This window comes from Tympanuchus pallidicinctus, unplaced genomic scaffold (assembly GCF_026119805.1).
Source record: "Tympanuchus pallidicinctus isolate F22 unplaced genomic scaffold, pur_lepc_1.0 scaffold4, whole genome shotgun sequence".
Classification (NCBI taxonomy): domain Eukaryota; kingdom Metazoa; phylum Chordata; class Aves; order Galliformes; family Phasianidae; genus Tympanuchus; species Tympanuchus pallidicinctus.
In genome coordinates, this window is record NW_026294758.1 from 37,840,300 (window position 1) to 37,947,470 (window position 107,171).

Here is a 107,171-nt window from a genome sequence, read left to right on the forward strand (position 1 = left end):
CAGAGTAGAGGGGGAGGATCACGTCCTTCGACCTGCTGGCCACGCTCTTTTTAATGCACCCCAGTAAGCCATTGGCCTTTTTGGCCACAAGAGCACACTGCTGGCTCATGGCCAACCTGTCATCCACCAGGACACCCAGGTCCCTTTCCGCAGGGCTTCCCTCCAGCAGCTCATCCCCCAACCTGTACTGGTGCATGCAATTATTCCTCCCCAGATGCAAGACTCTACACTTGCTTTTGTTAAACCTCATCTGGTTTTTTTCTGCCCAGCTCTCCAGCCTGTCCAGGTCTCGCTGAATGGCAGCACAGCCTTCAGGCGTGTCAGCCAATCCTCCCAACTTCGTATCATCAGCAAACTTGCTGAGGGTGGCCATTATCCCCTCATCAAGGTCATTGATGAAGATGTTGAACAAGATCGGACCCAGCACAGACCCCTGAGGAACACCGCTGCTTACAGGCCTCCAACCGGACTCTGCACCACCACCAACAACCCTCTGTGCTCTGCCAGTCAGCCAGTTCTTAACCCACCTCACTGTCCACTCATCTATCCCACACTTCCTCAGCTTTGTTATAAGGATGTCGTGGGGGACAGTATCAAATGCCTTGCTGAAATCAAGGTAGACTACATCAACTGCTCTCCCCCTATCCACCCAGCCAGAGACAACATCATAGAAGGCTACCAGGTTGGTCAAGCACAACCTCCCCCTTGTGAACCCGTGCTGAGTTAATAATATAATAATGTTAAGTCCAAATCTAGTTCTCCTAAGCGATGCTTTAAAAATGCTTCAAAACCCTACTAGATTTCTGTCAAGAATGCAACCATTATTGTTTAGTATAACCAAAGTAAATGAGAAAGAAAGGAAATACATTTGTAGGTTTGTTTGTTTTGTTTTGTTTTTAACACTAATATACTTAGTATATTTCTAATATATATATATATATAGCCTTATATATATATATGTAATATATATATATATATAGCCTTTCTGTATTTGCAGTCCATCTAATATCTCACACCATTCGGTATTTCTCAGGATACACTATTTTACATTATTACTTATGAAGGTACATGTAGCTCGCCCTGGAATTAATGCTTCCTATTTTTTTCTACTGAAGCAGTGACAGATTCCAGCCATGAACAAGAGTCTTCAGGTCATGCTTAATAAAAGTCCACATTAGGATCTGGAATGGGCTTGTCTTTCATGTTGCTGTCACAACTGCTGAAACACACTGCCCACCACTTCAGTGCACTCACATCCGCACTTTGGTCTCCATCAGCGTTCAGCAATTATCAGTGAATGACAGTGAGCCTTTTTTTTTTTCTGCATGGAGGAGTTCGATCACAGAACTGTAGTTGTTGGAAGCACATCTAGTTGAATCTCCTGCTAAAGCAGGTCCTGTAGGTTGCCGAGGAAAGTATGAGCAAACAACCTCCTGTGAGCGCTTGGAATGGAAGGCAAGCCTGACATAAAGATTGCTGCCAATTTGTATTGCACCCTAACCAGAACAGGCAAAAAATGTCTAAGTTTCTGAAAGTGTAAATAGTTCATAGAACATGGATTATTGTGCACATAGTAAACATTCAATTTTTATTTTCCCGAATATATCACCATATCAATGAAAATCATTGAACAGTGGAGGGAGACCCAAGGCTGGTGCCTGAATATGTATGGGAGGTCACCAGTCAACAGGTTGTGATGTTAGCGAGAGATGACTGTAACTTTGCTGACCCTCACTTTATAAATTCAGCTGCTGCCCGAGCCCAGCGTGGACTAGTATCTGCGCTCCAGTAAAGCTGACTGAGATTTGGACCAATGAACAAGGCTTTAGTCAGGTTATGCTGTGAGGCTGCTGGCAGCAGTTATTGGTGCCCATCCCATAGCATCAACAGCATTTCCTTGGTCCTGCCTGGCTCAGGCAGCTAGGACCCTGCAGGGTGCACTTGCAGCAGTTAGTGGTATGGGAACATGGCCCCAAGGGTGGTTAGTGTGGAGCAGGAGCTGGGAGTGTTTGCTGCTGAGAAACTGGAGTGTCATTGCTGACTGCTTTGAATATATGGTGTGAACGCAGCCTCTCGCAGTTTGTGACAGCTCCTGCCTACTGCAGCACCAGTGAGGGAGCAGCTTCCTGACTTCAGCTCTCCCTATCCCACTGCCCAGGACCATGAAGGTGGCATCTAACTGGACCTGTCAGTGGGCACAGCTGGGATGATGTCACCTGTATGATCCCATTTCCAACAGCTTTGCTATGGCTGTGTGTTCTTGTGGGAAAAGAAGTTGACTTGTGCTGCATGCTGGCACCGGAGGTGGACCAACTGATACTCAATGAGGTGACACAATGATAACCTTTAGTGTCCTGTCCTGCAGCCGCAGCATGCTCAGTTTCTGGCCTGCAGGATGAGCAGGGGTCTGCAGAACTAGTGTTTGTTGCTTCTGAGCACAGCTTCACACCCAAGATTTGGGCTGCCTTTTTCCAACAACATCCAGAAGACCTTAAACCCCTGCTCCAGTGGCTCCAACAGGAGATTGAGAGAATCGGCAGCAACAAATGATAGGAGGTGCCTGCAGGACAGTGCAATGTTGGCTTGACCAAATGGCCGTACGGGCACTGCCGCCATTCGTCCAAGACCTCATGCAGCCCTTTTTGAAGAGGCTTATCACTACTGTATAGCCCTATATAGCTTAGAGATCCATGATCAGCAGGGCTGCTGGGATACCCATGCTGAGGAGGGTGGGAGGAGCTCCACAGCCACCCTGGCCCCTCCACCTTCCATCACAGTCCTTCTGCCCCTGGCCCAGGTCACTGCCAGCCCTACAGGCCCCAGCACTGAGTGGCCCCAGCACTGAGTGGCCTCAGCATCCTATGTGGGCATCCAAAAGCTCACCACCACAACCATTTTATCCTCAGAGGAGGAGATGCAGGAAGAGCGGGTGCAGTTGGCAACAGCGGGCCCCTCCATCCGGGGCAGAGTCCACTTTGGTGGCCATGGTGCACATCAAAGAGGAAAGCCCACAGCAGCACCCAGTACTAGCCCTCACCCTGCAAGAGGGCTCAAGGAGCTGGGAGGAGAACGTGTCACCAGGATAGGCTCATTTCCTGTCATAGTGCCAGCTCCAGGCCATAAATGATGAAGTTAATTAATTTAGTTTAATGTTAGCCAACTGAGCTGTGATTTTATTTTCTCTTTGGATTTCAGATGAGTTAGTCTGAAGATAAAACTTGACTACTTTTAGGTGAGACACCTCAGATCTGAGCTTGCATCTGAGACCTACTCAAGATGAATTCTAAAAGGTAAGAGAAATCTTCCCAGATGAGTTACTGACAACTAACTCTGTGCTTCTCTTTCTGTACTCAAACACACTGAAAGTTTCATTTGTCGTATTTCTCTACGAAGGGCTTACTGTAGTTTCACAATCAGTATTCACTAGCTGTTTTGTATTCACTAGCTGTTTTCTTGACACATTTCTCCTTATGCTTTCAGAGCTGTGTGAATTGTGTCTGTCCTTTTTTCGTGATTGAAAATTTACTGCTACTCATGGCTAACAGATAAAACGAAAAACATCTGCTCACTTTTCAAGCACATCCTTAGGGATTTATTATTTTCCTGCATGCCTCTTTCACCAGATTGAAAGGAATATTTTTTTCTTAACAGGTGAAATAATTAACACTTTGGAATCTAGAGTCCAAAAAACATCATTATATTGTTAAGCATATTAAACATGTTATAGAGAAAGGTGATTGCGAGCTTGAAGTCTAAATGCTTCTGCTAGACTGATCACATCTCAGTTTTCCCTTTAAGTAAACAGGGCTCATCAGATTAATTAGTAGAACAGGCAGGAACAGGAGATTATTTTAAAGCTGAAGCATCAGTTATCTACATCAGACATGTCATGGTAACTGAAATTACTGTACCAGGTCAGATGTCATTCTGTCAGAGTGCTCCTCTGTTGCCATCTGCCACAAGGCAGCAAAATGTAACAGGATACTGGCAGGAAGGTTCAGCCTCTAATGCCATGCCAACATCCATCTCCGGAGTCATGGGCCGACATAGTGAAATAGGAGGCATTACTTTTGGAGCAGACCTTCTTCTATAGTCAATTAGTTTATAATCTGCTGAAACTTCATATACAGTAGATTCATCCTAGTAGTAGATTGCATGTTAATGTTAAAATCCATCTTTAATCTGCCCTTATATTTAAAGAGCAGAAGAAATTTTATGATTACCTTTAATGCATATATTTCAGCTCTTGCAAACAAAATTAGTCCTTTAAAAAAATTGAGCTTGCATACTGTTGTAGTCCATATATTTCCTTAATTTACAATTATGCTGCAGGCTAGCACTTTTCTCTTGTTTTGTTCCATTCCTGGGCTCTGGGTTGTGGGGTGGAACTTAACTGCTACTTTCAGAGCAGCTGCTGATTCATTTTTTCCATTCATTTGTTTCCAAGTAGCCTTGGAAAAGCTTTTGAAATGAGAATGAGTTAAGTACAAGGCTGGGCAAGGTAAGAGTGTGGTCAAATTACATAACCTTTGCATTAGAGTCATCAGAGGGTGCAATCAAGAAACGTCTTTACCAAACATCTAAATGTCTTCAGATGTATCACTGTGGGCCACCACAACACTGCTTTTGAATTCCAGCTGTGTTCTTCAAGACAGTTGTAGTTCAAGTGCTGTCCATGAACTGTAAGCCTACAGAAAAAAAAAATGTTTTTGTCTAGTTAATGAGCACAAAGAAATCCTAAGACAACTCATGGGAGGTGTAACATCTATCAGTTGAAAGTATTTGCTTGATTTGTTCATGCTCAGAAGAAAGCTGTGTATATACTCTCAAAGTGCTTGGGAGTTTCCTCTAAATTTTTTCTCTTTAAAGTGAAAGGAACCACTCTCAAAAGAGCAAGAAAATGTATGATGTGATTACAGAGATTATACAGAGGTCTCTGTGATACGGTGGATGTGTGGCAAGTGGAGCAGGACAATTAGGATATGGGAGTACTAATGAGAACCAGGTACAGGTCCATTGCTGTTTAAACTTCTGCTGAAGCATTTTTCATTCCACAAGATCGTATTAGCAGCATGTTCACCTATGTAAGTTCTTTGTCTCATTCTAAACTTATGGCCTCTTTTGAGAGGTTTGCGTTGTGTTACATGAAGGCTGGCACTTGGTTGCATATGCCGTGATTTTTATGGCTCCTAAGATAGATAAGCCTCCAAGGAGAAGGTTGAAGGTCAGTCCAAATTAGGTGATTACAGAATTACTATGAAGAGTAGAGTAAGAGCAGGCAGGTGGTCAGCAAAGCAATGATATGAAGCACTATTTTCACAGCAGTGGCTCCATCTTCAGCATAAAAACATTTACAATAATCTGAATGTGGTTATTGGTAGTGAATTTATTAGTTTCCTCATTGTTTTGTCAGTTAATTGCTTCATGTTTCATTCTTCATGTCTTCTTGTCATGACTAAAAATGTAATGGACTTTAAAGAGCATACACATGTATATGGATAGTTGAAAAACCTTAGTGAAGAACATAAGAGTGCAAATGTATATTTCAAAGTGGCATGAAAGATAGTATGCCTAGTATTTGGTGGCTAGTTCTGCTCATGACAGATTCACTGTGGGGAATTCACTTTGAATTTTTCAAATTTGATAGTTGGAGTAAGAGATGTTAGTCTGCATAGGCTAAGTGTGATAGCAAAACTTGTGTTCAAAGAGGCGTTTCAAAATTGCTTGTATGGTTGGCCAGGCTTAGTTATTTCTATGCCTACCTTCAGTTACAACCTTGACTCTAGGTGGCAATAGACATACACAGTAAGCTACAGTGATCTGGAAAATGTTTTGGATATGCTTTTGTTCTGAACTACTGCTAAGAATTCAAGCAGTGACATCATGAATGCTAATCATTTCCTGACCATGATACATAAATAAAGCACATCAAGCCACAGGTTCCCAATTACAAGGTGACACAAAGTTTTCAGCATAATTAGAGTAAAAACGTTTCGTCAAGAGTTTTTGGTTCATCTCTTGTTTATAGCTTCCTTCTTCCTCACCCCACCAAAAAAATGACCAATTTATGGGAATTTGTTGCCTTTGCTTCTTAACACTGTCTTTATTGGCTGTAACTGGAAAGCAGTCTTCTGATTCTGTGTTGGCTCCGTGGGCTGAAGGCTGCTTGAAATGTGTTCATTAAACATGGCAAAGAAGGAGGTAAGTACACTAACTTTGAAAAAACTAACTCGTGGAGTAGTATTTAAAATGTGGAGTGTAGGTAACAGTATGTTGGTAATGCGCAGGGAAATATCAGAGGATTTTTCTAGCAGTCATATTGAAGGTTGTTTCTTTAAAATCCTTATTTCAAACTTTACATATAAGAGATTTTGTTTTTGATGCAGCAAACAGTGTATTTTAATTATTGGTATTTCATTTGTAAGCAAACTCATTAGTACATTTTAAATACTCTTGTTCAAAATTTACAGCACCCTTCTGGACCTTTGATGACTTTCTGGTAGTTACTTCTAAGGACTTAAAAATTCTTCTTTTTCTCTTAAAGACATACAGTAGTGAAAAATGTATGATTGTAGGGGTAAAAGTTGTTTCCTTGTTGCTGATGTGCTATGATTCTCAGGATTAAAGTTGTGAAAGGAGGATGGAAAAAAAGTCTTCTTGTTTGCTACTCTGTTTTCCTTTTTAAGAATGACTGTGTCACGATTGAGTCTGGGTATAAAAATACTCCCCTTTTTTCTGCTTTCTTAAGAGAATATGAGAGGTTTATATTTTGTTGGAATATGATGAAAAATGTGGCTTATCAAGTATGAGAGGAAGAACCAAGTAAAAAAAAACAGTATTGTACTATCTTCAATGAACTTCAAATCAGAGTAAAGAATTTTTATTTATGCTAAAATATGAATGGATATGAGCAACTTCTGCTCTCTGTTTTCTTGCTCAGTTGAATTTTGTCGTCTGCTTAATTTGAGCAATGCACCATGCTCTAGCTAAACAGGAACATGACTGACTTCACAGAATCTAGCTGCAGTGTCAAATACATTCTCGCTGCAGTCTGATGCCATAAAAATGCTTATTTTCTTTCAGTGCTTCGATCTGTAGAAGAGGAAGTGTATTGTTTTTATTTTCTTTTATGTTCTGCATTCTGGCAGCTCTAACACAAAGTTCATTTGATCAAAGCTCTATTTTAAACAAATTGATTTTGCTTCTTATTGCATAAAACACATCTAATATATGAGAAGTACTGTGGCAGCAAGCTACCAAAATCCTATATTTTCATGACTTTCAGTTGTAAACTTCAACATTTTTTGATCAAGTAATTACAGAATGTTGCATGCATGCTCCTTAATACTTACTGTTTTTATGCTTTTATCTGTTAATAATTAGAGAAACCTATCCATAAACAGAAAAGTACACTTCAGATATATCTTTGTATTTCCCAGTATGTACTGTGCAAATTCAGACACAAATGATAGGAGGGAAAAACATTACAGTTTCTCACTGATTAAATGGAAGCCACAAAATAATTCTGAAGTGCGATTCTGAACCGCAGGATGATATGAGATGGAAGGGAATGACTAACAGGCAAAAATGTTTATACTTTGGATATTGAAAATAAAATCAATAAATATAAAACTGCCTTAATTTCTATGACATGGCGAGGCTCCAAGGTGGAATTAAGATGGTTTCAGTCCCCAGAATATGCTTTTTTTTTCCTTATGAATCCTTACATGCTGTGTGTGCATGCCCAAAGTGTTTTAAAGAAAACTTGGTTTGCAGTATTCCACTGCATCAAACAAGCAGGTACTGAGAGTGCCTGTTTTGAATGCCATCAAATAACATAAAAGGCAGAATGGACTCCTCACCACCCTTCATTGTTTTGAGATGAGAGGAAGATTCTCATCCCTGCATTTCAATGCATTTCTTCCTCCCTCTTTTCTACCGTGCAGATTATCTGTGCATATCCTGGATCTGTCAGTCCTTACTACTCTACTCGCAAAGCTTTTTCCATTTTCTGCTTTAACCATGGTTAGTTGGTCTTGAATTATTCTGAGGCTAGAATTGCTCATTTTTAGACTGATTTTTAGTGATGAGTTCAGCAATCAAAATGCTTTTTCAAGTTTCTTAGATCACGCTGTGTGGTAATTCCAGTTGTCTACAATACAACCTGAAATAAAAGTGCATTATCAGATGCTTTGTTTTAGCAAGAAAAATGAGAAACACTTTTAAAGACATGATTTTGAAGGTCTCAGTATTTCACTTGTGCAGCAGCTTAGAGTGTAATTGATTTTTGAGCTGCATTATTCTAACTTAAAGTGCTGCAAATGCAGCATAGCAGTGCTGTAAATGCGTGTGATTTCAGGACAACTCACAGGAGTAAGCAATAACTGTCAGAAATTACAAAAGCAGGCCCTTGGTTGTTTTTTTTTTGTTTGTTTGTTTGTTTTTTAATCTTATGTCTCAAACAGTCATGGAAGCAGCAGTATTTTTAATGTGGCTTCTTAAGAAAATCAGAGCTTCTCTATTTACAGCATGTATGTAAGTAAAAAATGAATTATAAAACCATTCCTCTGAGGCTGCTCACTTTTTCCAAGGAAATTTGAATTTCTTTTTTCTTAACTAACTTTTTAATTTTAAATGTAAAAATACATAAGGTACTTTCATATGAGGTAAGCACTTAAGAGAGTGATTTCTCTGACTTTTAAAACTATTATTTAAAAGCAGAATATAACAATTACCAATACTTTGGTATAACAATAATGTAAATACTAATTGTTTCAGAAAGGGCTGACTGTACCAGAGAAGAAATCCTCCCAAATCTTGATAATTTGCTGAATAAAAATAAGCTTATATTTACTCTACTTTCCTCTTAGAAATGTTGGTACCTGAAGATGAAACTGTCAAGCAATCAGCAACAGACCAGTTAGTCAGATTGAAAACTGATTATATGTTGTTTTTCTGTTAGATAGTACTTACTAGCTTCTCAAAGCAGAACGAAAGCAGTAATAATCATAACTTTTTGTACCCGCATAACTGGTACAAATATTTCAGTATTGTTAAGTGGGACTTCTGCCAATTGTTTACTGCTTGCTGCTCCCAATGGAGTGGTCCAAGCAATGGCCTGCAGACCAGGACCAGCTTCACCAGTGGCCTCTTCTGCCATCTTGCTGTGACTCTTACCATCATGCTGTGATTGATGGGGAGACACTGCCTAGTAAATTGAGTTCCTAAAACACTGCCTCTGAAAATAAATACACCTTCCTATGAAAACCAACAGTGAAGTTGGAATTACTTGCAGAGCAGTCAGCACTTGTGTCTTGAAAGTGTAGTGTCACACACACACTATGGAGGTGTCCTCAGCTGACATCTGGGCTCCAGCAATTGCAGCTTGCTTGGGACAATACCACTCTCTGTAAATCAGCCCATGGCTTTAACTTCTGCTCAGATTATGCCATTTAAACAGTGAGTGCACTCAGGTGCACTCAGAGTGCACCATGTTTGACTCTTGTCTCCAGCCATGAGTCACTAAAGGACAGAGTTCTTTCTTTGAAGTGGTTATCTGATGCCCCCTGTACTCTCATTCTGTTTAACCCTTGATTTTAAAGTAAATAATTTTAAATTACTTTAAAATAAAGAGATTGTATAGACTGGAGTCTTTTTTTTTTCTCCAGCCTGAAGCAGGAAGTTTTTTGTCCTGTCTTCTCTAAAGCTTGAAATATTTGCTTTGTTACATCACTGAGTGCCAGCACGAATCTCCGTCCTGTCAGCTACCTTCTCTACAAGCCGTATGAAGTGAATTGATTATATCTAGTAAGAAAAAGATGGAAAATGGGATTTTGAAAACTGTTTAAAGAGGAAGACTTGGAAGTCCTTAGGTCATAACTGAAGAAAGTCTCACAGAAGAAAACTTATGACTGTTTGACAGGCAAGGGAGATGACAAATCAGAATTCCAATTTTCTAGGAGTTCTCGGGTAGGTGAGATGTTCAAAAAATCTGTTAACTAAGCTGATGGATGCAAGGAATGACAAAGCAAACTGAAGAGAGGAAGTGTCCCAGACCTATGACTACTCTACAGAAAAGTTGAAATTTCTCATTTTTAGAAGCAGAGATTATGTTAAGGATCAAGAAGGGCTCTTCAGATATCTAGAAAAATTCTAAGGGGTTACTGTTGAGATAAAAATCTTAGGAATCGTCTCATGATGAGCTGTGTCAGAGGCAGAAGTGGTTATCCTTCGAGATTGTCATGCTTGTCTCCGTGACTGCGGAGAGGTCATTGTGAAGGTAGGATACTTCTCAAGATATGGAAACTACTGCCTCCTAAAGCGGCAGAAAATAGTCCTACAATGAGACCTCATAGGCCTCTTTGGAAAATTGAGAAAGTGAGACCAATTACATCGTCTGAAATGTTATTTTTTAATTCCAGGCATGGATATCCTGCCTTAAGAAGCAGTATAGTGGTTTCTATGGAGTTATCACTGGAAGCCCAGAAATTTATCTATTATTAGAATGAGAGAGTAAATCATGCTGTCACATTTTGTTCTTCCTTAGGTTTGCACTGACTTCAAAGGTATTTACAGAATTTTTCTGGGGAGAACTTGTGGTTGGATAGTTTATATGAGAGACCATCAAACTGACAAAACATACCTCATTACGTTCCTGTCTATTTGTGGATCCTAATAACTTTTTTTCCCCACGTCAAATAAATTCTTCAAATAATCCTACTTACTTTGAATAATTCTTCATTCAAATACAGTGATGTCTGAACTATCATAATAGAGCTTGAGGCTTAGATACCAGTAACTACTTGTTGCAAACACTGAGTGGTCTGACTGAAAAAACACCATGGACTTCACCAACATATGTTATACTGGCTGTGTATGATTCAATATTTGAGATCATTGTCTTTCTTAACTATTACTGAAGCACAAGTATCATGTGAACTGACACCTAATGAACATTTATACACTGACTTGAGTTCTATCATCCTTAATTTGAATGCATGACAGTCCTCCTTCCTGGAAAAGCTTTTGTTAGCAGATCAGTTTCTCTGAATAGAGGCCAATGATGAATAATATTCCTCAGAAGACTAGAATTGTTTAACATTTTTTAATGAGATAAATAGTGGGATCAAGTACACCCTCAGCAAGTCTGTGGATGGCACCAAGCTGAGTGGTGAAGCTGATATCACAGAAGGGTTGCCATCCAAAAGGACCTGGACAAGCTTGATAGGTGAGCGCAGGTAAACATCACAAATCTTAACAAGACTAAGTGCAAGGTGTTGTTGCTGGGTCTGGGCAATCTTAAACACAAATACAGGCTGGGCAGAGACTGGATGGGGAACAACCCCATGGATATGGTCTTGGGGGTACCAGTGGATGAAAAAGTGGGCATGAGCCAGCAGTGCACACACTACCAGCCAAGAAAGCCACCTGTATCCTATGCTGCAGATCAGACATTTAGAAGAAAATTTTCACTATAAGTGTGATAAGGCACTAGCATACACAGCCCAGAGAAGCTGAGATGCCCTGTTGCTGGAGCCAGGTTGGACAGAGCGCTATGCAGTCTTACCTACTGGGTGGCAGCCCTGCCCACAGCAGGGGGTTTGGAACTACGTGGTCTTTAGAGTCCCTTCAACTCAAATCATTCTACATCTGTGATTCTGGCACTGGGATACAGTGGCAGCATGAGAGCAATTTTACTACAATCAGACCTGGAATCATCGCTGCATACTTTAAAATAAGCAATAATTCATTACTCTAACTCACTCCAATATGTTGCCTATGCATCCTAGAAGTTGAAGGGTAAGACTAAGACAGGTCATTCTGTTCTGTTGTAGTCCAGAATCTGCACGATAATGTTAAATTTTATGCTATATTGAAAAACAGCCCTGTTTCTGCTGCAGTGCTGCTACACAGCATGATAAAGCAGTAGCTCAGTCATCATCTGATAAATGTGTGCTCGTTCTATCTGCTCCCAACCACAGTTTTGGACTGTTTCATGAGTCTTCTAAATTTATATCAGAAAATAAAATACATAAGCCTAATAGAAGGCTGATTTGTTAATGAAGAAATGGGAGTACAAGGTAAGAACTTGTACTAGTGACAGTCTTTAGCAGTTTCATACTGTGCTTTTCACTTCATCAGTTCTTGAAGATCTACAAGGATGCTAGGAAAAGATAAAAAAAAAAAAGGAAAAAAAATTCAGGTCTCATTAAATTTTTTGTTTTCAGTGTGTTTGGAAATGATAAAACAGTGAAACTGGGTGTTCCCTCTTAAGTAGGTTGGTACATAAAATGTAGATTAGTTTTGGCTTCTTCATTCCAAAATCTTGATACTTCTTCAGTAGATCCTGCCTGATAAAATACAGTTGATAGAAAACCTTGTTCATATTCTTGATCAATGGAAAGTATGGTCTAATAGAACACACTGAATAGAATGGGCACCTGGGTGCTAATCCCTTTATTCCAGGCACCCCAAGAAAACAAAAGAAACAAGGCCATTGTTGTTTTGGTGAAAGTTTATATTAAGCACATTATCCTCCTTCAAAATCTGTTTTCAATAGAAGATTCTTGGACTTTGAATAAAATGGAAGGTTTAAAAGGCATACTTTGACAGGCATGCATATGCCTGCTTAGGGCGCGAAAAGTGGGAGGTGTGAATATTTGTTCCTAATGGGCATCTGGAATTGAGCTGGCCTCGTTTCTATTATAGTAACAGCTTTGACACTGGGAATATATAATTCATGAAGAAAGAAGCATAAGGTGTAAACAGGAAAGTTGTCTCTGATCTTAAGGTAAGGCCATAGAAATAGGACTGGTTGTCTACAGTAGAACTGCAGGAGAAAGCGTACTAGCAATTCTGATTTCTAGAGATAACAGTAGAAAGGGTACATGTTAGTTCTGTGGACTTTGAAATCTTACAGTGTCTGTTATAAAACACATCACACGTTTTCATATCTGTGAAGTGCTAGAGAAATGGGGGTGAGGATTTCCAGCATGCCTTTGTAGAACAGACTTCTAGGTCTTTATATTAATAACAAATGATGAGTTTTGATTCCAAAGAAGACAGAATTTCTGTGCCTGAAAGAATATTCACAGCTGAGAATTAAAATCCAGAGATTTGCAATTACGAAAATGCTTGAGGTCAGAGGAATATGAACACCTTACTGTGTTCCAGTTAAAGTCCACAGCATCTGCAGGTGCTGGCATACACATATCTCAGTTTTCTTACAAGGTTCAGATTCATACAAGGATAGGACCTGGTAATACTTGCTGATGCATTCATCTAATATGTCTATTACAAGAACATTTTTTTATTCCATTTACAAACATTGGTGAAACTAGGAGAAGGAGCTGGAAGTTTCTGTGCTGACTCAGGATGATATGTTTGCAAAAACTGAAAATAATTGAAAAAATGTAGCAAGGAAAATGATAGAACATGCTGTTTATCACCTGCTAATATTTCCTGGAATTAAATGCAATGTAAGAAATCTAAAGACAAAATAGAAACAATGTAAGAAGCATAAATGTGTGTTGTTCAGGGGCCTAGAAACACAGTTTTATCCTTGCCTCTGGAACAACTGTTTATGTGAAACCACCACTAAGTTTAGCAGCAAGGCCCCAGGGCACACTCTAGGACTCAGCAGGCATTTCTGCTGGGATTTACAGAGCTGCAAAGCCTGAGCATTCGACATGACTTGTGCGCAGGTGCCTTAAGGGAAGGAGACAGCATGGTCTGAAGGCAGAACTGTCCTGCAGGCAGGAGAGGAGGACAAGCTCCAAGGCACCAAGGAGGAAGCAGAGATTGCCTGCGCAGGAAAACTGGGTAAATGGAACCAGAAATGGGTAAATAAACCAGAAATGGGAAGACTGGAAAATGGAAAAGCAGATGGGAAATGCAGACAACATTCAGAGGCAAGGACTGAAGATCATAGTAAATCCAGCAGCACAACTGAAACCAACAAACAACAACAACAAAAAGGAGAAGAGGGCAGGGTAGAAAAATCAAAGAATTCATTGATTATAGCAAGAATTTGATTTGGGGGCAATAAAAAGCAACTTAAGCTCAGAGAAGTGAGGCTTGAGAGGCATGCTGGAAAAAAATATAGGAGAATGGAAACAAATTGAGCTCAGAATAAAGGAAAAATGACCATGCCAGATGTGTTAGACCACTTTAAGTGCAGCCAGCTATTAGTAACAGGTCCTGCTCTGAGTCATTGCAATCCCTACTGTCAACACTGTGGGTGATGAACTAGATGAGAGCACCCTTCCATGGAAGAACTCAGAGAAACTGGTGAATGAAGAAGAGGAGTGGTCAGCAGAGAGAAGGAAGTCAGGCAGCCTCACCTGGAATGCTGCATTAAGTATGGGGCCTGCAACACAAGAGAGATGTGGAGCTGCTGTAGTGGGTCCAGAGGAGGGCCACAAAGATGATCAGAGGGTTGGAGCACCTTTCTGTGAAAGCAGGTTGAGGGAGCTGAGCTTGTTTAGCCTGGAAAAGAGAAGGGAGACCTTACTGAAGCCTTTCAATGCATAAAAGGTGCTTTTAACTAAGATAGAGAGGGATTTACTACAGGGCCTGCAATGATAGAACAAGGTGTAATAGTTTTAAACTAAAAGAGGAGATATTTAGTTTAGATGGTTGGAGGAAATTCTTTACTCAGAGGGCAGTGAGGCACTGGCACAGACTTCCCAGAGAAGCTGAGCAGAGAAGCTCGTCACCCCTGGAGATTTTCAAAGCCAGGTTGGATGGGGCCCTGGGCAGCCTGAGCTGGTGGGGGCAGTCCTCCCTGTGGCAGAGAGGCTGGAACCGGATGGACTTTAAGATCCCTTCTATCCCTACAAAGCTGTTCTGTGATTCAGATTGCTGTAAGATCTTGTGGTGCAAGAACCCATGGGCTTTGCTGTGTTGAAGGTCTCCAGCCCGTCAGGAGACAGTGGTAACTGCTGAAAGTGTGCTGAGGTTTCTGCATTCAATTTTGTTTGCCATTGTAGAAAAAGTGACACAAAGTTTTGTTCCAAAGCTGAGCATTCAAAAGTTTGGGTTTATATCCAACTGTCATCCCTCCGTGCACAAGCAGCATTTAAGTAACACAGAGATAATGCACTGGTTTTCTTGTACAGTGGTTGAGTTTTCCATGGTCATGAGTCATAAACCAGGCACTTCTTCACCTCCTGCTTCTCAGTGTGCTGATTACATATGGTTTAAGCCTTCATAATCCAAGAGAGAATAACAAGTTTCCACTTTGACTTTTCCATTAAGCTCATGATGATTGCTGTAACTTTATTTCCCACCATGAATTTATTTTCACACAAAAAGCATCTCCACCTTCAGGGGGATAACCGAGAAGCGGAAGAGCTAGAGCCACACGCCTGTCGGGTGGTGGCTCGAGGCGACGCGTCGGCCTCACGCAGAGCCGGCCGGGCTGGGGCTGCGCGCTGTGGGACCTCGCCGGGCGGAGCGAGCGCTCCGTGCCGACCATGCCGGAGGTGAAGGCCGGAGCCCAGGGAGCCGCCGCGCCCCTTAGAGGCGCCGCCCGCCTGCCCCTCTGCCGCGGGACGAGGATCGGCATGGCGTCGTGGCGGGACCTGCTTTTCTCTCAGCTCGGCCCCGTCTGCCGCGGCGGCAGAGACTGGCCGGGGGGAGGCTTGCGGCACCCGCGCCGCCGCGACCGGGCCGAGGGCAGCCGCGAACCCACGGCATCCGCGCCGCATGAGGTGAGGGCGGGCGGGCGCGCGCGAGGGACAGGGTTCCTTCCCCGGGGCCGAGCGCTCCGGTGTCGGAGCTCATCGGGACGGCGAGATGATAAGAGGGGTTTGTTCGACAGCCCGTTAGGAGCGGAGCCCGGGATGGTTCCCCGTCGGCTGGGTGCGGGCAAGCCGTGCCCGGCTGCCGCCCCTCCTCTGGTGGCCGCGGGACGCCCCCCCTGGAGCTGCACTGTGAGGTGTGAGGTGTGGGAGAGCTGCCCGTCTGCCAGAGCTGCCGTTCGGTGTACCGCCGGCTGACGGCGTTGTTTGGGACTGGGAACTGTAATGGTTCGGATGCCAGGCTTTTGGGAAGACAGCTGTGCAGCTGTAAGTGAAGTTGTCAGATGGGACATAGTTTCATGCTGTAACTCCAAGTGTTCATTTCTAATATTTTGGTGATAGAAGTGCGTCTGCTATGGAGTTTTCTTTGTGGGTATTCCAGTTGATGGATGTGATTTCCGGAAAGTTACACAGTATCTGCCTGCACACTGAGAAAACAATGCAACCAAGATTTAAGGTGTGAGCGCCTGATATTAAATGACAAGCTCATTTATTGGTACCAGAATAGAGAGGCTGGTTTCAAAGAATTCACTGTATGTTGGACATCATGGATAGACAAACCAAGAGGGATTGCAGTGCTACGTGCAAGAATGATTGCAGTGCTACCTGCAAGAAAGCTTATACCCGTGTAAGGCTAAAAAGAATTTAAGGAAGAGTCATTTTGTTTTGCAGTTGTGAAATAGCTTTACAGGCTCTTTTTTTCACACGTTTATGTGATGCTGTAACAACCTCACATAAAGTCATAGCTGTGTTATTAAAAACATGATAAGCAGCAAGTAGATTCAATTAAGTTTGAACTTAAGTTTCTTTAATCATCTTTAGGTTTGATGAGGGACAAAGGATGAAGCTTTCTCAGCTGTTACAAGGTCAGAGGCAAAGAAATTGCCCAATAGGGAATGTGCTGAAGTATGCTTTCCTAGAAGTAACCAACAACAGGGGGAAATCATAAGAACTGCAGAACTGTACTAGAGAAAGACTCTTCCGTCTGTGCTCCATCCTAATTTATTATTATTATTATTATTATTTTCTTAAATGTTGCAGGGACAAAGGCAGTATGAGGAAAATATTTGATACTTTTTTTTTTTTTTTTTTTTTTTTTTTTTCACTTGGGATCACCAAAGTAGAACCTAAAAGTCATGTAGTGGATTTAAAAGAGCAGACTTTAAAACTCTTGCAACTCACTAAAGTTCTTTGTAAGCATCTGTATTCATGTAACCATGCTGAGCTCATGGCAGGGCTGCAGGTAACTTATTCCAAGGCACACAAATTGCCTGAATGTGGCCATAGCATGCTACTCCTTTGTCAGAAAGAGTTGCTGTTTACCTTTGTGTAATCACTATGGCAGATGCTCAGGGACAATTGAAAACAAGTTGCAGTCTTCATGGGGCCAGAATCATCTTTGTTTTAAAGTAAGGTCTTTAAAATGGGGTTTTGGTACACAATAGCTTGTCAGGGGAAGGTTGCAATTGTAGAAGAGAAGGCTGGTACCTTCAGCTTGTTATCAGCGCCACTCTGAACGAGGCTGAAGTTATTAAAGGGTTGGCAAAGATGATGGAGTACTGCTGTATTCTATCTGCAGTGTCCACCAGCATATGTCTGGTCTTGGTGACATCTGCTGTACGAATGAAAACTTCCCAGGAGGAAAACGTTAAGCAGAAGGGGAAAAGAACCTATGTGCAATATTGTTCCTGTAACTTTTCAATACTACTGGAGAGAGGTGAAGCGTCAGAAACATATGACAAAGCAATAGAAAAGAGTAAACTACATAATCTGTTCTTTCATTTTTAACATTCTTTGGAGGAATGCATGAAGAAACTGATGATTGTTTGTCCGCTTTTGCCCAGACGTATAAGTTATGAAGTAGAAGAACTGGGATAAGTACAGGGATAATCTGCTACAAAGTACTTCAACTCCTGTTAGCATTCACAGTTCCATGTACTATGTTCCCAAAGAAATGTTCAGTGGGAACCTGACTGTTAATATTTCTTTCTGACTGAGCTGTTTTGAGAGTTGAACTGAGATCATTTTGATGAGAACCAAGAAGGCAGTTTGGTGGTTTTTCTGCAAGTGGTCAGTTCTGTGACAACACAAAAAATGCAAATGAATGTTAAATCTTCTAAACATATTTATTACTTTTATTTTCTTTCAATAATATGAACAGTTACACATAAATCATAAGTATTTTATATCAGACAGCTGTTTTCCAAGAAATATATTAATTCATTTATCCTAGAGGTGAATTGTATCAGATGAGCATATATTGTGAGGAGGAAAGGTCTGGAATTACAGCAGTAGCTAGATGAGCTAATCTCTTTCATCTAAGCTTGAATACGGATGCTGGCACTGAAGTCTTCCTTGGTCTTGGTCTTGACATGACAATGTGTCTGGTTCACACTTCAGCTTAGATTTGTGAAGGGTCAGTCTAATTGACAGAGTCCTCCGGAGTGTCATACAAAAAACCAGGAGTGGAACACTCCAAGGAGGGTTCTCTGTGTTCTCCTAAATGATCCCACTTTCCATCCTGCCTTTTCATGGCTTAGTTAGGTTTAACTTGCAGCACTGTGTCTGTGGAGAAAGTCAGTCCCCACATGATGCCACATGGATCCTAGGCCTTTGGTTCTCTCCATGAGGGTGGCAGGTCCCAGCTGGGTAATCCAATTTATGGAGAATTGAGTTTGGATTTCAGTCAGCTCTCAGTGTAGTGGGAAGTTGGGGTGCATGGGGTGAAACTTTTTCATTTTTTCTCAGTGTTGTTCTTCAAGAAGACCTCCCTTAACTGTTGTGTGAAGCTCCCCTGATATCACAAGGTGATAAATGAACATGTTTCTGTGTAACTGATATATTAGATGAACTCTTGTGATCTGCTCTGTGCTTTGAATTACCAATTCTTTTTTTTTTGTGTTCTTATCTCTACTATTTTAACTCAGTTATTCAGAGTTAATCAGTTATTGAGAAGCTGATTCTTAAGTTAGTTCTAAAAGAGACCCCTTGAGACAGCCACAGCTCTAAGGAAAGTGCTTATACACCAAGAATGGCAGGGTTTATTAAGCTTTTTTCATCATAATGATAGATTCAGTGATATTCTGTGATATGATTCAGTGATTCTGCAGTATGATTCTGTAGTTGCTTTTGCCAGTGTAGTTCCTGGTTCATGTTCTTGAGCTGTCTGGTTCCCTCTGTCCATTATGCAGGCATAAAAGGAGGCATCTGAAAATACTGTCTGAGGCTTCTTGCTGCTCTTGTCTTGGGACTGAAGATAGACAAACAGGTAGATGCGATCCAGTAAAAAGGGTTTTTAACATGCATCTCGATGTTTCAAATCATGCCATCAAGTTGCTACTGGAATGGGTACTTCTGTTTTTCACTAATTAGTAACCATCAGTGATGAGAATAGAGTTCAGTCCACTTGTGCACTGCTGCTGTTTGTGGCTCCCGGTGTAATGGTCTGCAACTGTGCAAACAGCTGGGCTGTGCCATGATGCCAGCCCTGCAGAGTCAAAAAACGACACATTTCATTATATAAGTGGGTTCCTAGGTGCTGATAGCACTGGGGAGTATGCAAAGGGGATTTGGTCACTTCCATAAAGAGTTTGTTACCAACTGTGACTTTAATGTCAGTTGGATTAGGCTGTGTTTATAAGGTTTGATTGCAGCTATAATTTTTTTTACCAGTCCACTATAAAGTGCTGTTGTTGTTTATACTTTATGGCACAGTTTAACACCCAAAGAGAGATAGAGGAGCTTGTATCAGTAGACACCAAATACTTGCAAGATGTATCTGCCCACCATCTCATCAACAATCACTAGAAAGGCTGGGTGCCAGAACCAGTCCCCTGGATTTAACTGAGCAGAGAGTGCAGGATGTGCAACTGGAGGATGGGAGGCCAGGCATCTGAGAGCACCTAGACTGCACAGGAGCCCTGCCAGGTCTCCTGCTGCTGTTTGCACAGCAGCTTGAACAAGGCCTAGTTGCTACTTTTGACTCTCCAAACCCTGGAGAAAAGACCTTTGGCTGCTCTGCCAGCCTCTGGCACGCAGAACGGCTGGCAACGCTGGAGTTACAGTGGGCGTCTTTGCACATGAGGCTGAGGGATGGGTTTTGACAGACCCATGAAAAGCCAAAGGGTGTGCTTAGATGGCCTCTGTGGCAAAGGGGCAGGATGATACTCCTATCTCCATGGCCCCACACATGCAGCTGCTCCCCAGCCATGAGTTCATACTAGGATTTAAAATTTAGTGAGATTTATATTTAGAGGTAAGATAGGTCCACAAGAGAAACTTTTTTTGTGGGGGGGAGGGAAGGAGTGCTAGGGTGAACTTAATGAGGAGAGCAGCAGATGCCCAGCTGGAAAATATAGAACCGTGGCTTCAGTCTTCTTGACATTCTTGGAGGTCATCAGAACTGTGTTTCCCCTCTTTGTAAAATGGGATTTTGGCACTGTGAAAAGCAAAGCTCTCTCACAGTATGAAATTTGTGTGCACGTCCAGCCATAAAGTTTCATTAGAGTGTGAGACAAGCAGCAAAACAAACAGCACTGTCAGGAGTGTCTGCAAATGGCCAAGTGGCTTCAAAAGCCAGTAGTCTGCTGTCACTTCTTGGCACCTCTCATGTTTCTTGCAGGTGAGTTCTACAGTCTGTATTTGTTTTCCTTTTGTCAGTAACTTCAGATACTTTGTCTTTGGAGGGTCACCTCTCTATCTAATACTCTTCTGTTTTGAAAATAAAAAATAAATGAAAGGAAGCTCTGAATTCACCTGCAGGTGTCATATGTAACTTCTTTCACTTCTTCCTGAACATCTTCTCTTGGTGAAGAAAAGCTTATATAATTAGTCCAAAAGACGAGAGAAATAAGAAAAGAGGAAAATTTTCTATAAATATGGGCATAAATTACATTTCAGTGTGACTTCATACATACAGACTAAATTTCTAGGCAGCCATGGAATGTTTTTAGAGCATAAGAGCAATTTTAATTGAATGCAAAATGTGCTATCAATTTTCCTGGGGGAAAAAAAAAAAAATTTTTCAAGAAACATGAATGAGGTTTGATAATGGTCAAGAGGAAATCTTTGTCTATTGATCAATGGGTCTCTGTATTTACTGTAAAGCTGTGTTCAGTGTTATGAGTAAAACACTTTATAATTTGATCAAATGTGAGCAAGGGGAGATATGTACTGCAAAAGATGCTGTAGTTGGTTTAAACAAGGAAGAACAGTGTCTAATTTTGAATCTTTGGTGGATGTAGGTGGTTGAGCATTGTGATCCCTCACAGCCAGGAAGGAGAGATACAGCTTCAGATACCACAAATTGATTTTTCTTATTTGAATTGTAAACAAAGAAGATGCATCAGCTTCTGTTGTTCCCAAGGTGGAAATCTGAGTAAGGCTTGAAGTACTGTATTAATCCTCTGAATAATAATCTGGAAGTAACATTTTCTTATGACTACCTGGGTTTTTACTACTTTAAAATGACTTGCAACAAAATAATTTCCAAGTGGATGTGTAACTTGCTTGAATTTGTGGGATTTTCTGATGATGCTACATTAGTGAATATGAGAACACTAACTGCTTTATTTTCTCTGTTTTGCCAATATTGCTAAGTTCAGAAAAATTGCCAGTGAGTCAGGCAGGGCTTTCATTAAGGAGTTCTCTAAAAGAAATGTGGAAAGCGAGGCCATTTTTATATTTTAGGATTTATAATTATTTGAAAATACTCTATTATTTGTTCCTGCTCTTGTCTATCAAAAGCTTTCTTGTCTTTCATCATTCACTCTGCAATTTTGGACTGTTTTCCATCAATTTAAGTCATTATAAGATGTCTTTATATATCTTGATGTGTGACGAGCTGGTTTAATATCTATGTTTTGGACTGCTTATTGAACTGGCTCTGTAAGAGGAGGTGATGTCTAATCTAGTGCTAGCAATGTGAGGCACATGTCAGTGTTTAGCAAGGCAGCTGCTATCTGCTTTAAGTACAGATTCTTTGTTGTCTGTTTAGATTGCAGTTATGAAGCATAGCCACATCCAAATTTACTCAAAAATGCCACTCTGCTGGTGTTGTGGGTTTTGAATGAGCCTATTTCAGGGGGAAAGCTGAATTACATTCCATGTCACAGAGACTTTTTGTCATTTCCAGTTGAGGAATATGTCTGGGGAACCTGTTTTTTAAAAAAATTATGAATGTGTAATAACCAAATAAGATTTTAAGTAACGCTTTTGGGGCCGGCCTCAAGGACTGTGCTGAGGAAGATGAATTATGGATGTAGATTTCCTATGTTTAGCCCACTTGCACATGTCTGCACTATCTACAGAAGTGTTATGATGGAGACTTCCTTGGCCTTTCTCCTGTATAGCTGGGTCACAGGCCATACAGGCAGAGAGGAAGGCCTGCTTAGAGCCTCCCAGTGCAATTGTGCCGAGCTGAAAGCACTTGTAGAGCCCTGTTATTTTATGTATTTTTCCAAAACGTTATGTCTTTGGTGATAGCAGAAGGGCTTGCTTGATTAACTGATAAGCTTAAAATAGGAAGAATTATTGGTGAAAGGCGTAGTCCTTCATTCTATGGGCTAAGCGTTCCATCAGCTTGCTAGTTGTGTGTTTTAGGGGTCAAACTGGGGCTTCTTCTGCAGTAACAAGGAAATAATTTTCTGTTGAGTATTTCCTGTATTTTGTTGCCATGGCCCAACTACTGTTTGCATTCAGAAATGTTCTTCTTATTGTCTCGTGCGGCCCACTCTGAGATTAGAAGCAGTGTGCTGGAAAGCTCATTACTGTCAAAGGTGTTTTCTTTCATTCGCTGAGCTTGGGAATGCAGTTGTAGAAACATTTTTATGAGCCTTCAATTTGAGACTGCAGTCCAGAAAGGCAGTTAGGCATGCATGCTTTACTTTTATGTGCAGTTGGCTAAGTGTGAAAGTAAATGCCACAGTATGACATTGGTAGAAGAATGAATTTGTGTATTCCTGAGAAGCTGATAGACTCCTTTTGTGACAGGAAAATCATCTGAAGTCTCTTTTCTGCATAGTTGGGGATTCTGAGCAAATTCTTTTGCCTTTCCCTAACCTGGGTCTGCATTTACCCTAGTGGCACACGTGACTCTTATTTTACTGTACTTATCAACGAATAATTGGAAATTAACAGCTGACATAGTTAAATGGACTGCTATGAACAAATCACAGAGCTTCTGCTGAATTCATTCTTTACTTTTAAAAAGAGGAAAAAAAGAATCCTTAGCTATGAAATCCCTGCAAAAGTGGCTTGGGAGTAACTGGCAGTTGTCTTTTATAATTGGGTATATCTCTGTTGAACAGTGAGGCATTCTAATGGAGTGTTCTGCACAGTACTTCAGAGACTCTTCTGAAAATGTAGTGATGACAGTTTTCTTACATATTCAATTACTTATAATGTAGTATTTTCACAGATGTACAGAGTTTTAAACAGTCGAGCAAAGGAGTGAGTAAGAAAAATTGTAAAAGCAAAATACTTGTTAGTAACAAATGAACCAGTGTTCTGCAGTGATGAAAGTTGGGAGGAACCATGGCATTTCTGTGTTGCAAAGCCAGGCTTCTGTCTTCCAACAGTGTAGCCTGAACAGGAGGAAATTTTAGAATGCCTGGGTGTTTGTTGGAAACCTCACGTTGGGTTCGTATTGCACACCCTGGTGTTTTACAATACACTTCTGTCCTATGTGAATCTAAAGTGGTGTTCTTTGTTATGAACAGTTACTTTGTATGAACATTACTTCATACCATAAGTGTGTATGTAATGGAAAGTAAGGAGGAGAGTTCCTACCCCGAGACAGCATGTTGAAGTTTGAAATCTTTCATGCTGGCAGTAATTTAGCTGTCAGCTTGGGGAGTAGAAATATTGCTGAAGTCCCACGTTTCAGTAAGAATTATTATGCACGAAATTACAATACCTGCAAGACCACTCTAGCTCTTATAGCTCAGCAAGCATTCCAGGACTAAGAGTTAAAAAAGACATAAATTGACTGAGAGACTGAGCTCTTGTGAAACAGTTTTGAGTGTTAACTTTCAAGAAGTCTGGCTGCATTTCAGGTACCTGGTGTTCTTGCAAGTGACTTGCTCCGTGTCTAGTTAATTTTTAAAAGGATTTAAAATGGTTTAGGATACTGTGCTGAATGTAGAGGCTGTATTCCCGTAGTAGCAATGCTCAGAAGTTCCTCTTTCCTTCCCCTCACTTTGTGTTTGAGTAAAGGTTGGTCTCATACTCCCTTAGGTTCATTTCTCTCAACTTTCACCTGATAATGATAGCTCCCTCCTTTTTAGGCACCAAAAATCATTTTTAGATCTTTTGGGTCTATTTCTTGACATCAGTAATAACCATTCTTTGCAGGTACTGTGTGGGTACTCTGGAGTGTGGGGCAAATGTATCAGCCCCGTAATTATCTGTTGCTACTAAATGAATATTTGCTTTCACCTCACCATTTTAATGATAACAAAACATTGCTTAACTGGAAAGAGTGCGGTTATATCTTGTTTTGCAGTGATTCTGCCGTATCTGCTCAGCTTTTTAAAAATGTTGATTCTAAGAGTTAAGATTTTGGAGATACTTTCTGAGCATAAGAGCCATTGCAATATGACTTAGAAAAGTGGTTGTATACAGTGGATTCTGTGCAGAGCATAGGTGCGGTGTTTGGCAGCACTTTTCAGCTCTTTAAATAGTGTTTTGACTAAGACATTACATGCAAATCATTGCTGTTTGTGATGTCAGTACCAATTTGTTGTAGTGTAGTAAGTAAGAGATCACAAACTTGACTGTTATGATCAGTTTCAGTATGAATGGATTTTGCTTAAACAACTTAGCGTATTATTACTTGAATTGTCTAGTCATAATACAGTTTGCATTATCTTCCCTTGTCTAAATCTATAATATGCAAATTATTAAAGGCAAATACTGCCGTTTTGTAGAGAAAGTGTTTATATTTCAGTAATGGATGGAATTCTGAAAGAGAGAAGTGTGTGCCTTTCAATTACTTGTCGCAGGTGATTTGATGGTATCAGAGGTAGCATGTGGAGTCTTTTGAAGATGTGTGTATCGTGTCTTTCACCCCAAAGTGGACCCACTATTACACCCAATGGCCATAAAAAAATTGTTATTTAGTTGCTCAGTCTGTTCTAGTTTTCCTGAGTTTACTACTTAACCAATGAATGGTCCATGTTGTCATTTCTTGAAGAGCCTGAATGTTTATTGCAGACCTTGGTTTAGGAAAGCTCATGCCAAAGCAGGACAATTGCACATTTGCTACTGCTTGTTAGTATGTAATTAATGCAGTGCATCTAAGAGTATTGACTTTGACAAACTGTGTACAAGGGCGCAGGGTGAGCATGGGCAGAAGACAGCTGGAACAGCAATCACAGTGTTTCTCTGAGACAGCTGGGAACCCCTGAGGATCAGGTATAGCATGGGGTACCTGGGTGACTCCCTGCTCGTGCTGCCTGACCCCCAGGCATGAGGAACTACTGAACCCTCAGTGTGAAGTCCCAGTTGTGGTGGCACATCACAAGTGTCACTGCTTTGGTGGACTGCTTGCCTTCCTGCTGGTCTGGGTTTTTGCGTTTTGCCTTCTTGCACCCGCAACCAACAGGAAAGAAATAAGCATTGTGGGTGTTCTCCGAATTTTAGTCTCTTGATCTCTTTCTTTACAACTGGAAACCTTACTTCTGTGAAACCGAATTTGACCTGAGAGTGTCCCTTTAATGCCATATTATGTAAGAATCTCAGACACTAAATATACTGGAGAAGTGATTAAAAGTGGTTTTCTAAAAACTACTCATGTGCCTTAAATTTCAGAGCCAAACTCTTCCCACTCCATTGACTAAATCAGGCTAGAAATCTCCAAAGCCTCTTCTGTGGCAAGGAAGCATAAGCAGCAATCCTAATCCTTAGACTGGTAAGAAATGAGAAGGCAAATTTCCCAAATAAAGGTCCCAAGATTTTCTAGGAGGAAAATTGTAATATAAGCACTGCTTTCAGTCCTCAGTATATCAGAAAATAAATTTCTAAATCATAAGCAATAGATAGATCTGTTTTTGTGATAGAAAGAGTGCTTGCTGTTATTGTCTGAGACATATATATATACCTCAGTTGTAGTGAAGGAAGAAGTTTTAGTCTGTTGTTGAACTTTAACTGAATGATGACACTTCTGAAATGTTTTAAGAGAGAAATATTCATATTACAGAGATATATTAAAAAAAAAAGCTAGGAACCAAGATCAGACAAACATCTGATGAGAAGTCTCCTCTTTTCATTCTTGCTTGCTGAGTCCCGAATTCAGAGATTGCTGTAGAGAGCATGGTAGTTTAAAACCCTTTTCCTGCTTATTAATTTGGACACCTTAGACTGAGGAATGGATGTTATTTTTATGGTATATATTGTATATTAAGCAAAGATTTCATCTGAATTTTATATAATAATGGTAAATGTGTTGCATCTCACAGTGTTTCAGTTTTGAAACTTGCTCATAAGAAGGTGAAATACCATGGTACAAACTTATATTTCGTTTTTTCCTATGGCTGATTGGAATTTTAGTTTATTTATTTATTTAAGTAAAACTATCTGAAATTTTATTAAGACAGAAATGATAGAGAATTTGCAAACTAGGCTTTTGGCTATGTTTACTTTCTTCTCATTGGTTATAAAAATAAATATTTAAGAATCTTGAAGTCAAGCTAATTCAGATGAGTGTGAGTCTAGAGGTATCCCAGAGACACTATGTGAGGTGCATCTTTGGTGCATCAAGATTCAAGGATCAAATTAATTGAATCATGACCTTGTTCATTCAAATTAAAAGGGAATTTTATCAATGATCCAAGACTGGATTAATGGTATATCAATCAAGGCTTGTCAGAATCAGTAGGTTTTTTCCACTGGCTTTGTTATATATTGAGTCCAACACATTGGGATTAGAGTGGTCTGACCAACTGTAGCATATGTTAGTCACTGCCTCAGCTGAATGAGAAAACGTGGTGTTGGACCAAATTATAAAATGTTGTACAAAGCATCCAGAATTTTAAGCATTGTTACTTTTGTTTTAACTCCCTAATCTCCCTTTTTAGATTCTCCAGAATCTAAACAAAATAATGTTTAGAACAAGATATGTTATTTAGGAAAAAGCCTAGATGTTCAAAAAACTAATAGTAAAGAAAGCTTTTTATCTCTCATGTTACTTGCTGTAACTTCAGCAAACTTTATTGCCATCTCTGAAGACTGTAAATTATATTTTTGTTTTAAATAACCACATCTCTGCCTGTGGCAGGAGAGTTGGAACTTGGTGATACTTGAGGTCCCTTCCAACTCAAGCCATTCTGTGATTCTGTGATCTAAAAGAAGTAGAGTTCCACATGACCTCTACCCTCTTTAAAATTACTCATTGATGTTGTAACTTGTATAATATAGCTTTTTGCTAAGGAACATTAAATTTTGGAGGAAAAAACTTCTTTTGACACTGTTTTTCAAATGGAGTCACATTTCTGAGCATGTGTGTTGCTCATTTGACAGTATGTTTTGATGTTGCTCTGTAGGCTTATGCAACACACGCAGTTGTACTGGGAGTATATACTTTATATTCTCCAGTGCTGCCCTTCACACCTGGAAGGATGCCTCCAGAACACTTGATATACTTGAAATATATCATGCTGGTGATAGTATAGCTGGGGGGAAGATTAAATGATGCCAACAGCTTGTTCAAACTGCTAGTGCTGTTACTAATCAAAATGACAGCAGTGTGAATGTTCTTCTCTCACAAGGCTGAGCATGTTTCCCTAGTAAGTGCTGTGAGGCTTGCCAACCTCTTGGCAATTCCATTACTCCCTCTCCTGTTAATGAAAAGTTTAGTGAAGTTCATTCTTATCCAAGGCATCCCATAAATAAAAAGATTTCTTGTTTCTTAGTTTCAATTGAAAAGTGTTGCCAGAAATATTAAGGGATTTCAGAAGATCAGAGTCCCAGGGTATTGTAGTAGTAGGAACATTTGTCTATTTTGCTTGATAGCTCAGACAACTAGAATGAAGTGATTTGGGAAGCGTGAAACAATAACGATTACTAACAAGACTACTATTGAAAGGTTTTTTAAAGCACTGCATGCTTGCCCTCAAACAATGAAATTTGCTATGCTGCTTCTCAGGTTTTTCCTTGGATTTAATTTTTGTCTGATGTCTTCAATAGGTGTATTTCTGAGATATTTAATTTTCCTGTATGCTCACGATCTGTTCAGCCCTGAGGATCTTCCATGCTCTTACTTCTTCCTTCTAAGCTCAACCAGACACAATTAAATTAGTTACTCTTGGAAGAATACGCATTCATATCAATACCTGCAAACTGCTTTTTAATAAACCCTTTCATCTTTGTCAGTGGGGAACTGACTCAGACTACTTTCTGAGGTCTACTGTTAGTCCTGATGGGAGCTGGGTCTGAACCTGCACACGAGTTGTTATTTCACCCATGTACCTCTTGGTATTCCATAACCAGGTTATTAGCTATGAGTTAATGCAGGGGTATTTAGGGATGTAAAGCTGAAGTAAAAATTCTCAAACAAACCATTTTTTATTAAGGATCATACTTCTTTTCAGGAGATAATAGAGAAGTATTCTCTTTTATAAGAATTATTGCTGAGCTCCAACCATAAAAATGCTCTGAGCGCTGCTCTTAATCAGTTGTCACATGGATTCTCACAAATTGAATTCTTTTCTAATTCGTTGTAGGAAGGAGACATTTTTTACACAAGTATCAAGAAAAGTACTTAACACAAGTATTTTTGCAAGTTAGGCATATTGCAAAGGAGTAATCAATTTTCAACTTAGAGAATGACTAAGGAGTCAGTATTTATTATTTGATTACCTTTTGCCTTTCATGCCTAATCATAAAATGAGTAGCTTGAAGTCTGCTCTCCCCATATCTGGAGCTGTAGTTCTGATGGCAGTTTTCCTCCCATCACCAAAAATTTTGAACTTGTATACTTCATAATCACCAAGAAAACCACTAATTTCCACTTCACTCACAACACCTTCTCTGCTTAGAGGTAAAAAAAATCCAGGAGGGCACCATTCCTAGTTGCATCCCTTTGTGCCTGTACCAAAAAGTTTTCATCAAAACGTTTTGGGAATCTCCTGAATCTGTTTATATCTGTTTGTATCAGCTGATGTTCCTAGTTAATGTCTGGCAAATTGAAGTCACCCATAAGGACAAAGGCAGTTAATCTAGAGATACCTCTAAGTTGCTTAAGGAATAATTCATAGATGTTGTCACCTTGGCTAGGGGGCCTATAGCACAAATTGTTTTCGAGAAAGGTGCATCCCACTAGGCACCATCAGTCCTGGTGTTGTTTAGATTACCCCATGATCAAGAAACCCAAAATTCTGCTGGTAACATCAACTTTGGAGCTGCATAGTGACTAGCTGGGTCTGCCTGTTCTATATGGCTACAGGAAGGATGGAAGGGAACACTACCTGCGACCTTACTCCTTTATCCTTAATCACCCCAAAGCCCTGAAATCCTATTTGATTGACCTTGGAATTCTTTTTGATATCTCATTGTTGCTGACATGAATAATGGTTAATAATCAGGGGGCTGTACTAACCTGGTGAGTTTCCTAGTGACATCTCTTACTTGGGCCCCAGGTTGGCATCCGACTTCCCAGTAGGTCTGGTCTAGTTTGCATATTAGGCCCTCTGTTCCCCTCACAAGGGACTTGCTTATGATAGAAATGCTTCTTGTCAGAGGTGGTTGTGATATGGATGTTAGGTTCCTGTCCGTCAAATTCCAAAGCTTCATGTCTGTTGTCTGAGAGTATGTTGGAGGGTGGGGTTTGGAAGTTTTTCTGCTGCTCTGAACAGCAACCTGCTTCCATTCACCTCTGTCTAATAGGTCCCTCTTTCTGCCTCACGGTGAGAGTGTAGGAGATCCTTTGGTTCTTGTGGTCTGATTAGCTAGAATAGAAAGAGGTTCTTTGAAAAAAATCTGTGTACATCAGCGATTCAGTTCAGTTCATTCAGCTGCAACAGCCTTCACTGAGGCAGTATCACAGTGGGGAAACTTCACCTGACACACACTCTAAATGCAGTCCAGACTATCTTCCCTGTCTTTTGTACTTCAGCATAGTCCTAATTCAGTAAACACATAACCAGGATGCATCAATTCTGAAATCTCTTATAATAATAAAACAAGAAGGAGTAAACAGTGTCTTTCAGGTGAAAATGAAATAATGCCTTTTTGCACAGTATCAGTTTTAGCAATATTGCTATTTGTTAGTCTTCTATCAGAATGTGCAGTGCTTTCAGTTACATGTATGTGATCCTCTAAATCATTTTCATGTTTATTACTGAAGAATAGGAATATATTTTTGGATACATATTTCTAAGAAAAAAGTTGGGGAGTGAAAGACTTGTACAATTCAGAGCTCCAGTTTCAGCTAATAACATTTGGTTTCATTTGACATTGTGATGGAAATTATTCGGAATTAGGCATATACAGCAGCCTAAACTTTGTAGAGCAATGTTTTGCTTTGTGTTCTAAAGTTAAGGAATATAATTATTTTTTTAATATATTTTTATATATAATTATCTTTTCTTTTTAATTATGATTATCTTTTCAGACACCCAAATCTTGGATAGAAGAAGTCTTCAGTAAAAGAGAATGTGCAACCATTGTTCCCTATTTGAAAGACCCTCACAGGTAAAACAATGACTTTCATTTCTCTCTGTTGAATTCAGAAAGAATCAGAGTTCACTTTTATGGGTGTTTTGTGAAGTTTGGGTGCAATTCTTTCAATTTTTTCAGTACTACTATTGGTGATTTTTATAGGTCCTCTCACCAGTACATTTACAATGTTGCTGTTCGTTTGAATTAGAAATTATAAACAATTAACCTTCCATGCCTTCCTGGACATCATACTATCCAATAACTAAAACCGTGTTATGTCATCCAAATTAAAGAGAAAAAAAGTATCATGCTTCTGATGTTGAACTACTGCTGCACAGAAATCCATAATCCTGTACTACTGTTTTCTCCCATCCTCAAAATATCGCCTACTGTTGATCAAAGTCTTATGAGACATAGGTTTCCACTCAGATTGACAAAGAGTATGAAAAGAGTGAGGAAAAGATCAAACTCTTAAGCAATTCTGTGGGAACTGGGAAAAAAAACCCCATGATTTGGCACTTCAGACTGTATCTAATGGAAGCTGCTGCCTAAATATGCTCAGCAAGATCATGTTTTGATTTTGTGAACTTGTAATTTGTATTATGTTCTTTTGAACACATGGATTGTGTAGACAGTAGGGAACTCATCTTCGAAATGTAGCTGGAATATATGTTTTGAGATGTTACATGCAAGCCAAATCACTGAAGTTATCTAGTAGTTCTTCCAGTGGTTAATACAGAAGAAGACAACCTTTAATTCTGATGGTCGAATTTTGTCGGAGATTAATTTATTTTTTATGATTATTGCAGGTGTTTTCTTTTGTACACGCATGTATTAATTATTTATCTTTATCACAGATGTCTTGCAGGATGCCAGGTGTGCCAGAATTTAATCAGGTAACAGTGCAAAAATAATGTACATATGATTTTTGTAATGACCTAAAGCTAGCAATGAACATTCCTACTCTAGGAAGCAACAATAATAACAAAATCCTTCCTCTTACAATGTCAGAACACCATTTCTGGGGACCTGGCGTGAAGGTTTATCATAAACCTAGGTAACATAAATTGCACAATAAACTTCAACTTGCAGTAGAAAATTTTATCCAAATAACTTCTGTGAATGAGTTTATCTTTAAGTTTGGCCTGTATCCTGGATGATACAAGGAGAGAGAGAGGAAGGCAATGGGAAACATTAAGAATCAGGAAAAGAGGAGAAACTAAATAAAAAGAGAAGAAAGATGGCAGTGGAAACATCCTTGATGACAGAATTTCTGAAGGTGGCACTGGGCATTCACGCCTTCAATAAGCAACAAAAATTACATTACGTTACAGTACATTTAACTGGCTTTTATATTTTTTGAGCAGCTAGTCTTTGTAGCTTATATAAACTAGTTGATTTCCATCCAAAATTCTTTGCTCAGCTGCTATCCCAAAACATCTTTTGATATTTTATGTTTATGGTAATAAGTAGTTACAAGAACAAAAATTTAACTTTTCTTTGCATTTGCTTTGTGTTAAAGGCTTTTGAAAGCTGAAGCACCAGAAAACAATGGGTGTCCTCCAGTAAATGAGGACTAGGAAACTGGTAAAAATTGGTCCTGTCATTTGCATAAGCAAGATTATTTGCTTTTTTTATGTTGCATTTAACATTTTTCAGCTGGACTAGATAATCTTTGAAGGTCCTTTCTAATGGAACTAAAGTACTCTACTCTATCCTACTCTATTCCATTGTTTGCCTCACTTTTAAGACTTATGTGAAACAAGAATCACATTTTCCAAAAAGCAAATAAATTACTTCTGTGAATCACATTGCTGAAAATGATTAATGCACAGAATAGCATAGGTCTTAAAACTAAAGCGAATGACCTGTACAAAAAGAATGGTTGCTTTAGAGAAGAAGAAAAGAGATCCTAAGATTTGTTGCAAATGTTTTAGAACTAGAAATGCTGTAAAGATTTTATTGCTTCCTGCTGATCTCGTGATACTTTGGTGTGTATGTAAACTAAAGTTAACTTGTGCTTCAAATTGAAGCTAACTTGTGCTTATACCTTTTAGGGCTATGTATGCAAGGTAAATGAGTACTTAGGGTATAGTTACATGGTTTAATCTGATTTATGTTAACACCACAGCAATCCTGCAGTTCTGTGCCATCTCCCTTACCATGTTAGTTGGCAGGAGAAGCTCATTGGTATGAAAACTAACCTGGGGAAAAAAAAAAGAAAAAAAAAAGAAAAGCTTTCATCAAACCAGTCTTCTAATGAAACTGTTCAGTTGCATGAATGCCATTACTACGTTAAGAAGGAAAAGAAACTGAAAGTGTGCACCTCATAAAGTGTGTTAATTGTTTCTCTTTCAACCTTCTCTGTAGTGAAATTTCATACCTTTGGATTTTTGTTTTTCTTTTTCATCTTTTAGTTGTTTCTTTTACTATTTGGTGAACATTTTCCTGAGTATCATGTATGTCCTTCTTTCTACATGTGCAGAATGTATAGGGTTATCTGATGTTTGTTTCAGCCAGCTATTATTTTTGATTATGTTTCCTCAAGGATTAAACGTTCTTTTCTACTTGTGTATTTTAAACCACAGTCAAAGCTCTGTTACAGAAGTATTTTTCTATTCTTAACATGGCGAAGTAATTTACACCTGAGCATTATAATTGCTTATACTCTACTTATTAGATCAGCTGTGAAGTCAGCTTAAGATCTGCAGTTTTCCACATAGTCCAAAGCTGACGTGAATAAATTTGACACCTATTATAGTTTGACCCAGTATCACAGTATCATAGGCAATTGAAATCTTTTAGTGGTTTATTATTTGTAGGAAACTTCCAAGGTTTGCAAACTGTTCAAGTGTTTGCTAATATGAAGTAGAATAACTCTGTTAAGTAGTTCCTAATGAAATTTGAGAAACTTACTGCTTCTCTGTTGAAATTACCTCAATTCACTGTTCTGTAAGTGTTGATAAACACATGCCAGACTGAACCTAGACCAGCCTCACTGGTTGAGTATTCAGGAATGCAGTACTTCTAGATCCTTGCACATTTGAGATGCTTTCACAGGTTGTCTCTGTCTGACCTATTAGGCACATTTATGCCTAGTCATATTGTGGGCTGCATATTTGTGGACTAAGCAGTAATGGTGTTAAAGTGATAGAGGAAGATTTAGATTAGACAGGAGGAAAAAATTCTTCAGTATGAGTGTTATGAAGCACTGGAACAGGTTGCACAGAGAAGCTGTGGATCCCTAGAGATGTTCAAGGCCAGGATGGATGGAACTTTGGGAAAACATCTAAGTATTAACAAATGTAGAAAGGCATCAGCCAGCACCATCATCACCCTGGTCTCAGCAGGTCTCAGGGATGTGTGTGGCTCCAGTGCTCTGAAGCAATCCCTGGCTTGACCACTGTCCTTGGCTGCTAGCTACTGTCCTCCCTGAACCCCATCTCCAGGTGCAGAGCACAAAAGTTTATGGAAAAGCAAAACAAAGCCGAACAGATGTGTGTAATGTGCTTTGGTTTCCTCACCCTTTCTAGTCTCTTGATCTTGGCTTTTGAATTCCCTGATCAGGAAGGCCTTAGCACTTTGTCCGTTCCTTCTATTTGACTCAGGAGACTGAGCATGCCAACTTGGGGTGGAGCATGAGCTGTTCAGGAAATACCAGGGTTTTTTAGTTCATGCTTCTTGTTATGACTATCTCCAAGATAAAACATGTGCACGTACCCTGCAGTGCTTGTGTTAGGTCCACGTGCACTTACTTCGCTGTCTGCACAGTGTGTTTGAACTGTTCTGAGTGCATCTCACCTGTGGGCATATTTGCATTTAAATGTTAGATATGCAGTGAAAATACTGCTAATGATGAAAATTGGTCAATGTTCATTGGGCCTGTCATTTTCAGGGTTAATGCAGTTATTTGGTATGTCAGTTGATTGCTTTCCGTAGGATTTCTGATTTAAAAAGTAGGCTCTTGCTGCTCTAAGGGTCGCTGACACGATTGCTCCCTCTATGGAGCAGTAATATGTGGGACAGTCATCCTGTTTTCTTATTTGATGGTGATTAACTCTGCGGACTGAAATTAATTCAGATTTTAGAAAATGTAATCCACTGCTAATAAGTCTGAATGCTTTTCAGTGCTGTTCTTGCAAGCACTGGCATTTGCTGATTCCAAGTGTGTAATTTACTAGGTAAATAAAGGAAGTTAATGTACTATTTAGATGAAACTGCTTTAGTTTTACTGTGTTCCGGAATGACTCTTGGATAAAAGAATTCATTTCAGTGAGACTGCTGTAGGAGCAGTACAGTGGCTACAAGATATTTTCAGGACCAAAAACAATAGGGTTTCCACAGACTTGCTCACCTTTTCTCTAAAGGATATTTTTTTATGGATATTTTGCTGTTACCCTGGAGTCCCCAGAAGAAAAAAAAAAGAAAAAAAAGGAGAAAAAAATTGGAGCAAGGAGGCTAATTCCTCAGCTGTAAGGAAATTTATCCTCTGAAGACCAATAATTTAATTGAAAATGCCTCTTTTTCTTGTCCTTTCTTTAAGTTACTTGCAGAGAGCCATGAACAAATGTAGTCCTTGGCCTCATGTTTTTTTATGAGCAAATGTTGTCCAAAGCTACTTTCCTTGTATTTCCTGCTTTTGCAGCTATGTAGCTCTGAAATGCTTTTAAAAAATGTATGCCTGTATAGCACCTCCAAGTGAAGTCTGAGCCTGCATGCTATTTGACAGCACTTACAATATCAGCAATGATCTTTTTGTGTTGAATCCTCAGTTTCCTGTAGTAGCTATTTAATTGCATATTGTAGGAGACTTGAGTTACTTGTTGAGCTCCAGCTTGGATACTTTTGTATAGTTCATGAGTCTTGTCCTGGATTGTCTATGAGAAGGCAAAATTACCATGAATTTTGCTTTTGGAATAAGGTTTATAGGTGACTAGTTTGTTTCAGCAGTTCATGCGCCTACTATGCTATTCCCTGTTTTTACATTTATTTTTCTTTCTTCTCTTTTTTTTCCTGTCACTAACAGTATGTTAGCATCTAAGATGTCTAAAAGAAAACCAGAATTTCAGATATTGCTATAAATATATCAAATTTAATCTTGCAGAACAGGTTGGAGCCTGTTGAGGTCCAAATGACAGTAATACTGATTGAATTTGGAGTCTGAGTTATTCACCCTCTTGCAAATCTTAAATGCTAACTGAGCTTCTGTTATATTTCCCTTAACAATGCATGTATTTATTTTGTATATTTGTTTTGCTGGTGTCCTAGAATTAGTCTAGAGGTCTTTTTAGACTGAGAGCTGCTGATCTCATTCACATTCGTGATTGTAGCTCCTAGATCTTTCTTCAGCACCTTGAATACCCTGTTACAATAGCTATAGTGAATTCCAGTGTTCTAAGATATCTTACCAAAGACTCCAGTAAATCTGAGCTGCATAGCTCAGGTCAGAATTAACTTGTGGATAAACTGTCAAGCTGGTATCAGTGTTCCCCAAGAGGAGAACAAGTGATGTATCCAGCAAAACATTTTTATTATTTAATTCTATGTCATTTTACAATCACTGAGATTTTTTTAGCTGAGTTCACTTTTGTTTTACTTAATGTCAGAATGCTACAATATCCTTCTTTGCAGAAGAGTATTTGGGCTACTCTGGTGGAGATCCTAGAACTTTGCACAAGTGTTTGTAATACAAAATCATTTTTTAATTTTATTTTTAATGTGAGATGTTGCTGTGGAAGGCTGATTGGAGATCACCCAGGAGTAGATTGCAGCTGGCCTGTTTGTCAGACTGCTCTGCAGAGAGATGAAGAATGGTCTGTGCAAAAACACACTAAGACAAGTCCAACAGATGCATTTGGTACAATCAATTTTCAAGATGGAGATCACACATACCATGCAAAGGTTTGTCTGTAAATTGATTCCTACTGATTGCTGGGTTTATTTGTCTGCTTTCTTGTTATAATTTCCCGGGAAGAAGGGCAAGGAGTGACACTGGTGACTATAGGCTGGTTTGTTTTAAGAGAGCAGGAAGAACCTAAAAGTAGCAGAAGTTTGTGTGTGTGCATAATATCTGTATGTTGAACTTCACCACAAGTAAGAGTAACTGCTTGTCTTGCTGCCTGTCTTGCTCACTTACGTGTTTCTGTGCAATCACTTTAACAGTATTATAAAACTTCTAATCCAGCACAAGTCTTTAAGATGCTAGAGCTGAGAACTTGGTAAGATGTTGCAGTTTCTTCTCTTTGAGTATTTCAGTGATGTTTATTTTATTTGTGATTATTTGTTTCAGTACATTAGACTCTCTTATGATAGCAATTTGGATCAACTCTTGCACCTGATGATTAATGAATGGCAGATGGAGTTGCCAAAGCTAGTCATCTCTGTTCATGGAGGCACTGAAAATTTCAAACTTCCCTCAAAGGTCAAGCAGGTTTTCAGTAGAGGATTGGTGAAGGCTGCTGAGACTACAGGAGCATGGATCATTACTGAAGGCATCAACAGCGGTAGTGTAATTCTTCTTGTTGTTTCAGTCTTCCCCTGGTGTTCTTTCTGTGTGCATTAACATATATGTTTGGGGCAAATATAATTAAATTGTTAGTTTTATAATTTGTGGTACTTTTTTTGCAGAGTAAAGCATTTTTGTTTTAGGAGCAATGCATTGTTCAAAGGCAAACAACGTATGCCTTTGCTATTGACAGGCATTCTGATTTATTTATTTATTATTGAATAGCAGTGTGTTCCACAAGTAGTAAGAAACACAGTGCCAACTGAAAGTAGATAACAAGAACTTACAGTCAATTTTGTATACTTCATTGAAATATTTAGTATCTGATGACTGTGAGGAGCTTTTCAGAACTTTCAAAATTTTCAAATCTATATTTAATTTTTTTCACTAGGAGAGTTTTGAATTATGATAATCCATACAGTGAACTTATTAGCCTATTATCCTTTCAAAAACTGAGGTGGTTGGTCAGCCACCGAACTGAAATAATTTTACTTCTTTATCTTTTTTGCAGCCCAGTGGCCTTACAGGGGAACCACCCTGTATGTAAATAATGAAGTTTTTATGATTAGATAGAAAGTACCATTGGCATGTAAACAGGCATTATTAACTAAAAATTTGAGTTTGAAGCATTGGGTCATTATGTTTGAACCTTACAATTACAGCTGTTCATATCAAGTATACACACTGGGAGCATGGTTTATTTCTGGTTAAAACATAACCAAAGAATACAATATGTAGGTTGCTCTGAAAGTAATTCATCCTATTTATTTCCATGGAAACTGCAACAGATACAAAGAGTAGAATAACACTTTGATAGAGGAAATTCTCAGCTACAGAACACTTCAACACAGTTAGTACCATTAGCTATGCACTTTTTGCCCATGATGAACAAGAGCTTGCATGCCACACTCATCACAGTCTTCACCAATGGAGGTGACCTACTGTTTCACAGCTGCTATGACAATGTCATAGCTAGGAAAGTGTTGCCTGGGGAGTCCATATTTTATCAGCCCAAATAGATGGAAGTCAGAAAGTGCCTAATCCGCACTATAACAGGGATGTGGTAGGACAGCCCAGCCAATATTGGCAATATACCCCAATCTACAAGCTGGTACTGAGCCTGATATGTTATCATGTTGCAAGAGATGTTGAATTCACATGTCACCGTTCTACAGACTGCTGTTTTGATTTGGGATCGTAGTGGTGACATGACATCTCATCACTGGTAATGATACAGTCTGGGAAATGACTGCCTTCAGCACAGTTTTGGTCCAGTTTTGGTCCTGACAAACTTGTGTACGGTGTTCTTTCTAGTCCAGGTTTGAACACCTGGTCAAAACTTTTTGATATTCCATTCTTGCCACCATTATTTTCAATGCATTGAAGCCAATATTCAGCTCTGTACACTCCCTGGTCGTAATCCACTGATTTGTGTAAATGAGCTGATCAAGATGCTCTTCATTTTGTGGTATGAAAACTGTGCATGGCTGTCCATAACATGGCTTGTCTTTCATGCTGCTGTTGATGCTGCTGATATGCACCACTCGCCACCTCTCTGTTCTGACATTCTCTGCTCTCTATAAGTGTTCAGTAAGCAAGTTGATCTCTATAAACTTTCAGTAAGCATCAACAAATGTCAGTGGATGTAATTTTTTTTCTGCATGGAGGAATTCAGTGCTTTATATGGAGGAATTCAATGGTGTCAGATGCTTTTTTGTAAGACTGCCCCTCTGCTGCCATCTGTTTCGTGGCAACAAAATTAAGCAGAATATTGGTGGAAAGGTTCAACCTCTACTGCCCTACCACTAACATTTGCCTTTTACATTGTAGGCCAACATAACAAAATAGGAGGCATTACTTTCAGGGCAACTCTCATGCAAGATGGGAAGTCCTTCAGTTGTTGTCCTGTAGGAAGTTTCAAATGCAGAAGAAAAGTTATGGTTATGGTTAATTATCTGTTTAGGAGTGTCCAGACATGTGGGGGATGCACTGAAAGGACGTGCCTCACCATACCTGAGAAAGATCTGTGCTGTTGGGATCCCCCCATGGGGTATCATTGAGAACCAGAGGGATCTCATTGGGAAAGATGTGAGTTTTATGCATTTTAATAATAAAAGCCATGTTTGAGCAATGGTTTAGCTTTCTTTCACGCTTCATTTTGTGCTTGCTTCATTTCACTAGTTTGATATTTTTTCTTAGCAGCAGAGGTTTAGGATTTTTTCAGGGGCAGAATTCTGTGGCATGTTGAGACAGTGTGTTCTGTTTTTCTTATTAAATAGATAGTTTAAAGCATTTTTTCTTATTTTTTTAAAATATTGCAGTTAATTAGGTAATTTTCTTGTGGATGCAATTTACGTATTTCTATACTCATGTGATGTAGAATAAGCAATAAGATTAGTTGTATATGCAAAAAGGCTATTAACATGTGTGATTTTTATTCATAAATTAGAATTTTAGGTCAGTGCCAGTGTAAGGATGCAGTCTATGTAATTGTTTGAAGACACTTGACAAGAAAGGCAAAATCATTCCTGATAAATGGTAGCGTACATGTTTTTATTGGAAATACACTGAGGAGAAAAGTGCCACTGTGTTTCGACTGTAGTTGAGAAAGGTTGCCAGTGCCTCTTAATAAGAGCTGCAAGTCTGCCTAATCAGAATTGCTTTCTGGCTATAAACACTGTTGCTGTTAAGATCATATTATGTGATCTTGAGTTGTTACTTGAGCAACAAAAAGCATGATTGCTTTGGGCTATGATATGATGAAGAAATACACACAGATGAGGCAACATGATATTTTGCTGGTTTCTGTGAATAACGTTTTATTTTGCTTTTTATAGGTAGTTTGCCTGTACCAAACTCTTGGAAATCCCCTCAGCAAACTAAGTACCCTCAACAGCATGCATTCTCATTTTCTAATGGTAGATGATGGGACAGTAGGCAAGTGTGGGAATGAAATGGTGCTCAGGAGGAATCTGGAGAAGTATTTGTCACATCAAAAAATACACACAAGTAAGTACTGCCATGAGCTTTATCACAGAAAACCCTGTCTAAAAAGTCATGGAGGTACTTAACATTTCCTGTCATCTTCTCTTGTGTGTGATGCTTAGGGACATGGTCTAATGGTGTAACTGTTAATATTAAACTGATCTTAAAGGTCTTCTCCAATGCAAATGATTCTGCAATTCATTTGTGATGGATTTCACTGTGGTTGAAAGTTGCCCAGTGCATGTTTCTCAAATTGTGAGTATCAGGAAAAATGGAAAGAGTAGTGTTCTCATGAAGCTTTATGCATTGGAATTAGCGTGTCTTTTGTCCATAGTATGACCACTGACTGTTTGCTCACCATGCACAGTTTTGCATAGTCTCTATGTAAGCACCAGGTAGTTTTGCCAGGTGGAGAGAACACAGTCATCTGTTACTTTTAACCTCATTAAAAGTCTGTCACTGTGACCTCCCCATGTTCAGAGGCAAAGACTGATTGCAAAAGGAATGCTTACATCTAGTGTTTCTGTTTCTCAGGTTGTGTAAGTTCCATTGTTTGCCTATGCAGTTATTGAATTGTAGAATAGAAATTATCAAGGAAATAATTATTATGCAGATGAGTATTTCCTTTTATGGACTAGATTGTATAAGTCATTTGTGGAAATTCATTCTTACAATGATTTAAATCTTTTAGCATGCTAAAAAAACATTAGCTGAATTGTTATATTGAATCTTTGTTTTCTTTATCTGTGTAAGTATTGTATTTAGAGACTACTCAGTTTTTAATGTTTTGTATTTAGAACTTCTAAATCAATCTCTGACATTTTTTCATATTAGGAGAAATTCTAAATCAGAATTATTATTTTTTTTAATTTATTTCTATCGCACCTTTCTTGAAATTTATTTTAGATTATTAAGAGGAATACTCTCTGGTGTACAACTTGAGAAAATCCTTAAAAAAATCTACCAAACTACTTTTCTGTTTGTTCAGGTAACAAAAAGGTTATGGGTCACCTTTAAAGCACCATCACTGTGTACTGTGAAAATCATTCATAGAAAAATTAGGTCAGACAAGAGATGCTGGACACATGATTTCCTATGTGTTGAACTACGTACTTACTATGAGACTCCATCATGTATAATCTGTCCGGCAATGATCTTATCTCCTGATGATGTGGTTTTTTTGTGTGCACAACTGAGACCTAGTTGTAACTGGTAGGTGTGTTTTGAAACAGGAATGGGCCAAGGTGTACCCGTAGTTGGATTGGTGGTGGAAGGAGATGCCAGTGTGATTCCAGTGGTGTGGGAGTATGTAAGGACCAGCCCACCTGTCCCTGTGGTGGTCTATGAGGGCACTGGCAGAGCTGCTGATATTCTGGCTTTCACCCACAAACATACGGGTGATACAGGGTGAGTAGTGCATGATCTGCCATGCTGGGGGTGATCTAAAAATGCCCAAACCACAGAGATGATTTCTAATGCTTCTAATAGTGAATGTAGGCTGTGAGGACTGTAGGTAGGAAGAAGAATGATGTGCCTTGGGTTTGGCTTTGATTAACCCAGTGTTAATCTGTATTTGTAATTCTTGTTGTGATTGTTTTGTCACCTCCAGTGCAATTCTTAGCTGCGGACTCTACATTAAACCCATTCTGATGCCAATTTTGTATGCAAAATGAAAATAAATAAATTTGTGAACTTGTGTAGCAAATTAATTTTTTTTTTGTGAAAGTCAAAAGGGCTATTTACATAAAAGTTAATTAAAAAGAAACAAAACTGGATTTGTTCCAACTAAAAGATGACAATTTAGTAAGCTTCAGTTATTCATTTTATATATGCACTACTAATTTATTTGTAATCTTAATATCCTTTTCTGAGCATACTATTTTTCTCTAACACATTGCAATGAGAAGTTTTTTCACTTTCTTTTCCTTCCATATTTCTTGATCTTTAAAAAGAACTTCTGGTCATTTGAACAGGAGAGAAGAATATAAACAGCAATGTTAGCAGACAGAAATAAGGGGAAAATGGGTGTAGAAAAAAAAAAAAAGATATATTAAGATTAATAAACAAATAATGAGGAATTGAATTTATTTATAAATTAATACGAAGGAATGAAGATGATTGCTAAAATTTTAGTGATTGTTTGCTCTATATGCACAGACAGTCCCTTGAAAATTAACTTCTCATTTATTTTATTTCCAGTATGTATGATCAGAGCAAATGTCTGTGTAAATAATAATTGATGTTATAGGATATCTTTACCTTCTTTTATTGGACGAAGGAAGCAATAAGACAGCTCTGCTCAGCACAGTTTTCTCCTCTTCCTTAGATGTTGTTTGAACTGGGAAGAAGTAGCCAGTAATATTGTAGCTTGTGTATCTCTTTTTCAGGGAGCTGCGCCCTCAAGTGAAGCAGGAGGTTTTAGTAATGATTCAAAACATGTTTAGTTTGGGACAGAAACAGTCCAGTCATCTATTTCACATTTTGATGGAATGCATGGAGCACAGAAAGTCTGTGAGTGGGATTCATGCTCTGACTTTACAATATATTCATCTGCTGTAATCTTTTTTGCCCTTTTTGTGTTTGATTGATACCACAGTTGTAAACGTAATAATGTTATCCCTAAAATAAAAGTGACACAAAAGAGTCTGTGCTGATTTATATCTTAGGCAGCTCCACAGATGCTTCTTAGGAGTTAACTTTGGAAATCTCAATGGCTGCTTATGAAATGACAACCTTTCTGATTTTAGTTGAGGCTAGGCATCTTTATTTTCACAAGAAAGATAAAGTAATTTTTACTTTTTAAATCATTTAGTAGTGTTTTCTTTGTAATTTGGAAGTGTTTATATCCATTCTTCTACTCATAATAGTATTGTGCTTGATTTTGTCACAGAGCATAGGGATTTTCAAAATATGCTGGCATGTTTAGTGACTTGTGAGCACATTTAGGGCTGCCAAATATTTGTTTTAGGAATAATGACAGAGATTACTAAAATGAAAACTATCCATTCTGTTTTGTTATTATTTGTTTTAATTTGTTGAAGTGTCTGTTCTCTACTTGGAAGCTGAGTAGTTATTTATCATATTGCATTTTTATATTTCAGAGCTTTAAAGCTAATTGGAAAGAAATAGACTCATGTTATTATGCAGTAGGTTGATGGCAGTTGGTCTTGGATGCTATTGCATTACATGCAAAATGGTACATTTCCTTTCTGAAACAAAGGAAAATTAGTCTGGGCTTTGCCAGTGTTTATGTTGGTGTGTATGATTTAATCTACCAGAGCCAAGAAGAAATAATCACACCTCAAATAGTGTACTTTTGCAATTCTAACAGATAACTGTACTTGATGTGGAGTCTGAAGAACATCAAGACATTGATTTGTCAATTCTAACTGCACTCCTGAAAGGTACATATTTGAAAATACAGTTCTTGTCTGACATGCAGTCTTGTCAGTTTACCTTTCCAAAGCAAAGGAATAATATTGATCGTGCAAACTGCTGGTTTTTTTACTTGTTTCCTAGGTACAAATATGTCTGCATCAGATCAGCTGAATTTGGCATTGGCTTGGAACCAGCTAGATATTGCCAAGAAACATATATTGGTTTATGGACAACACTGGAAGGTACTTTTATATTTTATTTTTTCACAGTGTCTTTACATTTTGTTGTGGTGACTGATTTGGCATAATTTGCATTTGTCAGGCTTTAGCTAAGGAGTGGTATGGTGCTTGGATTCAGTCTTCTGGAGTTATGATCTCTGATTTTGGAGAGTCATTGTCCTTAAAACTTCAAAGTGTTCAAATGCAGAGGGCATCACATGAAGAATCAAGTGCTGTATTTACCTAGAAAAGAGATTCTTTCTAAAATCCCTATGGTTTTCACTGCTAGCCTTTCAAAATAGCTTCAGTGATCTGTCTGGATGTATATTTTTCAAGCCTGTGTTGACAATATCTGATTGTCATGGACATTTCTTTGTATTCCAGAGTACATTTTTTTCCTGAAAGACTTAAAACTCCTGAAGGAGTGTTGTCTCTGTTTTCCTAGATCTAGGAAATTAGGATCTTCCAGGATCAATACTGAATATGGTATTGAGAGGTAGAAAAAACTGTTGTTAATATGGCATTGTGGCTCAGCTTTGCAGAAAAAGACCCGGCAGACACCAAGGTGAATATGAGTCAGCAGCCCTTGCCATTTAGCAGGCTAAGGCCTAACAGTATTTTTAGCTGTGTTGGGCAGTGCTGCTAGCAGATCCAGAAAGGTGACCTCCCCACTCTACTGAGGCACTGCTGAGGCTGCACTTGGACTGTGTCCATTTCTGGGTCCCCAAGTGCAAGAGAGATGTGGACCTACTAGAAGGAGTCCAACATGGGACCACAAATACGATTAAGAAACTGGAATATCTCTCCTATTAGGAAATGCTGAGAGTGCTGGGACTTCCCACTGATTTCAAAAGTAAATTTTTTCTTAAAGAAATGACATCTGGAGCTCCCAAAACTACATTTTAAGTAAGTTTTGCCCTCTAAGAATTACAATATTGATTTTGCTATTCTGAGAACTTTCCAGACTAAATTTGGTATAACAAACAGTGAATATATGTATTTTGCTAACTGACCAAGTTGATCACTTAACAAAAAAAAAAGGCTTGAATTTATTGGTCACTAGTTCTTATACATCTTCAGTGCACTCTATATCCCTTTTGATACAACTCTGTGGTATACAGAGCTGGATATGTGACTGTTATGCTTGAGATGTTTGGGCATCTGTGAATTAAATTTGTTTCCTCTTCGGGCTCGGTTCACTATCCATGAAGTGTTGGTGATCTCAGAATAATCTTGAGGAAAAAAATCAATGGTAAGAACGGTGTTCAGTGCTCGCTGAAAAATAAAGAAGGAATTTTCCCAGTTATTTTTTGGTATTTGAATAGTGTGCAAATGATAAAGGGTGATCCAAGTCTGAAACCATAAGACTAGATCAAAATGTTGAATAGCTGCCTGCTGAGTGAGCATCATTCACTGTGTGAATTGAGTGAGCTGGTTTCCCCTCTAGGAAAACACTGTATATGATTGTGCAGTGAGTAATTGTACCATTATTCATGGTGATGAATTATGTGATAGCTTTTGAGTGATTGACCACATAACCTTAATAGTATTTGTGCAACAGAAACTTTTGTTTTTATGAGATACAAAAAAGAAGATATGGAAAAGATTTGTGCATAAACAAGTGTGTGTACATATTTTTGCCTTAATTATTTTTTTTTTTTTTTAATTTTTTTTTAAATATGCTATTATGCTTTGACCCTATAAAGGGAACTGATTTTTTTCTGGTATCTTCATTCAAGATCTGTTTTATAACATGTATGTTTCTTTATTTGCATTTATTCTGGCATTTCTTCAGTCTCACTGCAAGATATTGATAAACTTTATTTGCACTATTTGTGTAAGATATTGAGGAAGAACAGACAGCATCTATTCTTCCTGTTTTAAATTCTATGCTATTGTAGTAGCCAAAGTATTAAGCTTTTGCCATTTTTATGTCTGAAGATGTATTCTAAGAAGGCCTGTGGGTCTGCATCATTCATTCATATTTATATATGTGGCAGGTTAAACCTATTTTGAGCTGTAAATTAATATAACTGATATACAAAGTTGAGAGGGAAGGCTGAGATCTTAAACTAAGAATGTTAGATGTCAATGATTGTTGGCTGTGTGAAAATTTCATTTGATGCCATCTCTTCTTTGGGATGTGGGGAATAATGAGTAACAGTTTCTTAGTCCCTGAATGTCAGTAAACTAACTGGTGGTGTACCCGCTATTCAAGATGGGGTTCTTTGTTGAGATATTTGGTGAAATAGAAATATTTTTATATGATTCTGCATTAATTTAAGCATAAATAAATTGACTAGTATCTGTACACTGAGAATTTTCTGAGGTACTTTCAAGGCTGATATTGTGCAAGTGGATTATTTTTTTTTTTTACTCAAGTGCACAGTATTTCATGATTGCCAATATTAAATTTCATCTTTTTTTTTTTTTTTTTTTTCTTTTTTGATTGGTTTGTTGACCCAAATTTTGTGAGATTTTTCTGTTCTTTTTCACAACCAGTTTAGCTATTACGAGTATTTTTTGCCAAAGCAGTATTCAATATGTGGGATTTTCTCAATGTCCGTTCTTCCTGCCACGTGGTTAGCTGTTAGTCAACTAGAAGACCTTCTGCCTTGTGACCCCATAATTCATTTAGAACTCCTTTAAGAAAGTCATTGCTAACATAGTTTATGGAGATAATATGCTGTGATAGTCAGAAAGCCTTATTCTCAATATCCAGGTAAAAATTCTAGTAGTTATGATTTCATTTTATGAAATAAATGTCTTGCTTTCTTTTATTCTATTGTATTTACCCATGTCTCTATTATTGGTGTTTCATAACATATTTTAATTATATTTCTCCTTAGAAAGTTCTGACAATGTTAACATACATAGATTGACAGCTTTTGTTTATTTTAAAAAATTAGCATACTTTTCTACCATCTTCTATTATGCTGTTAGTAGGGCTAATTTCAGCTGTCCCTGCTTCCTGAGAGTGGGAAGCACCGTACTGACAATTTGCTACCATTTTACTCATGACTTCTAAAATCTTTTCTACTGTCAGATTAATTTGACACAGTTCCTTAGATTTATTTGCCCTAAAGAAAACTTTGTTGTAGGAACTTTCCCACTACACTGTGTAGTTTGGAATGAGGCAGTGAATCCATTTACTGTGTCTGTAATAACCTTATGCCTTTTCATGTTTCTTTTGCACCTTGATCATCATGGATTTTCTCCCCTGCTTCTCTCCTCTGCTTCAGATGTGTTTCAAAAAAGATCTGTCTGTGTGTTCCTATCTGTTTCAGTACATTCGTTTGGCACCATTTTGAATGAAAAGTCATTTTCAAATAATGAATACATTCTCCTCTTCAAGTAAGATTTAAAGAACTTGTAATAAACAACCCTCATGCCTCTCTTTGCTTCTCCATCAAGAAATTGCAAAGAAGCATATTCCTGAAAATTTTCTTTCAACAAGGAGAAAACAATCTTAAATAACAGTATTTTCTTCACAAATTGTAAAAAAGACAAAACATATATATGCAAGTCTTTTTTGGTTTTTTTTGACCTCGATGCTCATTCAGCCAGTGCAATTGTAAGGGTATACAGTTTGTGCACAATTACTGCAGCTGGATGTTGGAATTTTTGAACACATTTTTAATCATCCGTTTAAGCGAGTGATTATTCATGCAGACATAGTATTTTTCTGTGCATTTAAGTGCTTTAAGGAAGTGTGTGACTATGCAGAAATTGTGGACGTTTCTTTTTAGCACTCTGGTCTTAAAAGTTGAGAAGTAAGGATTATGACCAGCTGTAACTACGTTTCTGCTTAAAGCTAATCTCAGTCTGGAATGGACTTTACAACAAAAAGTATCATTCTAGGAGTTACTGGATTGCTGTAAACCTCAGCAGTCAAACTTTCAGTGCAAGGAGTAACTGCTCCAAGAAATTTATACAAGAATAGACTTTGAGATATTTCTGAAAGAAGTACGAGTAATTCAGGAACACTGCACAAGGCTAGATAGTGATAGGACAAGGGGGAATGGTCTTAAACTGTGACAGGGAGGTTTAGATGTTAGGAGAAAGTTTTTCACTCAGAGGGTAGTGACACGCTGAGGTTGCCCAAGGAGGCTGTGGATGCCCCATCCCTGGAGGCTCTGGGCAGCCTGGTCTGGTGGTTGGTGACCCTGCACATAGCAGGGGGTTGAAACTAGATGATCTTTGTGGTCCTTTTCAACCCAGGCCATTCTGTGATTCTATGATATGATTCTATGAAGTTATTTCTTTTCACTTTTATAACATTTGCTGGTTATCTTATACAGTCACACTCATGAAACTGAGTACGTGCACAGAAGAGAGTACGTTTGCATTCCAACTTTGCACCTGTCCTGTTTGAGTGCCATCATTCTCATTCTGCTCACTGCACTGCATTTTCTGTGTATCTAAGTTCTGCAGATATCTTCTTATGTGTTCCTCATATATCCAGCTCCTTTGCTATTTTGCATGTAGAAATCCCATTAAGCTGTGTGCAGGTAATGTGACTATAGTGTTTCAAAATTTGAACAGTGTTGTAGGTACAGCTCTGTTCTGCAGCATCTTTTAGAGACCTTATCCTAGTCCAGATTCTCTCTCATATGTGAAATCTGCTTTAGAGGACTTAAAATTCTACAGAGAGATCTTGAAATACAGTACCTTGAAGTGGCTCTCTTTCTGCCTGAAGCATTATCATACATTAGCTTCTAAAGTGAATTAGAGTAGGAGAGTATTATCCTACTGTAGAGTATAGTATTACAGAATCACAGAATCACAGAATCACAGAATGGCCAGGGTTGGAAAGGATCTCAAGAATCATGAATCTCCAACCCCCCTGTCACAGGCAAGGCCACCAACCTCCCCATTTAATGCTAGACCAGGCTGCCCAGGGCCCCATCCAATCTGGCCTTGAACAGCTCCAGGGATGGATGGGGCATCCACAACCTGTCTGGGCAGCCTGTTGCAGCACCTCACCACTCTTCTGTAAAGAACTTCCCACTGACATCCAACCTAAATCTCCCCTCCCTCAACTTAAAACCATTTCCCCTTGTCCTGCAGTTATCAACCCTTTCAAAGAGTTGATTCCCCTCCTGTCTGTAGGCTCCCTTTAGGTATTGAAAGGCTGCAATGAGGTCACCCTGCAGCCTTCTTTTCTCCAGGCTGAACAAGCCCAGCTCCCTCAGCCTGTCTTCATATGGGAGGTGCTCCAGCCCCCTGATCATCTTTGTGTTCATGTGTTTTATCCAAGTTTGGTTGTATAATCTTCTGTAAAAGTCCTTTTTGAGACAGTGGGTTTATGAGACTCTGTTGTACTCCCCCTCACTACTGGATTTTTTTGTGAGGATGCTTCCTCCAGCATATTTTTCTTTCATACTGTGTGCTGGAAGTACACATAAAGATGAATCATTGTGATAAAGAGTTTCTCAGCAGTTCAGGATTTTTTTTTTTTCCGTCTCCAAAATAAGATGGTTTTCCAGGCTTTCTCTCTGTCTCTGTCCTTCTCAAGGTTGGTGCATTGGAACAAGCAATGCTGGATGCTTTAGTGATGGACCGTGTGGATTTTGTAAAGCTGTTAATAGAGCATGGAGTGAACATGCACCGTTTTCTTACCATATCTCGTCTGGATGAGCTCTACAATACAGTGAGTATTACAGAAGGCCTTACAGAAGGCACACAGATGACTTTGGATAAAAATATGTAGAAAGATTACTGTTCTGCTTAAGAGATTTGCCCACATTTTTTACAAAAGGCTTTGGAAAAAAAATGGAAATTAATGTTTTTCAATGATTTTTTTTTTTTTTTTTTTTAATGAAGAATGTGTCCCATCTTTTTATTTTTCAGTTCATTGACTTAAACCAGACTGAATATTCACTTGAAGCTTATGAAAAGTATACTCTGATTTTAGTCTGGTATTTGATGTATGATTATCTTGCTGGAAATGGTATGCTATTTAACCAAAGTTATACTTGCTTCTTTTTAGCATATGTCAAGATTGAAGATTGTGGAAGTGCTGCAGATTGATGATCAATTATTTTGAATAGGTTTGTGGAAGAAAATGAATCACAGTGGTGTATTCTGAAGATCTTCAAGCTTCTTTGATTTTCAAATGTAGAGAGACATGCTGGTTTACTTTTTTTTTTCTTTTTACATAACAGAAACAAGGACCATCCAATTTACTTTTGCAGCACCTTATTCGAGATGTGAAACAGGTAATGGATATAGGAAAAGCTGAGGAGCTAAAATAGTAACTTAAAAGTTTCAGTGTCCACTGGTACCCTGCTATTAGACAATACTGGGGAATACAAAATAGTAGAAACGATGGATTCATTACTAAAACCCTTTATCTACTAAATAGTTTTATCCTCATCCCACTAATACCCCCAAGCAATTAACTAACCTTCCACTGCATTTTCCCCAGAGTCCAGTACCTTAATTTCAAAGCTTGGCAGTTCATATAGATCAGACTGTCTATTTCTTGAATTACTGAAATGACATTATGAAGTGGTTGCACAAAAGATTTAGTAAATTAGTGCAATAATTATACTTACTGCTGTCAAGTTTTTTCCCCCTAAAGCTAAAGAAAGATTTTCCTTGTTAAGCAGTAACAGAAAGACGTTGTGACAACGTATATATTAATGTGCTGCAGAGTCCTGAAGAACAGAAGGTGGCAGTGGATGACTACTGCACAGAGCTCTGTCTGAATTAGTTCAGTGGAAGCCTTATTATTTAGCTACATTTAATTTATTTTTTATTACCATTATCTATTATACCTGACAGCTTTGCTTAGTCAGGAAAAGATGAGCAGTTCTTTTTGCATCTAGTCTCCACTACAGGAAATGCCGAGATACAACACTGTGTTAATTGGCTAATTCTTTCTAAGGCATGAATACTAAGATAAGAAAGAAAAAACAAACAAACAAAAACAAACAACAACAAAAAAACCCAAAGATGTCTGCTTGCAGAATCCTCTGATTTCATGTATCTCGGATCTTATCTCTCATCTCTTATCTCATCTTATCTTGGATTTCTGAGTTAAGTTTATTTTTGTAGATAACCTTCATGTTAATGCTGCTGTGCAGCATGTTCTGATTTTTATGGCAAGCTGTCCTTTCCCATGCTGATGGAAATATTTGAGGTCTAATTTATGTGGTGAAGAGAGAGAGTCACAATCTTGAAAATATATTCTACCTTTCCACTCTAAGAATAGAGATACTTTCTCCATTAATGTGACCAGCTTTGTTGCTGGTGTTTGAGCAGAAATACACTGCAGCTTGCCCTACAAGCATAATATATATGTTTTTTTTTTTCATGCAAAGCAGTACCTACGGATACAGATAATCATAAATACTGGTCTATCCCTTAATGCCAGAGCATTAAGAGCAAGTCAAGCCCTATCCTGTGAGATATGCCCCAGAATACTCAGTGTGTTTGTTGGTGCCCCTTGTTCTCAGGAATGGATAGCATTAACTGGTTATCCTGAGAAGTCAGTGAAGTCTCCTGAAAAAAGCTCAACCTAATGAAGAAAATGGCTTTTCACAGTCAGAGAGGTGTAGACTGCTGGGAATATGTAAAACCTCTGATGCTGTACAGGAATGCCCATTTTTCATATCCAAGAGTTATGGTTTAAGGTTTTGCTGATAATCTTTGTCATCCATATGACAGATAACCTGTTTTTCAAATAATTTGTCACAAAGCTTGTGTCTTGGAAGTGCACTTAATGTAAGCAGGCAATCAGTGGTGTTTTAAACACAAGTGGTGACAGACTTGGAAGATACATATAATGAATGTGGAAGTGAAGCTTTTGTTTTAGTTGTCATGGTAGTCTTGAGCCTCTACAAGAGACTCCGGCCTCCTGGAATTACTCTACAATATTAAATATATTCATCATCTACTACTTTGTTTTTAATGAATTGGTTTAATGAGCAAATTGTACAATGCCAGTTGTCTCTTGTTATCAGAAAAAAATATTTTTATCAGTCTGTCTGGTATCAGTGAGTATTCTGAAGTAAATTACTCTCACCATTGAATACAGCTGGTCTTGTGTATGTCCCTGTGTGACATGTATGCAGTGTACAGCAGATGTCACAATTTTAGGCTAAAAATATCAGTGTGCCTTATTTTCTCCTTCTCAGAGAAATTCCACATGCCTAAAGAATGTGTACTCTTTCTGACAGATGCCAGAGCTGTCAGTTGCACCTTCTACCAGAATTCCCTCATAGTAACAGGTGTTGAATGTTGCATATAATAACATCATGAAATTCTTGTGACATTTGGTGTTTCAGAGCACACTTCCCTCAGATAATAGGATATCCTTGATTGATGTTGGGTTGGTGATAGAGTATCTCCTTGGGGAAGCTTATCGAAGCAGCTACACAAGGAAACACTTCCGAGTTCTGTACAATAATCTCTGCAGAAAGCACAAGGTAAATTCTGTGAAATGCTTACCATGGGGAGCCAAGAAAAGTCATAGCATGACACCTGAAAACAGCTCAGGATGTCATTGTGGTTTGTTTGAAGACCATAAGTTAAGTATATTCTATGCTTGACAGGTCTATAAACTTGTCAGCTGAGGAGAGATTGGAAATGGACCAGGCAAATGCACCTGATATCTAGACAAAATGTTAGATATGCTATCATTTGCATAAAATGGTCAGCAAAAAGTTCAGGGAAATTTTTGTCTTTTAAAGAACTTGTGGAACCTTTCATAAAGATAGGCATTTGGAAAAATATCCAGTTTGGGCGATTCAATTGTAGCAAAAGCTCTGTGTAGATGACTGTGTGTTATTGGGGAAATATGTATGTCATCTTTCAGAGAATTAGAGATATATGTATGATTTAAATTACAAAATTAAATGTCAAACAGGCCATTTTTATCTTGACAGTATGTGCTGCTACTGTAGTTACAATGGTGGCTGACTCAAGTAATCTCTGAATAACTCAAAGGCACCATCAAAACCAGCATTAAATACTGGTTACTAATTATAATTTATTACTAATAAATAATGAATAAATTTCATCCCTAATTTGATTTTTTGCGTGTGTGTTTTGTGGTCTGCATTTTCATCTAGAGAGTGCTCTCCAGCTTTTCGCAGAACCTGTCTCATTCCCTTCATCAGAGCAATCAGATGGGTAGCAGAATGGGATCTCCTGAAAATACCTTGCATTCTCAGTTCTTCAGAACAGCACAACCTTACAAATGCAAGGTAATGTAATTGTTCTGAACTGTTCTTAGAACTAATTGGTCTACTGATCAGTTTTCTGAAAGATTTGTTGAAGACATGTACTTGCAGGCTGTTACTTTGTTTTAAGTTTTTATTGCCTATTTTTTATAAAGTAACGTACTCCTCCCATGATACTTTGTGACCTTAATCCACTTCTGGATAAGGGCTTTTATTCACTAAAGTAAATAAAATCCATGGCATTCGGTTGTGGCTGGAATTCTTCATATTTGGAAATAGCAGTCGGAATTTTCTGATTTTCCCTGTTTTTTCTCAGGATTGCTTATAAAAGTAACTGCACTAAGAGATACAGTTCTGATATCTCGAAAATGGCAACAATATTTTCTATCAAGGAAAGAATGTTAAAAGAGCAAAGGTCACCACATAGGTATTACATACCTGATATGTAAACATGAAGTTAAATGAGTTCAATTGGCTTTATTAGAACTGAGCTAGGATGAACTCACTTTAGCAAGACTTTCTTTGCCTTTAGCAGAGAATACTCAGGTAGGAATGTGTAGAAACTCTACACTATATGTGTGGCAGACAGTGAAAAGTAACTTTAACTATTTTAAGTCCTTTGGCTACATTTGATTTTCCTCTTGCTTTTTCTCATGCCATGACTCAAGTACATAAAAGTAGTATCTTGGTGTTTCAGGGACTGGAAACAAGGGATGGCAGTAAATGGGAGGAGTGTTTTTCCTCTGCAGATGTTATCCCTTCTTAGCACTAGTAATCTGACTATAATATTAGCTATGGTTTATGACTTAGATATATGTGAAAACCAAACACTTGGCTATTTGCAATTTGGGTTTGCTTGCAGTTTTCTTTACATGAGCCTCAACCATTCACAGAGATTTATTATTTTATTTTTTTTTTAAACAAATTTATAGGAAAAATCAACTGGTTTCCATAAGTCTAAGAAGAAATTAAAAGAGAATATAAAATTTGCAGAAAACTATGAGTCATCTGGTTTTATCTACCCCTATAATGACCTCCTGGTTTGGGCAGTTTTAATGAGAAGACAGAAGATGGCGATGTTCTTCTGGCAGCACGGAGAGGAAGCCATGGTCAAAGCGGTTGTGGCTTGTAAACTCTACAGGGCAATGGCACACGAAGCTAAACAGAGCAACATGATGGATGACACTTCAGAAGAACTTAAGAAGTACTCAAAGTATGAGTTCTCCCTTTTTCTTAATCCACAAGGAGTGCTTAAGATTAGTGATTCTGCAGACTGTAGAGTGTAAAATACCTTCAGCTGTGCATTGTTTATAACGTACAGTGGAGCTCTGTATTAGTGCACAGTCTAATCAAGTGTTAAGGGAAATCTACTAGCATGTAATCTAGTTGCACAGTTGAAAATGAAAATATGGGTGAGAAATACATATCTCACTGCTAAATGGTTAAGTGGAAAGTTGAAATTTCCTTTGTGGCTTTCCTTATCAGCTTTATGTGTGAAAAAGCCATTATGGTACAACTGTATTAAACTTTTCAAACCAGTGCTAACAGTTGGTAATAAGCAAAGTAAAACCAGTCCTTAAGTCCTGCTTTGTGTAACACATAAAAGGAAGTATTTTCTTGAAATATCTGAGTAAATGAAAAATGAAGTCCAAGAATTTTCTTCAAGTTTGTTATATCATTTCAGGGTTTCCTATGGCTTTGTAACTATAATTCTTCCAATTCAGAGTACAGTAAATTGTGCTGGCTTGTTACGTGTATAAGTCCAAAGTTTAATTTAAAGGAAGGTATATCTTCTGGCGGAGTCTCTTCAACAAAAATGTTATAGGAACTATTGTAATAGAAGAGGTTTTTACAACTGTCTGCTTTGCTTCCTCACAGTGATGAGTTGCTGAAGGAAATGCACAGCATTTTATAGGATCCATTTTGATCACTGAATGAGGTTAGGAACAAAACAAATAAAAAAATTAGAAAACAAGATGTCGCAGAAGTCTATGATTAGAACTAAATAATTACATTTACCCCCCAAATTATTTTTTACTCTATATATTGATAAAGCAATGTGAGCAGTGGGAGAAGACATACTGTGATTTTTCACTGAACTTTAGTTAATGGAACTCTTTGCAGTAGTAATTCTGAGTTTTGACAGGTCCCTGTTATTGTGACTGATAATTCTTTTCTGTTCTAGGGAATTTGGGCAGCTTGCTTTAGATATATTGGAGAAAGCATTCAAACAAAATGAACAAATGGCCATGAAGTTGCTGACCTATGAGCTGAAAAACTGGAGCAACTCAACATGCTTAAAACTGGCAGTGTCTGTGGGCCTTCGGCCTTTTGTGTCTCATACTTGTACACAGATGCTGCTGACTGATATGTGGATGGGACGTCTGAAGATGCGGAAGAACTCCTGGTTTAAGGTAACATCACTCTAACTTTCTGAGCACTTAGACACTGTTCAAATGCTTTATACGTGTCTGCATGGTTATGAACTAGTCCAATGTAGATATGCTTGAGCATGGATTGGACCGTGCAAATCTGGGAAAGAAAAGAAAGACAGGGGAAGGGAGGACAGTGTTTGCTTTGGTTTTACTCCTTTGCAAAAGCAAGTTGGGGAGTAGAAGGTGAATGCATATTCTGAGTTGACTCTGTTCCCATCTCCTCAGCATCCTCTAATCCCTCCCCACCTACTCTCACTGCACTGCATTGCTGGTTCTCTGAGAATCTAGAGCAGTGGGTAGTTCTTCACAGACAGTAGGAGTGTGATGTGGCAGTTCCTGCTGTAGTGACTCCTTCCCAGGCCATGCAGTAGCTCTTTGCTATCCACCATTTTGCTATCTCTGTGCATGGTAATCTTTGGCCTCAGGACTATGCTTTCACTACTGAATTAATTTCCTGAATCTCATATTCCTCTTTTAGGTCATTATAAGTATTCTCCTGCCTCCCACTATCTTGATGCTGGAGTTTAAAAGCAAGGCTGAAATGTCTCATGTGCCTCAGTCTCAAGACTTCCATCAGTTCACATGCTACCATGGTGATCAGAGCCCAGCCAGCACTAAAGATGTCCTGTCTCTGGTTAGTCTGTGACAAGCAGTCATTTATGTCTGTTTGTTGAATGAGGGAGGAACGTTCAGATGGAAACAATGGCACCAGATTCTCAAGTAGGGCTTTGAGTCCTGGTTTGGGCAGAACCTGAATGGACCTTTGGCAAGTCACTTAATCTGTCCTGCACTGCTCATATTGAGAAAATAATTCCTAAACTCACAGGAGTACAGAAGTTATAACTGTCAGTCAATTTTGCTATTATTTTAGGGTATAAACTCTCTACTCTCTTTATTCAAAGGTATCTCTAATTCTCAGTCTCTTGAGTCTAATTAAGTCTTCATATTATTTAAAGCATAATGTGCTTTTGGTTTGGTCACATAAACTTAGTACTGAAACACTCTATGGGGTCTTGTATTTGCACTAAACTCCTTGGATTTGAATGTAGAGAGTCTCTAGCATAGGTGAAGATTTTTCCCATTAAGATCTGAATTCCTCCAGGCTTCTGCTAAGCAGTGTTGTTTGTCCTTTTTCCTCATTTTTTCACAATTCCTTGAATTAAAATCATCTAGAATTTTTCAGTGTGAGGCAGATATCAGACACAGAGAAATTCCTACACATCAATGTTGATAAAGCATTGACCAGTGAAAACATGATTGTCAAGTGAAATGTGTCAGGCAGTCTTGCTCTTCCTACAGAAGGCAAGGTATGGGTTGCCTTGGACCTTCTCAGTTCACTTTCAATTTGCATAAAATAAGAGTGGATTACTGTCTAGGGCTTTTGCTGCAGAATTGCAGATCTGTTAATGCCACACCTGTGTTTTTTATTTCTGATGTGGAAAACTGCTCAAATCTCTTACTCCCTGCAGTGCCTGTCTAATATAGTCAGCTCAGAAAGAGCTTTCTATGGGGTTAGGTAGCAGCTATGATACAGACAAAAGGTGAGTTTTAATTACTTGCTTTCAGGACCCCCTGCAGTCTGGTGGAAGGCAGTGCAGCACTTTTTTCACATGTCCCACAAAGGCTGCTTCCCTTCTAAACTAGCAATAGGTTTAAATTCTAATACAGACAGTTGTTTAAAACAGAAATCTGGCCTAGTTTTCTTAAATACTCTAATATGAAATATAGTAGAAAAAAGTATAGATCATTTCATCAGTGTACATGTGACACATAGAACATTTTTTACATGTAGTTATAAATTCCACTTTCTTGGATATTGAAGTCTTTCATGGGACAAGTTCTCGTTTATCTTAGAGAGGTTCTGGTGAGAGTATGTCAGGATGATTCAGTATATCAGTTTCTCCGTTTTATTACTTTTCTGAATCAAAGATGATGGAAAAATATTTAGTTTTCTGCCCATAATTCAAGGAGGAGTTGTGTAATGTACATAGATCTCCAGGTCCTGAAAATGCTATGCTGTGGGTGTCTACTAACATTAAGTCTTAGCATCAATATTAGCCAAGACAGTTTACTAACACTAAAACAAAGTAAAATGAAGTAGTTTGGTTTCTCCCGTCTTGACCAGCTATTATCTCTCTGTAGTTTCGTAAGGGTACTCCATTTCATCTCTTGAAACTCCTTTCAAATTCTTCTGTTATTATTGGGTTTTTGTTTGTTTGTTTGTTTGTTTGGTTTGTTGGTTGTTTTTGTTTTTTTTTTTTCCCAGCTGTCTGCTGCTATGGGTCTGCAGCAACTCAAATTCTTGTGTCATGAGAAGGGTTCTTGTACATGTGTCAAACTGTGAACGTAGAATGATTTGTTTTTTCCTTTAATTTTGCTGAGGAAGAAATTATGTTTTTTTTTTCTAAGCAGATTTTGGGACAGAATATTTGTTTTGTCTTCATCTTCTAATGAGGCATATAATATATCAAAAATAGCAACTGGATTTCATATTTATTACTTCATTGTCCTGACATTTTATGTGCAAATATATTTAGATTGTGTACAATGGACCGAAATAGGCTACTTATTTCTTTGCTTCGTAATGGCACACATATGTGAGTGGGTTTCTAGACAACACAATTAAGTCAAATAGAAGTTGCTACTTGTCTGTATTTTAAAGGTCTTGCTGAAACGAGAAATATGTCAGAAACAGGACCAAGTTTAGGTCTGCTGATCTCTACCTGTTAATCATAAGAGCAAATACTAAGAGGTATTTATAGTAGAAAAGCTTTGAAGGTAATGAAATGGTTATAACAAGATAAAATCAAGCTAGAGTAATTTTTTACGGATTCTGAACAAAGCATAAACATTTGTGTGTTCTGCTAACATAGCACAACCTTTGCTGTCATAGGCTATGGTTTCTTACTTTTAAAATGCTCTTTCCTTTTAAAGAAAGATTGTGATGTGGAGAAGGTAGCTCAGACGTCTGATGAAAGTCAAGTAGACGACGCACAGGGAAACCTGACTGGCACTAGAAAAATCTATGAGTTCTACAATGCACCGATTGTCAAATTCTGGTTTCACACGGTTTGTCGTTGCACAAAAACTTAGATTTCCAAAATTCTCCTTGATTTCTAAAGTACTACTTGATGCCATTTGTTCTTGTTCTTTGCCCAGCATGGACTAACTGGTGGGGAGGAGTGGGAAAAGATGTGAATATTTCTCTTGCAATCTCGCAATTGCATGAAAATCTTTTCAGCTAAAATCACGTAGCTGCTATTGAAAAAAGCATAGAAACAGCACACCCAACAAAACAAAACAAAAAAAAAAAAGGAAAAAAATCCTATAAGTCAACTACTTTATATGTTTTTAACCTCAGATATATTTATTGCATGATTTGATACCTTTACAGTATGTTTGCCATTGATTTTGTTCTTTTTATATTTTAGAAGGCACTTACAAACCATTTGTGATTCACACTGACTTTGAGAATGGCTACTTGGTCAGGATAAATGTACTGCCTTTATATTCAATTAACAGTGTGCAGATAATAATATCTATACAGAAAGATAGGTAGATAGTTAGAAAGATGGATAATAGTCTATTTCATATTTTGTGATTGGGGCCTAACTGAATATGCACTGCAGTAGTTCATTTTCTGTTTCCATCTTTTGAGCACCAAAGCACAAGTTTGCTGATTTTTAGGTTTCCCCAGAAAATGCTTTAAAGAGCTGGACTCAAAAATTTTAAAGTTCTCCAGTTGTTTGAATATATTATATTCAAAGTATATTTGGTTATACTCAGGGTAATCATTTGTTATTATGTCTGCAGAAATTTTTTCATGCATCTGAATAATATACCATCTGTTTTTTAGATGGCATACATGGCCTTTCTCATGCTCTTTACTTACACTGTGTTGGTGAAGATGGAACCAAGACCAAGTGTGCAGGAGTGGCTTGTTATTATTTATGTTTTCAGCACTGCCATTGAAAAAATCAGAGAGGTAAGCTTTTCCTTTCAAACTTCCCTTACAATAAAGATATATTATAAACAACAAAATACAACTGTCTAGAGAATGCCAAACCTTGAGTTTTCCATTGGAGGGAATTTAGTGGAAGAAAGAATTGCATAGGGCAATTTTATTTCTGTGATTTTTTAAAATATGAAGATCTTTACTTGGGCTTATAAAATAAATCTTAAAGGTTGTCCTTAAATCTCTTTTTTTTCTGGGTAAGCCACTGTTATTGTACAGCTTTTTTGAAAATAATTGTGCAAAATTGGGATTTTGAGCCCCAGTGTAGAGAACTAAACTGTTAGATTTCCTATAATGAATATGAAGTTTGTCTGAAAATATCACTTTGAATGTGTTATCAATGTAATATTTAGAGTAACCTAAGGCTTTCTACCAAGTCAAACTGGTTTGCATGCATCAGTATAGGTTGGGGGCTGATATGCTGGAAAGGAGCTCTGTGGAGAAGGACCTAAGTGTCCTGATGGAAAACAGGTTGTCCAGGAGTCAGCAGTGTCCCTTGTGGCCAAGAAGACCAGTAGTATCCTGGGTGCATTATGAAAAGTGTGGCAGCCTATTGAGGGAGGTTATCCATCTCTTATGCTCTGCTGTGTTGAGGCTACTTCTGGAGTACTGTGCCCAAGCTCCCTAGTTGAGGAAAGACAGGGAACTACTGGAGAGAGTCCAGTGGAGCAGTGTAAAGATTTTTAGAGGCCTGGAGCATATGAGGAAAGGATAAGGGATGTGGGACTGTTTAGCTTGAAGAAGGGATTGAGAGGGAATCTTATCAAGAGGATGGGGCCATGCTCTTTCTGATGGTGCCCAGCAACAGAGGCGATGAGCACAGAATCACAGAATCACAGAACTGTGGGGGTTGGAAGGAACCTCCAGAGATCATCGAGTCCAACCCCCCTGCCAAAGCAGGTTCCCTACAGCAGGTCGCACAGGTAGGCATCCAGGCAGGTCTTGAACATCTCCAGAGAAGGAGACTCCACCACCTCCCTGGGCAGCCTGTTCCAGTGCTCCGTCACCTCACTGTAAAGAAGTTCTTGTGCACATTGGTGCAGAACTTCCTATGCTGCAGTTTCCAGCCGTTTCCCCTTTTCCTGTCTCCATTCACCACTGAAAAGAGTCCAGCCTTGCCATTCTGCCCCCCACACCTTAGATACTTATAGACCTGGATCAGGTCCCCTCTCAGTCTTCTTTTCTCAAGGCTGAGCAGACCCAGTTCACTCAGCCTTTCTTCATAGGAGAGATGCTCCAGGCCCTTCACCATCTTCGTGGCCCTCCGCTGGACTCTTTCCAAGAGATCCCTGTCTTTTTTGTACTGGGGAGCCCAGAACTGGACACAGTACTCCAGATGAGGCCTCACCAGGGCAGAGTAGAGGGGGAGGATCACCTCCCTCAACCTGCTGGCCATGCTCTTTTTAATGCACCCCAGGATGCCATTGGCCCTCTTGGCCACAAGGGCACACTGCTGGCTCATGGCCAACCAGTCATCCACCAGGACACCCAGGTCCCTCTCCGCAGAGCTCCTCTCCAGCAGCAGATTGGAACACAGGAAGCTTCATCTGAAGATGAGAAAGAACTTCTTTAATTTCTGGATGACAGAGCACTGAAACAAGCTTCTCAGAGTATATGAGAATATTTAAGTAGTATATGAGCATATTTTAGTATGGGAATAGCATAGAATTTTTATGGCTGCCTGAGAAAAAATTGAAAAAAACTGTACAAGGATTGTATAAGTGGAAAAAAAAAAAGAAGAGAATATGAAATAAATGGGGGAAAAAAAAAAGAGAATATGAAATCTATGAAAAAGAGAATATGAATACCAAAGTCAAGAACTTTGAAGATCACTGTTGTGTTGTTGCACTGTGCTGATAGGCGGAAGTGGAAGCACCAGGTCTTCTTTCTTGAATTAACATTCATTGAAGACTTTGGAATTCATTTTTTCCTGATTTCCTTTGTCTGTGTACTAGTTCTGGCCAACTATCAAAGACTATATAGGATGATGTGTCTAACATCCATCAGATTAACTGCTGAGGGTCTGATTAGATGTAACTACAAGCCTTTATTTCTCTAGTTTGTATCAAATAATGGTTAAAGCCTTAAATCCTGATTCTTCAGCTAGTTTCTCATGAGAATTTCTCCAGCTGAATTGAGTAGGATCACTTGCTTACATGAATGTTCAAATGTATAAATTATTGCAGGATAAGGGCATAATGTTTAAAAATCTTTCTTTCACTTGGTACTTATCAGTATGACCTTACGTAGCACTACATTACTGGTCTCATTCATGCATTGTGCAAAGATTTTATTTACAGCCTCCCAAAGATTCCACTTCACACATTTGCTCAGTGAAGCCTAAAATCCCTTTGGGGCACCTCACAGTTCAAGGAGCAAACATTTCATTCTTTACCTTGCTAGTTGCCAGCACTCTTTTTTTAAATGTGCCCTTGGTGCAATGCAAGGGTTTTGCTTTGCATTTTTGGTCTGAAAAAAGAGGACTTAATTTTTTTTTCCATTGAGGTTAGGTTGATATTTTTCCATGATTATGGGCCTTGGAAAGGTCTTTTGCAGGTCATAACCATTCCTCAAGAAAATACTAATTAATTTATAATGATAAATTTGCATAACCATTCTCCTTGCTGTTTTCTACTGAGGAACACACTCTTCAGTGTCTGGGTACAGGCTTAGAACTTGCTATTCCAAGAATATCGATCTTATTTGTCTTGTCATATTTGAGTTATATGATACTATAGATTAAATCTAAACCTCAGTGAAGATTGAATTGCAGTATGTTGTTTGTGGGTCTGCAAAAAGTAGAGAAAAGAGGGGGAAAAAAAGGATAGATTTCAAACATCATAAAACAGTTCAGACAGAGAAAATTAAAGAATGTGATTTTCATGGATTTCTTTTCTACACATTCTACCACATTCTATTCAGGTGTTTATCTCAGAACCTGGAAAATTCCGCCAGAAAGTGAAGGTGTGGATTTATGAATACTGGAATTTTACTGATTCGTTAGCTATCATCCTGTTTGTGATTGGTTTTGGCTTGCGCTGGTCTGAGCCCCCTGTTCAAACAGTAGGGCGGCTACTTTACTGCTTGGATATAATATTTTGGTATGCCCGGCTCCTTGATCTTTTTGCTGTGAATCAGCATGCTGGCCCATATCTGACAATGATTGGGAAAATGGTAAGTATTATACTGTGGAACAATTTTATTGCACTCATGACATCTACTGAGATATCTGTGAAGGTCAGCAGTGACAGAAAAGAGCAATGGTCAAAGGAGATGTTACCTAATAACTCACAGTGAATGCATAACCTGAAACTAGCATGATTTTTTCTGTTTGTGACTTGACAGTCAGCTTTCAATTTATTCACAGAAGCCTTTTTCACTTAGTTCCTTAGAGAAGGGTTGTATCTGAGTTGAGTTTCTGATCCAGCCTGATAGTAGGAGGAAGAAAAATCACCATGTCTTGCAGATAGGCTCATTACTATAGATAATTCCCCTGGCTCTTGGAAACTGCCTCATTATTATCTTACATTTTGATTCAAATAATTATACTCCATTTTTAGTTGGCAAAATTTCTCTGAGATCAAAGTTAATTTTTTTTTCTCTTTTGGTATCTGAACTGCTGCTGAACTGTTGACTAGTCTTGAGGGACCTATGCAGATTCCCACTGTAATTTCCCTCGGATCTTGGGAGCTATCTTATTAATACTTTTATATTCTGTCTTGCATAGTAATTCTGATTCAGTGTTAGAAGGCAAAATCATTTTAACTGCTGTTCCTTACTTTCAATTTGGAAAAAGATACCATGGATGAAAAGCATCATCACAAGGCCTCTGCAATTTTCAGATCTTACTTAAGATCTTAAAGATTTGAGCAGCAAGTAGGACCTGTGGTCTTTTTAGTCCAGAAAGATTTTAACCTCTAGAAAATGTTTTTATTTCCTCCAGTGTATTAGATTGTTGACCTTGTTTTTGTATTCCTATTGGTAAAAGCAGTAACTGATTATCTTCTTTAAAATGTATTTGCATGTATATATGTGTAAAAAAATTACATATAATTAATACAGTTAATTCTTCAATGCCTAGACAGCAAACATGTTCTATATTGTGATTATGATGGCCATAGTTCTGCTGAGTTTTGGCGTCTCACGAAAGGCAATCCTTTCACCAGAAGAACTTCCTTCTTGGTCTCTGGCACGAGATATTGTATTTCAGCCCTACTGGATGATGTTTGGTGAGGTCTATGCTGCAGAAATAGATGGTAGGTAGTTTAAATGTTCACTTTGGACTGATAAGTTTTGACCTCACATTGGATTTCTTCTTTTTCAAAAACTTTTGAGTCCAAAATACAAATAGCCTTAATTTGTACAATTGCATGATTACAGATGAAAATATTTGTTTATTTGTATAAAATGAAGATTAAACTTTAAATCTTTCAAATTTAGCTTTTGAAATGAAGCATATTACAAGGCTCAGAGCAGAGCACTTAAGGACTAATAATAAGCTAAATCTTGATGAGAGTATTTGGCAGTTATATGAGCTTGTGACAGAACAGTTAAAAGCTAGTGATCTTTCAGAGAAAAGATAGCAAAGTTGCCGTAATGGGAGGTAGAATAAGGGGAAAGAAAAAAGGAAAGAGAACAAAGGAAAATGTTTTTTCACCATGGTGAGGTACCTGGCATCCTTCTTAAGCAGATCAACGAGTTAAGCATAAAAATAAATAGATTAAATGAATAGGAAAGATGTTGCGTTCTTGATTATGACATTGACCTTGATTCAATAAGGCAGAAGAATCAGTCACTCCAGTAATTTTTCGTTATAACAGATAGAAAGCACTCTGATGCTACTACTAAGTCTTTGAAATAAAAAAGAAAGTATGCATATAGAAATAGATATTTAGGATATATAGTTCAGCTTAGGCCTATTTCTTTTAAATAATTAAGGAAGTAACATCTGTTATCATTGCTGAAATTGTCACTTGACAGATATTGGTTGTATAAATCAAAATACTTTTAATAAAAGTGCTGCACTAATTTTCACTATTTATTTCATTTAATCACTTAGTAATGCTACGCTTTTTGAAGTTTGAAACTTCAGAGATGATTTCTCTAATGAACCTGTATGCTGTAAAGTATCTCCTGAGTTTAGGGCTGGTGTGTTATAAACGTGTTTTTAACTTTGTCAGAGGTCACTTTGATTAAAAAATTCTTAACATTGGAAAACTTTTATTTTGACAGTTGGAAAAAAAAAAATCAGGAGGGATCTCTTAGTTTCTGTAATACATCAAAAATATCCATTGCCACGTGTACATTTGCACATGAATTAATTTGGTTTTACTGAGGCTATAAAGGATTAATACTTCAGTAATGATAAAACAGTCTTGCAGCTGTATTTTTTCCACATAGTCACTGAAAGCTTTGTGTCTAGCTTTAAAGATTAGTTGCTTTAAGGATCACTTTCAGTTTACGTGTTTACAATCTCTCAAATATATTGCAGTTATACTATCTTTCCCCTTATCAAAATGTTGTGATATCTGGTATAATAACTGATATTTATGAAATGGTGCCTAGAACTTCTAAATTACAGCATAAGCTATGAGGGAGTAGGATCATGAAGAGCTCTCCTATCTTCCTTACGTGGAGGTAGGCTTTTGACAACCTACATTTGTGGAATTTACCAAGGACAAATTGGTTTTTACTAAGGCAAAGGAGCAGCATATGTCCTTGCTGTGCTCTGCTTTGATTTTTTTTGCTAATGCTGTATGTCTTTCCCTTCCAGTCTGTGAAACCAATGAAGACTGTCCTCCTGGCTCCTTCCTCACACCATTCCTCCAAGCTGTCTACCTCTTTGTGCAGTACATCATCATGGTCAACTTACTCATTGCTTTCTTTAAGTAAGTACCATGTTATATTACTGAAAACACAAAACAAAACAACAACAACAACAAAAAAAAACAACAACAAATCCCACCCCAACCATCCAAAGACAAATAATAGACATTCTGCCAACACTTCTGTGTTGATTGTTTTATGGTTTGAACAGAATCTGACAGTGGACAACTCTTCTTGGCAAATAAGCAACTTTAATTCAGCTCTGAAATAATTTGTCCTTTGTTCTTAGAAATTGTATTTGTTGCACTGACAGCCTATATAATGTTCATCACAAGATAGCACAAGATGTAAATTAGCAGATAATAAGTGAAGGGAGTAACAACTTTGGAGGAGCACGCTCTTCCTTTTTGAAATTTGAAAATTCCTGTTGTTCCATGCCATTTTCTGTGGTCTAGAATTGAAATCTAACCATAGTGTATTGAACTATCTGTTTTTTAATATCTGATGCCAGAGTAGGAGGCTTTTATTAATGTCTTTATAATGATTCTAACCTTTTGAGTTTTAGCAAGGAAACCATTGAAGTGATTCAAGTTCTGTGTCAATATTAGTAAAGAACAGTGTAACCCAAGTAGTTAATTTTCTAGAATTATAGCATTTTTGGGGAAGTCAGCTGTAGGTTGAAAAAATTTCTATGCTAGAATTGTAGTGATTAATATTCAGGAAAATTGAATGATCAGAACTCATTCTATTCCCACATCCAATTAGAAATCCCTTTCTTGAAATTGTAGCAAGGCATTAATTTTTTTCTTTAATACACTGATGTGGAATTGTAATTTGAATTATTTCTAGATTTAAACCTTTAGCAGTGATGATATGTTAAACCTTCTGCTTAGTGATTTGATTGTTCCAGAAGTGGGACCAAAAATGAGTATGAGCAATATATTTAATTATGCTCCCAAAAGCAAAGCTGATGTTTTTGTGAAAATATGTTGAGTGTTTAGTTTGTCTGTGCAACTGAAACTGAAGTGCCAGAGGCCATGAAGTTGTTTTCCTTTACTTGGATCAGTCATAGTGCAGAGAATGCTCTGTACGACAGAAGAGCCATATTTAGTAATACTACTACTCCAAAGAGAAACCCACAGAATTGCTTATGTAGCTGCCTCTAAAAGCACATATTTTGCTGTAGGAGTAGTGCCCCAAAAAGGCAGTAGAAATGTTGTTAACACTTTTCCCTTAGCTTGATTCATGTACTTAATCCAGTCCAAAGAGGCAGACAATGTTGAATTCCCACAAAGGCTATGTATTACAGTTTAAATAATCTGGTTGAGATTTCAAAGACACTTTAGGGATGGTTTTTTGCCCAGTTCCCATTAATGTAAATGGGAATTGGATCTCCCAGTTTGTTAGGCAGCTTTGAAGATCTCATTCTCTGTGCTGTAGCTGCAGGCACATGCTGCTGCTTTGTTAAATGAAAGTTGTTAAGCTGATTTAACTTCACTGGAGGAATGGGACTTTTCTTTTGTGTCACATCAGATCTTTAGACAGGCATCTTGTGCTGTATTCAGAAGAGTCCTCACAGGAATGTTTTTCCTTCCTTATCCCTTTATGTCTTCTCAGTAATGTTTATTATGATTTGAAATCCATATCGAACAAGCTCTGGAAGTACAACCGGTACCGCTACATTATGACCTATCATGAGAAGCCGTGGCTGCCTCCACCTTTCATTCTCCTGAGCTACATTGGACTTCTGATAAACCGCATCTTCCGCCATCAGCCCTCAAATGAGTCTGATCAAGAGGAAGGTGACGTTGGACTGAGTAAGCAGAGCTAATCAAAGGGCCAGCAGAAATAGCTTATGAAGAATATTTTGCCAGTCTCAAATCTCTTTGTAGCTCAGTTTTTCAAGAAAGAGATTTTCCAGGCCAGCAGCTGTTTTCATTTGCAAGCCAGAATTTAGTGTACCTGTGAGACAGCTTATAGGAAAAGAAGTGACTAGGGGAATGTGTTGCTTTTCATTTGGCTTTTGCTTTCCTCACTTTTTGTGCGTTGGTTAAGATGTAATGTAGATAGTAACAGTGAAGAACTTAGTCAGGCTCTCACTCCCAGTTTTATCTTTAATTGTGCTCAGTCATAGCTATTTTCATTGCAGCTGGCCTATAACTGGCAAGATGTTGTAGACTTATCCTTCTGAAATGACATAGATATATCACAACTCAGACGTGAAATAACATGATGCTGACTTTTTCAGTAGTATAGAATGACCCCATTTTTAACAAACAGTACTGGAAGCCTACATTTTTGTGCATTTATCCTAAGAAGACGATCAATTCCTTTTTAACTGCTCAAAGTTACAAATGCTTTTGATTACTTTGTATTTTTTTTCTGATAACATTCAATGACTTCTTCCCCATGTATCCTCCTACCATTACGTTTTTACACTTTCTTTTTCTGGAGCTTAGGTAGTTGGGGTTTGTGGTTCATAAATTAAAGTTTAATGAAATGCCGTTGAATGGGATGAGACTCCTGCTCTCAGTTCCTTTTGTAATGAGAATCATGTATTTAAGTTAGTTCAGAGTATTTTGAAGTGAGAGGTGCTAGCAGCTCATAAAAAAGATGCTTCAGCAAGTGACTCGTGTCCTTGACTTCTTATGGAGTACATTACGTATAGCAGAATCTGTTCTTGACTTCATGGCAGCAACTGGGGGTGTGATACCTGACATTTGAGAACATTCTTGATACCTAATAACTGATATGATCAGACCCTTTTTGGGTTACAATTCATTCAAGATTTTCTCTACTGAACATGAAAGTGTCAACATATCTGCCACGTACAGATTTCAAAATTTACAGCTTTACAGGTTTCAAAAATGAGCTTAACTAATCAATGCTGAAGCAGCTTTACTGCTGTTCCCAGGCTCAGCTTCTTCTTCATGGATGAACGCATCAGCTTGCCTTTGAAGTATCACTGCTCTTTTTATATGCATGTGTAGTGTAAGTTACTGTCAAAGCACAGTGAGTTTCTTGCTTGCAAGGTACATTAGGCATCATGAAAATTCTGACTGCTTAGCACGTTCAAAAGTCCTGAGATAGAAGAGAGCTCATACCTTGCCTATAGTTTTCTTGGAAAGTGATTTTTTTTTCCCATTTATATGCTCTTGTGTTCCTTTTCTGTATGCCTGTATATTGCTTGACAAGTTTCTTGTACTTAAATTTTTGCTGTGATTAAAAAATTGCTTTTAGCAATGAGGATCCAGTGCCACCCTGTGGAAAATCAATGAAAATTCCTCACAGAGAATGTGAAATCTTTGAAGCAAGGTTACAAAGAGGTCTGAGGTAAAGGAGCTTAGCAGGTGATTCAGTGTCTCAGACATGTTGTGGTGCTCCCCTGCGATGTTGTTTGTTACAGCTGTATGCACCTGTTACAAACACAGACATGTTGCTTGGCATAGATAATTTCTTGCAAGCACAGTGGGAACTCTAGTGTTTAAAAAGAAAAGAAAAAAGAAACTTGGAAGATGTGGTATTTGTATCAGAGAAGTAGCTTTCCTTCATATGCATTCCTTCATACTGACTTATAATTGATCCATTCTCTCAGAAATCTTACTTGGTGTCTGTATAAGATTTCTGAGAGAAAGTGAGTAATAGGATTATGAGCAGTCTAAACTGTGGAGTTTAAAACTTTTGAATTTTTTTTTTTTTTCTGCCAGTGCTCTTGCTTGATATTTTATGCCTATGAAAATGTAAAGCAATTAAGTGAAAAAAAGCCTTCACAGCTTTGAATAAATATCTGAAATATCTGAAATATCACTGCTTAATGAGTGTCTGCTTAATGAATGTCTACCAAATTGCAGTAATATCTTCATAAGTCTTACATACTGCTAGGTAAGTTTTGTGAGTCTGGGAGAAAGTAAATGTTTGTGAACAGTCAGTATGTAATGCTGAGTTTTTAAAAGGAAATACAGTGGAATTCTCGTCAGTGGGGTTTTGTTCCCTGCCTAAGAGAAGATGAAAAATACATTTTTGTGTATTTGGCACTTTTGAACTTTTTTCCATAATCCCAAATTTCATGGAATTAGGTCTGTTGACAAAGGAGGAAACCTATTTTGGCAGTTTTCTTTTTTTCGTGGACGCTTATAAATAGTTGCATTTGTCAGCACACTTCTTACCAACTTCTACTTCTTTATATAGAGCTGTACCTGAGTGATGACGAGTTGAAGAAACTCCATGACTTTGAGGAACAATGTGTGGAAAAATATTTTCATGAGAAGAATGAAAGCTTGAGTTCCAGTGACAGCGAAAGGATCCGTGTGACAACAGAGAGGTATGTTTTGCTACACATTTGTGCTCTTTGTATGCATTAGTTCTATAAAAGGACTACTAATGCTTTTTTAGCAGTTATGGCCATTATGAAAATGAGAGGCACATGTAGGCCCTGCTAATTTGATGGAAATGTAACTTTTCTGTTTGAACCAAATGTTGAGCCTGGCTGTGAAGCCTTGCTGGCAGAATTGTATCCCTGCATATTTGTAGAGTGTGCAGGTGCTTTATGGGATTTGGGTGGTTTCATACTGACTGGCAGCTGAACACCATACCTCTCTCTCACCACTTCCGCTCCTCAAAGGAATGAGGGGAGAAAGCACAATAAAAAAAGGGCTCATGATAAGGACAGAGAGATCGCACACAAGTTACCGTTATGGGCAAAACGGACTCAGCATAGAGTGATTAATATAATTTATTGCCTATTACTAACAGACTAAAGCAGTGAGAAACTAAAATCAGACTAAGAACACCTTCTCCCACATTGACTATCTTCTACCTCCTTTTCCACACAGAGAAGGGCTGTTGTGATTCCATAGCAGTTCTTCATCTACCACTCACTCATAGTCATTCCCTTTCCCTGCTCCACGTGAGGTATCTCCCACTGGATGCTGTCTTCCAGCAGAGTACCAGAGAGAGTACCTTTAACAGATGTGAAGATAATGAATTGGTTAAAAAAATACTGTTTCAGGCCAAGTTCTTGTTTGTTTCACTGGAAATTCGAAGACCATTAAAAAGGCTTTGCTTCTTTCTCAGCTGACTTTTTTTTTAAGATAACTGATATAAACAAATTTACCAAAATATATTCCAAAAGGCTTTACAAGTTGTTGAGAAGACCATTTTCCTAGCAGTTTACAGTATTTGAGAAATGGAACAGTATCTGTAGAGTATCCGTAGCATGAAGCTTTATCTTTCTCATGTTTGCACAGGAAGTGTAGAAATGAAAGATAACTGACCGACAAGAAATACTGTACTTATTTTGTATTTATTTTTACAGCATTTACACTTACAATGCAGCATTTCTAAAGCTTTGACCTCCTGTCCATGGCTTAGTGGTTCTGTATCATGAAATGGGGATTAGTAGAAATGTGGTATTTTTTATTAGATGCTTACTGAGCAAAAAGCCTACTTCCTTAACAATCACTGACTTTTGGCTCAGTAAACTGAATGGCATGTTTCAAGCCTCCGTGGGGTTGCCAAATACACATTTTCATGGGAATGGAAATCACCATAAAAAATACAAAAGACTGTTTTAAATAGTGCTGTTTTAAAATGTGTTCATGTGCTAATCATCTGGTAAGCTGAAGTCAAGATATTTTAAGTATCATTTCTTTTTTCATTTAGGGTGGAGGAGATGTTTCTGCAATTGAAAGAGGTGTATGAGAAGGTATTTTATATCAAGGAATCTTTGCTTTCCTTGGACAGCCAGCTGGGACATTTGCAAGACCTGTCTGCTTTGACAGTGGACATCCTGAAAGTGCTTTCAGCTGTAGACACACTGCAGGTGGAAGAAGCCTTACTGGCTGACAAAAAACATAGACCCTGTAGAAAGCTGCCCCACAGTTGGAACAATGTACTCTATTCCAAGACCCTGAGCAGTCTAGAATGTTTGTATGACAAGAAGTATCACTACTACAGCATGCCGCCCTCACTCTTAGGGAGCTTGGTGAGGAGTCAGCAGCCATCAAAATGTACAGACCACATACTGAGGACTGAGAGTGACAAGCTGGTAGAAGGTAGTTCTCATAAGACAGAAAGTGATGACACACTTACTTCAGGTGTGTCCTCTGAGTCTAAGTCATCCCCCAGATATGGACAATTTTTGCTAGTTCCTCCTGATCACCAGCGGGCACCTTTCTCTGACACCATCACCTTAAACTTGTCCTTTTCGAACACTCCTACCAAGTACAGGGAAGACATATTCAATGATGGACTGCAAAGCAGCATTGCTGTGCAGCAAAACTTGCAGAGCATCAGCCTTGCTGAAAAAGAGCCAGAAAATTATCAATGGAATCAGAGAGACTTTATTATTCACCTGCCTGCAAAAAAGACTAATGCCACAGATGCTGATCATTCTCTCAGTCTCCAGAGATCACTTGAAGTCAGAGAAAATGCAGCACCCTACTGTGATGACAGGGAAGAAACCAAAGGTGGTTATGTGAACTGGGGATTCTCTGAAGGTGATGAAAAAGGGGTTTTCAACTCAAGGGAGAAACAGAAGAAGGACCTGTGCATACATTCCACCTTTAACTGTGACTGTAGTTGTACAAGTAGACCTCCCACGCACATACAGATAAAAAAATCTAAGTCCTTCTCCTATAACTCCAACGGCTCACGGCACAGCGTCGTCATTTCTGAGAATAAACTGAAACACAGCACCTCGTGGATCAGTCCACTCTGGAAGCAATGGAGTTTCAGCAAGAGCTTGCCATCCTCTAAAAAAGAGAGGAGAGCGAAAAGCTGCAAGGCCACAGTTGGTAAAAATAAAATGCTATACTTCTACAGTATCTTTTTGTTGAGAAACTCAAGAAGTTATTAAAAAGTGTCTCTTTGGTACCTCAGCACAGCTAAGGGTAGTAAGCAAACAGTTACTCCTTCACTTTCTTTGTGCTGGGAATCACTGCTGTGGGGGAGTTTTAAATTGTGCCTGGTATCTGAGCTGGGTGGCATCATGGTGTCAGCCACAAAACAGTCCCACCCTGATTGTCTGCATCTCACAGCTTTGGCTACTCAGTTGTGGTGTTAGAGGAACTGTACTGGCTCTAGGGTAGTTTCCTACCCTGGTGAAGCAATCTAAGAATTACAGAAAACGAAAGAAACTACAGAACCCTGAGAGATGTGTTGACATTATCATAAGTCAGAAGGTTCTGTTGAAAATGAATAGGTGTACACTTTTACAGCAGGCTTAAAATCCTCCCTGTCCACAGCCAAGTTTTCTTATGGACAGCTTAAATATAGCAGATTTCACCTCTAAGTATAAACACTATGAGATTATAGATAACATTTGCTGTTTTCTGTCTTATGATGGTGACCATCTTTGTACCGAGCTGCATAAATTTTGTGAGTATTGTCTTCGGATGTCACAAGTCTTTCTCAGCTTGCTTTGGAGATCTGCCAACTCTCAGTCTTATCAGATCGTCTCTTTGTAAACAAAAGCTCTGTAGCTTAATGATGTTTTTTTGGTTCTTTCCCACAGAGTCTTTACCATCTTGTGAGCTACACCACAGTGAAGAAACAAAAGCAAAACAACGAAACAGAGACAGAAAGTCTGGGAGAGAAAAGAAGGATCAAAAACCCCTTCAGGTGCCGGTATGTGTAGATGGAAGAGAAGCATATATCTCATAACTGTCTTTTTCACTCAGTAAGAGCAGTTCTGTAATGTAGGACTAAATATAGGTGAACTGAAAATGTTTTGGTGTAATGTATGGTGGAAATGCTGCACAGAAAGTGAGAAATGCTTTTTTTTTTTTTTTTTGTGTCTGGTGTTGGTTTAATCTCCCTTTTGTTAGAATGCATGGGATTTCAGTTTTAAAAGTGATTAAACTTGTAGATTTTGCCAATAGTGGATCAAGAGTTCTTTCACACAGAGAGGAATTATCCTTCGCACTCTAGCTGACGGAATCACTTGGGGAGGATGCCCATGATCTAGAGCAGAAGTGTTGTCTGTACTCTACTGACCTGCAATTGTTCTTACTTGTGTATGAGTCCTACAGTGTAAGAGTGTTTTCTCTGAATCCATTAACCAGTTAGCACATTGTAGATTGCACATTGACTGTATATATGTATATATATTAAAAATATTATCTGAAAAGAGTTATTCCTATTTAATGAAACAAAAGATGAAGACTGATTTGTTTACATGAGATGCTCAAATGGGCAACAGACCTGAGAATTGAACTTTGAGACCTAACTGTCTCTTGAGGTGTTCTGAGGGACTTTAAGTTTGTTTTAGAAACCTATAATACCACTAATTTACTCAACAAAAGCAATATGACTTCTGCAGCTTCTAATAAAGATGGGAAAACTTTTGTCAGTTGGAAGCCAGTTCAGTCACTGGCATTTCAGTAATGCTGTGAAAGTCTGTGTCATAGCACAACTATTAGAAGAAAGGCAGAGGTGATAGTCATTCTATAAATCAAATTTTGTTTTTGTCTGTGTCTTGCCAGGTGATTCGAGTGGATGGTTGTTCCCCGAACACCCAAGTGAGCTCAGAGCCTACAGAGATTGGTCTCTGGGATGGGGAAGAAAAACACAGGAAGAACTGGCTCACTGTGTCTAATTTCAGTCAGCTAAGTATGTGATGTTTGTAGACAGTAAAATTCAGGGCAGCATTGAAAAAAAATCAGTAAATAAAAATTCATAAACTCCAAGTATTATCCTCTCTATTTATCTTCTGGCACGATTTTTACAGAATTAGAAATAGATTCCAGGCATGCATGACTTGTTATTTATTATACTATGTCAGAGAAAAAAGGGATGAAAGGTCAGCTGTGTCTTTCTTGGGATGTTACCTTTCCTGTGTGGGAAATAGTAAAGTACTAATGTAGTTCCCAGGAATAAGTGGGAAGCAGGGAGAACGATATCCTTGTCTCCTTTCCTGTAGTGTCTTCTGAAATGGTGTTCTGGCTTATTGTGAAAATAAACTCTGGTAAATTTTTCAGGGCACATACACTCACAAAGCAGTGCTGTGATACTGTATCTATTGGCAGATTCTCTGGATGCATTATTCATTACTCATTGCTCTGAAACACATCCTCTAAAGTGAATAAATGAATTCTTCATCATTTCTGCTGAAATGAAAAGGGAATGGCATTCTTCTTTTAACGGTTCTCCAGCTCTTTCATGCTAAGAAATCCTTGCATAGACTATTTTATCTTTAAGCTTTGCAGTGTGCAGCTCTCTAGTTCTATCTTGCAAGCTGCTGGGAGAGACACAAGGGAACGCTGTGACTCAGCACAGCATGGCCTGAGAAGGCTGCACTCCTCTGAAGTCTAACAGAGAATGGAAACACCCTATGAAATTCTATTATTGCTTTTATAGCCTTTAACACGTGCTAGGGCAATATGGTATGTAGGTGTTTATTTTATAGAGCTGCATATGTTTGTAGCTTTAGAGCTGTTCATACACACTCTGGAAATAGCTGATACCTGCTCTTTTGGCTAGGTTTGGAATATCTCAGTTACATGCACCAGAAAATGAAAAATCAAGACATCCACAGGCATACCATACAATTCTGTGATTACCTGAGGAATTCTCGGGAGGTAAGACATCCTATATATATATATATATATATATATATATATATATATACATATATATATATCCATCCTAGTCCATAGCTGCTTTCTCTTTAGAGCCTAGGGTAGTAGTATGGACCTTCATGGGCTTGCCACTGTAGATCCTTTGTTATGAAATGCCTCTTTAGACATGAGAAACTTTCTTGTATATTGGCACAGTGCATACGTGCAAGTAAATAAATAATTTGAGAGCTGCTGACAGTCTGTTGAATGTTATTGAGGTAGGATATTAAATTATTGAAACACAGAGTGGTTTGAGTATGAAGAAAGTGGTCAGAAATGAAGTGTATGTTGGTGTCTCACTAGGCAGTGAACGAGTAGAGAACTTGGTCTTGAACCTGTGAGTGGAATTGGTCAGCACAATGAAATGATTTCTGGAAACTTAGCTACATTGTTCTTTATCAGAACCCTCAGAAAAAGTTTCATTGGTTACAGTTGGATCAGAGTTGGGCTGGAACAAGTCACTTCAAGAATACAAATTTCAAATTGTTTATTCACTTAAGGCATAGACTCCAATACTACTTCATCTCTATGCCTCCTCTTACGTACCTTCTGGGTTATGAAATTCTATATGTACGTCACTGAGATGTTATGATATTGCTGCATCTATCTCTTCATTTCTCTTTAAGATATATTTTAAATTAATTAATTTTCCTTAAAGTGACTCCTCCCAGCTTTACTCATTGAATAGTTGTTCAGAAATCTATCCTGATGGTAGTAGGGAGCAAAGCAGAGGTGTGTGTGTGAATTTTTCTGTTTTTTTAAAGATTTTTTCATCTGCAAACAATCTGCAAGATGAAAACATGAGTGAACTGTGAAATTAGAAAAAAATGTGAGTTAAGACTCAGAAAATATTCAAAGCAGAATTTGAATTAATTCATTTTTAGACGTTAAGCTCTGCTACTTTTGAGGATTTTATAATCTACCTAAATTTTCTGTTCAAAAGAGTAGTCCCATCTCTGACCAGCACTTTAGAAGAACCTTGAAAATAGCAGAGCGACCCTATTTTCTTTAACTGAGCTAGAAGACTAAATGATTTGCATACTTCTTTAACTATAAGACTGGCAAAATGATTTAGCAAAGTCACTGGAGAACTACTCAGTGTGTTGCCGTCACCACTGCACTGAGATAACAGCTCTGAACCTGAGTATTTTGTTGAATTATATAGAGACAACAGTGGAGAACTGCAGTCTGAGTAAACTAATATTCCATTTTACTGTACATGTGACAATGCCGTGATTCTCCTGTCAGTGGGGTTATTCATTTTGACAACTAGCTTATCAAGAAAAGTTTTCAAGAGTTTACATTTTTGAATTGCTCAATGAATATGTGACAGTGATGTACGGATTTTACCAATAAAACTATCTTTCTTCTTTATAGGATTTGAGTAACAGCATGTCTGGAAGCATCCACAGAAGTAATCTGAGCAGGAACTCCTCGTATGTATTGCTAGTATATTAATATATTTATCACATATTTAGAAAGAGAATTCTGTACTCTTGTACAGGCTTCCACTTATACTTAAGATGAGAAATTGATGTGAAATGAACAGCTAAGGCAATTCAATCTGTTTTAGTTTCTTTAAGTGAAGGCTTGTTAATGAAGGTATAGAAATCCATTAAAAGAAAGAGTAGAATTTTAGATGAAATGGACATACCTTTGTATTGTAGAAATAATAAATTTTCTCATTCAGTCTCTGAGTAATTTCAACTAGCCAATCTAGTAAGCATGAAAAATTGCACGTAATATTGCTATGAAAATTGCATGTTTTTTTAATCAATAATTTAAATCCTAGCAGCTCCTGAAACCTCTTCTTTCATGACTGATCTCTTTTTTACTAAGTCTGGATATTTACAAAATATATAGCTTGATTTTATAATGTGTTTTCAGTAGTTAATAAACTTCAGTTGTATTTATTAAAAATAATACTGTTTTTGTAAGTATTTTGAATGTTTTTAGGAATGGTTTTTTGTTTGATAGATCCTATGTCTTTGTCTTTTTTTTTTTTTTTTTCCTTCTAAGCCAGTCATTCATGGGCAGTAGCCAAACCATGTACTTACCAGCAGGATTTGCAGACTTTTGAGTAGCCTGATTCTGTCGCTTTGTCTGTTGTCTTCACTGGTGTGTTACAGAAATCACATCCATTGTGTTCTGTAACAAAGATGCTGTTGTCTCTTGCAGCCTTGCTAATCCAAAGGACCATCAGTTTAAAAAGTCTGTTTTTATGTAAGCAATGGCAATGGCATATGTTGCTCTGAGTACATCTCAGCATCGATTCACATGGTTCGAAAAATTGTGCATGTGATTGAAGGTAATCAGATGCTAATGCTGATCCTGCACTGTAAATTGCATGAGCTTTTTGTTTTCATATAGATCATCTTTCTTTATATGTAGCAGTATTAGCTCAAAGATGGGAACTTTGAAGTAAAATATCGAATGTTTGCTTTTAAACAGGTTGAGAGCTGCAGAAAGAACTGACAGTAAGTTTCTGGTTACTTGCCATTCATTTCAATTCCTCTCTGCAAATCCTACTTCGACCACTGTTAAATACGTAATCCAAAAGAAAATCAATTTACTCTATTTGGTAGCTATAAGAAATGTTTAACAATTGTTTCATGTGTTGTTTCCTGATTTTATCTTAAAGTGCAATCTTTTATCTAAGGTGGCGGTGAAATTTTGAAAGAAAAAACTTACTTTCATTTAGGTCTGCTCCTTAATTTCCTGGAGGAGTAATCTCTTCACAGGTTTAATCCTTGTCTGAGAGAAGTCCTCAGTTACAATTGGGTCTGCATCTGAGAATAGATTATGATATACAGTTTCTAATATATGCTTGATTTTTCAAATGCTTGTTTGGTGTAATTCCTCTGTTTGTTTGTATGGCTTCACTGAAATTAGAAGGATGGTGAAACATTGAACTCATTATGGAATGGCCAATGAGGAAATTCGGGATCATAATGAGGGCTAATTTTGTTCAACAGTCAAACTTTGTTGCCTTTTAGTCTGTCTTCCATTTTTCCTGATATACCACTTAGCCATAACAGGTTGTGCATCTGGGCGTGTATCTCAGTGAAGATAGCTGTGATGCAGAAATTAGATGCTCTTTGACTATTTACTTTCCATGTATGATCTCACTGGATCAGTTCATGCACGAAATGAGGCTGTGGTGAAGCACACTGCTGCGAGTATGAGATGTTTTAGGGTTTTTCTCTAGAATGCACAATTTCTTTGATTCCCACTCTGGAAAGGAATTAGTTGGCCTGCACTCCCCTTTTCATGCTTGTTGTTTGACAGTGTATGAAGTACAACAGAGCTAGTTGGGTCTATCAAGAATGAGATCAAAAGGGATCCATTACTGGAAATGCAATCACCTTGCAGCTGTTTATGTTCTTCATTTAAAACCTCTTCTGTTAGGGATGAGATACTGACTAGATAAAATATACAAACAAGAGGACGGTAATGTTCACACAGTTTGATGAAGATTTAGTTCTGATTAACACATTTTTCAGAATTGAAAGTGTTACAGCAAAAATGTTGTGGGCTGTTTTTTTGTTGTCGTTTTTTTAAACTTAGCATTTTAAAGGATTATTTTCCAATAGAATGAAGTAATTTCATCTATATAATGGTAATGTGCTTATTAATCTTGGCTTTATTAAAAAGATGCTTTCTAAAACAAAAGTTTTTGGACTAAATCTTATGTGGCTATGCCTATTGTGAATGCAACCACAGAAATTAGTGTATGTTTATACTTTAAGAGCATTTGAGATTGTGGACTAATGAGCCAGTATTGTTATAACTTTCTTGTAATAGTATAGTTAATGGAATGCTTAATGACTGAAGATGGAGTTGGAAAAATTGTGCCTTTGGGAGACTGTGAAGCATGATGGACAGCAAAATGCTTTTAATATCCCAGAGGTGTAATTGGCTCAGAAAAGCTACATGTCCTTGAGGTTAATATCACTAGTTTCCCACCATTTCCCTGAATAAATAAGTTGCCTGCCTATATTACATTGGTGACTGAAATCTGTCAAAATACAACTGTATGTTATAACAGTTTAAGTCATTAGTAATTCTCCTCTTTAGAATGCTAAGACAGTAATTCTGATTAATCTGTTTCATGACAAACTCTGGGATGGAAGAAATAAAAAATCATGCATTCATCTCTGCTATAATAATTAACATAATGATCCCTTAAACATTATTTCAGATATGTTTGGATGCTTGAAAACAGCTCCAGATCTGCAGTGTCATTACTCAGGTAAGCAGGAGGCACCAGAATGATAGCTGAGTAATTTATCAAATTAAAAAGAACATTAGTTCATCCCTTGTCATTTTCTGTGATTTTCATTTGGAAGATTTGCACAATTGACTACTGCTAAGAAGGTTCTGCATTAATTCATGCCTAATACAGCAGAGAGGAAGTTATGAATTATTTTCCTACTGCTAATTGCTCCATTCCAGTTATTTGTGGCAAATTCAGTGCAGAATGTAGATAATTGCTTTCAGAATATCAGTGGAAACAGTGATTCCTCTGATTCCTGGGGAGGCCAGGAGAGATGTTCATTTGTTGATAGCTATCATATCCCCTCACACCTCCCACATCCTCCTTTGTACTTGCTGGAATTGGTTTCTTCAGTTAATTGGTACTGTACTACCTAATCCGTGTTTATATACCTATGAGCTCATGGAAATCTGGCAGGAAATAAATCATTGGGATGCTAATTGCCCACAGTCCTGTCTTTTCCTGAACCGAATATGCAAAGATTTTTCCACGAGGCTTGGATTTCATTTTTTTTCCCCAGAGGAGAACTGTGCAGAGCTTACCAGTAGATGTCTCTGTTGCCTGCATGGCTTTCACTCCTTTCAAGGGGGCCGTAGGGTAAACTGAAAGCATTAGCAGCCTTATGAAGTTTGAAAAACGATGTGGTTTTCATTGGGAATAACGATTCCTGGTTTGTAATCAGTGTACAGCAGTAATTTCTCTGACATCGTGGCATTGTTACAATGATTAATTTGGCTCTCATCATGCATGCCGTTTGAAATTGGATAGGACTTTGTAGTGCAGATGACAATCTCATTTATATGACAAGATGACAAAGATCTTGAGATGTTTCCAGAATAGGTGTTCTTTTATCAGGAAGATTGGGCTAGAAATTATTCAATAAAACTCAGACTGAGATGTGGTGGATGTCCTGTCCCTGGTGACTTTTCAGGCTGGATCATGTTTTGGATAACCTGATCTAGCTGTGTGTGTCCCTGTTCATGGCAGGGGAGTTGGACTGTCATAGAATTGTAGAACTGCTCAGGTTGGAAAAGACCTTAAAGATCATCAAGTCCAACTGCAACTTAATCATGCTATCCTAAAAACCCTCTGCTAAATTGTGTCCCTGAGCACTATTTGCATTGTCCAGTCCTTTTTAAAAATTCTGTTAGACTTACACCACTGAAGGTGTTTGTGCAACTAGACTAGATGTCCTTTAAAGGACCCTTCCAACTTTAAGGATTCTGTGATTCTATGATTCCAAAATCCTGTACATTATACTGCTTGTGATTTCTTTTGCTATCATGTTTTACAGTCAAATACAGTTTTGCTTCTCTGCACAGTCAGAAGAGCTTGAGTTTTCCTCCAGGTTTAGCAGCTGGTGCGAAGTGACTTCACAGTGCTTCTCAAGGCTGTGGAGTGGACACTGACAGAGTCTGACAGAGAGCACATTTGTGACACCTGCCTTATTTACATCCTTTTTCCTGGTATGCAGTAATTTAGTGACCAGAGTATGTTTATAGTGGTGCATTAAGGAAGAATCTTGACATTCAGTCTGTTTTTCAAAAGCTACATTATCCAGTGCTTGTTGGTCTTGCAATATGTAGGCAAGCCTTTTAATAAAGTCTGAAAGACAGCTCTTCTGATATGAGAACCGTACAGTCATGAATTGGCATGCCATGAGTCTCCTTTGCTCTCTCCTTTTCGGCTAATTAATCTCTAATTAATTAAGAGAAGAATAAAAAAAAGGACACGGAGTCTAAGCTCCAGAAATCATCCTTAAGGAGTTTGTGGGTGCTGTTCAGAGAAGCACAGCTAAGGTAGTAAGTATATGGTTTGCATTCTTCTAGTCTATTAACAGATACTTTTTTTTCTAGTCTCTTTAGAAACTCTTTCTCAGTCTTCTTCTTAAGTTTCCTTGAGGCTTACTCTGCAGCTCTCTTCCATTTCCCAATAACTGAGTCATTGTGAGAACAAGTCCATAAATATTTAGTTGGCATTCTGACTTTTGAAGGTGTTTGGCTGAGAAAAAAGTCCCCAGTTAAGGAGGCATAATAAAATTAATTATTTTGTTTGGCATGGAGCCCAGATGATGACGCTATGCTCTGTAGGGCAAGCTTGGATTTCCCTGTATTGCCTTGCTAGAACCCCAGGCATTTGTGAGCCTTGGCAGAAACAGTATGTGAGGGCAGCTGAGGCCAACGCATCTTACTGGCATAGTGCACTGCACTGGAACAGGCAGGAGAAGGAAGTAGCAGCTTCTATTGGAAAAAGGATGAAAAGCAGAAGCAGTCCTCCTAGCCACAGTGCAAGGCTCTTTTCCCACAGACTGTTTTCTTGTAAGAAGGGAAGCAGTAAGCAGTGAAAAGGATGGAGGTTGATGCTTGTGGTATACGACAGCGTGCAAAGGAGAGCTGGTGGCTGGATAGGGGCTCACAAATGGCAATCAGAAGATCTGACTCAGGACCACACTGAAGCCTACTTGGCTTCATTCACTGAAGAGTTGTCAGATGTTTTTGAAAGTCAGTTGGCTTGTTATTTATTCAATATAGCAGTGAAATTTGTCTCATTTGCAGCTGTCGAAAGAAACAACTTAATGAGACTTGCTCAGACCATACCATTTACACCAGTCCAGCTCTTCGGTGAGTACCAATTTCCTGGTTATGTTTTCTTATTATAGGAATGTTCCATGCATTATTTTGAAAAGACTGAATTTGAGACGTCGCCTTGAATTAATTTCAGTATTTCTTCTTTTCTGAAAGAAGTGAACTAAGATAGAATTGCATTCATGTAGTAATTTACAGACTTTTCATGCTTGTCTGGTCCAACTCCCTGGATGACCAATTCCGATCAGCTTGCTGAGGGTCTGTCCATTTGTCTTTTGAATATAAACAGAGCTTCCATAGACTCTCTGGACAACTTGTTTCAGTGTTTTACTGCTTCACTGTAGCACTTTTAAAAAATTATTTCATGGAGTATCTCTAGGTGCAGCTTGTGTCTGTTGACATTCATGTGATTACTGTGAACCTCATAGAGGAGTCTAACTTCATTTTCTCTATAACTTCTCGTTAGGTAGATGAAGATAGAAATGAGATTCCCCCAATGTTTATAAATGCATTCTCACTACTACACCACCTTATCTCAATATATATGTCAGGACATCTGGTCAAAAAGACAAGAAAAACAGGCATTTTTTGGAAGGACACTGTTCTAAGGGAAAAATGATATACTGTAACTAAAGAGTGGAAGAGAAGGATATATAAGGTTGTTTGATAGAGTTTCAAAGTTAGTGTGTTGTATTAGTTTACAGCAGCAGAAGGTCTGCCTTTAGACATGATCTAGATATGTTTTCTTCAATAAGTAGAATATTTTCTCTCACAGCAACTAATTGCTGATACTTGCAGCATCATAGGATTTCTTGGGACCAGACTGCTACAGATAATTAATACAGCTATGAGCATATTGAACATTCTAATCTTTGAGACTCCCAGCAGGCACCTTTCAAGGTATTAAATTGTCAAAAGATAATAAAATGAAGAATTAATATAAGTTTAAGAAATAAATGTGCATAGTTACAGTACCCTTATTCAAGTGTCTTTCTTATGTGTAATACACTGACTTTTCCATTGCTTAATTTTAAATCAAAACATTTGCACTGGGGCATTCAGTAGCATCTGCATCAATGCTGACTGATGAAAATATGCTCAGGGGCAGGAATGAAATATTTCTCTCTGAATTCAGTTTGTCCTCTGTTATGTCATTATTTGCTACTTGTAGATAGTTACTTCATCCTACTTAGCAGTTAAGATCTGTTTGTAATGAATTCACATGGCAAGTAGAGTGAATTGAGTCCACTTTTGTGATAATTTACACAAAAGAAACAGAAGTGAATAGAAACAGAAGTGTGTCTTGCTTGCATCATAAGAGATGAACACTCTAACAACTAACAGAGCTGCTCCAAAAGTAATGTCTCCTATTTTATTACATTGGCCCACAATGTCAGAGGCAGATGTTAGTGGTGTGGCTGAAGAGGTGGAATCTTCCCACCAGTGTTCTGTTACATGTTGCTGCCATGTGACAGATGGCAGCGGAGGGGCAGTCTGTTGGAACAGCATCTGACATGGATGTGCATATGAAACAAAGGTGTGTCCTCGAATTCCTCCATGCAGAAAAAGTAGCACGTATTGATGATCACTGATATTACAGAGCATTTATGGAAGCTAAATGGTGGATGTGAGCACAGTGAGACAGTGGGCAGTGCATTTCAGTAGTGCCAGCAGTGATGTGAAAGACAACATTGCAACACTAGGCCCTCTACCAATTTGAAGACAATCAAGGTCATCGCCTATTTTCGCTGGACTGTCCTACCATACTCTCTGTATAGTCTGGATCTGACATATTCTGATTTCCATCTGTTCTGGCCAGTTAAAGATGCTTGCATGGACAGTGTTGCATGGACAATGTTCTAGCAACAACATTGTCACCACCTGTGAAAAAGTGGGCCACCTTCACTGGAGCAAATTTTTACAGGCATGGCATGCAGGCTCTTGTTCAGTACTAGCAAAAATGCATAGCTAACAGTAGAGACTACGCTGAAAAATAGTGTTTTGTTACTGAGAATTTCCTCTATGAAATAGTGTTATTGTGCTCTTTGTATCTGTTGTAGTTTTCTTGAAAATAAGCAGGAGACATGACGTGACCCTGTGTGTGTAGGGATATCGCAGATTTATTCTGTTTTGATTTATTCTGAAATGATGTTATTAACAAGAGCAGAACTGAAATTTAATGCAATACAAAAAACATGGGAACTTCTAGGAAAAAAGATAAATCTTAATTTAAAATGCCAGAATTATAGACTTCCTTTCTACCTGCTTTAGCTTATTCTTCTAGGATTCTTTTCTCTGAGGAAGGACCATTTCCTTTTCAATCTAATTTTCCTGGTTTGTCATGGCCAATTCACTATTCATTACTTCTACAAAACTCAGTTCTTTTCCTCCAAAGGTGACAATCTCTAGTCCTTTACTGTTGTAGTCATTAACTATTACAAGCAGTGTTTGTGTGTTTGTTTTGTCTAATGTTTGTTTTGTTAAGTTTTGTAAAGGAAAATATTATGAGTATTGCTTGGGACTTGATTAGCTTAAAAAAGGTTTTACTAAAAATCCCATTTCCACATGGTGCATAAACAGAGGGAGCCATGCTTAAAGTTTATGTTGAAGATGATAACTGTTCAAAAATACACATCTTTTAGGCTTGACTATTTTTAAGTACTTAAAAATTGTGGCAAAATGGGGTGTTTTATAACCAGTTTTATAGACCAGGCTATCACTGAGCTTTGTTTCTATGAAAGAATGCATGAAATCTTAAATTCATCTGTGGAGGTTTGACACACTTGGGCCATTTATGTAATCACAAAAGATCTGTAGTAATAGATAATATAATCTTAGATAGGGCAAGTTTTCACACAAATGGCTTGCAAAGGTATGTAAAGTAGTGTGTTATTTTAAGATACTGAATGAAAATGCAGTTCTACTGACAAAACTAAGTTTTTCTACTGACGAAACTTTCTTTCATTGAAGCTGGAGAGGAAGTGACTGTGTATCGACTAGAAGAAAGCTCACCTATGAACCTTAGTAAGAGCACGTCTTCTTGGTCCCAGCGTGGTATGGCTGCAATGATCCAAGTCTTATCACAAGAGGAGATGGATGGGGGTCTGCGGAGGGCCATGAAGGTCATTTGTACTTGGTCTGAGAATGATGTGTTAAAGTTGGGACAAGTATTTATTGTGAAGTCTTTTTTGCCAGAGGTGGTTCAGACTTGGCAAAAGATCTTTCATGATGGTACAGTGTTACATCTCTGCCTGAGGGTGAGTACAGACCTGAAGGGACACTGGTATAGTCTGACATGTCTTAAATGTTCTACTCCTTATATGTGAATGTCTAGTATGATTGATGTGTGCTTTGATGTTATCTTCTGGAAAGGAAAATGGTTTTGAGGAAGATGCATCTCCCACTTTTAAGCAATATTCAACTCGCTGGTTCTTGTTTGTTTGTTTTTCAATCAGTGCTGCCTTTTTTTCATGATACCAAATTAAAGTGCTTAACAACATGCTTTTCTTCAGGAGATCCAACAGCAAAGGGCTGCCCAAAAGTTAATCTATACCTTCAATCAAGTGAAGCCCCATACTATTCCCTATACTCCAAGGTAAAATCACTGTCTTTAAGGATTAATTGTCAAAGGTTTGTTTTTTTCAGCTATGTCCCAGGTCTAACATAGACTCTTTTTCCATAGTAGATTGAAATAGCTGCTGCTTTAAACAGTATATATGTCTTAAATACTTAATTAAGAGAAATAAATGCATCAATATGTAAAAATAAATTAGGGTAGAAAATAATAGGGATAATAGTGAGTTAAAGAAGGGGATGTTACTGAAAGGAATTTAAGCCACGACAATGAGCATGCCAAGAAACATCAGGCCTTCAGCTCATAAGAGTTCGGCAAAGCAAAAGATCTTTCCCCAGAAGAGCTTTGTCGTATTTTTAGGATAGAAAGGCAAGTCTGACCTAGAAAGTGCTAAGAGACACTGTTTCTAACCTGTATTGGAGTTTTTACCTACTAATTAACTTTTTCTCCACATTTTGATTGATCGTTTCTGGAGTTGCTTCTTTTTAAATCTTTACTTTTGAAATGATACAGCCCCTTATTAAAACAGACTCTCCCTTATCTTGTTGAGTACAGATTTGCCAACAGGTTAGCAGAGAAAGGGCTGCCCTATTTAAGGCCAATGTAGGGAAAAAAAAAGCAAGCTGAACTGAGCTGTTTTGGATTTTCTCTGGTAGCAGTTCTTTGACCAGTGAACATCTGCATAATAGCGCATAGCCAACTAGTCTATGCCTAATGTGCAGCACATGATGTCTGTTTATGAAGGTGAGGTGAGGAGATAAAATAATGAATGCAGCACAACAGTCCTCAGTTCCAGTGCATTTTTACTCTGTCTTTCAGAGATGCTACTTCTGTGGTCTTTTTCTTTCTTGAAAGAAGTGGTACAGACAGGTGTGACACTTCCTGTTTTCAGCATAGAAGTTACTTCAGTGGGTACAATAGTTTTAATAGGAGTTTTAATAGGTGATTCTGAGTGATTTATTTCCAAGAAGCCTTGTTTACTTCTCTCCTTCCACTTTAGTGGAACCTACAACTTCCAGGGCAGGAGCGAGGTAGAGTTTCCATGTCATCACTGTATACGGAAGTTTGATTATTTCTGTCTACAGAAAAAGGGAAATTGGAGACAAATGACAAAGTTCCTGACTGCTCTTTGATGTGACCATTCTGTAGCGTTATCTCTAATATGTATAATGGTTTGAGTAAATTGTCATCTCTACCCAATAATTTGTCTAAAAGTAATTTGCCGAAAAAAACCCACACTACCTTTAAAACTGTTTAAAAGGTTAAGCAGGTATTACTGTACTTTACCTGTATAGCTAGATGTGATAGCAAAACAAGCTTCGTCATGATGCTGCTCCTTAGACAAGAATTACCTTTCATGCAGTTAACATAAGAAAAATTAATAAAGCTTATTGCAGTTGTCTGGAGTTAAATCAGATGTTGTGGTTCAATCCAGCAGGCTGCTGAGCACTGCATAGCTGTTTGCTCGCTCCCCCTTATTGAGATGGAAGAGAGAATCAGAAAAAAAACTCATTGGTTAAGATAAAGACAGTTTAATAGTACAGAAAAGGAAGGGAAAATAATGATAGAAGATAAATGAAATATTGTGTGTTGTGCAATGCAGTTGTTCACCACCTGCTGGCCAGTGCCTGGGCAGCCTCCCTAGTCAGTTCCCCTAATTTTATTGTTCAACATGATGCCATGTGGTACAAGATATCCCCTTTGCTAGTTTAGGTCTTTCTTCTCCCAGAATTTTGTACATCTCCAGCTTCTTGATAGCAGAGCAGCACGAAAAGTGGGAAAGTCCTTAATTCTGCTCAGTACTACTCTACAACAGCTAAAATGTTCTCATTCTGAATCCAAAACACAGACAGCAGAACACCTGCTATTTGATAGAAAACTAATTCCATCTCAGTCAAAACCAGGACATCGGATTGTGTTATTGGGACATCAGATTAAGTTTTGTCTATAAACTATATCTTCTGAGGAAATACATTGTTTTGTTATATACCAAACTGAGAAAACTGTTGTGCTGTCTAAGGTTTGGTACCTCTTGCTGTTGAAAATAATCCACCTATTGAAGACGTGTTCTCCTTTTGGTATATTTGCTTGGCATTATGCTTTATGGTGACTGTGGAGGTGTTCCTTACCCTTACATACTCCTTTATATTCACAGGTTCCTGGAAGTTTTTCTCATTTACTGCCATTCTGCAAACCAGTGGCTGACCATTGAGAAGTACATGACTGGTGAATTTCGGAAATACAATAACAACAACGGAGATGAGATTACACCTAGCAGCTTGCTTGAAGAGCTGATGCTGGCCTTTTCTCACTGGACCTATGTGTATACTCATGGGGAGCTCCTCGTCCTGGATATGCAAGGTGACTGCTAGCACAGGATTACTAGCTTTAACCCAAGTGAAAAACAATTATCTCAAAAGAGAATTTAATGCTGAGAAACGAGCCAAACTCTTTTTTTCTGCTACCTGGAAAAGCTCATGTAGCCTCTGGATATCTATTGTGAGGTCCCATTAACAGAAATACTCTGGATTAATGTAGGTGTTATATGTAGGTGGTATAGGACAATGCTTTGGTTTCAAGTACATCTAAGATGAATGGGGAAACAGCAGGTATTTAAAGTGTATGGGAACATTTCAGCTAGCTCCAGAAAAACACTTCACAGTTCAGATATTTTTATTTTTATTAAGCAATATAAATAATACAGAGATTCAAGTATACTCATGTATATATACATACTTAATGTGTGTATATCTGTCTGGAGAGTTTGAACTGCTGTCTGTGTATTTTCATTTTTCCTTTTAATAAATCTGTAACCAGTTTAGATAAGCTGTAAACCTGAGTACTATTCACAAAGTCTGGTGGCTCCTTCAAAGAGCATTTGATCACTTCACTGTACGTGTATAAGTATGAGCATGGCACGTTTTAAAGAGATAAAGCAGTTGTCAATGTTCACAAGATGAATAGCACCCATCAAATGGTATAAACACCATTGTTTGTCATTTCTGTCAAGGGAAATGTGTATGGGTAGACCGAGACTTAGCGTATTTACAGCATCCAGAAGCTGTGAATTACAAAAAGATATACTTAGTATGCAAAGTAAGCATATAATTCTATCCTTGCCTTCATTTCGTTTTAGCATCACATGAAAAAAATATAGAAAGTGTGTCTTCAACCATAGCCTACTAGAATTTGCCTTAGGTTTGCTTGAGTTTATTATACAACTCTTGACAGTTCCAGTCCAACTGTTTTGGCTTAAATGTGGAGAATTTAAACATCTATGTAAATCTCATAAAGACTGGAGAAGCTTCAGTTTCCATCTCAAAGGAGAAAATGGACTAAAATCTGCTCTAGTTTTGGTCTCATGTTTATTTTTTATTTCTCTTATCTGGTGTTTAGGAAGAGTGCAAGGGGTGCTTCCCGTGGTGTTCTGATTAGTTTTAATACTGTCATAAGTTATATAATACTGGCGCCATCTCCACATACATATACACTGCATTGTTGTGTAATTTATGTCAATTCAAATGATTTTCATTGAAGAGTATTGCATTTTGAGGGTATTGCAGTTACAAAATGGTCTTTCTGTAGTCTTTGCTGGTGTTAGTAACAGAATATAAACTTGTCACCAGTGGCCTACTGAAATAAAAATTACTGCATATTATATTCTTATAGAATCTCTTCTTTTCCATAAAAGTACAGCAGTTTCCTCAGATGTAAGGAAAGAGCTGTTTGGTAAAATGATATTATTACATCATTTTGGGAAAACTACAAAATAGGTATCAGTGGTTAGTTATTATAGTGAAATTACTGAATTCACTTCTGTGGCTGTGCAGAAGGAAAAGGAGTAACAGACCCAAACTTTTACACATTGTATAACTGAATAATGAGTTGTGGCTTGTTGTGTTTGCTGCCTTGAAGAGAGTCTATATATGGGATTAGATCTACTGATAACAGTAAGATTCATGTTAGTTTAGTACTCGTACTCTGATTTAAATAAAAGTCTTACTGCTGGTCATTTTGCTTAGTTATTTCAGCTTTACCATGATGGTCAGCGGTTAGAAGTATTTGCATAAGCCTTCTGTCTACATATAAATAAAGTGCAAAACTGTATGTTTGCCAGTACTTAACATGGCATTGTCTTTTTGGCTCATGATCATTTATTTGTGACACTTTATGATCTGAAATGAAAAAGGGTAATTACTTTTTTCTTAAGTGTCGTGTTGTGAAATCATGATCATCTCCTATGCTAACACTGTTGATTTTGTTGTAGGTGTTGGAGAAAACCTTACAGATCCATCTGTGATTAAACCTGAAGACAAAAAGTAGGTTTCTCTATGATGAAATTATTGTTCAGTTGAAACATTCTACTGTCAGTCTGTGTATACTTAGAGGATTTTTATGTTATTTGTGTGATTAAATTATTTATTGCATGGTATTTGGGTAAATGAAGCTGTGATGGCAATGGCAAGGCCTTGGTAGACTCTGGGCTTGGGGGTCTGTAGTATTACAGTTCCCTATATATGCTGTGCAGTGTATGGAAGGTGGGGTAGTCTTCACAGGAGCTTTTGGTCAGAGCATGAGAATTGGAGCCTGAAGATCATGTACGTTTTTTAGCAAGTTTATCAGTAACTTAAATATTATAGTGTGGTTTATCCTGCCTAGTGAGGTACTGTTTGTTTGTGTAAATAGAGACACGTGGCTCAAGAATATCTGATCTTTCCAACAGGTCCTAGTATTTATATATTCTCTACTTTCCAAATCCATATGCTGAGATCATAAATCTTATGTTGGAGGTTACAAAAAAATGTAGTACAGGAGTCTGCCTTTATGGACCAGGTTGCAGAAACTGAGAAAAGAGAAAGGGGTTATTTTGGAAGCAGGTTCTTAGTTCTGTAACTATTATTTTGATTTTGTTAATAGAATTAGTTATAAATTACTGTATTAGTGTTTGAATGCTAAATTATGTTTGCAGTTGTGCTGTTGATATAGTATTTATTTTGAAGGGAATGTCATAAATAAGATGAGCACCACAGTGATAAAATTTTCATAGAATTGTAGAATTCTGTGTTGAAATGGATCTTAATGATCATCCATTTCCAGTTCCTCTGCCTTTGGCAAAGTTGCCACCCACTAGATCACTAGTGCCCCATCCAGCCTAGCCTTGAATACCTCCAGGGATGGGACACCCACAGCTTCTCTGTTGCAATGCCTCACCACCCTGATGCCTAATATAAGCCTACCCTCTTTAGGTTTAAAATCATTAACCCGTATCTTATCAGTACAATACATGATAAAGAGTCCCTCCCTATTTTTTCTGCAGACTGCCTTTAAGCAGTGAAAAGTTGCTATAAGATACACCCATCAAGTTTGTCATGATCCCTCTGAATGACATCTCTTCCCTTCAGTGTGTCGACTGCACTACTCAGCTTAGTAGTCCATCTTGCAGAGGATGCTCTTAATCCCACTGTCCATGTCACTAACAAAGACATTTTTACTGTGTGTAGGTTAAGGGATCATGACAATAATACAAGGATAGCTTAGCAGAGAGGTTATTTATATAGCTGTTCATTACACAGATTTAGCAAACATTTTAAAAGTATTGCTACAGATTTGTAAAGATATGGTTTGCTACTTCTGAAGTGGATTCTTTTGTATCAGTGGAAGCAAATGTAGAACTTAAACTGTAATATTTATTTCTAGAGACTGCAACTGATCATTAGACCGCAATACGTGATGAAGCATCTCAGCTTATCCTCTTTAAAATGGGGATAATATCTATCTGCATTATCTTGAAGTGTTTTGGTTTTTTTTTTTTACAATCCTTCTGTTTTTTTTCTGTCACAGTTTGTCACAGTTATTAAAATTTGATCACACATTTTATTTTCAGAGCTTTTTTTCCTATCATTTACAAAACAGTTAAGTCCTAATTAAAGAGCGAGCATTGATTAATTAATCAAAACCATCTTGATTTTCTTATGTCTGGGGAATTCTTTGGTACAGCATGTGGTGAAGCTGTATTGTTTGGATTCAGGGATCTGAAGGAATAAAGCAGTGAAATCATAGATACATTCAGTAAGCAACTAACAAATATTCAGTTTTAAGAAACGCTTTCTAAAATAATAATGTAAAAGCACTATTCTTGCTTTAACCTTTATTTGTTCACAGGGGAAACATTTCTGTCTATATCAAGATCTAAATCCTCATTTGTAAATAAGATACTTAATCAAAATCTGTGCACTACCTAAAAAGTTGCTTTGAGTACACATTCTGTTAGATGCTTGAGGGAAAACAGTAGGCATGTGACTGATGATGCTGTTACAGATTTCAGCACTACTTACAGTTACATTATTTATTATTGTTTCTTTAATTCTGTTGTTTTAGTGGCTTATGCCAATATCTTGCAGTAAGTCTTTCATGCATCCTGCATGCTGACTTGAAATGGGCTTTTTAATGGCAAAATGTGATCTCTAGCTCTCTGTTAGTGTGCTGTATCATTTTTGAGTTGTATGCAATACTAAGATAAAAAATAATAGATCAGTTTGGAAGTATGTGTGATACTGCAGAAACTCTGGCAGATCCTGAACTCATGTACACAGTGGTAAATTCAGGGATATTTGACATGAGTTGAATATCTGGCCATGTGCACTGCCTAGAATGTATGAGGTATTAAAATTATGCAGGTGTAATGTTAATGAAAAGATTTCCTTTAAAAACAGAAATATTTCTGGTACAGCAGCAGGTCTGTGACACAGTGCTATCCCTGCAGGCTCCTATACCACCCAAACATTGGGAAGAATCACATTACAAGTAGTACTCTGAATACTCTTTCAGAGTGTACCACTTATTACCAAGTCTATAATGAAGTTCATCCTCTTAAAGCTTTCACTGACACTGGGTGCAGAGTGAAGAGCAGATTCAGAGTTGTGGAAAATAGTTGGCTGAGTTTCAGATTGAAAAGAATCAATGCATTAGGCCTGATGAGGGAGGTGAGGAGGAGAGCTCTGGTGGTCAAAAATCTCATTACAAACATGTGAAAAGGAGGAGTAAGAGGTTCTAGATCTGTTGTTCCCCTGTTTGAAAACTCTGAAGTTTATAGCGATGGGCTGGAGGCTGTAGTATGATTATAGATACAGTATGTTATATATACAGTATGTTATCTGAAGTTACTCATTAGCATGCATTTTGGAGAATGGACTTATTGAATCTTTACCAAGCTTTTAAGTTTCAGCCATACAATTTACAACTGAATTGCTAACAATAGATAAAATATTTACTTGGACTGAACCTCTGCTATAGAAACCTGCACAAGTGAAACAGGTAATGTGAAGCTAATTTTGCAAACATGCTGAGTAGCTGATGTGGATGCTTCTCTGGAAGGGAGCTGCTTGCCATGAAACCTCCCATTACATTCTATCGAATAAGGCCAAATAGATGTGGTATGGTCTACTCTGTGCATCTGTAGCATCTGTTGCTCCTAGTTGAATATGGGATGCAGTGTTTTCATCAACACACACACTGTTACCTGTCCAGCAGACAAGACCAGTCTAGTATGATGTGGTAGATATTTATGAAGCACATCTATGAAGTAAGGTTATTCACAAAAAGAGGAACTTTTTTTTTTTTTTTTTTTAAAGTCCATTGGCTTCTATTTATACACTTTTTTGAGATAGTGAAAAGCTGGGTTCAGTATTTTTTGTGAATAACTAGGAGAGTGGCTTTGAGGGGACCCCCAGCACAAGAAAGAGTTTGTCAAGGTACACCAGTATGGCATCCCTTCCTTCTGTCAGTTGACTGCACCACTCAGTGTGGTGTCATCTGCAAATGTGCTGAGAGTGTACTTGATCCAATCATCTATGTCATTGGTAAAGAGTCAAAGTTTAAGAGTATTGATCGCAAGATGGGCTACTGAGGGACACCACTCATTAGTGGCCTCCAGATGGAAATACTGGTATCTACCACAGTTCTCTGTTTACGACCTTCCAACTAATTATTTATGCAAAGAATAGAAATGATAATGTAGCACCATGTCATCTAAAGTGTATACATGACAATTACATAGTATTCTACTTTCTACATGTTTTCTTCTACTAATCTTCAGTAAAAGCTGAATAGACCAGTCCTTCAAATGATCCAGAAGACAGATAATCATCACTATTTGCCAGAAATTATACAGATACTAGTTTTGACTATTCATTGCTCTTTTCCATTATGGAATGGAAATGTCATATTTGGAAACAGGTTTCCTTAGAATATTTTACATTAGTTTGAATCACAGATAGATTTGAGAGAGTTAAAATCTTTTTCTGTAGCTTCTCAAAGCTGTGATTTATTTCAGATATTAAAATGTATTGTTTCTACCATGCATATCATTAAAATAAAGCACTTGAGTTCATAAAGTTTTTTTACAAGTGTTTCTTGTGAGCTGTGCTCTGTGATGTCTGGAATGTCAATTAAATTCTTGAGAATAATAGTGGAACAATGTTAAAATTAATGAACACTGATCTTCCAGACTACATTAAAGATCTGATGTAATTATGTGGTACTTCTAAAACGTGTGTCTATAGCTTGCTTCTATTTGTAATTGTGTCAGCTTCATTCAGAATGTGCATTGCACTTCCATAAATGTATCCCTTAGTAATGTTGCTGAATTGGCCAGAGTGCAGACACATGGAAATGAGCACAGAAAGAAGCCAGTAAATTTTAAAGCCTTGCCTGCCAGCAGTATAGTAAGTCATTATTCAGTGCCGCATATTGATATGACTGGGACTTTCAGTTTTCAGTTCTTAAATAAGGTATAAGTAAGTCTTTGCTGGTTCTAGTTTATTCCCAGGTGCCCAATGTTGAAACAAAAACAAAAACATTTTCTTAGTAAGAATGAACAGTGTAACAGAGTTAGGTTCAGGCATACAATGTCTTAATGTCGTTGTGCCCAAATTTTCTCTTTGAGCATTCTGTGCTTTGTGTTTTGGTCTCAGAGCTAGGAAACTGGAGATGTACACTGTTTGTTTGTTTGTTTGTTTGCTTGTAACAAGTGGTTAACTTACCTCTAATTCATTGAATGGAAACTATAAACCTTTCTCTTCTCTACAGGTGCATTATTTTGAGTTTGTTTATTATTCAGTGTTATTCCTTTTAGGTCTGGAAAGATGGTATTTGGACCAGCAAACCTAGGAGAAGATGCAATAAGAAATTTCATCGCAAAGCATCATTGTAACTCTTGCTGCAAGAGGCTGAAACTTCCTGGTATTCAAAGATTAATTAAAGATTAATTTTTAACCTATGTCTCGCTTTCTAAGTGTGTGGTAGTACAGGCTTAAGTGTGCTGCAACATCAAGTTAGGAAATTCTACAGAGCTGAGAGTTTATAGCTAGCATACTCTCTGCAGGTGAAGGCAAATAAGAGAACATCGATCTTTTACCTTTCATTTTTGCCTAGAAACCATTTTAACATTCAGCATGAAAGCTTCTAAAGCTTCTACCCATTGAATTGTTTCCTTCAGTATGCAAATTGATCATTTTTTTGGGGTGATTTCTACAGATAACATCAGCAATAATTTTTAAAACGAAAAATGATCTAAAAATCAGCAAAGCATTAGCCAGGAAAAAATCACTGGATCTTCCCAGATCTTTGAATTGGGTACTCTGCACTGCAGATCTTCCTCCTTAGCTGGATTGCTAGTTGTTCCTGTTAGTTGTGACAGAATGGATTTGTCTTCATTGTGAAACAGATTTAAAAGTCTCAAAGCCAAAATAGATTGCTACTATGCATGAATTTCCACCTACACATTTTTTTTTCCAGAGAAAGCTTCTTCTTTGTGCCTACACAGAGTAATAATCACTGTTTGATTTGGAAATGAGAACTGCAGTGTTACTGTTTTGGATTATTTATGTCTGTGGCAGTCAGAGATAATAAAGGGCAAAAGTCAGCTGAACAGACATTGTGAGGGAGACTCATTCATACCACCTCACACCATTATTGGCTCCTCTGTGGCTCTCTTTCCCCTTTCTCTGATTTGCCCTGCTCCAGATTTTCTTCATCTTGGAAGCTGGTAGCAGACTGCTGGCCATCAGTTGTAGGTCTGGATACTCTACCCAGGGTGTATGTGCTTTTCAAACATTTGCTTGGTTGAGTAACTGAGTTAGTTTTCTTGCCATAGATTTGAGAAGAAATGTCTGCACAATGGAAAGACTCTGTCCAGCCTACAAAAAAGAAATAGAGACAAGTGCCAGAGGAATTGATGATGTGAACGAGACTGTGGAGTATGACACACGGCTGTGAAGCAATGGCTGCAAGCAGAGTTCACTATTGGAAGCTTGAAAACCTGTTCCTTGTCATTGCCTCGGGTCAGCTCAAAAGAGCAAAACACAGATATCTGAATGTAGTGTCTGCTCATGTAATGTTCTGCTGAATGCAGTGTTCTGCTCACTTGACAGATGCAGTAGGCAAGAAATAGCAAAAAAAAATCTTTTTATTTACTCCCTTCCCATGGCCTTCTGATGGTCTGTTTTTACTACTTGTTAAATTGCCAGGAGCAGGTCACTCATTAGCTTGCTTAGGATAATAACTAGGTTATTGCTTAGGATAAGAAGAGATATTAGGATAATAAGAGATAAGGATATATTTTAAATATAAAAATATTTACAGGGAGAAGTGATTTGATGTGATTTATCTAACTGCTCTTCAATAAATAACTGTATACACATGTAAATCACTCATTTTCAGATGTGGAGGCCACTCAAAAACATCCTCACTTTTGCCCTGTGTATAGGAGACTTTCCAAGGCATTGCAGAAATATTGTTTTGTCTTGTTTGTTGACTTTGATCCAGAGACAGACCTAGAAGACACAAGTAACACATTAGTGATTAAACAGTAGTTGTTGATACAACAAGTACAATGTAGAATTTCATGGGAGCTTCAATCCTTTTCACATGCCAAAATTAAGACAAACAGTGAAGAGTAAATTTATTGTCCCCAAAACATCATTTATCTTTCCTATTCTATGTTGATAAGTTCAACAGATTCATGATCTTTAGTACAAGCATAAAGAATAACCTTGATTGTGATTTAAATTTAACAGGATCCACTTTCCTTTATGTTACCTTCGGAGTGTTGTTAAGTCATTAGGTGGCTAATTGCAAAACATTTTAAAAGTCATAAAAAGTAATGTGGTATTACCATTTGGTATTTAGCTTTTTATTGTCAATGCCAGGCGGTACAAAGGATTATTTTCTATCAGTGTGGTATCGGTATGCTTTTACAACATATTGATATGTGTTTCTCTTGACTCAGTAGAAGTTTTCACAAAGATGAAAATCAGTTATGTGCAGTATGTTTTTTGTAGAATAAGAATTAAAATGAACGCTCAGCACAAATATCTAATACAATGTATGTTGTATTAAGAATCTCTTCTACCATTAAAACATCTTCGTAATTTTGTATTGAGTAGAAATACTTAAAGCAGACATGCACATCAGCAGAAAACTTAATACTTTAATAAGAAACAAAATGATATTTCTGCTACAATGTATAGTAAATTTTAATGTTTAAAAGATCTACTTGTTATTCTTACCATTAATTTTGTATATTTAGAAAGTTTTTATGTACACATAGGAATTAGAAACATGGAATCACGGAATGATTTGAGTTGGAAGGAACTTTAAAGATCATCCAGCTCCCTGCCATGGGCAGGGTTTCCAACTGTTAGAAGAGGTTGTCCAGGACACCTCCTACTAGATTAGGCTGCTCAAAGCCTCATCCATCCTGGCCTTGAACGCTTGCAAGGATGGAGTGTCCACAGCTTCTCTGTTCCAACATCTCACCACCCTTTCAGTAAAGAATTTCTTCCTAATATCTAATCTAAATCTACTCTCTTTCAGTTCAAAGCCTATGCTTTAATTGCTAAGCTCCTTCATGAAGAGTGATGCCCTGTCTTTCTCGCAGGGCCTCTTTAAGTACTGAAAGGTTGTTGTAGAGTTTCCCCAGAGGCTCCAGGCTAAATAATCCCAACATTCTCAGTCTTTCTAACGCTGTAGAGGTGCTCCAACCCTCTTATCACCCTCGAGGCTCTCCTCTGGACCCATTTTAACAAGTTCATTCCTGTCTTATGCTGAGGCTTCCAGAGTTGAATGTGGCACACTAGGTGGTGTCTTACAAGAGTGGAGTTAAGAAGGAGAATCACTTCCTTCAACCTGCTGGTCATACTGCTTTTGATGCAAACCAGGATATGGATGGCCTTCTGCAGAAGTTATACATTCCCAGTTATGCGTTCCCAGTTTCTGTATTGATTACGATATTGATTATGACATTGACATAATCAGCAGCAGTACATTCAGCTGAGACAGCTGTCTTCAGTTCCTGAGACCACCCTGAAGTGATTCTTCTTGCTTTTTATCTTTTTGTGCAAAAAGCCCCCATCACCTTTCCTATTAGATTTTACTATCCATGTATTTTTTTTTTTTTTTAATCAATTCAGCATATCAGAAAATGTACACGTTTTCACTTCTGTAGAAGAGGCCACCTTTCACAGATGACATTTTGCTGCTTACTAAGGAGGTTGTTTAATTTTGTTTTTAGAGAATGACGATGGATTTTCATCACATTGCTGATACAGTAGTAGTTCTGCTTCAAATGTCTGTTGTTTTAAAATAGGGCTATAGGGATGTGTATGCTTACATACATACACAGATTCTTTAAAGACTGAACGTTTCCTGAAGGATCTTTGTTAACATTGTCTTACATTTGGCCAAGTTAAGTGACACTTAAAATATCTTGGAGTTGAAGACTGTTTTAAATACTGCCCTAATAGTGCTCTTTTCCCCAGTTGTTGCCATAAATTCTTTATTCAGGGATGCAAAAATTATGAACGCTTTTGTATTAAACATAAAAATAAGCTCCATGCACTGGGCTGGGTCTGAGTACCTTTAGTTACTTTTTCAGTTTTGGATACATTCCCTGAATTCATACTTGAGATTTTCTTCTCTTCTGTTGCCTTTCAAGGGGAGTTACTTCTGCATTCAAGCAATTATTTGTGAGACTAGGCAGAGCACATATCCATGTAGATTCATTTTATTCCTTTTTATTATCCATCCAGATATGTAGAACTTCCCCCTCAAATCAAGGATCTGTTCAAGGTACTCATCTGTTAAAATACAGTTGATACAAACGTATTTGTTATTGTTTTCATTTCTGTATGAAGTACTGATGTGGTGGAATAAGAAAAGGATGCACTTCAAAGTATTGCTTTATATACTTTTGTCAGAACATTAATTATTCCAGGCATGTAAACACTAAACCTAAAAATTCCATTGATTCTGAGGTTAATTAATTTTACCTTGCCATTCTTTTTTCACTTTTTTGAGGGAAGGCTGATTCACATGTCACTGAAATGTAAATTTTGGTAATCCAAGTAAAGACCTTTCTTCACTCCAACTTAGTCAGTTCAATAATTATAAGGAAATTATAACACTAATAATAATTTATTTGAGTCCTTGACGTTATTCATACTAGAATTTCTGTACATTCTTTAAAGTCTTCTTTGATTCTAACCACTGGGCTTAGGTTGAAGGCCAGAGCTGAAAACATGAGAAAGAACTAGAAACCCTTAGTAGGAAGAGTGATAAGCTGCACAATAAAAGTGTGTATGTGGAATGGAAGATTTTCAGGATAGGGTCTTCCTCTTCTTGCTTAACAGCTAGCATAGATGAGGAAATCTTGCACATTAAACTATAGTGTTTTCCCATTATTAGTTTTAGTATTTGTTTTTACAAAAAGCACATTTAGGATTTTTGTTTAACACTCCTAGTGGGGCTGCCTAGGTCCCATCCAACCTAGCCATGAGTGTCTCCAGGGATGGGGCACCCACAGCTTTTCTGGGCAGTCTGTGACAGCACCTTACTGCCCTCTGAGTTAAGAATTTCTGCCTAAATCTCCCCTCTTGCCCTACCTCTATCGTGTATCATGTAAAAAGTCAATCTCTCTCCTAAGCTCTCCTCAAGTTACTGGAAGGCTATAACAAGGTCTCTGATCATCCTCATGGGCTCCTCTGGACCTATTCCAACAGTGAGATCTTAAAGGAAACTTATTCAGGAATTCAATTGAATCAAAGCCAGATGTGTATTTGGCAGCTTCTGCATTGGAAACACAGCTTCAATTTATGAAAAATGTTCAGAAATTGCAAAGCTCAGGAAGTTGGGTTTTTTTGTTTTTTTGTTTTTTTTCCCCATTTATTTTATTCACAGTTAATGTATTTGCTGTTCTTTCTCTATTGCTAAGAATAAAGACAGAAGGGATAATATATCTATCTTTCCTAGAAATTGAGTTGTATATGTTGTAGTTTTGTCAGTTTATTTCATACTGTTTCAAAAGAATAAAAAACAAAAAATTTCTGAATGTTTCTATTTTTTGATGAGTGTAAAATGAAATGATGAAATAGTAAGGTGAAAGTTGCATACAGAAAATGGCATGGTTATTTTTATTTTTAATTTTGATGTAATAAATGCATATTAATTCTTTATCTACTGAGTGGTTTCCGGCTGTCCTTTTGTTTTGATTGTTGGGTAGCGTTAGTTTCTATATGTTTGCAGCAAAAATATCTGTACTCTCCTCCCATAAGTAATTTATTTTTTACAAAAGCAGAAATTGTGTTTTATTTATGCATTAGATCATAATTCTTTAGATGCTTAATATCTTTTCGATTGTTTTGAGTTGAGATGCTTGCTTGATACTTGGAAAACTTGTTAATTGTAAATAAAATCATGTACAGGTTTAGGAAAAAAAATATAATTGGCAGGAGAACCTCATTTTTTTGTTTCAGATGGAGTTGGAGCTATGATGTGAAAAACCACTGCAGCCACTGATATACACAAAGAGATATGAGTAGATATAAATTAATGGTGATCCATTGACTTAGCTGTCAAATGTGTTCTTTCAGCTACTTTTTATAACTCTTAAGATGCTGATGTTGATTGCATTTTTAGTTAAGTAGAAATAAAGAATAGGCTGTCTGCAGTGACACTGCCCTTCACATCAGCTGTGATCACACTGGAGTGGTCAGCCCTTACCTTGTTGCTAGAGCTTTTGTGAGATCAGCTATTGTTTTTCAGCTTCTCTTTGTTTTTGTTATATCTTAATGATTTCAGAAGGGAATTTGATCCCCTTCCTTAGGTAGCTATTACTGCAAAAAAACTAAACCCTAAACTAAAACCAAAGATATTTTTCTGTTTGATACTGAAGAATGTGTAAGCTACTGCAGCACTCTGTGCCTTTGCCTGTTTGGCATTTCTTGTATTTACAGAGATGCAGTAAATAAAGCAGTGCTTTAAAATAATGAAGACCCATTCAGATTTTGATGTCCAGTTACGATGAAATGCTGCAGATTAAACAGAAATTAGAACAAAGTCATGTAGAAAATCAGTAACTTTGTTGCCTAAAAAAAGTGAGAAGTGTTCTCTGTGTCAGGGATCTAGGCAGAAGGCTAACACCTGCCATTTCTCAAACTGTTATTGTAGGAATATAATTTGGGTTTTGACACTGCACAGGCTGACATTCCCACAGCTGGCAGAATGGAAGAGGTAAAGGAGGAGGAGAAAGAGAAGGAAGGGAGAAGACTGAAGTGTGAAGAGGAATGTCTGACTTCTGAACTTTTCTACTGTTGTATTTCCTGACTGAACTCTTAATGCCACAGAGATACCGCCTGTGTCAGTTATTTCTATGATCTGTTTCTGTGACCTGGTTGTGAGTCAGGCTCTATTAAAACATAGACTGTGTGCACCATGCATCCCAGATGCTTCAGAATCTATAGGAAAGTATCTCACCTGATCATGAAAAAAAGAGACAGCATTCTCTTCTCTTGAGAAGCGAATGAAATTCCTACTATGAAATGTGGAGTATTACTAGACCTCTGAAAAAGTCTGAACAACAGAGTGTTGTGTCATACAAACAAGGACTATTCCATAAAATCAACTTTGAACTTAACCCAACAGTATACTGGAGAATGAAACTGGTGGCAGATTTTCAGATCATAACTGGAATAGAAAAAGATAAGAATATTCAGTCTCAGATAAATCCTGAGTAGCTGTCTGGATTTGTAGCTAATGTTGCATAACCATTTTCCGCAACACAGAAGATGAATTTCGGCTGAGATAGCTGGTGCACAGAATAAAAACACTGGAATTATACTCAAATTGTATAGGTTGTTCCCAAAATGTTTGAGTGGCTGACCTTAGCTGAACTGAGGAAAGTGAATGCATTGGATCTGACTGAATTCTGCTGACTGCTAGACAAAGGAAACGTAAAATTTGACTCCAGGGAATATCAAGCTGCACCCTCCTGGTGAATGATTTTTTCTTATGGCAGCTTCTAAAAATTAGACTTGTGACAGAGGTTAAGTAGACACTATACACAGGAAAAAAGGTTACTATCATCACTCTCAATCTCTAAGAAGCACGGAAGGGCTAGGATTAACCTTGAAGAACACTTAAAGTGGAGAGGGAGAATACAGCTACAAAATAATGAGAAGAGGCCTAAATCAGACCTCAGATATCTACTGCATTGATTTGTGAAAGGGGCAGCTAGATTTAGAGGACCTCAATGCAAGCAACTGGCCAAGGAGAGTGAAGGATGTGCATGGCATTCTTCAAAGATCCCATAACAGAAAAAGAAACTTTTATCTGGACCTAAGTTGTTAATGGTTGGGTTTAAAATTGGTCTCAAATGACCTGCAGGACTGGATAAACTTCAGGGGACTCCGAGGACACAAAAAAAAGCGAAGCCAAACACAAAAAAATCACCTGATAAAACTAGCTGGAATTAAGATTGACCTAATTTTTGTGCAGGTTAGTTGGTTCTGAGTTTGATTTCAAACAACTTACAAAATAAAAACAAGGACAATAATATTGACCGTTGGTTGTAAAGCTGACCTTCAATGGATCTTTTGTCCTCGGATGACCTCTTTTAGCTAACTTGCTGGTATGTTGACTTAGAAGATAAAGCAAGTGCCAGTTTGACTTCAAGTTACACTTTCTATTAATTAGAGTTCATATTTTGCCTAAACTGACCTCTTGCTACAAGCTCAGATGATTCTGCAATGAGATTTAAATATGAAATTGACCACAGATGAATCTAGTCAGAAAACAAGCACCGTGATTGAATTCTAATGACCTTTGAGCACCAAATTAGCACCTCAAATTACAACCCAAGCAATTAATTAGATCTCAGTTTTACCTTAAGTGACCTCTGGATACAAAAACATGCTGTGCTGGCCTCAGATGAACCCAAACATTTCAGATTCTCTTGTTGACCTCAAATGAACCACATCAGCCTAATTAGATCTCGAGTTGACATTAAATGGTTGTTCCATCCTTCAAATGAGAACAGCATTGATAATAATGACTGTTGTACATGCAATCGATGTCAACTTGACATCAGATGATTCTGTACTTCAACAGATAACCTAGTTGACCTCACACAATATCTTACATATATCTTGTCTCATGATGATGATGTCAGATTACTCCTCTGGACAGCTTACTTGGACCTTAGGTTGACCTCAGATGATGTAATGGTGATTATCTAGCCTTCAAATTGACCTCAGATGATCTCTGAGTAGGAGGTAATGGCTGTGCTGATCTCCAGTGATCCTGATCAGTTTCGTCCACTCTGAAGTTGACTCTGAAATGATCCCCGGAAGATACTAGAATCTCATGTCCATTTGAATCTTGTGACCATTGGGCTTTGTAATTGGATAAGTCCTGAAAAACTGTTGATCAGAATTAATCTATTTCTTTGGTACTATAAGCCAAGGACGCAAAGCTGAGCCTGGGATCTGTGGACCCCAGGCAAACAAAAACATGTTTTTCATGGCTTTTTTTCTGTGTTTTTTTGTTTTGTTTTGTTTTGTTTTTTGAAAAGGAGGGCAGTGCATCAAACTAAAGATGTTATCTGACTTCAAAAGACATCTGATCAACAAAACATGGTAGCACTTAAACATCCAGATCCTCTGTCTGGCAGAAATTGATGTTTCATCACACATCTCACAGTAATGTCCTTTAGCAGTAGTTGTGTGGAGAACTGTTACTTCAGAAAACTTCAGATTAGAGAATAATATGTCAGTGTTTGATCTGCTACAATCTCCTCAAGCGGAAAGCTGAGGTGGTGTTTGACCTGAGTGTATCTTTATGAAACTTTTCTCTTTGTGTCTTCTGCCTACAGTACAAAATTGTGCTTCAGTAGTTAGTAGATTACCTCAGGTAATCCGTGAGCAAAACATGAAGTAGCTAGACAAATCTCCTGTACTTGACCAATAGTCTGCAGTAACAGTTAAATTATATCCACCTTGTTGTAGTTTGGGGCAAGTGTGTTAAACAGTATGTTTACATGCATAAATAAGGGAATAATTGTCAGTTTGGTCCCTACACATATTTCTTGGGTATCATTAACACGAGAAGGTCCTTCCACAGTGAATTTGGGCAGCAATAGATCTTTACAGATCTCTGAGCTCTAAATGAATGTCTGTATACAGGTTTGGCTGTAAATGATCTACTGAGAACAAACATGGACCTTACACAGCCATGGTAGTGATAGTGGCGGTTCATTTCAGCTAAACTCATTTTAACGATGAGGGCTGCTCTGAAAGGAATGCTTCCTGTTTAACTATGTTGGCTGATAAAGTCAGAGGTGGATGTTGGTGACATGGCAGTAGAGATTGAAGATTCCCACCAATATTCCGTTATATCTTGTTGCCATGTGACAGATAGCAGCAGAGAGACAGTTTGACCGAATGGTGTCTGACCTGGAAGTGTGTATGAAGCAAAGGAACATGACTCAACTCCATGCAGAAAAAATAGCACCCACTGACATTCAATGATGCTTGCTGAACATTTCTGGAGTCCTAACTGTGAATGTGAGCATAGTGAGGCAGTGGGTGATGTATTTTAGCAGTGATGACAGTGACAGTGGTTCAGCTGGCGTAGATTGTTATGAGTGTGGCATGCAGGCTCCTATTCATCATTGGTGAAAATGCATAGGTAATTGTGGTGACTGCATTGAAAAATAGGTATTTTATATCTGGGAATTTGCTCTATCAAATAGCGCTATTTGTATGTGATGTAATTTCCGTGAAAATAAATCACAGACATTACTTTCAGAGTGACCTACGTGTGTTGATTGCAAATATGCCTGTGCTGCTTGTGTATTAGTGCATGTGGCAGTATGTGAAGGGGAGATAGTCGTAAGGCTTGTGGCAGAGGGCGCATATTTCGTGCACGGACAGAGCTAAGGCGATGAGGTTTGGCTGGAAGAACACCAGATCTTCTTTCTTCATTTGGTGAAATCCTAACATGAATGGATATTGATCTAAAATGAATAGACTTTCTGGAGAGCTATAGCTCTGATGTTTAAATTAAATTTCTGTAGACACATCTATATTACTATCTTTTAAGTACATAATAGATCATTATGAAACAAATTGGATAGGCTAAGTATGAGCACAAAATAGATTTGCTGTCTTTTTCCTCTGCATGAATATGTGCACTAATTGGAAACCCTGAGATTCCCAAGAGACAAGTCAGACAGCTGTCTCTTTACCCTGTATGTGCCAGCAAATTTCAGACAATTGCTCTACTACCTACATTCTTGCTTCTATTTAATGAATATAACAAAATTATTTATGTGAATAAAGATTAAATTGTTTTGCTTTCTTTATCCTTAAAATATAACCATGTTGTATGGTTATATGGTTCAAATCCATAGGAACAATGAAGACACTAACACAAGAAGTGTTTCTAGGTTTTTAGGCATTTTTGGCCAAAAACAATGTTTGACCACTGGGAGAAAGACCCTGGAAATCAGGGAAGCACAATTTTAATTAATAGAGAGCCAGTGAAGATTCTTATTTACCATCACTAACTTCTATTAGGTGGGCATCAGAAAGTCTTAGTTTTCTTAGGGCTCTGCACCTTCTTAGAAGAGTCTTGTTTTTGCATTATTTCCTAGTTAAAGGAATCTTCTAGCATCTAATCCTAAACCTTCCTTAGTAAGCATAAAAATTCAATACCAATATTCACTTCAGTCTCATACCACTACCCTTACTCTTACTCTTCATTTTACATGATCCACGCTATCATTTCTCCCCTTCTGCTTACTATCATCTTGTAACTCTGGGGCTCAGTCTAGTTGAAGGTGTTCTTTTAGTAATGTTTTCCATATTGTGCTCTCCTTCCTTACATGCTTCATTGAAAATGGACTTAGTCCTAACACTTACCCACTAGTTTTCAGGCCCTTCCCTATCTCAATACCTCCATGCTATGGCAGTCCTGCATCTTGTCTCGGCCTCAGTCACTTCTTTGAGCGGACCACATAGAGGAGCAGGAGGGATTTTCTGCCCCACTGTGAGAGCATGCTCTCAAAACAACAATCACAGGAGCAAGCTGTCAAATGTAAATGCGAAGTTTTTTGCTTCCCTTTCATGGAGCTCCAAACCATTGCATTTTTTTCCATGTTCTTTAGGAAAGCAAACTGAGACTTTTGACCACTATTATACCATTTCAGCTAATCTTGCTACATACAGCCTGTTACTTTACAAAGCCAGACAAAAGGTTTGGCAGTCAGAGGTGGGCCACCATGTGTCCAGAGGAACAGAACCCTTACTAGGCAGTACAACTGACTGTGTGTTCTGGGCTTTCCCTTGGTATTTCTTTTTTTTTTAAATCTGTTCCACAGGGGGATCGCTGTCTTCCTGTCAATACTTGCTGTAAGTGCTATACTCTCATTACAACAAGCCCATTACTGTATCCTTATCAAACCAAGTTGTTTTTATGTAGGCACTAAGACTTTTCCTCCTCTTGTTTAGTATCAGGCACATATTTTGCTCAGCAGTTGCACTTGGCTTCCTAACGCTGATGCTTCTGTAAAAATGGGCTTGATCAATGAGAAATCTCTATTATCTGTTTTGCAAAGTTTACACCCAGTTGCTCCTCAGCACCATATCTACTGTTTACATAACCAGTTACTTCAACAGCATTAAGTTTTGGTTTTTATTATTCTTTTGTTATAAATAGCCATTCTCAATGGTATAAATAAAAAAAAAAAAAACCAACCAATCAACCAAAGAAACAATAAAATCCTGACAGTGGGGTTTGGAGACTCTCACATCTGTTGTTAGTAAATCACATTATAAATTACAAGTTCTGCACCTGCTTTTCGTGGCATTCGATTTTGGGAACCAACCCCTTCCTCACAGATAAGCTCATCAGAGTGCCTGAGCTCAGCAAGGGAGTCTGCAGCTCAAGGGTTTACAATTAAGCTTGTAGGTAAGGGAAATGTGGGCTCACAAAGCGATCCCTCCCTGCTTCTCCTCATAAAACTGAAATCAAGGGTACAGCAATGACATCTAATTGCAGCATGCAGGGACCACAACATGGAAGAAATTATACACAGTGCTGGTGCCAGCTTTCCAATTAACATTTGACAGATCTTGTAAAATTACCACTTATTTTAGCAAGTGTCTGTGTTACAAGAACAAAGCCAAACCAAACAACAACAAAACAAAACCAATACCTTGTTCCTCAGCTCTTCCCAGCACGAAAACCATTGCAAAATACAAAGTACTTTTTCAGCTGCTGATGTTTACTATCCAGTTCATGAAAAGACAAAAGTAAATGGAAATAAAATAATAAATAATAGGAAAGAAAAATGAATGGGAGGGAAAGAGGTAAGGACATTTTATTTTCAGCATAACAGTTCCAGGAAGCACAGCCTTGTAGTTAGTTACACCCACCTGAACCCAATCTCTTCTTGTTCTGTGAGTCTACTGTTTCATTCAGTGCCAAAAAGTCTTCTGAAGTGGTGATTTAATTACAGCTGTGGTATAAGGTATATCAGCTCCTTTTGTATTTTCAGATGAATTTATTTCAACAACTTGCAGAGTGGGGCTACAGGATTGTATTGGGAGCAGCTAAAGCTTACAGCTTGGATGACAAATGGATAATACAGAAGATAAATAAAGTGATTATAAAGACTAGCCTGTATTTAGGAGAGTCTTTTTTTTTTTTTTTTCTTCTATTTTTCTTCTTTTTTTGGACCTACATCTCAAAGCACACATAAAATCAAAGATTC

The 107,171-nt window shown here is 37.9% G+C and overlaps 1 protein-coding gene across 4 annotated transcripts; it reads left to right on the forward strand.

The window, feature by feature from the left end:
- The first annotated feature begins 4,396 nt into the window (after positions 1-4,396).
- Positions 4,397-99,573, forward strand: TRPM6 (transient receptor potential cation channel subfamily M member 6). Of its 4 annotated transcripts, none has more exons than XM_052700866.1 (39): positions 4,397-6,201; positions 30,412-30,491; positions 31,316-31,354; positions 36,182-36,359; positions 36,748-36,961; positions 38,927-39,051; positions 39,801-39,972; positions 41,181-41,355; positions 42,336-42,459; positions 43,280-43,352; positions 43,468-43,568; positions 49,063-49,197; positions 49,712-49,765; positions 51,839-51,979; positions 52,625-52,759; positions 53,668-53,948; positions 54,921-55,149; positions 55,649-55,804; positions 58,105-58,239; positions 59,027-59,155; positions 62,108-62,359; positions 63,267-63,441; positions 64,959-65,073; positions 66,629-66,828; positions 69,200-69,332; positions 70,673-71,805; positions 72,525-72,637; positions 73,495-73,621; positions 74,492-74,589; positions 76,006-76,064; positions 77,080-77,105; positions 78,830-78,880; positions 81,460-81,525; positions 84,460-84,746; positions 85,002-85,084; positions 87,219-87,424; positions 89,331-89,382; positions 94,197-94,303; positions 95,217-99,573. In XM_052700866.1, exons 1-39 carry the CDS (start codon positions 6,172-6,174, stop codon positions 95,336-95,338), a joined length of 6,111 nt encoding a protein of 2,036 aa, XP_052556826.1. In that variant the 5' UTR covers positions 4,397-6,171; the 3' UTR covers positions 95,339-99,573. The 4 variants fall into 4 exon arrangements, with proteins under 4 accessions (XP_052556826.1, XP_052556827.1, XP_052556824.1 ...); XM_052700864.1 differs by lacking the exon at positions 4,397-6,201 and adding an exon at positions 15,462-15,713; XM_052700865.1 differs by lacking the exon at positions 4,397-6,201 and adding an exon at positions 15,462-15,713 and having other exon boundaries at positions 66,629-66,813.
- The last annotated feature ends 7,598 nt before the right edge of the window (positions 99,574-107,171 follow it).

What these genes read in the sequence shown, in the direction of transcription:
- TRPM6 (XM_052700864.1), top strand. Translation starts at nt 15,477, where the DNA reads ATGCCGGAGGTGAAGGCCGGAGCCCAGGGAGCCGCCGCGCCCCTTAGA. An exon ending in GAACTTAAGAAGTACTCAAA is followed by an intron (nt 53,949 to 54,920) that starts GTATGAGTTCTC and finishes TTTCTGTTCTAG; the next exon opens with GGAATTTGGGCAGCTTGCTT. An exon ending in TGACAATGATTGGGAAAATG is followed by an intron (nt 62,360 to 63,266) that starts GTAAGTATTATA and finishes TTCAATGCCTAG; the next exon opens with ACAGCAAACATGTTCTATAT.